This window comes from Thalassophryne amazonica, chromosome 12, assembly GCF_902500255.1.
Source record: "Thalassophryne amazonica chromosome 12, fThaAma1.1, whole genome shotgun sequence".
Classification (NCBI taxonomy): Eukaryota; Metazoa; Chordata; class Actinopteri; order Batrachoidiformes; family Batrachoididae; genus Thalassophryne; species Thalassophryne amazonica.
The window spans coordinates 21,018,049-21,162,227 of record NC_047114.1 but is presented as its reverse complement, the minus strand read 5'-3'; the positions used below and the strand labels follow the sequence as shown (position 1 = coordinate 21,162,227).

General features: G+C 41.2%; 2 protein-coding genes and 2 long non-coding RNA genes across 7 annotated transcripts; 3 read left to right on the top strand and 1 right to left on the bottom strand.

Moving 5' to 3' along the window:
- Positions 1–7,551: 7,551 nt before the first annotated feature.
- On the top strand, positions 7,552–20,607 carry LOC117521405. Its single transcript, XR_004563932.1, has 2 exons — positions 7,552–8,439; positions 20,392–20,607. It is a non-coding gene; the product is annotated as an uncharacterized LOC117521405 (long non-coding RNA).
- Positions 20,608–59,994: 39,387 nt separating this feature from the next.
- On the top strand, positions 59,995–75,030 carry LOC117521399 (zinc finger protein 23-like). Of its 3 annotated transcripts, XM_034182698.1 has the most exons (5): positions 59,995–60,276; positions 65,789–66,012; positions 66,187–66,305; positions 66,390–66,516; positions 72,989–75,030. In XM_034182698.1, exons 3-5 carry the CDS (start codon positions 66,189–66,191, stop codon positions 74,074–74,076), a joined length of 1,332 nt encoding a protein of 443 aa, XP_034038589.1. In that variant the 5' UTR covers positions 59,995–60,276; positions 65,789–66,012; positions 66,187–66,188; the 3' UTR covers positions 74,077–75,030. The 3 variants fall into 3 exon arrangements, with proteins under 3 accessions (XP_034038589.1, XP_034038588.1, XP_034038590.1); XM_034182697.1 differs by lacking the exon at positions 65,789–66,012 and having other exon boundaries at positions 72,989–75,029; XM_034182699.1 differs by lacking the exons at positions 59,995–60,276; positions 65,789–66,012 and having other exon boundaries at positions 66,089–66,305.
- Positions 75,031–95,385: 20,355 nt separating this feature from the next.
- LOC117521391 (gastrula zinc finger protein XlCGF57.1-like) lies at positions 95,386–132,631 on the bottom strand. 2 transcript variants are annotated; one of them, XM_034182686.1, is made up of 5 exons: positions 132,545–132,631; positions 129,344–129,385; positions 129,205–129,223; positions 127,654–127,724; positions 95,387–97,213 (listed from the first exon to the last, which is right to left on the bottom strand). In XM_034182686.1, the coding sequence occupies exon 5, from the start codon at positions 97,209–97,211 to the stop codon at positions 95,496–95,498; it is 1,716 nt and encodes a 571-aa protein (XP_034038577.1). In that variant the 5' UTR covers positions 97,212–97,213; positions 127,654–127,724; positions 129,205–129,223; positions 129,344–129,385; positions 132,545–132,631; the 3' UTR covers positions 95,387–95,495. The 2 variants fall into 2 exon arrangements, with proteins under 2 accessions (XP_034038576.1, XP_034038577.1); XM_034182685.1 differs by lacking the exons at positions 127,654–127,724; positions 129,205–129,223; positions 129,344–129,385; positions 132,545–132,631 and adding exons at positions 116,448–116,535; positions 117,560–117,673; positions 118,548–118,769 and having other exon boundaries at positions 95,386–97,213.
- LOC117521406 lies at positions 109,506–119,211 on the top strand. The gene is made up of 3 exons (XR_004563933.1): positions 109,506–109,516; positions 113,297–113,304; positions 119,131–119,211. It is a non-coding gene; the product is annotated as an uncharacterized LOC117521406 (long non-coding RNA).
- Positions 132,632–144,179: the final 11,548 nt, after the last annotated feature.

Here is a 144,179-nt window from a genome sequence, read left to right as displayed (position 1 = left end):
CAGTTTTACCTAATTTTTTAGATGTCATATCCACTTTAATTGGTGTAAGCCAGGGGTTTTCAGTGTGGGAGAGTGAGCCCTCCCTCAGAGAACAAATGAATAGCTGCGCCCCCCGCCCCAACTGACACACATACACACTTAACATGTTTGTCTTTCTTTTTATTCTTTTACATGTTAAACACATTTTAAATATATTTGTGTTTTTGAGGAACTGTCTATGCATTTACACATTTTACAGCCTTTTCAGACATTTTAAATGTGTTGTTAAAAAATGTTCTATTTTTACCTTTTGTCATATTTTAAACATCTCTTCTTAAACATTTTTGACATAACTAATACATTTTGACATAAATAATAAACTTTTATACATATTTAGTCTCTCATCTTGTCTCACCTCATTTTTCGTGTGAGCAATTTATCTGGGTTTTTGATGCGCACTGGTGGCTGATGCACGGATGCACTGTGGAGAGGAGCAGATGAAGATCATCCTCTATTTTCTTTTTCTTTTTTGGTTACCCCAAACTCTGTCTTCTCACTGGTAGATTTACGAACTAAAAATTTTATCCATTTTGCTTCTTTTTTCCCCCCATTCTTTTTTTGTTGTTGTTGTTGGTTATAGTGCAGCAGATAACTGAAACAATCGTGCAAATGGTGATAAAAGCATCAAATTCGGCAGAAATACTCCTTAGACATTACTCTTTTGAAAAAAACCGCTTGGCCACTTGACTTTTCGATCGGTGGTCTTGTAGGGGTCAGCTGAAGAATTACACAGTCAAAATTAATAGATGCTCCAATCATATTGAAAAACATTCCACATTATTTGCCTGATCATAAAGATTCCAAAAAGGTATAGTTTGGACTATCTGACTGAATTCTATGGAGTTACAGGATAAAAACAGAAAGAATGGTGACAAAGGTCAGTTTCATTTTGTACAGGGGTCAAAAGTTAAAGTTGCTCCAATTTCAGTAAAAAGTGATGCAAATTATTGGTTGAGCTAATAGGATTAATAAGTGGAATAGTTTTGACAGTGTTGAATGTTTGGTCTCCAAAGTAAAGGTCAAACAAGGTCTACGTCTATTGGATTCTATGACGTGACGTGTTACCCTGTAACGTGATAAGTAAGGATGATACATGGTCCAAACTATTCCTTTTTAAAACCGTGTTGACTAGTAATTTACATCACTTTTTATCAAAATTGGAGAAACTTTTGTGACCCCTGTACAAACTGACACTGACCTTTGTCACCATTCTTGTTTTTATCCCATAATTCCATAGAATTCAGTCACAGACAGTCAAAACTATACCTTTTTGGAATCTTTATGATCAGGCAAGTAATGTGGCATAGGTTTCAGTATGATTGTGCATCTTTTAATTTTGACTCCTGTGTAATTCTTCAATTGACCCCTACCTGAACGCCAACTGAAAATTCAAGTGGCCAATCGTTTTTTTCAAAAAAGGATTGTCTGAGGAGTATTGCTGCCAAATTTGATACTTTTATCACCGTTTGCGTGATTCCGCTCAAAATGTCCCGCATTTTGAAAATCACTGGTGTAAGCGGTTGAAGATGAATGAGTGAGGCTTCATTTGAGGGTGATTCTTTAACTACGGGCACTATTGGCCTTGTAAATGTAATTTCCACCACACCATTGCCTTACAATATAAAGCTCCTTGGGGCAACTGTTGTGATTTGGCACTATATACATGTGCTCTGATGTAACTGTTTATCTCCATAGAAACTACCCAAACAATCTTTCATATTCAGATATTTTAAAACATTAGAAAAAACGTTTCTTTACCATTCATTTTTATCATTGAAGATCAAAAGTCTGGGTGTGGGACAAGCACAAAACAGCAATATTTGCATATAATGATGCTGAAAAAAGGTGAAAAAGTCATCATAGACTACTAGAACAAATTTCTTAACAGACTTTCATTGTAAAGATAACTATAAAAGTGTGAAATTTCCCCTTTTTTCTGTTTTTTATACAATATGATCAAAGGACATAAGTGCCGGTAGTCTAAGAATCACCCTTGAATAAAGATCCTTATACTATCTCAATTGGGTGAGCTAACTGACATCAAAGTAACTGCCTTGGAGCCAAGGCTGTATACAACAAAGGTACCAAATGCACAGTATGAAATAGCTATTTGAAAGATGTTTGAAGTGTATGGTCTCTGCCAACAAGCTTTGCATTTTGTATCACCCTGCAATTTTGCAAGTTCTTCCTCTTAGAAATCATGGAGGGGTCTGAAATTTTCATCTTAGGTGCGTCCACTGTGAGAGACATAATCTAAAAAAAAATCCGGAAATCACAATGTATGATTTTTTTTATTATTATTATTTGTATGTTACTGCTGCAAACAAGTATTTCAACACCTGTGGAAATCAGTGTTAATATTTGGTACAGTAGCCTTTGTTTGCAATTACAGAGGTCAAACGTTTCCTGTAGTTTTTCACCAGGTTTGCACACACTGCAGCAGGGATTTTGGTCCACTCCTCCATACAGATCTTCTCTAAATCTTTCAGGTTTGGAGTTTCAGCTCCCTCCAAAGATTTTCTATAGAGTTCAGGTCTGGAGACTGGCCAGGCCACTCCAGGACCTTGAAATGCTTCTTACGGAGCCCCTCCTTAGTTGCCCTGGCTGTGTGTTTGGGGTCATTGTCATGCTGGAAGACCCAGCCATGACCCATCTTCAATGCTCTTACTGAGAGAAGGAGGTTGTTTACCAAAATCTCGCAATACACGACCCCATTCATCCTCCCTTCAATACTGTGCAGTCGTCCTGTCCCCTTTGCAGAATAGCACCCCCAGTGAATGATGTTTCCACCCCCATGCTTCACGGTTGGGATGGTTTTCTTGGGGTTGTTCTCATCCTCTAAACATGGTAAGTGAAGTTGATTCCAAAAAGCTCTATTCTGGCCTCATCTGACCACATGACCTTCTCCCATTCCTCCTCTGGATCATCCAGATGGTGGTGAACTTCAAACGGGCCTGGACATGTGCTGGCTTGAGCAGGGGGACCTTGCTGCCCTGTAGGATTTTAAACCATGACAGCATCATGTGTTAGTAATATAATCTTTGTGACTGTGGTCCACTTACTAATAAATAATCATAACAGTTGTTGTCTTCTACCAAGCTGCTTGCGTGTTGTCCTGTAGTCCATCCCAGCCTTGTGCAGGTCTACAGTTTTGTCCCTGGTGTTCTTAGACAGTTCTTTGGTCTTGGCTATGGTGGACAGGTTGGAGTGTGATTGATTATGTGAACAGGTGTCTTTTATGGGTGATTCTTTAACTATGGGCACTATTGGCCTTGTAAATGTAATTTCCACCACACCATTGCCTTACAATATAAAGCGCCTTGGGGCAACTGTTTGTTGTGATTTGGCGCTATATACATGTGCTCTGATGTCACTTTATCTCCATAGAAACTACCCAAACAATCTTTCATACAAACTGTTTAAAGGGACATTAGTGTTGTGGTGGAAATTATGGCAATAGTGTGGGACAACTACATTTTGTTTAAAAAAATCACAACAGTTGTATGACATTGAATACCCCAATTATGTTTTGATTATTTTACTGATATTTTATTCAGAGATATTTTAAAACATTAGAAAAAACTTTTCTTTACCATTCATTTTTATCATTGAAGATCAAAAGTCTGGGTGTGGGACAAGCACAAAACGGCAATATTTGCATATAATGATGCTGAAAAAGTGAAAAAGTTATAGACTACTATAACAAATTTCTTAACACACTTTCATTGTAAAGATAACTATAAAAGTGTGAAATTTCCCCTTTTTTCTGTTTTTCATACAATATGATCAAAGGACATAATTTAAGGGTGATTCTTAGACTACGGGCACTTATTATGTCCTTTGATCATATTGTATGAAACATTGTTTGGGTAGTTTCTATGGAGATAAACAGTGACATCAGAGCACATGTATATAGCGCCAAATCACAACAAACAGTTGCCCCAAGGCGCTTTATATTGTAAGGCAATGGTGTGGTGGAAATTACATTTACAAGGCCAATAGTGCCCGTAGTTAAAGCAAAACCCATTTATGAGTTTGCTACCCCTTTAAGGTTAAAAACAAGAATGACACCTGTATGATGTAAGATAATTACAAATAATGCTAATGATTGTGGGTACATTACACACATAACAGTGTAGCCTATGGAATAATGAGGCATCTGGTGCTGAGGTGATGGTAGGGGGGCCCCCAAATGAAATTCTGCTTAAGGCCCCATAAAGGCTTGGGCCGGCCCTGCAGGTACACAGAGGCCACTTGGCTTTTAAGGCCAAATCAAACTTTTGCAAGATATGTTTGTTAGTATGTATGTTTTTTTGTTTGTTTGTAATCATTGCATTGCACCTTTAAATCGCTGTGCAGCACACAGTTTACATCACAGACTCTTGCAAGTTCACATATAAGCAGCCCTAGTAAGGCACACAGTAGCGTGTGCACACGCGCTACTGTGTGTTCTATACATATACTGTGGATATTTTATGCAAAACTAAACTGGAGTATTTTCCATCACATATTTCAGGTTGGATTTAAAGATACTTCAGAATAGGAAATATTACTATTGCAGATAGCTATAGATGGATACAGAAAAAATACCAGTATCACTCACCATCAATCAAACTGCTTCATCAGGGACCATAAAACAGAGAGTTAAAATGTTGCTCTATCCTGACTGGGCCTTATCAAGGTTTGGGTTAATCAGTGTTGCCCTATAGGATTTTTTAAAAACCTTTATTTAACCAGGATAAAACTCATTGTGATTAACAATCTCTTTTTCAGGACTGTCCTGGCCAAGAGGCAGGGCAGAGTTACATTTACATAGAAAACAGATACTTAAGGGAGATAATACAATCAGGTTAAACATCTGCAGGTCAGAGACTTTGTTTCAAGAGCCATCAAGAGTGATTTAAGTGTTAAGTGGCACTAGCTCTTTCAGTCTAAACTTATTTTGGAGTTAATTCCAAGAGTGGAATGTTGGAATGTTGTCTGTCGGGGGTAGGGGGTAAGATATCCAAGCAATCCATCTGGGGACGGGTTATACTGTTACACTGGTACATGCCAGTCTTTGGCCAAACATCAAGTGGACTGCCATGTACCTTTTACTTCCATCTGGCCACTCTGCCATATAGGCCTGATTGGTGGATTGCTGCAGAGATGGTTGTCCTTCTGGAAGGTTCTTCTCTCTCCACATCGGAATGCTGGAGCACTGACAGAGTGACCATCGGGTTCTTGGTCACCTCCCTGACTAAGGCCCTTCTCCCCCGATTGCTCAGTTTAGACAGGTGGCCAGCTCTAGGAAGAGTCCTGGTGGTATAGAAGAAATTCAGCACACGATAAAGAAGTCTTTTATTTTGCACCAAGTGACAGAAAACCTTTTGAAACTTTTGAAGATCTTCCGGATTTACAGCATGTCTGTCAATGCATCACAGGAGATCTCGCAAGAATGAGTGGAAAAAAACGGAATTCACAGGCATAGAGATGACTCAACACTCGTATATGGTACATCGAGATATTTTCGGCGATATTTTTTGATCCGCCATCTTGGTAAAGGAAATGCCTGAGTGATCCACAGCTGTGCTTACAGCAACACTGAGATCCCCAACTCAACTCAGTAAGTGTGAGATAATTTTACTGTATAAAACCGGTGGCAGTGTCAAATACTAGAAAAATCCAAACCGCATGTTCCATCAAGATGTTACCTTACATTCACTTAGCTGACCCTTTCATCTTATGAAATCACAAAATTATCAGGAATCACAAGTTACATTACCAAGCGGTGTTGAAAGAAAGTAGGAAATGTTACATTAATAGTGTATTTACTATTATTAGTTAATTTTATAAATTCTGTTTTTATACAAGTAATTATAACATTTTAATATAATTCAAGATTTAATCATACACTCAACAAAAATATAAATGCAACACTTTTGGTTTTGCTCCCATTTTGTATGAGATGAACTCAAAGATCTAAAACTTTTTCCACATACAAAATATCACCATTTCCCTCAAATATTGTTCACAAACCAGTCTAAATCTGTGATAGTGAGCACTTCTCCTTTGCTGAGATAATCCATCCCACCTCACAGGTGTGCCATATCAAGATGCTGATTAGACACCATGATTAGTGCACAGGTGTGCCTTAGACTGTCCACAATAAAAGGCCACTCTGAAAGGTGCAGTCTTGTTTTACTGGGGGGGGATACCAATCAGTATCTGGTGTGACCACCATTTGCCTCATGCAGTGCAACACATCTCCTTCGCATCGAGTTGATCAGGTTGTCAATTGTGGCCTGTGGAATGTTGGTCCACTCCTCTTCAATAGCTGTGTGAAGTTGCTGGATATTGACAGGAACTGGTACACGCTGTTGTATACGCCGGTCCAGAGCATCCCAAACATGCTCAATGTGTGACATGTCCGGTGAGTATGCCGGCCATGCAAGAACTGGGACATTTTCAGCTTCCAAGAATTGTGTACAGATCCTTGCAACATGGGGCCGTGCATTATCCTGCTGCAACATGAGGTGATGTTCTTGGATGTATGGCACAACAACGGGCCTCAGGATCTCGTCACGGTATCTCTGTGCATTCAAAATGCCATCAATAAAATGCACCTGTGTTCTTCGTCCATAACAGACGCCTGCCCATACCATAACCCCACCGCCACCATGGGCCACTCGATCCACAACATTGACATCAGAAAACCGCTCATCCACACGACGCCACACACGCTGTCTGCCATCTGCCCTGGACAGTGTGAACCGTGAAGAGGACACCTCTCCAACGTGCCTCTAGACAAGGACCCTGGGCTTCCTCTCAGCCAGGTCACATTTCCTCTGTCTCGTTCTGTCATGGTGTCTTGTGAACCATTCTTAAGGTCCCTTCACACATAGTACGAACAAATACAAATCAGGACGAATCACAGCGGAATAGCTCGTATAAGCGATCCATGAAAACATTGAGTTGACGGGCAGGCGTGAACGATCCCGCTGCGACGGTTTCGTGCATGCGATGGTGTCGTGCATGAGCGTGCACAAAACCATCAGGAACATAATGTGAGCAGCTGGGATGTGGTGCACCACATCACGCCACTGATGTGGACAAAAATAAAAGAAAAACCAGCTGTATAATTAGTGAATATCACTGGGTTGATATAAATAATAAAAGGGGACGCAATACAGAAGCCACTCACAGGATTCAAACGTGCAATTTTCAAAAGCTCTCATTACCACACGGAAACTTTACCATTGTGCTACAATCACTGTCTTATAGCAGGAGCATGAAATGGCTAAAATCAACAAGTAGATAAACGGATTTTTAAAAAAAGAGAAAAAAGCGCTGTGATAACTGACCAAACGGCATTTGTTACAGCATATTTCTGCCGATACGTGACTAGGGTTTGGTATCGAGAACCGGTTCTTTTCGGGTATCGTTAAGAAATGATTCGATCCACTGACATCAATAGCCTTTTGCTTAATGATTCCCTTATCGATCCTTCAGAGCGGGCATTGTTTTTGAGGGTGTTGGTCGGGAAAATGATAATTTCTCTACGTTGATTACAGACCCTGCAGTGGGTCTGTAATCAACCGTTTCTGCAGCGCGGCTCTGCTTTGAACCTTGATCCAATGACGCAGTGCTCTGATCCACTGCTTTGTTAGTTCTTTGCTTCGCTCCTCTTCAGAAGCGGCAACTTCGTTTCTTAACCCCTCTCAAAGCCATTAAAATGTGTCAATCCAAACCTTGCCTGAGACCAATTTGCCATGGGAAACCCTACCCGGAGCACAAAGGCTGCAGACAACACAGCTCTCAGGTTCATAGCGGCACACACACCTCTCCACCACGATAATGTGATGTTCCCGGAGAAGAACAATAACTGCAGTGTATCTGTTAATTAGGATTTCTCAGTGTGACATAAACCTGATGATGAAATTGTTTTTTAATTGAAAACACAATTGAAAAAAACAAATATACAGGAAATTTTGGGAGTCCATGCTGGTGCACAGGATGGGAGGCTTTCAGAAGAAGACACCACTCCCATCTTAATATATGCTGGTTAAGTTGTCAATGCTGCATTAATGTATTAGATGTACACCTGCATATGACAGCATGTTTAATACATTCAGCATACGCAGGCTAAATTGTCCATGTGTGACAGGACCTTAACATAAATAAATGTGGAAGTTCAGCACTGTGAATACTTTGTAGATACACTATAGATATTTTACAATTAGAAATGATTTACTTTCAGAGATTTATAGATATGTGCTTCAGTGAGTTTTCTTATGGTTGTTTTCTTGATTCTTTGGCGAAACTGAAGAGTCTAAAGCTGCTTTGGATGGTTTGTCTGGAGAGAAGGAGCCAGAGACAACAAGTGCTGAACTGGTCAGATCTCTTTTTGAAAGGACCCAGGTTAGTTTCCCTTTATGTCCTGTCAGTATGAACGCACACTGCAACAGCTATTCAGTATGTGAGTGTTGGTGGAATAAAGGCTGGTGTATGATATCATTATGACCTTGCACGTGAACCATGGGATAATTGCAGTTTACATAAGTAAAGAGTTTTCAGTTTGTGTATGTATATAATCAATTCCAAATTGGAAGAGAAATAAGTATTTGGCCTTCTTTTACCTGAACTCGATGATTGTATAAATGAAGAACATCACTGTAACTTTACATGTACTTTAAATAAATATTTTGGAGTCTAAAACACGTTTTACCCATGGCTGGAAAAAAAAACAGATTTTTTTTTTTTTTTTTGCTTTAATCCTTTTTTGTAATTTGTCAGCAATTGAATATTGAAGAATCTTAAGTACAACTTGGATACTTTCACTGCTGTGCACATAATAGATCTACCTTTGGGGACAGATTAATACTATTTACTGGATTGTCACAACATTTTTAACTTTTCAAATAAATACACATATTGCTGTATTTCACAAAATGTTCTCAAATCATCTCATGAAAGTCTCATGAAATTTCTTCAGTTTATTGCCGTAAAATACAGAAGAATGCATTTCAGAGCATCCAGAACCCTTTGGCTTTCGGGGCTTGCCTAGGGCCCTGGACCCCAATCCTGAAGGTTTACGTTTCCTCTGATTTCTCTGTTACTGAATCACATGCCTGATTATAGACTAAAACAGATCATCCAAAACAGGGGTGCCCTGCAGATGCTCTCTAGAGTGATGAAAGTTTTCTGGAAAATGCAGGAAATCCGTTTTTTTACTTACGTGGTGAATGTTACTGGATTATTTTGACAGCATATGTCAGAATCCATTCATTCAGTTCCACGCCCAAACAGTTGGTGGCAGTAATGCACCGTGTTGGTTTGCAATCCGCCAATAATCTCCAAAAAAGAATGGTTATTTTCATTTGGTTTTTGGGAGTTTAGTATTAAGTTAGGATGCACCAATCCCGATACCAGTATCGGGTATCAGCCCGATCCCGTATTCATTTACTCATACTTGTAATCATAAATCGTCTCCGACACTATGTCACCCATAACCCCTTTACAGCAGTGTGATGCCAACCTCTCATTGTGGGATTTTCATGCACATGCTCTGTAATTTCAGGACTATAAGCCACTACTTTTTTCATACGTTTTGAACACTGCGGCTTAAGCAATGATGTGGCTAATTTCTAGACTTTTGCAGGCTTTCATGTAATTTACTCATAAGTCAAAATATGTCCGTCAATGCTGTCCATTGATTGGCTGAAAGCTGCATTCATGATGCTGAGTAAATTCACACACAGAGTAAATAATAGTCTTACCTGTTTCATTGGAATTCGTCACATGATCCTGAAGAAAAATAATCCATATAAAGCTTCCTGAGTTTGGAAAACAACCTCTGAAATTACTTTAATTCCTTGTTGTGGCTGAAAAAGGTTCCTCCGTGACACCGCACTTTGTGCCAGTTCCTCCATCAGAACTTGGATCACGGTTTCAGCATTGGAGATTGTCCATCAGGTTGGTGAATTTAAGCCCTTGGTGTGGGTGTTCAGGCCGATGGAGACCTGCTCAGTCCGCTACAGTTGTAATCCGTTTGTTGGATGTCTGTGGTACAGTGTTTGGACCCTTCACTCCTCCACTGTCCCTGTGCCTCCTTAATGGCTTAGTTGCCACAGACAGTGGGTTATTCGTCTGAAATCAATGAAATTATCCCATAATCCGCAAAGAAAAAATAAAATTAAATGTTAAAATTACTCCGTTTTGCCTCGGTGTGTTGCAGAGATGGTGCGTGACACCGTGTGTGTGTGTGTCCCACACCATGCTCCTTCAATATTACATGTTCCACTTTGGGGAAAAACATTTACAATTTGTATTTGTGTATGCTACCTGTACGTATTTAATTAAAAGCTAAAAAAAAAAGTGTGGAGAGTGAAAGGCTGTTTAGCTCAGTGTTTCACATTGTAGATAAAAACAGAAACAGTGTCACAGCTGATAACGCAGAGAAGCTTCTTTACATCAAAAAGAATCTGCCCTCACATTTTCAAAAAGAGGTGCTCACATACATAAAGATATGGAAGGACAATTTCAGTTCTGTTCCCGGTGTTGTATATTTTGTAGTGCTGAAGTTCACAGGTTACATTTAAGTGAGATGTCTGGCAGTGTCATGTTATTAAGAACAACACGATTAGTGTTAAAGGACAATTTGTTGTAGTCAAAAAGTGAAGTTACGACCCCAATTCCAGTGAAAATGGGATGTTGTGTAAAATGTAAATAAAAACATAATACAATGATTTGCAAATCCTTTTCAACCTATATTCAATTGAATACACCACAAAGACAAGATATTTAATGTTCAAACTGATAAATTTTATTGTTTTGTGCAAATATTTCCTCATTTTGAAATGAATGCCTGCAACACATTTCAAAAAAGCTGGGACAGTGGTATGTTTACCACTGTTACATCACCTTTCCTTCAAACAACACTCAATAAGCGTTTGGGAACTGAGGACACTAATTGTTGAAGCTTTGGAGGTGGAATTCTTTCCTGTTCTTGTTTGATGTACAACTTCAGTTGTTCATCAATCCGGGGTCTCAGTTGTCGTATTTTGCATTTCATAATGCGCCACACATTTTCAATGGGTGATATGTCTGGACTGCAGGCAGGCCAGTCTAGTACCCGCACTCTTTTACTGTGAAGCCACGCTGTTATTTTCAATTTCAATTCTCAATTTATTTTCATTTATATAGCGCCAAATCACAACAGAGTTGCCTCAAAGGGCTTTACACAGGTAAGGTCTAACCTTACCAACCCCCAGAGCAACAGTGGTAAGGAAAAAGTCCCTTTGAGGAAGAAACCTCAAGCAGACCAGACTCAAAGGGGTGACCCTCTGCTTGGGCCATGCTACAAACATAACTTACAGAACAATTCACAGAACAATTCACGGATGAAAATACAAGAAATGCTATTGGCGCACAGGACAGGAGGATCGCCATCACGAATACATCTCCCATCTCTGGATGGAGCTGCACCTTAAACAGAGAGGAAAAAACAGAATCAGGCATCAGAAAGACAAAAAATACTGCATAATTTGCCAGCATTAAACAACAAGAAAAACAGAGAAATACTAAGGTGATCGCCGGCCACTAGCCCTAAACTTCACTAAAAGACCCAGAATTTAGGTAAAGTTGAGGCCGCAGCCCGCTCCAATTACTAATAAATGGATTAAGAGTAAAAAACGTAAAACAAAACTGTACCAGTATACTAGCCATATGAAAGGGAAAATAAGTGCATCTTAAGTCTGGACTTGAAAATCTCCACAGAATCTGACTGTTTTATTGACGCAGGGAGATCATTCCACAGAACAGGGGCACGATAAGAGAAAACTCTGTGAGCCGCTGTCATATACGCCGGTCCAGAGCATCCCAAACATGCTCAATGGGTGACATGTCCGGTGAGTATGCCAGCCATGCAAGAACTGGGACATTTTCAGCTTCCAAGAATTGTGTACAGATCCTTGCAACATGGGGCCGTGCATTATCCTGCTGCAACAAGAGGTGATGTTCTTGGATGTATGGCACAACAATGGGCCTCAGGATCTCGTCACGGTATCTTTGTGCATTCAAAATGCCATCAATAAAATGCACCTGTGTTCTTCGTCCATAAAAGACGCCTGCCCATACCATAACCCCACCACCACCATGGGCCACTCGATCCACAACATTGACATCAGAAAACCGCTCACCCACACGACGCCACATACGCTGTCTGCCATCTGCCCTGGACAGTTTGAACCGGGATTCATCTGTGAAGAGAACACCTCTCCAATGTGCCAAACGCCAGCGAATGTGAGCATTTGCCCACTCAAGTCGGTTACGACGACGAACTAGAGTCAGGTCGAGACCCCGATGAGGACGACGAGCATGCAGATGAGCTTCCCTGAAACGGTTTCTGACAGTTTGTGCAGAAATTCTTTGGTTATGCAAACCGATTGTTTCAGCAGCTGTCCGAGTGGTCTCAGACGATCTTGGAGGTGAACATGCTGGATGTGGAGGTCCTGGGCTGGTGTAGTTACACGTGGTCTGCGGTTGTGAGGCTGGTTGGATGTACTGCCAAATTCTCTGAAACGCCTTTGGAGATGGCTTATGGTAGAGAAATGAACATTCAATACACGAGCAACAGCTCTGGTTGACATTCCTGCTGTCAGCATGCCAATTGCACGCTCCCTCAAATCTTGTGACATCTGTGGCATTGTGCTGTGTGATAAAACTGCACCTTTCTGAGTGGCCTTTTATTGTGGGCAGTCTAAGGCACACCTGTGCACTAATCATGGTGTCTTATCAGCATCTTGATATGGCACACCTGTGAGGTGGGATGGATTATCTCAGCAAAGGAGAAGTGCTCACTATCACAGTTTTAGACTGGTTTGTGAACAATATTTGAGGGAAATGGTGATATTGTGTAAGTGGAAAAAGTTTTAGATCTTTGAGTTCATCTCATACAAAATGGGAGCAAAACCAAAAGTGTTGCGTTTATATTTTTGTTGAGTGTAGGTCAGCTAGGTAGGGAGGTGCCAGTCCATGAATAATTTTTATAAGTTAGTAGCAGAACCTTAAAATCTCATCTCACTGGGACAGGAAGCCAGTGAAGGGATGCCAAAATGGGTGTAATGTGGTTGTACTTTCTGCTTTGTGTCAAAAGTCTGGCTGCAGCATTTTGAACCAATTGGAGACCCCTAATGCTAGACTGCGGTAAGCCAGAAAATAGAACATTGCAGTAGTCCAGTCTAGAAGAGATAAATGCATGGATCAGGGTCTCAGCATCAGCCATAGACAGGATGGACGAATCTTTGCTATATTTCGCAGGTGGAAGAAAGCAGTCCTAGTAATATTTCTAATGTGGAGGCCAAAGAACAATGAAGGATCAAAAATTACCCCAAGGTTCCTCACTTTGTCAGTGTGATGTATGGCACACAAGCCGAGGCTGAGCGTTAACTGGTCAAAATGATGCCGATGTCTCACCCGATCAAGAACCATCATTTCAGTTATAACGTGCAGAATATGGCTTGTCATTGTCTTGCTGGAATAAGCAGGGATGTCCCTGAAAAAGTGGTTGCTTGGATGGCAGCATGTGCTCTTCCAAAACCTGGATGTACCTTTCAGTATTGATGTTGCCATCACAGATGTTTAAGTTGCTCATGGCATGGGTACCAACACTTTGCTAAACACCTTGACCTACTTTTGAAGGTCACCAGTGGTCAGAACTGTCAAATTCTTCGCTGCAACGTAGCTTGGCACCTTTTGCTCGCAAAAACGTCATATTTGGTGGGTATATGCCTTAGAGGAATACTTCGCATTGGTTCGAAGGCCAGTGAACTTGATCTACTTTTGAAGGTCACCGATGGTCACAACTGTCATATCCTTTGCCGCAACATAGCTCAGCACCTATTGCTCATAGAAACTTCATATTTGCCTCGGACGAGTACTTCGCATGGGTTCAAAGGCCAGTGAACTTGATCTACTTTTCAAGATCACCAATGGTCAGAACTGTCAAATCCTTCGCCACAACATTGCTCAGCACCCATTGCTCGCAGAAACTTCATATTTGTGGGTACATGCTTTGGAGGAGTACTTCGCATGGGTTTGAAGGCCTTTGACCTTGACCTACTTTCCAAGGTCACCAATGGTCACAACTGCCGAATCCTTTGCTGCAGCGTAGCTCAGCACCTATTGCTCGCAGAAATCCTTTGCCTGAGTGAACTTGATCTACTTTTCAAGATGACCAATGGTCACAACTGTCAAATCCTTCGCCACAACATTGCTCGGCACCCATTGCTCACAGAAACTTCATATTTTGTGGGTACATGCTTTGGAGGAGTACTTTGCATGGGTTTGAAGGCCTTTGACCTTGACCTACTTTCCAAGGTCACCAAGGGTCACAACTGCCAAATCCTTTGCTGCAATGTAGCTCAGCACCTATTGCTCGCAGAAATCCTTCGCCTGAAATTTGTTTGCTGCAATGTACCTTGGTACCTATTGCTTGCAAAAACTTCATATTTAGTGGGTACATGCCTTGGAGGAGTACTTTGCATGGGTTTGAAGGCCGGTGACCTTGACCTACTTTTCAAGGTCACCAATGGTCACAACTGTCCAATCCTTCGCCGCAATGTAGCTTGGCACCTATTGCTCGCAGAAACTTCACATTTGGTGGGTACATGCCTTGGAGGAGTACGTTGCATGGGTTTGAAGGCCGGTGACCTTGACCTACTTTTCAAGGTCACCAGTGGTCACAACTGTGAAATCCTTCACCTGAAATGTGTTTGCCGCAATATACCTCGGCCCCTATTGCTCGCAGAAACTTCTTATTTGGTGGGTACATGCCTTGGAGGAGTACTTCGCATGGGTTCAAAGGCTGGTGACCTTGACCTACTTTTCAAGGTCACCTGTGGTCACAACTGTCAAATCCTTCACCTGAAACTTGTTCGCCGCCATGTGCCTCGGCACCTATTGCTTGCAGAAACTTCATATTTGGTGGGTACACGGCTTGGAGGAGTACTTCACATGGGTTCAAAGGCTGATGACCTTGACCTACTTTTCAAGGTCACCAGTGGTCACAACTGTGAAATCCTTCACCTGAAATTTGTTCACTGCAATAGATGCCAACATAGCTTAAGCAGCGGTATAGGCACATGTTTTTTTTTTTCTAGGTATAGGGAGGAGGAAGGGTGTTGAGGATTAGGGTGTTTTGTTGATCATTGTTTAGTTGTGTGCACTTTGTTTTTCTCTCTTGTAAATATGTAGTATAAAATCACAAGTATTGCATATGCATGTACGTAGGTGTATGAAAGTATGTGTATATATGTATATCTACACTAGATATGTTTATGATGATGAGATTTGAGTTTGTGTTGTGTTAAATGTTTTTGTAGCATGGCCCAAGCAGCGGGTCACCCCTTAGAGTCTGGTCTGCTTGAGGTTTCTTCCTCAGTACATCAGAGGGAGTTTTTCCTTACCTTCCTTTCCTTACTGTCGCCTGTGTGTTTGCTCTGGGGGTTGGTAATGAGTATATATGTATGTTTGTATGTATATAAAGGGTGGGTGTTTATAAGCTTTGCTTCTGCTCACCCCCTTTTGGTCACACATGTCACTGTGGAGTTGTCTTGTGTATCAGTTTTTTGTTATTTTTGAGTGTGTGTCAAATAAATCCATTCATTCATAGCTTGGCATCTATTGCTCGCACAAACTATGAATATATTGGGTACATGCCTTGGCGGAGTACTTCAAATGGGTTTGAAGGGTGATGACCTTGACCTACTTTTCAAGGTCACCAGTGGTCACAACTGTCAAATCCTTTGCCTGAAATTTGTTTGCCATAATGTACCTCAGCACCTATTGCTCGCAGAAACTACATATTTGGTGGGTACATGCCTTGGAGGAGTACTTGCATGGGTTTGAAGTCCAGTGACGTTGACCTACTTTAAAAAAAAATTACCAATAGTTACATTTGTTTGAAGGCTACTGACTTTTTATGGTCATTGTTGGCCACACCCTCTGAATAAATATAATGTCAATCTCCAATTTTTCCACTATGTATCCCAGCGTACATCAAACACATGAGGGTTCAGCCAAATACCTACCCCACACATGTACATATTACTGCACTTTACATGGAAAATAGTACTGCGCACAGGCCATTTCGTGACAAATGTCTCTAGTTTGTTTCTTGCAAAACATTTTCATCTCGTTTTTATTCGTCAACAATAACGCACATTTACACAGTTTTAGTCAGTGTTTTTAGACCATTGCTACCGTCTCGTCATCATCTCATCTTAGTCATGGGAAAAAGGGTTGTTGATGAACATATTTCGTCTGACAAAATTAACACTAGTGGAAGGTCCCCACTGTATGCCCCAACAGACAGTCACTTACTTGATTTGTTGCACAAGTGTCGTGACATGGACAAGGTGTTGGATTTTGATACCGTATCTGCTAGTAACCAGGAAAACAAAGTTAAATGTACATTTTACCAGCTTTGATCAAATATGTTGATTCAGTTTTTCACTGTTATTGAAACTGGTACTGAATTTTGATATTTTTCAAGGTGGTGTATCAAAATTCTAAATTTTAGCATTGTGATATGAGTCGGCTCACATTCACCACTCTTTTATTGCAATTAATTCTGTTGATTAAACTGTGTAACACGATTTTTGTTCCTGTCAAATAAGTGTCTTTTTCCAACTACATTTATTGTAAAACAATAGAAAAAGCCCATTTTTCATGCCAAACTTTGGATTTTGGGCTACACACAATTTTATCCCCTCAAAACAGCTATTTTTTGACAATTTTCTGAGTTTTTCACAATAAAACTAAAATACAGAACATAACTGCAGCAAGGTTTATTTTCAAACATTTGAAAACAATTTTACAAAGTTAAAAATGAACAATTTTCCTTGATTTGCGAATGTGCAACGAATCACTTTCCCTGCTCTGGTTCCAAAGGTAGTCCCCCATCATGTTTTCATTGTAGGATCCCTGATATCTGTGTTCAAAGTCCATTATGTCTTGGTGGAAGCGCTCCCCATGTTCTTCTGAATATGCCCCCATGTTGTCCTTGAAGTTGCCAAGGTGAGCATCCAGAATGTGGCCCTTCAGTGACATTGTACAGCCCATTTGGCCATAGTTTATCACCAAAGTCTCAACCAGTTGCACATAATTGTCAGCCTTGTGGTTGCCCAGAAACCCATGGACAACATCAACAAAACTTTTCCATGCCTCCTGTTCCTTTGCTGTCAGTTTCTTTGGAAATTCAGGGCACTCTGTGATTTTCTTGACTTGTGGTCCAATGAAAACAAACTGTATCTGTAATGTCACAGTCCACTTCACTGTTCTCCCTATCCTCTGATTCAGTGCTTTCTTCTTCTGATGGCTGTTTTCTTTCTGGAGGTGAAGGTACAGGAAGCTCAGCACTATGTGGCACTGGTGCAATGGAAGATGGAATATCAGGATAAGGAATAGCAGGTGCATTCTTCCCACTTCGGCGTTTGGAAGGATCCACCATGCAGAAGTAGCAGGTGGTTGAGTGGTCAGTGGGTTCACGCCATATTCGTGGAACAGCAAACTTCATTGCTCTCTTTTCCCCTCTGCACCATCCTGCAAAAAAGAGTGAAAATATTTGTTTAATGACTGACCATTCAATATTTTCCATACAAGATTTTGGCTTTTTCAACAAAATACAACTTTCTCAACTTCAAGTGTTTTCTTGCAATATTTACAAGCTAAGTGAGGTGCCCAGTTCTTATCTTGGTCTCCAACTGGCATTTCAAAATATGTTTTGTAGGATTCGCACATTTTGCTGGATGCTGTCACAGAAAACGTGTTTGCTGTTTTCTTGATGAACTGGCCACAGATGTAGCAGAATTTATCTGGAGAATGATTGCAGCCTCTTGATGCCATCTCTCTTCTTCTGGTGTATCTTCTCAGGTAGTCCAAGCTTGACTGAATGCTGGCCTATGAACCCCTGTTTAAATATTTGTCATGTAACACCCCAGAACGTTCTCAGTCTTTCATGATGGCATTCTGGAATCTTCTTGATCTCTCAAGAATATTCCTGAACTTGTTTGTCAATCATTATGGAAAATTCGAGAGGATTCTAGAAAGCTTTTCACTGTTCTACACTGTTATACAGATTTCTGGTATTTTCTAGAAAGTTCCATGAGATTCTTTTGGGTTTTCTCAAAGGTTCTAGAACATTCTTTGGTATTCTACACATTTGAGTGTTCCACAAGGTTGTTTAATTTTTTTTTTTTTTTGATTAAAGAGTGAAATATTCATGAACAAAGGAGTTTCTTCAAACCTCAGTAAATTACTCTTCTGTTCTTGAAAGTTCTTGCTCAATCTGTACAAATGAGGAAGCTTTTCATAAATATAATTGCTTTGTCAACATTGTATTATGTTTGAAATGATGTTTGAACCCTTTTGACATGATCACAAAAAGAAAATATGATGACCACAACTCTGACAAATGGACTTAACTTTTCCAGAAATTACAACCCCTGGCAATAATTATGGAATCACCGGCCTCGGAGGATGTTCATTCAGTTGTGTAATTTTGTAGAAAAAAAGCAGATCACAGACATGACACAAAACTAAAGTCATTTCAAATGGCAACTTTCTGGCTTTAAGAAACACTATAAGAAATCAGGAAAAAAAATTGTAGCAGTCAGTAATGGTTACTTTTTTAGACCAAGCAGAGGGAAAAAAATATGGAATCACTCAATTTTGAGGAAAAATTATGGAATCATGAAAAACAAAAGAATGCTCCAACACATCACTAGTATTTTGTTGCACCACCTCTGGCTTTTATAACAGCTCGCAGTCTCTGAGGCATGGACTTAATGAGTGACAAACAGTACTCTTCATCAATCTGGCTCCAACTTTCTCTGATTGCTGTTGCCAGATCAGCTGTGCAGGTTGGAGCCTTGTCATGGACCATTTTCTTCAACTTCCACCAAAGATTTTCAATTGGATTAAGATCCGGACTATTTGCAGGCCATGACATTGACCCTATGTGTCTTTTTGCAAGGAATGTTTTCACAGTTTTTGCTCTATGGCAAGATGCATTATCATCTTGAAAAATGATTTCATCATCCCCAAACATCCTTTCAATTGATGGGATAAGAAACGTGTCCAAAATATCAACGTAAACTTGTGCATTTATTGATGATGTAATGACAGAAATCTCCCCAATGCCTTTACCTGACATGCAGCCCCATATCATCAATGACTGTGGAAATTTACATGTTCTCTTCAGGCAGTCATCTTTATCAATCTCATTGGAACGGCACCAAACAAAAGTTCCAGCATCATCACCTTGCCCAATGCAGATTCGAGATTCATCACTGAATATGACTTTCTTCCAGTCATCCACAGCCCACGATTGCTTTTCCTTAGCCCATTGTAACCTTGTTTTTTTCTGTTTAGGTGTTAATGATGGCTTTCCTTTAGCTTTTCTGTATGTAAATCCCATTTCCTTTAGGCGGTTTCTTACAGTTCGGTCACAGACGTTGACTCCAGTTTCCTCCCATTCGTTCCTCATTTGTTTTGTTGTGCATTTTTGATTTTTGAGACATATTGCTTTAAGTTTTCTGTCTTGAGCTTTGACGTCTTCCTTGGTCTACCAGTATGTTTGCCTTTAACAACCTTCCCATGTTGTTTGTATTTGGTCCAGAGTTTAGACACAGCTGACTGTGAACAACATCTTTTGCAACATTGCGTGATGATTTACCCTCTTTTAAGAGTTTGATAATCCTCTCCTTTGTTTCAATTGACATCTCTCGTGTTGGAGCCATGATTCATGTCAGTCCACTTGTTGCAACAGCTCTCCAAGGTGTGATCACTCCTTTTTAGATGCAGACTAACGAGCAGATCTGATTTGATGCAGGTGTTAGTTTTGGGGATGAAAATTTACAGGGTGATTCCATAATTATTTCCTCAGAATTGAGTGAGTCCATATTTTTTTCCCTCTGCTTGGTCTAAAAAATAACCGTTACTGACTGCCACAATTTTTTTTCCTGATTTCTTATAGTGTTTCTTAAAGCCAGAAAGTTGCCATTTGAAATTTAGTTTTGCGTCATGTCTGTGATCTGCTTTTTTTCTACAAAATTACACAACTGAATGAACATCCTCCGAGGCCGGTGATTCCATAATTATTGCCAGGGGTTGTAGTAGTGACCTCTCAGTGAATGCGAAAACTGGTTAATTTGCGATTTCATTGTCCTGACCACAAAACCAAAGTTTGGAGGTCAAGACCACTCTTTTCTCTTTTAATTGGTTGTGAAGAAATGGGAAATTATGGTTTTAACCCAGGAACAAGACAAAAGTGAAAATTTGTTACTTAAAAATGTGTTTACTTTGTTACAGATATGCTGCAGCTTTTAGTGAGAAAAGAAGAAATGCTCCCTGAACAGCAGAGTGTTGAGGACTTTAAAGAAGAAGACAACACATTCTGCACAAGGCAGGAGGGACAGCAGCTTCACCGGTGGGAGGAGGCTGATGTCACAAAGTTCCCTTTCTCTGTGGTCCTATTGAAGAGTGAAAATCATGAAGAAAAACCACTGTTATCTGAGGTTCTTCAAACCAAAACTGAGAAGAGCAGAGGGCATCTGGCCAGCAGTTCAACTTCACACAGAACAGTGACACCAAAGGTTGATGTAGAGGACTACAGAGGACCACAAAGAGTCAGCAACTTGAGTCCAAATAGTTGTTTACAGTCCCATAATAGTAGTTGGGGTTCAGACAGTTGTGACACAGAGACTGGCAATAGCTGTGAAAGATATCACACCAGGGAACCCAATTCAGGTTTTAAATGCCTGAAAAGCAGTGATACCTCTGTTAGTGATAGCAGGTTCAGCAGTGATAGGAAACAGTTTAATTGCTCTGAATGTGGAAAAACACTTGGTCAGATGAGATGTTCAAAGAAACACAAGAGAATTCAGGAAAAAAATAAAGTCCTTCACTGTCCTGAGTGTGATATAAACTGGAGACAAATTGGCAGCCTGGACATACACATGAGAATGCATACAGGAGAGAAATGTGGGTTGGAGTTCCTACTGGACACAAGCCTCGAGTGTCATCGGTCCCACTGTGAAGGGGTTTGCCAGGAGAGATCTTGGTATGAGGATGTTTCAAAAGAAACAAACCCCAGCTAAACCTCCACAAAGCGCCTAGGCACCAGGGCGTATGAAGAAAATGGTGCAACTTCTCCCAGTGCTGCGGGGGAGACATCTTCTCTGTAGCAGCACTCAGCTGGGTCATCCACCAGATAGTTCTGATCCTGGACCCCAGCAACAACACCATGAATGGGCTAAAAGAATCCAGTGAAACTGCGTCATTGTAAATTGGTCCATTGGGGAGAAGAAAAAGATCTCCCACTGCTTCGCTTACTCAAACTTGAGAAGTGGGGCAGGAGATCAAAGGCAGTATTTGAGGAGAGGAAAGATCACCATCTTGAAGAGAGCCCTCGGATACAAAGCCAGTAATGTTAAGGGTGCAGCTTTAGACCTCTAGTAGAAGGAAATTCAAGGCAAATAAAAAAAAAAAGAGAGAAAAACCATTTAGCTGTTCTGAGTGTGACAAAAGATTCAGGCAAAAAGGCAGCCTGGACACTCACATGATAGTTCATACAAGAGAGAAAACATTTTGCTGTTCAGAGTGTAGTAAAAGATTTGGATGTAGAGGCGATTTAAACAAGCTGTTCTCTGTGTGGTAAAAGATACGGCAGTATCGGTGATCTAAATAAACACATGAGAATTCATACAGGAAAGAAACATTTGGATTCAAAACAAGTCAATGCGCATGCGAGAAGTCATACAGCAGAGAAACCGTTTGGCTGTTCTGAGTGCAGTAAAAAATTTGGACATAAAACCAGTCTAAACGCACATTTGAGAATTCATACGGGAGAGAAACCATTTAGCTGTTGTAAGTGCAGTAAAACATTTGGACAAAAAGCCAGTTTGGACACGCACATGAGAATTCATATGGGAGAGAATAAGTGGAACACCACCATCACTCTAAGCCATACAGAGGGTCAGATAATAATCCCAGACATAAAAGTGAAGCGAGGGATATTCCAGGGAGATAGTCTCTCCCCACTCCTTTTTTGTCTTAGTATTGATCCATTAAGCAAGATTCTCTGGAATTTGACATTGGGTATGATTTAGGTGGAGGTAGGTGAAGAAAACATAAACAGGTGGTGAGCCACCTTCTATTCTTGGATGACTTAAAAATATTTGCAGATTCAGAGAAGGGACTCAGGAGATTAGTGGAGGCAGTCTCCAGGAGATCTTTTGCAAGAGAGAGAAAGCAATGAGCTGACACCTGCAATGACACTAGCAAGACAGGCCAGGGAAAAATACAGCAAAAGAGAACAAAAACATCGAATGAACAGATGGAAACAGCATAAAAGGGCTGGCCGATTCCAAGAAGAACTCGAAAAGGCATACATTGACAAAGAAGGATCTATGTGGTGGCTTACAAGCGGAGACCTTGGTTTTGATGGGGAAAGAATTATAGTTGGAGCGCAAGATCAAGGACTATTAACAAATGGCTTCAAAAAATGGCAGGAATATCACAGAATGATCAATGCCGTTTTTGTCATGCAGCTGTTGAGAGTGTAAACCACTTAGTATCAGCATGTCAGATCCTCATGGCAGACGGACATTACACAAGCCGGCATAACAAGATCTGTAAATATCTAAATTGGAAAGTATGCAAGGAACTGGAGGTGGAAGTAGAGGGACACGTTTGGGAGTATGAGCCAGCACCAGTTTCATCCAATGGAAAAGTGACTGTCTTTTATGACAAAGAGATCCCAGCAGGAAGACATATTGAAGGAGGTGCAGTAAAACCTGATATTGTCATTTGGAACAAGCAAGAGAAGACAGCAAAAATTATTGATGTGACAGTCCCCAATGACTATGGCCTGAATAGAGCTGAGAGGGAGAAAATCACGAAATACCAAGACCTTAAAAATGATCTACGTGGTCATTGAAAGAAATTGATATCATACCAGTTGTGGTGGGAGCAACAGAGCCTATGAAGAAGAACCTGAAGAAATATCTTGAGGCAATCCCTGGTCACCCAAGTGCCCATGAGGTGCAGATATCCGCAGTTAAAGGAACAGTTACCATCTTGAAGAGAGCCCTCGGATACAATGCCAATAATGATTAATGATTAGGATGCAACTGTAGACCCCAGGTTTGGGGCCCATTGCACTCTGTAAAAAAGAAATTGAAAATAAATAAAAAAGTGAGAAGTCATTTGGCTGTTCTAAGTGTACTAAAAGATTTAGACAAAAAAGCAGTTTGAACACACACATGAGAATTCATACAGCCATAGTATACTGGCCACAGGGGAGCTTAATAACTTAATAAGTTAGATATGAAAACCAGGAAGATGCTCACTGTTTACAAAGTGACATATAGAAGGGTGATTCTTTAACTATGGGCACTATTGGCCTTGTAAATGTAATTTCCACCACACCATTGCCTTACAATATAAAGCGCCTTGGGGTAACTGTTTGTTGTGATTTGGCGCTGTTTATCTCCATAGAAACTACCCAAACAATCTTTCATACAAACTGTTTAAAGGGACATTGCAGTGTTGTGGTGGAAATTACGGCAATAGTGTGGGACAACTACATTTTGTTTAAAAAAATCACAACAGTTGTATGACATTGAATACCCAATTATGTTTTGATTATTTTACTGATATTTTATTTAGAGATATTTTAAAACATTAGAAAAAAACATTTCGTTACCATTCATTTTTATCATTGAAGATCAAAAGTCTGGGTGTGGGACAAGCACAAAACGGCAATATTTGCATATAATGATGCTGAAAACAGGTGAAAAAGTCATCATAGACTACTAGAACAAATTTCTAACACACTTTCATTGTAAAGATAACTATAAAAGTGTGAAATTTCCCCTTTTTTCTGTTTTTCATACAATATGATCAAAGGACATAAGTGCCCGTAGTCTAAGAATCACCCATACATGTTGCTAAAATCAGGGTCCCTATATTTTCTACATACAAAAAGCACTGGTGACATGAACATGAATGTGTTTGTTTTTTTAACCAGGTTAATCCCATTGAGCTCAAGCTTGCTTTTGCAAGGGAGACCTGGTCAATTATAAAGTTTCCAATTCACCTAACCAGCATGTCTTTACATGCAGGAGGAAAACAGGGGAAACACAGGGAGGACATGCAAACTCCACACAGAAAGGCCACAGGTGGGAATCGAGCCCATGATCTTATTGCTGTGAGGCAACAGTGCTAACCACTCAGCCACCATTCTGCCTGTGATGACTATAAATCTGATCATCAAATCAGTTCCTGAATATGACAAAAAAAAAAAAAACTGTTAAACCAGACCAGAGGATCCTCGGTTCAAATCCCAGCCTGACCGGAAAATCAACTTCAGCCAGGCATGTAAACTTTGCAAGTTTTCCCACCTACAAAGAATGGAGAGGTCTGTACTTTTTATCATAGGTACACTTCAACTGTGAGAGACAGAATAAAAAAATAAAAAATCTGAAAATCACATTGTATTATTTGTAAATAATTAATTTGCATGTTATTGTGTGAAATAAGTTTTGGACCACCTACCAACCAGCAAGACTTCTGGCTCTCACAGACCTGTTCTTCTTTAAGAAGCCCTCTTATTCTGCACTCTTTACTTGTATTCATTGCACCTGTTTGAACTCCTTAATTGTATAAAAGACACCAGTCCACACACTCAATCAATCACACTCCAACCTATCCACCATGGCGAAGACCAATGAGCTGTCTAAGGACATCAGGGACAAAACTGGAGACCTGCACAAGGTTGGGATGGACTGCAGGACAATAGGCAAGCAGTCTGGTGAGAAGACAACAACTGTTGGCATAATTATTAGAAAATGGAAGAAACAAAACATGGCTCCATGCAAGATCTGACCTTGTTGGTTAAGGATGGTTCTGAGAAAGCCCAGAACTACACTGACAACCTGGTCAATAACCTAAGAGAGCTGGGAAAACAGTCACAAAGATTACATTAGTAACACACTGCATGTCATGGTTTAAATAAAATGAGCAAACAAAGTTGGTTTTATGAAAAAGAAAGGACTTTTTGCCTTTTTCCTAACATCGGGTCAATTTTGACCCGTAATACCACAAATGTTATATTACTAATGTTGTTAAAAATACACACACAAGCAATTTATTTTGGTAAGGGTGCTCTGATATTAATCTGTTAAACTCAGGTAATATACTTACCCATTGTCTTCACTGTCAGAAATATAGTGAGTGAATTTAAATAGCTTTTTAATTGAAAACAAATGGGATGAATGGTCTATGGAGCCAATAAATAAATAAACAAATAAAACAGTCTTTACAGTGAGGCAAATAAGTATTTGATACACTCTCGATTTTGCAAGTTTTCCCACCTACAAAGAATGGAGAGGTCTGTACTTTTTATCGTGGGTACACTTCAACTGTGAGAGACAGAATCTAAAAAACATTCAGAAAATCACATTGTATGATTTTTAAATAATTCATTTGCATTTTATTGCATGAAATAAGTATTTGATCCACTAGGAAAAACAGACCTTAATATTTGGTAGAGAAATCTTTACAGTTACAGAGCTCAGACAAAAACAAAAAAACAAAACACACATTATGGTAAATCTCTGATTGATCTTGTTTGTAAGTGCTTTCTGCATTTACTGTGTTGTCTTAATTTGTGTTGTGGCCTCTCTCGATTATCAGAAAAATATTTGGAATGAATACTCAACATGCACACGTGTGCATGTGCACACACACACACAAAATTACATTATTGACTCAACTTAATTAGGTTTATTTGACTTAAGATAATATTTAATGCTTGAATATGAGTTCAGGAAAATGAAATAATTCCCTCAAAAAATTGAGTTGATTAAAATGATCAGGTTTTGGCCAAAATAAGAATTAAATAAATGACCTGTTGGTTCCTTGAAAAATGCACAAAACAGTGAATGCAGTCAAACATTTTATGTTATAATGACAATATATTAAAAAAATATATTTACAGATAGTAAAAAAAAAAACAGATTTGGTGATGTCTCCGCAGGCTGCTGAAGGTCAGTGCTGAGACGTCTTGACCTTTTTAACCTGCACAATAAATACATAAACACATTCAGACTTTCTTTCTGATGCCAGCTGCTAAAAACAAGAGTCACTGAAAACACAAGACAACACACTGTCAGTTCACACACTCACAATGACAAGATCATGCACGTGAGGAGTATGCAACTCACCATCTGTCCCAGAATCTTATTCACAGTGGCACAGTCTTTCACCTTCTGCTGTGCCACCACGAGTGGGCGCTGCTTCTGCCTGAATACCATGAAGGCATTTGGGGGCTTTTGCACGTAGGGTTTGAGATCAGCATAAGTGGGACAAAAGTAAATAAAATATTTTCAGCAACAGGAGTGTTGAGCACCTGGTACTGAGGGCTTCCAAGGTCCATGATCAGGAGATCATCCTGATCCTGAAAACACAAACAAACACAACCAGCAGTTACAAAATATATGTCCATATTTGTCATAAATTCATCTCTCCATTCATTAAAACTCTTAAAGTACATATCTCTGGCAAATGAAATGTCAAATGAGCTGAATATTCTAAATAAATAAAGAATTATAAACTTATTGGTGTATTGTGTTTTATTTTTGGTGCCATATGTTCCGAGTTATTAAGTCATAAACATTGGGAATTTAGGCTGATTTCACCTGCTGTTTTTAAACACTCATGTTTGTCAGCCTGCAGGAAACATTGGTTTCTGTGACATCATTTTGTGGTCCGCCCACAAGAGCCACTTTGGCAATTGTATTGGAGTGAACACGATGAATTAAATTTTTTACAGTGAGATTTAGGTGTTTTTCGTGGGGTTGCAAGATGAATATGTCAAAATGGTGAACAGGTGTGTTGTGGGAGGGTCCATCCAAACCAGTCGTGCTGTTTATTAGTTGTACAGTTTTCCCATGGATAAGATTCTGAGGGGGAAAGCAGGAGCTTTTTCCTTTTTTAAGCCCTTGCTAGACAGACTGAAGAAATTAAGCTACCACCGCTTCAAAAGCTGATCTAAACTAGAGCACCGCGCTCACAGAGCGCAAGCCTCCACCACACCCTAGTCTCCAATTCCACAAATTTTTACCTTGGAAAAAATTTTCACGGTCAAAGTCATGTTAGAAGTGGCTTTTCATAAGCTAATATATAATACAAAATTTTGATCAAAAGTGCTTTTCAATGTTAAAAAGAATCAAATATCCGCTAAATCGGTGATCAGATAAAGATCAGATGTAGTCTATTAATTCAGAGTGCCAGTTTGCACCTCATTGTAGTTAATGAGTGTGATTGAGGCACTTTTGACTGAGATATAAAGCAAAATGTACACCAAATGGGCTTTTCAATATTAAATTCAAATGTCCACAAAATCCACCGTCCATTGTCACAGACCAAACGGTCCCCCCCTGAAAATTGTTCTGCCAATGCCTCTACTAGTGCAGCAGATAACATGGCAATACAAGCACCAGATTTGGCATGAGGTTTCTTCATAAATCAGTGTTTGAGAAAAAAGTGCTGGCCACGTGAAAATCCAATATGACAGCCAGGTAGGGGTCAATGAAGAATGACACAGGGTCAAAATTTAAAAATGCTCCAATCATATTGAAAGCTATACCAAATTATGTGTCTGATCACAAAGATTCCAAAAAGGTATAGTTTGTACTATCTATGACTGAATGTTTTGGAGTTATGGGGTAAAAACAGCAAGAATGGTAAGAAAGGTCAGTTTCAGTTTGCACAGGAGTCAGAAGTTAAAGTTGCTCCAGTTTTGGTAGAAAGTGGTGCAAAATATTGGTTGAACTAATAGGATTAATAAATGGAATAGTTTTGACTGTGTTGAATGCTTGGTTTGCAGAGTAAATGTCAAACAACCACTGGATTCTATGGCATATGATGTACAGTAGTGTTCAGAATAATAGTAGTGCTATGTGACTAAAAAGATTAATCCAGGTTTTGAGTATATTTCTTATTGTTACATGGGAAACAAGGTACCAGTAGATTCAGTAGATTCTCACAAATTCAACAAGACCAGGCATTCATGATATGCACACTCTTAAGGCTATGAAATTGGGCTATTAGTAAAAAAAAAAAAGTAGAAAAGGGGGTGTTCACAATAATAGTAGCATCTGCTGTTGATGCTACACACACTGAAAGTAAGTATAAAACATATAAGAATAAGTTAATCAATATCATGAGACTCAGTAAAAAAACATATTATAATGAGTTACTTGTCAAAAATAGAAATAACATCAAAAACACATGGAACATATTAAATGAAATAGTAAAAAAGAATAGAGTAACTAGAGATTATCCTTCATTTTTTCAGAGTAACAACTACATCACGATTGATAACGACGAGTCTATTGCTGAACACTTTAATGAATACTTCGTTAATGTGGGTAAAAATCTTGCCAGTAAGATTGACTCATCAACTAATAACTTCTGGGTAAATAATTCAACGTTTAACAAATCTGTTTCAATGTTCATTGGTGGTACTCATGAAAGGGAAATACTTGATCTGGTTCATGGTTCAAAAAGTAAGAAATCGACTGATTTTAATCATTTGGATATGGCTTTATTAAAAAAAAGTTATTGATTGTATAGTAAAACCGTTCAATTATATTTGCAATATGTCACTAAGTACTGGTAAATTTCCTTCTCAAATGAAAATAGCCAAAGTAATTCCTCTGTTTAAAACTGGTGACAAACACACATTTTCTAATTATAGACCTATATCACTCCTGCCACAATTTTCCAAAATTTTGGAAAAAATATTTGCTAAAAGATTAAATGATTATTTACTGAAGCATAACATCATTTGTGAAGAACAATATGGATTCAGAAGGTCTCGAACTACATCACATGCTTTGATGGACTTTGTGGAAAGTATAGCAACTGCAATTGATAATAAACAATACACAATAGGTGTTTTTTTTGATTTACAGAAAGCGTTTGACACAATTAACCATGGAATACTATTAAGTAAACTGCAGAAATATGGAATCAGAGGTCTGGCACATGAATGGATAGCTAGTTATTTACAAGGCAGATTTCAGTATGTTCAATTCAATAATACAAATTCTGAACTCAGGGATGTCACATGTGGGGTGCCGCAGGGCTCAGTGCTGGGTCCTTTGTTGTTTATAATCTATATAAATGATATACGTTGGGTGTCGAGTTCACTGAGATGTGTCCTTTTTGCGGATGATACAACTGTGTTCTGTAGCGGTGAAAATCTTGAACAGCTTCTGGACATAGTGGAGAAAGAACTGGAAAAATTTAAGGTTTGGTTTGACGCTAATAAGTTGTCACTCAACCTTGGGAAAACTAAATGTATTATATTTGGAAATAAACAGGCACCCAAATGTAAAAATTTAACTATAAACAATAAGGAAATTGAGTTAGTAACAGAGAATAAATTTTTAGGTGTTATAATTGATAATAAACTTAGCTGGAAACCAATTTTTAGGTGTTATAATTGATAATAAACTTAGCTGGAAACCACATATAAATTATGTGAAATCAAAATTGTCAAAAACTGTAGCCATTTTGTATAAAGCCAAAGACCTACTGCCGCAAGAAGGGTTACTTACTTTATATCATTCTCTGATGGTACCATATATGACATATTGTGTTGAGTCATGGGGAAACACTTACAAATCAAATACCAATCCAATATTCCTTTTGCAAAAACGAGCCATACGAATCATCTGCAATAAACAATATCGTGAACCAACTCATTCTCTATTTGTGTCTTTAAATTTATTAAAATTCATTGATTTGGTCGATTACATTACAATTCAAACTTTATTTCGAGCGAAAAACCAAGCCTTACCGAGACATGTCCAGAGTCTGTTCCGATTGAGGGAATCCAGATATAGTTTAAGAGGTTGTGCAATTTTTATGAAACCACCAGTAAGAACAAATGTAAAGGGTTTTTGTGTGTCTGTGGTTGGGGTGAGGAAATGGAACAAATGCTCAACAGAGGTTAGAATGAGTAGTACCTTAGTGAGATTTAAGAAACTACTCAAAAAGAACATTATGTCTAAGTATCATAAAGAAGCAAATATAATTTGATTTATATGGAATGTTCAATTTATAAGTGGGACTTATTGTATATTTGAATGTGTGGGTATGTATATGCGTATGTAGATATATAGATATGGGTAGGTGTATATGTATATGTATATAAGTGACTGTGTATATGTATGTATATATTTATGTTTGTAAAGTATATACGTATGTATATAGGTATATGTGGCACAGCCCAAGCAGAGGGTCACCCCCAAGAGTCTGGTCTGCTTGAGGTTTCTTCCTTATAGGGAGTTTTTCCTCACCACAGTTGCCTAGTGCTTGCTCTGGGGGTTGGTAAGGTTAGTCCTTACTGGCGTAAAGTGCCTTGATTCGACTTTCTTATGATCTGGTACTATATCAATCAATCAATTCAATCAATTTTTTTTTTATATAGCGCCAAATCACAACAAACAGTTGCCCCAAGGCGCTTTATATTGTAAGGCAAGGCCATACAATAATGATGTAAAACCCCAACGGTCAAAACGACCCCCTGTGAGCAAGCACTTGGCTACAGTGGGAAGGAAAAACTCCCTTTTAACAGGAAGAAACCTCCAGCAGAACCAGGCTCAGGGAGGGGCAGTCTTCTGCTGGGACTGGTTGGGGCTGAGGGAGAGAACCAGGAAAAAGACATGCTGTGGAGGGGAGCAGAGATCGATCACTAATGATTAAATGCAGAGTGGTGCATACAGAGCAAAAAGAGAAAGAAACAGTGCATCATGGGAACCCCCCCAGCAGTCTACGTCTATAGCAGCATAACTAAGGGATGGTTCAGGGTCACCTGATCCAGCCCTAACTATAAGCTTTAGCGAAAAGGAAAGTTTTAAGCCTAATCTTAAAAGTAGAAAGGGTGTCTGTCTCCCTGATCTGAATTGGGAGCTGGTTCCACAGGAGAGGAGCCTGAAAGCTGAAGGCTCTGCCTCCCATTCTACTCTTACAAACCCTAGGAACTACAAGTAAGCCTGCAGTCTGAGAGCGAAGCGCTCTATTGGGGTGATATGGTACTACGAGGTCCCTAAGATAAGATGGGACCTGATTATTCAAAACCTTATAAGTAAGAAGAAGAATTTTAAATTCTATTCTAGAATTAACAGGAAGCCAATGAAGAGAGGCCAATATGGGTGAGATATGCTCTCTCCTTCTAGTCCCCGTCAGCACTCTAGCTGCAGCATTTTGAATTAACTGAAGGCTTTTTAGGGAACTTTTAGGACAACCTGATAATAATGAATTACAATAGTCCAGCCTAGAGGAAATAAATGCATGAATTAGTTTTTCAGCATCACTCTGAGACAAGACCTTTCTGATTTTAGAGATATTGCGTAAATGCAAAAAAGCAGTCCTACATATTTGTTTAATATGCGCTTTGAATGACATATCCTGATCAAAAATGACTCCAAGATTTCTCACAGTATTACTACAGGTCAGGGTAATGCCATCCAGAGTAAGGATCTGGTTAGACACCATGTTTCTAAGATTTGTGGGGCCAAGTACAATAACTTCAGTTTTATCTGAGTTTAAAAGCAGGAAATTAGAGGTCATCCATGTCTTTATGTCTGTAAGACAATCCTGCAGTTTAGCTAATTGGTGTGTGTCCTCTGGCTTCATGGATAGATAAAGCTGGGTATCATCTGCGTAACAATGAAAATGTAAGCAATACCGTCTAATAATACTGCCTAAGGGAAGCATATATAAAGTGAATAAAATTGGTCCTAGCACAGAACCTTGTGGAACTCCATAATTAACTTTAGTCTGTGAAGAAGATTCCCCATTTACATGAACAAATTGTAATCTATTAGACAAATATGATTCAAACCACCGCAGCGCAGTGCCTTTAATACCTATGGCATGCTCTAATCTCTGTAATAAAATTTTATGATCAACAGTATCAAAAGCAGCACTGAGGTCTAACAGAACAAGCACAGAGATGAGTCCACTGTCCGAGGCCATAAGAAGATCATTTGTAACCTTCACTAATGCTGTTTCTGTACTATGATGAATTCTAAAACCTGACTGAAACTCTTCAAATAGACCATTCCTCTGCAGGTGATCAGTTAGCTGTTTTACAACTACCCTTTCAAGAATTTTTGAGAGAAAAGGAAGGTTGGAGATTGGCCTATAATTAGCTAAGATAGCTGGGTCAAGTGATGGCTTTTTAAGTAATGGTTTAATTACTGCCACCTTAAAAGCCTGTGGTACATAGCCAACTAACAAAGATAGATTGATCATATTTAAGATCGAAGCATTAAATAATGGTAGGGCTTCCTTGAGCAGCCTGGCAGGAATGGGGTCTAATAAACATGTTGATGGTTTGGATGAAGTAACTAATGAAAATAACTCAGACAGAACAATCGGAGAGAAAGAGTCTAACCAAATACTGGCATCACTGAAAGCAGCCAAAGATAACGATACGTCTTTGGGATGGTTATGAGTAATTTTTTCTCTAATAGTTAAAATTTTGTTAGCAAAGAAAGTCATGAAGTCATTACTAGTTAAAGTTAATGGAATACTCAGCTCAATAGAGCTCTGACTCTTTGTCAGCCTGGCTACAGTGCTGAAAAGAAACCTGGGGTTGTTCTTATTTTCTTCAATTAGTGATGAGTATAAATATAATTATAAGTGAATAGTATATTGATGTGTATGTCTGTGTGTCGACATGTAGTAGTGAATTTATATTTATGTAAATATGACTGATTAGAATTGTTGGACTTGTACTAGCAGGGGTGGGCACTAATTATCTTTGCTTCAGCCCACACCCTTTCGGACTCACTAGTTTTGTCTGTGTTTGTTTGTGGAATTGTTCATTTTTTTCTATTTGAATATTTTGTGTGCCGAATTAAAAAACTTTGTCACTTTGTCACTTTGTCACACTCAAAACTATTATGTTCAAACTGCTTTTTTAGCAATCCTGTGAATCACTAAACTAGTATTTAGTTGCATAACCACAGTTTTTCATGATTTCTTCACATCTGCAAGGCATTAATTTTGTTGGTTTGGAACCAAGATTTTGCTGGTTTACTAGTGTGCTTGGGGTCATTGTCTTGTTGAAACACCCATTTCAAGGGCATGTCCTCTTCAGCATAAGGCAACATGACCTCTTCAAGTATTTTGATATATCCAAACTGATCCATGATACCTGGTATGCGATACATAGGCCCAACACCATAGTAAGAGAAACATGCTCATATCATGATGCTTGCACCACCATGCTTCACTGTCTTCACTGTGAACTGTGGCTTGAATTCAGAGTTTGGGGGTCGTCTCACAAACTGTCTGCGGCACTTGAACCCAAAAAGAACAATTTTACTCTCATCAGTCCACAAAATATTCCTCCATTTCTCTTTAGGCCAGTTGATGTGTTCTTTGGCAAATTGTAACCTCTTCTGCACATGTCTTTTATTTAACAGAGGGACTTTTTGGGGGATTCTTGCAAATAAAAAAGCTTCACACAGGCGTCCTCTAACTGTCACAGCACTTACAGGTAACTCCAGACTGTCTTTGATCATCCTGGAGCTGATCAGTGGGTGAGCCTTTGCCATTCTGGTTATTCTTCTATCCATTTTGATGGTTGTTTTCCGTTTTCTTCCACGTGTCTCTGTTTTTTTTTTTGTCCATTTTAAAGCATTGATCATGTCAGATCATTGTAGATGAACAGCCTATAATTTTTTGCACCTGCGTATAAGTTTTCCCCTCCCCAATCAACTTTTTAATCAAACTACGCTGTTCTTCTGAACAATGTCTTGAACATCCCATTTTCCTCAGGCTTTCAAAGAGAAAAGCATGTTCAACAGGTGCTGGCTTCATCCTTAAATAGGGGACACCTGATTCACACCTGTTTGTTCCACAAAACTGATGAACTCACTGACTGAATGCCACACTACTATTATTGTGAACACCCCCTTTTCTACATTTTTTACTAATAGCCCAATTTCATAGCCTTAAGAGTGTGCATATCATGAATGCTTGGTCTTATTGGATTTGTGAGAATCTACTGGTACCTTGTTTCCCATGTAACAATAAGAAATATACTCAAAACTTGGATTAAACTTTTTAGTCACATAGCACTACTATTATTCTGAACACTACTGTATGTTACCCTGTCACGTGACAACTAAGCATGACACACGGTGCAAACTATTCCTTTTTAAACCCCTATTAACTCAACCAATAATTTGCATCACATTTTACACAAATTGGAGCAGCTTTAACTTTTGACCCCTGTACAAACTGAAACTGACCTTTGTCACCATTTTTGCTGTTTTTACCTCATAACTCCATAACATTCAATCATAGATAGTCCAAACTATACCTTTTTGGAATAGTTATGATCAGACAAATAATGTATAATATATATAATATATAATATACTTTTCAATATGATTGGAGCATTTTTAAATTTTGACCCCTGTGTAATTCGTCATTGACCCCTACCTGGCCACCACATTGGAAAAGTGGCCAGCACTTTTTTCTCAAACACTGATTTATGAAGAACATTCATGCCAAATCTGATGCTTGTATGACCAAGTGAACAATTCTGGCCAAAAGTCATACTTATCTGCTGCACTATACTGCGCATGCGTCATTTGGGACCACAGCAGCTCGTCTGAGATGGACTCTCTTCTCCCAAAACAATCAAATGGATTAATGGGATTATTAACCATCAGATGACAAGATAAAACCTCTTAAATTATTCTAAAGTCAGTTTTAAGCAGAAACTAGGCCATTTTAAGCAGAAACTAGGTGAAAATCTGTGACGCTTTAAAATGACGGAGGAGCAGTGAATGCAACAGTTAGCAGCCCGTGCTGCTGTGCTCTGATCACTTCCTCCATCGTTTATGATGAAATAATGCTGAATTTATGTGGAAATTATTGTTGTACCAAAGGATCAGACATCAGTTGCTGAGATACATGATGACTGGAGTGCAGTTTGAAGCAGAAACGAGGTGATAATCGGTGAACCGTGGCTGATGACACACGCACAGTGAAGGCAGGACGGATCAATTTTTAGGGGGGACTGATCCTGTTATGGCTAAAAATAGGTGCTGTATGGCTCATTTTATTTTTATCAGCTACATCAGGGCTTACACAAGTTAAAGAGTTGGAAGTTGTTTTGAAACACAAGGTTCGGTCAGATCGGCACACAGAAATGATCACACAGACTGCATTTTGCTAGAATAAAAAGGCGTATATTTATTCCCCACAAAAGCAGTTACATCAAACACAAGTGGTTGCAGCGCATTTTTCTCTTACCGTGACGCCTTTAAGGTGGAGAGCCAACACCTTCAGCAGAGTGCGCCTGTCAACCGGCTGGGCGTTCGTACGTTAACCCGCAGCAGACTCTGTTGAAGCATGGTTCTACTCCCTCTTTTCTAGTGTGTCCGCGAAGGGAGGGTGAGTGGCCAACTCAACCTCCCTGGCGCACATAATTTCTTTAATAAAGTTATTTCAAAGATATAATAAAAGCAGTTCTTCACTCCCAGTTAGGAATGATCCCAGCATGCTTCACTCCCAGTCGTTAGTGGCTACGAAAACAAAGTCGTGCTATCAGTGTAATAATAACAAGTACATCCAGCTCTTCGCTCCCAGTTCAGACTGACCCCAGAGTGCTAAAACAAAATTAAATAACAAATACATTCTCAGGGTTACTTTAAGACAGGTGCAAAACAGCACAATAACATTTTTATTATACATTCCACTCTTGGTGTTTTGCACCAGTCAATTTATGTAACCACCAACAGATTCAGGTAAGGCTGGGCTCCAGCCTATTCCAGCGATTATGTCCTGCCATAGCATTTCCCACATTTCTTCCAGTGATTCACAAACAAAATTTTGAGTAATATAGTCGTGATTATACCTGTCCCAAACAATATACTCATACAAAACCCGATGTTGTGGGGTCTAATGTAACATTATATTGGTATCAAAGGTGGCACTAAGGTACTCCTGGCAGTGACAGACATCCCTGAAAAGATATCCCACCAATGATGTGCTGATGCTTGCTGTACTAATTTTGCCACATGTTTTACCCGGTCACTAGCTATCAATGTAGACACCATGAGACTGGAGATGTTGGACGTATGTGACTCTATTAATTGCTGAATTTCCGTAGATTGTTCCAATGCGCATTTGAAACGCTCCAGGGAAAGACTCCATGGGGAATGCAATACATCCCATTGTACCGAAGTCAGCCGACTCGATACAGAATAATTAGTCAAACGATACGTCCGGTTTCCCCAATGCCATAAGTGCACATTGTTCAGGCAGCCAGTAAACGGAACCGAAGGTACTTGTGAATTATTTCTCATTGTTGCAACACACAGAGCATGTGGGCCGATCTGCCACAACATTTCTCTTGGTGTTTCCCTTGTCCAGTCACAAAGTACGACCTCTGAGTCGGTTAGACATGGATTGGCATATCCCGTTTGCAGCACACAGGCCATACCTTTATCTGTTTTGTCACACATTTTGGTATCAAAAGTCGTATTAGTTTTTGGTTCTAACCACTCTCCATCCATATGCAAGAACCAATAGCCATTAGTCGTTATCACAGGTAACACTTGATATTTACAAACAACCTTTGGTTGTGTCACATTGTACTGGGTCCAATACCCAGTACATACTGTTTCATTACATTGTGTATATTCTGGATGTAGCTTTAACCATAAGGTGTTGCTAATGTTCCAAATCCTTCTCCAATCATGATAGTTCCCTGTAGTAACTATTCGCTGAAATCTTTCCCTTTGAGCCTCTGCATGAATGGTTTGTAATGTACATGCTGTCCAATTTCCCATATGCGAAATATTTTTAAATGCATCATAAGTTTCATTCCATAATTTCAATTGCCATTGAAAACTTTTTTGCCATAAATTAGCATTTTGTAATTGCCCCACCAATGCGGTTGGTAACCACTCTCCAACCTGATGGAGCGCTTGAGACGAATATTGTCCAGTATTAGATAGCATTGTTCTAGTTACCTCATTATCAACTGTGTTTGATACTCCCAGGACAGTTCCTGTTCCTCCTAATAGAGTGTCATACCACGCCCTTCGACGTCTTCTGCAAATTGGAATTTTTGGAAAGGTAACTTGCCAATATACCTTTGTCTTCACTGTTGCTTGTGGCACAAGTAAAATTGTCCTGTTGACTTGTTTTAGTGAGATTTCTCCAGACGAGCTCCACTCGTGGTTGGACTTCTCTCACTTGATGTCCTTCCGTCATTCCCCAACAACCGGAGACCATGGCACCACCTACAAGGAGGAGTATGACCCAGCAGCCGACACCTCCAATCCCGGGGCTTCCACTGGTTGCCATAGCGACGCCCGCCTCTTGTGGTCCTCGATCGCCCGATCAGCAACTCCCAGCAGGGCATCAATCCGAGCCTAGACAACACAAGTGTAACTACGGGTAGAATGACAACTATTAGTCTTCTCTTACATAACACTTTGATACAGGCACATTTATCCATTTTTCTTCACCCTGATAGAGTATACTAACAGTTGCATCATTCCCTTGAGCTATAATTTCTGCCGCCTTAGGCGGTCCGTTAGGTTGTTTCACCCAAACTTTGGCACCTGCTTGATCTGAGGCCTGTACCAACCCCATTTCACAAGGTTTAATGATTAATTGAGCAATTTTGTCCCCTTTGTTCAATATCAGGGGTTGTTCTCCAAACAATCTACAAACCACTCCAATCTCACCTTGATAATCTGCATCTATCACTCCGGCTTGAATAGTTAGCCCTTTGAGTGATAGACCACTACGTGGCAGGACATGCCCATATGTGCCCTTCGGACACTGTAGGCCTAGTCCTGTTTTTACCACTTGAATTTGATCAGGTACCAATGTGACAGTAGTCAATGTTCTTAAGTCTAGTCCTGCTGAGCCTGGAGTTGCTCTGACAGGTAGTTCCGCTTGTGGATCAATTTTCCACATTTTGATGCTTTCTGTAGTATGCTCTATCATTTCTCCTGAAATCATTCTTATCAAGGGTGTGGATCCCGACCCTAAAGGTCGATTGTTCAGCTGATCCACAGCAGTAGTCAAGTCCTGTTTCCAATGTCGCATAGTGCGATCTTTTGACAGCTTCCGTAGGGTCTCTTTAAGAAGCCCGTTCATTCGCTCTATTAACCCCGCCGCTTGCGGGTAATAGGGAATATGATAAATCCATTCAACATGATGTTCTTTGGCCCACTCTTTCACTTTATTTCCTGTAAAGTGAGTGCCATTATCAGTTTGAATCTGTACTGGCAAACCATAATACTGCTGTATTATTTTTAAACACTTAAGTGTGGCCATTTGATTTGCAAATTTACATGGATGCACTACCAAGACCCCAGAAAATGTATCTACAGCAGTGCATGCATGTCTACATCCCTTAGACATGGGCAGTGGTCCAATAAAATCTAACTGCCAAATTTGACCAGGACTTTTTCCACGATTTAACTGCCCATGCAAATGTTGAGGTACACCCTTCCGGTGGTGTTGACATTGTTCACACTCAGTGATTGCTGTTTTCACATCATCCAATTTTAGATCAATACCTCGATCTCTGGCCCATTTTAGGGTACCTTGAACCCCCCAATATCCTGCTTTGACATGAGCCCATCTAGCCAATCCTGGGCTGGATTGTCTTAATTCAATCATTACTTTTACTAATTGATCTGCAGCTTTATTATATAAAGCTTCTGAGTCTTGTCCATTAGTGTGTGCATCTACATGCGTCACAGTAATAGGAATTGTTTTAGCCTTTTCCCAAATGTCTTCCCACAATTCTCTTCCCCAAACTTCTTTAGAATGTATTTTCCAATTAGTGGCATGCCATGTAGGCATCCAGGTAAGTAGTCCTTGGGTCACTGACCATGAGTCTGTATAAATATGGAGGCCCTGTGGTCCTCCCTGCATGACCACCATATGCACGGCCTTCAACTCCGCCCACTGACTGCTTTTTCCTTCTCCTAATTCTTCCAGAGACTGACCTAATTGTGGATTAAAAGCTCCTGCTTTCCATCGCCTTTTTCCTGCTTGATATTGACAGGAACCATCAGTAAACCATGCTCGACTTTTCTCATCATCTGACAAATCATCCCATCTTTTTCCTGCTTTAACAGGAAATTCCTCCAATGGTTGAACTTCAAAAGGTTCCTCATCTTCCTCAGGAGCATCAGCTACTTGTTCATGCAGCAATGACACCCCTTTTTCACCTGGTTTTACACGCTCTGACACATACCATTTCCATTTTATCACACTAGCCTCCTGAGCTGTCCCTATTCGGTGAGTGGTGGGATTACTCATCACCCATGAGAGAATAGGTATCTGTGTCCTCATCATTACTTCATGTCCCACCGTTTGTGATTCAGTTTCAATCAACGCCCAATAGCATGCTAAAAGCTGTTTTTCAAAAGGTGTATAACGCGTACCTGCGTCCGGGAGTTTTCTCGACCAGAATCCTAAAGGTTTTCGTATCCTGTTTTGTTTTTGCCATAAGCTCCAATTAGCATAATCATTTAAAGCAGACACTTGAAGTTCTACTGGTCCTGATTGCATTTTTCCTAAGGACACAGCCTGCTGTATGGCTTCCTTTGCCATATCAAATGAGCATTGTTGTTCCTCTCCCCATACAAACTCTTCTTTCTTTCTAGTGCATCGATATAAAGGCTGCAAAATCTGTCCTAAATGTGGAATATGATGTCTCCAAAATCCAAATAAACCAATATATCGTTGTGCATCTGTCTTACTGTGAGGTACTGGAAAGTTAGCTATTTTCTCTTTAGCTTTTTGTGTGATTTCCCTCTCTCCTTTATTCCAAACTATTCCTAAGAATTTCACTGTTTGAGCTGGTCCCTGAATCTTTGCTGGATTAATTTCCCAGCCAAATGATTTCATATGAGTCACTAATTTCGGTAGATATTCCACTACTTCTGCTTCTGTATCTCCTTGAAGCATAATGTCATCAATGTAATGTGAGATCATCATTCTCATTGGAACCTGGAACTGTTCCAAATGCTTCCGCCACCACTCTATGACAAATAGTGGGACTGTGTAAATATCCTTGTGGCAATCTTGTGAATGTATATTGCCGTCCTTCCCACGTAAATGCAAACTGTTCCATCCTATCCTCTGGGATTGGTATAGTAAAGAATGCATTAGCCAAATCTATAACAGCATACCACGTACCACTATGATGTTGCACTCGTTCAATTATACTCACAGCATCAGGTACAGCTGAAGTCAAAGCCGGTGTATGTTTATTTAGACCTCTAAAGTCTACAGTCATTCTCCATGTACCATCCGATTTACGGACTGGCCACAATGGATTATTCCATTTTGTTGTCACTGGTTTCAAAACTCCTGCCTCCAAGTAGTCTTTTATGGTTGCAGTAATTTCTGCTTGTCCTCCAGGAATACGATATTGTTTCTGATTAATCACACATGTAGCCTCTGGAATGGGAAAAGGTTTCATTTTTACTTTTCCCACCAGAATCATTCTTATGTTTGCTATCCCAAATTGAAATTTAACCTGTTCTCTATCCAAAGTCATTCCAGATAAAATATCCATGCCAATTATCCATTCATTAATTGGAGTCACTATTACAGTGTACACTTTAATTGGCATATTTCCAATTTTAAGCGGTATCGATATATTTTTTCCATACACCAATTGTCCGCCTAATCCAGTTAAGGGAACTATAGGTCCCTTCATTTTCTCTGGATTTCCATAAATCAATGAGGCCTCCGCTCCTGTGTCCACTAAAGCCGAGGTGACTTGAACTGATTTTTTCCAAAATATTTCCAATCACACATGGGGTCTAATATCACTTGTGAACCATTGTTTTAATTCTCGGCGGGCCACAAGAGTTTGACCATCATCCTAATCTTCCTCGCAAGGGTCAAAGCTCCAAGAACGCCTTTCTTTATTTTTCCCCTTCTTTTTGTCTTTCTTTCCTTTCCGGACTGCAGCTATTTGCAGCTGATCATCATCAGAGTCCTCCTCCTCCTCCTCCTGTAGGGGAGGGGCACTAGGTTTCACTCCTTTCTTTTCTCCCTGCATGATTTCTTTCAACAATGAAGCCAATTCAAACATATCAGGGCGCATCCCTGACACACAATTCACTTTCAATCCTTTTTGTTTACATTTTTCAGCCAAGAAGGAAGTTGGTACACCGTCTATTTCTTCGGCTTGAATTTCCAATTGCTTCACTTGTTGTTCTAATCTTGTCACCTTTTGTGATTTAGCACATTCTGATGAGCGGACTGTATCTAAAGTTAAAACCCGCTCTTTCCAGGCTTCTGCACAAATCCACATCATTTCATGAATACCTCCCAACGGAGCTTTCTCTTTAACCTCCACCCGTTTTAACATTTCACATAAAACTGGCGGAGTCGCGGTGGGAATCGCTCCAGTCCACGGCCCAGGGCGTCCCCCACGTCGCCGTAGAAGCTGGCCTATTTCCTTAAAAGTGATCCCATCCCACCCCGGGACCACTTCTTCCTGCTGAGATGCCACCTCCGCATCTCTCTTTCCCAATCTAAAGCAAGACTCCTGCTGAGATGCCACCTCCGCATCTCTCTTTCCCAATCTAAAGCAAGACATTTCTGTGTGTAGTCTGAGCGTAACCGTATCCTGCCGACAACGCCAAAAATGTTTTGAAACACAAGGTTCGGTCAGATCGGCACACAGAAATGATCACACAGACTGCATTTTGCTAGAATAAAAAGGCGTATATTTATTCCCCACAAAAGCAGTTACATCAAACACAAGTGGTTGCAGCGCATTTTTCTCTTACCGTGACGCCTTTAAGGTGGAGAGCCAACACCTTCAGCAGAGTGCGCCTGTCAACCGGCTGGGCGTTCGTACGTTAACCCGCAGCAGACTCTGTTGAAGCATGGTTCTACTCCCTCTTTTCTAGTGTGTCCGCGAAGGGAGGGTGAGTGGCCAACTCAACCTCCCTGGCGCACATAATTTCTTTAATAAAGTTATTTCAAAGATATAATAAAAGCAGTTCTTCACTCCCAGTTCAGAATGATCCCAGCATGCTTCACTCCCAGTCGTTAGTGGCTACGAAAACAAAGTCGTGCTATCAGTGTAATAATAACAAGTACATCCAGCTCTTCGCTCCCAGTTCAGACTGACCCCAGAGTGCTAAAACAAAATTAAATAACAAATACATTCTCAGGGTTACTTTAAGACAGGTGCAAAACAGCACAATAACATTTTTATTATACAGAAGTAATGCAAGAAACTACAGCGTCGTAGAGTCTTAGTTGAACAGACTCTGTGTTAGTGAAGCTTGTTTTTTTTTTTAATTAGAAATGACTAGATTTGCCTTCAATTCGGAGTCAGTCTAGAGCAAATCCTGGTGTTGTGCTGATAAATGCCAAGCAGGAACTGAATGGCATCCTGCAGTCTACAGCAAAGTAGGCGACTTTGATCCTGCATGTCAGCGTGAGGGTGTTTGGTTTTAGTTTTTTGCCCTTGACGATGTTTCAATGCACTTCCTGCTTCAATTACATCATAATCACATTTTAATACACTCATAAAAGAACAAAAAAAAGCTGAGCTAAAATACAGTAAACAATGACTGAATTTGAAGAGAAAGTTTATTTAATATTTATAACATTATCTGTCCATGTACCAAGATCACTTAAAATAAGTTGTTCCCAGACTAAGAGTAAGTAGGCTCTGGTAAATGTTCAAAGATTTAGAAAAAAGTAAAAAGAAAGATAAAATTTGTATTTTTGGATCAATTTACTTTAGATCAGACTTGCTGTACAGCAATAATTACAACCCCTGGCAATAATTAGGGAATCACCGGCCTCGGAGGATGTTCATTCAGTTGTTTAATTTTGTAGAAAAAAAGCAGATCACAGACATGACACAAAACTAAAGTCATTTCAAATGGCAACTTTCTGGCTTTAAGAAACACTATAAGAAATCAAGAAAAAAAAATTGTGGCAGTCAGTAAAGGTTACTTACACACTCAATTCTGAGGAAAAAATTATGGAATCACCCTGTAAATTTTCATCCCCAAAACTAACACCTGCATCAAATCAGATCTGCTCGTTAGTCTGCATCTAAAAAGGAGTGATCACACCTTGGAGAGCTGTTGCACCAAGTGGACTGACATGAATCATGGCTCCAACACGAGAGATGTCAATTGAAACAAAGGAGAGGATTATCAAACTCTTAAAAGAGGGTAAATCATCACGCAATGTTGCAAAAGATGTTGGTTGTTCACAGTCAGCTGTGTCTAAACTCTGGACCAAATACAAACAACATGGGAAGGTTGTTAAAGGCAAACATACTGGTAGACCAAGGAAGACATCAAAGTGTCAAGACAGAAAACTTAAAGCAATATGTCTCAAAAATCGAAAATGCACAACAAAACAAATGAGGAACGAATGGGAGGAAACTGGAGTCAACGTCTGTGACCGAACTGTAAGAAACCGCCTAAAGGAAATGGGATTTACAAACAGAAAAGCTAAACAAAAGCCATCATTAACACCTAAACAGAAAAAAACAAGGTTACAATGGGCTAAGGAAAAGCAATCGTGGACTGTGGATGACTGGATGAAAGTCATATTCAGTGATGAATCTCGAATCTGCATTGGGCAAGGTGATGATGCTGGAACTTTTGTTTGGTGCCGTTCCAATGAGATTTATAAAGATGACTGCCTGAAGAGAACATGTAAATTTCCACAGTCATTGATGATATGGGGCTGCATGTCAGGTAAAGGCACTGGGGAGATGGCTGTCATTACATCATCAATAACTGCACAAGTTTACGTTGATATTTTGGACACTTTTCTTATCCTATTAATTGAAAGGATGTTTGGGGATGATGAAATCATTTTTCAAGATGATAATGCATCTTGCCATAGAGCAAAAACTGTGAAAACATTCCTTGCAAAAAGACACATAGGTTCAATGTCATGGCCTGCAAATAGTCCAGATCTTAATCCAATTGAAAATCTTTGGTGGAAGTTGAAGAAAATGGTCTATGACAAGGCTCCAACCTGCAAAGCTGATCTAGCAACAGCAATCAGAGAAAGTTGGAGCCAGATTGATGAAGAGTACTGTTTGTCACTCATTAAGTCCATGCCTCAGAGACTGCAAGCTGTTATAAAAGCCAGAGGTTGTGCAACAAAATACTAGTGATGTGTTGGAGCGTTCTTTTGTTTTTCACGATTCCATAATTTTTTCCTCAGAATTGAGTGATTCCATATTATTTTCCCTCTGCTTGGTCCAAAAAAAGTAACCGTTACTGACTGCCACAATTTTTTTTTCCTGATTTCTTATAGTGTTTCTTAAAGCCAGAAAGTTGCCATTTGAAATGACTTTAGTTTTGTGTCATGTCTGTGATCTGCTTTTTTTTCTACAAAATTAAACAACTGAATGAACATCCTCCGAGGCCGGTGATTCCATAATTTTTGCCAGGGGTTGTATAACTATTGTTAGATATATTTGTGTTTATTTGTTATTATATTTTATTTTATACTATATCAAGTATTTGCCATGCTTAAATGGTGATATTTTTAGTGAGTTTAGTCGTCTGTTTGAGTATTTATGTCAACTGGACTGAACTAGTTTTATCAGATCAGAAACAAAGGACTTAGATTCCACCATGTACCAAACAACTGGGCTGGAGTTTCCCCTCAGTCTGTGGGGAAACAGTTTGTGAGACTAAAACCCACCCACTCTACCGCCTATATTGTCTTGTATAAACGCTATATGTCAGCCATGTTCATGGTCTTTTAGAAGATGGAGTCTGTCTATGGGCTGTGTTTTTGGGGACCCGGGCCTGGTATCAGCGTGACTTTAAATAAATTCAAACTGAGGAATATATTGATTTTGTTCCTTGTAAGGGGCATATCTATTGTGTGGGCCGCCAGAAGAGGAGGTACTGCTGGCCCACCACCAGAGGGCGCCCTGCCTGAAGTGCGGGCTTCAGGCACGAGAGGGCGCTGCCGCCACGGACACAGCCGGGGTGACAGCTGTCACTCATTATCTCTTGACAGCTGTCACCCATCTACACTTCATCATCCCACTCCATAAAGACCGGACGTCATCTCCACCTCGTTGCCGAGATATCATCTACCTTAGGAGTTACTTTGTTCTCAGCCATTATTTTGTCTACCGCAGACAGTGTTTGCTTGTGATATTTTTGCAGTCGGTTTTGTGAGTGCTTGCAGCTGGAGGCTGGGTTTGGACTGACATCTTCACTCCAAACTTGTGTTAAGTACTCACATACTACTGCACGTGCCAGCTTTTCTGTATGAGAGGTGGAGGTGGAATTTCCACCATTGTTTGTACTGGGTGTTCACACACCCACATCTGATTGTCTCTGCTCCTCGCCAGCAGTACCGGATCCGACACGCAGAGACGGTGGCCACCTGGGGTGTTTGGGATTTGGCGGCTCCAGTATTCTCCAGGTTCGGTGGCGGAGGAAATCGTGTGGTTCCGGTTCTTCTCAGGACAGACGTCCTCTATCCTCGAGCCTGCCCACACGTGACCCTTGTTAATTGGTTATTGTACACATTCTGTAATCTGCTGTGTTTGGTTGTGCTTTTCACAACAGTGAAGTGTTCATATTTGACTCTTTCATTGTCCGTTCATTTACGCCCCCTGTTGTGGGTCCGTGTCACTACACTTTCACAACAGGATATCTCGGCCAGCGTCATGGATCCCGAGGGGCGTCAACCATCTGTTGGACAGCCAATGGGAGAGCAGGATGCACTGGCGTCTGCAGGAGGCGTGATTGGTGAGTTGCAGCACATCCTCACCGCCTTTACTGCTCGGTTGGATCTGATGACCGAGCAAAACGTCATCCTTAATCGCAGGATGGAGGCTCTCACCGCACAGGTGGAAGCGCGCGCTCAGGGCGCTGCTGCAGCTCCTCCTCCTGCCGACCCGGTGCAGAATATCAACGTTCCACTGGTCGTTCAACGACCCCCCCCTCCTTCCCCTGAAGCATACATAAGTCCCCCAGAGCCGTACGGGGGTTGTGTGGAGACGTGCGCAGACTTTCTTATGCAGTGTTCACTCGTCTTTGCACAACGTCCCGTAATGTACATGTCTGACGCCAGTAAGGTGGCTTATGTCATTAACTTGCTTTGTGGTGAGGCACGCGCTTGGGCTACGGCGCTTTGGGAGCAAAATTCACGGCTCCTTCTCACGTATGCTGGGTTTGTGAGGGAATTCAAAATGGTTTTTGATCACCCTAATAGAGGAGAGACCGCTTCAACAGTGCTGCTGTCGATACGGCAGGGGCGTCAGAGCGCAGCGAAGTATGCAGTCGACTTCCGCATCGCGGCAGCGCGAGCTGGCTGGAATGCTGTTGCGCTCCGCCTTTATAAACGGACTGTCTCTGGTCCTTAAGGAGAACCTGGTGGCGAAGGACGAACCGCGGGATTTGGATGGACTTATCGATCTCGTTATACGGTTAGACAATCGGTTAGAGGAACGCCGTAGGGAGCGAGACGAAGGACGTGGCTGGGCATGCGCCGTCCCTCTCCCTTCCAGGTCTGAAAAGGATCCGCCCTCCCCACGCTCCACAGCCGCAGCGCTCCGTGGGGCAACAGCACCCCCTGCTGACGTTGCTAGGGAGACGCGCAGGGCCAAGATAAGATCAATTGACAGACTGAGGAGGCTGGTCCACGGGGAGTGTTTTTTCTGCTGCTCAAAGGAGCATATACAGAGAAACTGCCCCAAACGGCCAAAACGACAACACTCGCCTTTAGAGACTGGGCTAAAGGGGGGTCATAACATGCATGTGGGACACACACGTATTGCCACACAACTCCCAGTTACAATCCTGAGTGGGGATTTAACCCTTCAAGCCCCAGCACTGGTGGACATGGGGTCAGAAGGGAATCTGCTGGATAGCAGATGGGCTAAGGAAGCAGGGCTCCCTCTGGTGGCGCTTCCTTCACCATTGCAGGTGCGGGCACTAGATGGCACCCTTCTCCCTTTAATCACGCACAAGACACAACCAGTAACTCTGGTGGTGTCTGGGAATCATCGGGAGGAGATCGGGTTTTTGTGACTCCTTCTACCTCACGTGTGATTTTGGGCTTCCCTTGGATGTTGAAACACAATCCCTGGATTGATTGGCCGTCTGGGGTGGTGGTTCAGTGGAGCAAAACCTGCCATCGGGTGTGTTTAGGATCCTCGGTTCCTCCCGGTTTACAGGCTAAGGAGGAGGTCAAAGTCCCTCCCAATCTGACAGCGGTGCCGGTTGAGTACCACGATCTTGCTGGCACTCACCCTTCCTCTGCACCGTCCGTACGATTGTGCCATTGATTTGATACCAGGCGTGGAGTTCCCGTCCAGCAGGCTGTACAACCTCTCACGACCTGAACGCGAATCAATGGAGACCTACATCCGGGACTCATTAGCTGCCGGGTTGATCCGAAATTCCACCTCCCCGATGGGTGCGGGTTTCTTTTTTGTGGGCAAGAAAGATGGCAGACTCCGTCCATGCATTGATTACAGGGGGCTAAATGAGATTACGGTTCGCAATCGATACCCGTTGCCCTTGTTGGATTCCGTGTTCACCCCCCTGCATGGAGCCAAAATCTTTACAAAATTGGATCTTCGCAATGCGTATCACCTGGTTCGGGTCCGGAAGGGAGACGAATGGAAGACGGCATTTAACACCCCGTTAGGTCACTTTGAGTACCTGGTCATGCCGTTCGGCCTCACTAACGCCCCCGCAATGTTCCAAGCTTTGGTAAACGATGTCTTGCGGGACTTCCTGCACCGATTCATCTTCGTATATCTGGACGATATTCTCATTTTTTCCCCGGACCCTGAGACTCATGTCCAGCATGTACGTCAGGTCCTGCAGCAGTTGTTGGAGAACCGGCTGTTTGTGAAGGGCGAGAAGTGTGAGTTTCACCGCACTTCTTTGTCCTTCCTGGGGTTTATCATCTCTAACTCCGTCGCCCCTGATCTGGCCAAGGTTGCGGCGGTGAGAGATTGGCCCCAACCTACAAGCCGTAGGAAACTGCAACAGTTCCTGGCTTGCAAATTTCTACAGGAGGTTCATAAAGGGCTATAGCCAGGTAGTTAGCCCCCTGACAGCCCTGACCTCTCCTAAAGTCCCCTTCACCTGGTCGGATCGGTGCGAAGCCGCGTTCAAGGAGTTGAAACGACGGTTCTCGACTGCACCAGTGCTGGTGCAGCCCGACCTTAGCCGCCAGTTTGTGGTTGAAGTGGATGCCTCTGACTCAGGGATAGGAGCCGTGCTATCCCAGAGTGGAGAGACCGATAAGGTTCTTCACCCGTGTGCCTACTTTTCTCGCAGGTTGACCCCAGCTGAACGGAACTATGACGTCGGCAATCGAGAACTCCTTGCAGTGAAAGAGGCTCTTGAGGAGTGGAGACACCTGTTGGAGGGAGCGTCTGTGCCATTCACGGTTTTCACTGACCATCGGAACCTGGAGTATATCAGGACCGCCAAGTGGCTGAACCCCAGGCAAGCCCGCTGGTCACTGTTCTTCGGGCGTTTTGACTTCCGGATCACCTACCGCCCCGGGACCAAGAACCAGAGATCGGATGCCTTGTCCCGGGTGCATGAAGATGAAGTCAAGACTGCGCTGTCGGATCCACCGGAGCCCATCATTCCGGAGTCCACTATCGTGGCCACCCTCACCTGGGACGTGGAGAAGACCGTCCGGGAGGCCCTGGCACAGAGCCCGGACCCCGGAACAGGGCCGAAGAACAGACTCTACGTCCCACCAGAGGCAAGAGCTGCTGTCTTGGATTTCTGTCACGGTTCTAAGCTCTCCTGACATCCAGGGGTGCGAAGGACCGTGGCAGTGGTCCGGCAGCGCTTCTGGTGGGCATCCCTGGAGGCCGACGTCCGGGAATATATCCAGGCCTGCACCACCTGTGCCAGGGGCAAGGCAGACCACCAGAAGGCACAGGGACTTCTTCAGCCACTTCCTGTGCCTCATCGCCCCTGGTCCCACATCGGTCTGGATTTTGTCACGGGCATCCCGCCGTCCCAGGGCATGATGACCATCTTCACGATAGTGGACCGATTCTCCAAGGCGGCCCACTTCGTGGCCCTCCCGAAGCTCCCCACGGCCCAGGAGACTGCAGACCTCCTGGTCCACCACGTCGTCTGTCTGAATGGGATACCTACCGACATCGTCTCTGATCGTGGTCCCCAGTTTTCCTCACACGTCTGGAGGAGCTTCTGCCGGGAACTGGGGGCCACTGTGAGCCTCTCGTCCGGGTATCACCCGCAGACCAATGGACAGGCAGAACGGGCTAATCAGGAACTGGAGCAAGCCCTGCGCTGTGTGACGTCCGCACACCCGACGGCCTGGAGTGAACATCTGGCCTGGATCGAGTACGCGCATAACAGCCAGGTGTCCTCTGCCACCGGCCTCTCCCCATTTGAGGTGTGTTTGGGGTATCAGCCCCTGTTGTTTCCCGTGGTGGAGGGAGAGGTCGGTGTGCCCTCGGTCCAGGCCCACCTGCGGAAGTGCCGTCGGGTGTGGCGCTCCGCCCGTTCTGCCTTGTTAAAGGCCCGGACGAGGGCGAAGACCCATGCAGACCGCCGGCGGTCCCCGGCCCCTGCTTACCGGCCCGGGCAGGAGGTGTGGCTATCCACAAAGGACATCCCCCTCCAGGTGGACTCTCCAAAGCTCAAGGACAGGTACATTGGACCGTATGAAATCCTCAAAATCCTCAGTCCTGCCGCAGTGAAGCTGGGAGTCGGAGCTTCACTGCGGATCCACCCGGTTTTTCATGTGTCTAGAATCGAACCCCACCACACCTCACCCCTCTGTGGTCCCGGAGCGGCGCCGCCTCCTGCCCGGATCATCGAAGGGGAGCCGGCTTGGACAGTGCGCCGGCTTCTGGACGTCCGTCGGATGGGCCGGGGGTTCCAATATTTGGTGGACTGGGAGGGGTATGGACCCGAAGAATGCTCCTGGGTGAAGCGGAGCTTCATCCTGGACCCGGCCCTCCTGGCCGATTTCTACCACCGTCACCCGGATAAGCCTGGTCGGACGCCAGGAGGTGCCCGTTGAGGGGGGGGGTCCTGTTGTGTGGGCCGCCAGAAGAGGAGGTACTGCTGGCCCACCACCAGAGGGCACCCTGCCTGAAGTGCGGGCTTCAGGCACGAGAGGGCGCTGCCGCCACGGACACAGCCGGGGGTGACAGCTGTCACTCATTATCTCTTGACAGCTGTCACCCATCTACACTTCATCATCCCACTCCATAAAGACCGGACGTCATCTCCACCTCGTTGCCGAGATATCGTCTACCTTAGGAGGTACTTTGTTCTCAGCCATTATTTTGTCTACCACAGACAGTGTTTGCTTGTGATATTTTTGCAGTCGGTTTTGTGAGTGCTTGCAGCTGGAGGCTGGGTTTGGACTGACATCTTCACTCCAAACTTGTGTTAAGTACTCACATACTACTGCACGTACCAGCTTTTCTGTATGAGAGGTGGAGGTGGAATTTCCACCATTGTTTGTACTGGGTGTTCACACACCCACATCTGATTGTCTCTGCTCCTCGCCAGCAGTACCGGATCCGACACGCGGAGACGGTGGCCACCTGGGGTGTTCGGGATTTGGCGGCTCCAGTATTCTCCAGGTTCGGTGGCGGAGGAAATCGTGTGGTTCTGGTTCTTCTCAGGACAGACGTCCTCTATCCTCGAGCCTGCCCACACGTCACCCTTGTTAATTGGTTATTGTACACATTCTGTAATCTGCTGTGTTTGGTTGTGCTTTTCACAACAGTAAAGTGTTCATATTTGACTCTTTCATTGTCCGTTCATTTACGCCCCCTGTTGTGGGTCCGTGTCACTATACTATACAATATCTACAATAACAACTGGGAGGATTAGCACTATAATTATTATATATATTATATTGTATTATTATTATAAGCAAAATATACTGAACATGAGCAAATAAATCTCAAAATCTCAAGTCATTTATTTTTAGTGCACTGTCAAATGACATGATGGGACAACGACAAAGAAACATATCACTACGTGTATCTGCAATCTATCTATCTACCTCTTTACATTTCATTCACTGTCTTTTTTTAACTCTAATTGCCTTCAGCAACACTTTGGGTATCACTGCCATAAATGTTTATTGTGCCAGCATGAAAAGCAATTTTGCAAAAAGGACTTTTCATGGATAAGTTTAAATATAATGCAATGCTAAAATACAACGCTAAAACCACTTCTAAAACTGAAAATACTGTTTTTGGAACCTAATAAAACCTCTGGGGTGATTTAGAAGACATTTAGCAGACGTTAGCATGCGCGCTAATGTTCGCCAATGCTAACGTTAGCTAACTCAAAGCTAACTTGGGTTAAATTAGTCTTATTAGCAGTGTTGCCACAGTTACTTTGATAAAGTAATCCAATTACTGATTACTGATTACTCCTTGAAAAAGTAACTTAGTTACTTTACTGATTACTCAATTGTAAAAGTAACTAAGTTAGAATACTAGTTACTTTTTTAGTTACTTTCCCCAGCTGCCGCCAACAACCCTCTGCCACCTCAACATGACAATGATACCTGTTTTGCCAAAACTCACTTTATAGTCACCCTTTCTTGACTTCAATGAAAATAAATACTTGTTTTATAAAAAGTAAAATAATCTTTCTTGACCTCATATTTAACTGTTGACAGCACTGTAACAGTAAAACTTGCAATTTCTAACCTACATTGTTTATAAATGTAACTATTAAATTCTAACATTTTTCTAACATTTAAATTCTCTATAAACATTTTACTTGTCAAAATTATTATTATTTTAAGTAGTATTAGTAGTTGTAGTAAAAAAAAATTTTTGTCCATATGGTGCATTTCTCTTGTCATGATCCAGGATGCAGGTGCCTCAGTGTTGAGGACCCAGCAGCCGGAGAACAGCAAAGACACACCCACCTGCCTGGATAGTTGCCATCCAGAACCCAAGAAGGTTCCAGTGATGCGTGGCACCCGTGCAAGCTGCCAGAACTATACTTACTTCAAATGCACTTGTTGCCATTTGTAACATCTTGTCTTTTTGTAAATGCTGAACAGGTCATATGAAGAAAAAAGCATATGATGAAGACACAGTTCAAACGTTCATGGCCTGAAAAAGGAAAGAAATGAGGAGGTGATAAAATGAAGAGAAAATGAAAATGGAGATGTCACAGACAGAGCAAGATGAGATGAGAAGATTTTATTATTTTCTTTTATTATTTTATGATTATATGTCCATATGTCCATATGTTACTATGTCCAAAAAAGAACAGCAGGAGACACACAGCAGACTTTGGCTGAAGGAGGAGCAGGAGGATGAGGAAGTCCAACAGACACCATCACCTTTTCTTGTTGAAGAGGTATAACTCAATAAGTACATGAAACATCATCGCACCAAATCCATATGACGTCTGAAATTGTCAAAATGAGTTCAAATAAATAACAGAGGTGTCATTTTATTGTGTCCAAAAAGGAACAGGAGCAACTCTCAGGAGAATCAGACAAAGACGACAGTCTGGAGTCTCTGCAGAGTCCTTCAAGCAGTGATCGGTCTGACTGTCCAGCTTCTTCATCGCCCAGGTTCGCTTGTTACGTTCACATAAACACCTGTCTGTTGTTCTCCACACACTCGTAAAAACCTTCCTCATTTACGTATCAATCAATCAATCAATTTTTTTATATAGCGCCAAATCACAACAAACAGTTGCCCCAAGGCGCTTTATATTGTAAGGCAAGGCCATACAATAATTATGTAAAACCCCAACGGTCAAAACGACCCCCTGTGAGCAAGCACTTGGCTACAGTGGGAAGGAAAAACTCCCTTTTAACAGGAAGAAACCTCCAGCAGAACCAGGCTCAGGGAGGGGCAGTCTTCTGCTGGGACTGGTTGGGGCTGAGGGAGAGAACCAGGAAAAAGACATGCTGTGGAGGGGAGCAGAGATCGATCACTAATGATTAAATGCAGAGTGGTGCATACAGAGCAAAAAGAGAAAGAAACAGTGCATCATGGGAACCCCCCAGCAGTCTACGTCTATAGCAGCATAACTAAGGGATGGTTCAGGGTCACCTGATCCAGCCCTAACTATAAGCTTTAGTAAAAAGGAAAGTTTTAAGCCTAATCTTAAAAGTAGAGAGGGTGTCTGTCTCCCTGATCTGAATTGGGAGCTGGTTCCACAGGAGAGGAGCCTGAAAGCTGAAGGCTCTGCCTCCCATTCTACTCTTACAAACCCTAGGAACTACAAGTAAGCCTGCAGTCTGAGAGCGAAGCGCTCTATTGGGGTGATATGGTACTACGAGGTCCCTAAGATAAGATGGGACCTGATTATTCAAAACCTTATAAGTAAGAAGAAGAATTTTAAATTCTATTCTAGAATCAACAGGAAGCCAATGAAGAGAGGCCAATATGGGTGAGATATGCTCTCTCCTTCTAGTCCCCGTCAGTACTCTAGCTGCAGCATTTTGAATTAACTGAAGGCTTTTTAGGGAACTTTTAGGACAACCTGATAATAATGAATTACAATAGTCCAGCCTAGAGGAAATAAATGCATGAATTAGTTTTTCAGCATCACTCTGAGACAAGACCTTTCTGATTTTAGAGATATTGCGTAAATGCAAAAAAGCAGTCCTACATATTTGTTTAATATGCGCTTTGAATGACATATCCTGATCAAAAATGACTCCAAGATTTCTCACAGTATTACTAGAGGTCAGGGTAATGCCATCCACAGTAAGGATCTGGTTAGACACCATGTTTCTAAGATTTGTGGGGCCAAGTACAATAACTTCAGTTTTATCTGAGTTTAAAAGCAGGAAATTAGAGGTCATCCATGTCTTTATGTCTGTAAGACAATCCTGCAGTTTAGCTAATTGGTGTGTGTCCTCTGGCTTCATGGATAGATAAAGCTGGGTATCATCTGCGTAACAATGAAAATTTAAGCAATACCGTCTAATAATACTGCCTAAGGGAAGCATGTATAAAGTGAATAAAATTGGTCCTAGCACAGAACCTTGTGGAACTCCATAATTAACTTTAGTCTGTGAAGAAGATTCCCCATTTACATGAACAAATTGTAATCTATTAGACAAATATGATTCAAACCACCGCAGCGCAGTGCCTTTAATACCTATGGCATGCTCTAATCTCTGTAATAAAATTTTATGGTCAACAGTATCAAAAGCAGCACTGAGGTCTAACAGAACAAGCACAGAGATGAGTCCACTGTCCGAGGCCATAAGAAGATCATTTGAGCAGCTGTAGATCGTATCAGCAGCTGTAGAAATCTGTCTCACTGTGTGTCCTCAGGGGGTTTTGTAAACTAGATCTGTGTTCTGCATTTTAGAAAATGTGTCATCATAAATCCTCAAGAAAGAGCTCAATAGACTACATGTTTGCAGGATGACCACTAGGTGTCAGTCATGTCACACAATTAGAAAGCAAAATTTGTCTAATGCAGTGAAATATTTCCTCTTATGAGATGCATTTTAAGTACACTTGCACACTTTTACTTTTTACAAAATGTTTTTCACCAGTCCAAAAGAGAGGATTGGGGACACACCAATTTACTTTTATTTTAAAGAACACATGACCTCATTATCTGTAGTTTTAACAGCAAATATTACCTGCTGTTCAGAGGTCTGATATGCAATATGACAACTTTAAAGAAAAAAAAAGCTCGTCTTTTAACAAAATAAGGACAGAAAATTGGAAATATCTTGCTGTTTTCACTAATGTGTCTGTGGACAAGATAACACAGATTGGACAGATTTCTTTCATAATTGGTGGAAATATTACTTGGATAGATTTCAAGAGGTGATTAAATTTTAGAGTAATCTGGCCAAAGGTCAAGGTCAATGAAAACATGGTCCAGGAAACACCCTTTTCTGTATATCTCAACCACCAAAAAGCCTGGATGGATGAGCCAAAGTAATGTTTCCCAAAGAGTGGTCTGTGGACCACTAGTGATATGTGAGCGACCCCTGGTGGTCTGTGAATATATGAGTAACATATCACATTTAAAAATAATATAGTTTAACTTAAAAATGTTTCTCAAACAGTTTGCAAATGACTCCAAAGGCTAATAGATAATAATATACTGTTTGTAATATATTGTTGGATTGGTAATCACACCTTCTTGTTTTGGGATATTTGAGGGTTTACATGGTCTGAGAGCGTGCAGCAAATGCATCATCCCTCTGAAACCTTTCATTTTAACTTGAAGTTCTACCTCAAATTTCTAAATGAGGACTTTTGTCATGTGTTTCTTGTTTCGTTTGGACAGTGAGAATTCTGTGTCAGATGGTCCTGAAGTGGCATCTCCTGGTTCTCCTTTGGAGGAAGATGCTGACAGCGAGTCTGAGAACATCTGCTCACCTGAGGTGGAAAGTGAGCTAGATGCAGACGCTACACCTCAAAGTGACAGAGAAGAGCTCAGCTGTTCAGGTGAATCATGTGCAATGATGGGATGAAAATGGAAATCTTCAGCTGTGGTTGTTTTTACATCTTCCTTTGTGTTTCTCTCTTTTCAATCTGTCCCTTCTTCCAGATGAGGAACAGGACTCATCTGATGCTGTACATCGTCATCAGGCAGCAGAGCTCATCTTTAACACTGCCCACGCTATATTCGAGTGACTGCTAGATGATGAGAGTCCGATGAGCAGATCCACAGCTCAACAAGAGCTTCTCTTCTTAGTCCAAATGCTGCAGGTGCATCTGTCCATCATGACCTTCTAAACATGACACATCAGTGGGATTACTGAATCATCTCCAAAGTGCACGTGAACATTTTCCACATAAACCTCAAAGAATAGTTTGAATTTGACTTTGTTGTGACACTATGGAGCCTAAGATGATGGGTCTTACATTTAATGTTGCCTTCATCTTTATTTCTTCTTCTTGGGATGGATTAGCTGGTAATTTCCACAGACTGACTGTTTTTTTGTTGGTAATTTAGGCTCAGTACTCAATCACCTGTTTCAGGGTCATAATAGGATCAAATCTGACTCAGCACCCTGTCTAAAAAAACAAAAAACACTGAACAGACTTGGAGCCAGAACACATCCATTCATAACAACAATATTCACTCAGTAGAAATCTGAGATCTACTAAATGCAGTTTAACCTTTCTTTGTGATTAGAAGTTAAATGTTTAGGACGGTCACTCTTGATGGCTCTACACTGTGTATTTTGTTTGAATCTTATTCATGCACTGATTTAATTATTTGTGTGATATTTTGACCCTACGGGACAATCAGCAGGAAAATGAGAGTGACCAATCAGAGCTGAATGTCAGCAGTGAAGAAGACACTCATGAGGCAAATGTCCACGTGGAGGAGAACAAGCAGAACATTGCCACAGTACAGCCACACCCACACCCCACTCAGGAACATTAGATTAGGAATCTTATGTGTCATGTCACATATCGATTGCTGAGAGACTTCCAACATTTGGATTCACACACACACACACACACACACACACACACACACACACACACACACACACACACACACACACACACACACACACACACACACACACACACACACACACACTCATCTTCAACCACTTAGTTCAATTAAGGGTCGCGGGGGGCTGGACCCCATCCCAGCAGTCATAGACCGTGAGGCGGGGTACTCCCAGGACAGGACGCCAGTCTGTCACAGGGCCACAAACACACAAACAAACCCAGTCACACCCACTCGCACACCTACGGACAATTTAAAGATTTCAATCCACCTAACCCGCATGTCTGTGGATGCGGGAGGAAACCGGAGCACCCGGAGGAAACCCACACAAACACAGGAAGAACATGCAAACTCCACACAGAAAGGCCACAGACGGGAATTGAACCCATGAACTTCTCGCTGTGAATGAATAAATCTATTCAGCACACAGACCAAAATAACAAATTAACCTCACAGCGAAAACAAACAAAACAATCCGACAAAGCGCCCATACGTCTGAAAGGGTGTGAGCAGAAGCAAAACATCATTAACATCACCTTGAGCAGATGGCATGAGTTCATCACTGAAATCAACTGCTGGAGTCAGTGGCAGCAAAGAAAACCTGCCCCCCCTTGGCCCTTTCTGGAATGTCTTTGGACACCATTGTCCTAGGACATAGTGGAGGGATTATATTTTCCCGATCTTGGTAATGCCTTGAGATTCTCCTGGGGGACTTAGAGTGTCTGGGTCAGGGCAGGGAAGTGTGGACTGAGTTGCCACATCTCCTGCTATCACTACTCAGGTGAGAGGCAAGAAATAAATGCATGAATATTTATACAGAGAAACTAACAAACAATTGAACTTTCTGTGTTCTTGTTCAGGAAAATGTCCACTTATCTACTATGAATCAGGATTTGTGTTTGGACAAAAGAGTAAAAGAGTAAGATTTTTTTGCAACTCACTTTTGCAACACACTTTTCTTCAGCCCAGTTAATTCCAGTAAGATAGCACTCACCTCGGTAGAATAAACAGAAAGATGATCAGATGTTCTTCTTTTTATACTGATTTTATACTCTGGGATGAAAATTGCAGAACCTATGCGGCCACTAATTGGGTCTTTAGAGCCATCAGTGTAAATGAAGAGAAAATCTTTGTACTGTTCAAAATGCCTCTGTACATTAAACCACTCTGGGGTATTTTTCTTCTGGTTGAGCAGCTGGTGTATGCTCATATCACCTCTTGGGAAATCAAAAATCCACAGGGGAACAGGCAGACGTGGCACCATAGAGCAGAACTGGAGATGGAGTATATTCATAGCTTCAGCTTTAGCATTTCCAACCCAACCAAAGCTCCATGAATCTGTTTCCTGATGCTCCCAGCACTCTATCGAGACAGATTTAGTTGGATGACTCTGAGCATGACCCTGGAGACTGATCCAATAGTTCATCATCAGATTGAGTCTTCTCAGCCTAAGAGGCATCTCACCCACCTCAACTTGGAGTGCAGCCACTGGACTTGATTTAAATGTTTGTTGTGTATCAAATTTCACCACATGGGATTCTGCAGTAGATATAAACACAGGAGATTCAAAATACAGTGTGCTTCTCATCAAGAACTGGTAAATATTTAACAATGTTACAAAATACAGCATCGCACACTCCTGCTGCAGATGTCAAAATTTTATTAAGATAAGGTTTCGGCCTGTAGCCTTCATCAGATCATTTTTCTTTTCTTTGAATAATGAAAGAAAAGCCCAGGTGTTTTGAGGCCTGTCCTTAATAAGTGGGTGGATCCCAGCCAATCACACCCACTGTGATAAAAACTACAAAAATATACAAAATATATTTACAATATAATACAATTAATTTACATACACAATACACAAGGTTGCCAATTGCCATTAAACGTGGCGAAGAAGAAGAAGAAGAAGAAGAAGAAGAAAAAGGAGGTGCATCAATGATGGAAGAGGCACTAGATGTAACACAATACAGAGAGTTGTATTGATATTACCCTAGCATCTCGTGAAGTGGCAGGTATCACACTACTTGGGAGGTTTTGGAAGGTAATCAGCTTCTCCGGAGCATTACCGCCACCAGCTAGACAGTGTAAGTCAGGAGGCTAACATCCCCAAAACAAAATAAGTGGAACAAAAAATAGGTAGGACACTTTCTTTCGTTCACTAAAACATGAAATCTAGGCTTGCATCTCAGATGTACCTTTTGGCAAATTCTAGCTGAACTTTCAGGTCTTCTTTTAAATCAAACCCTCCTCTGTGCCACTTCATCATGAAGCTGTATAACGGGATGCAAAATGCAAAACATGCACTACGCACGATTTCTCCAATTGCAGCCAGAGAAGCCTAAAACTTCTTCTGGGTTGTCTGGATGTCTTGGTGTTTTTCCTCACTCTTCTCCTTCTTGCACAGTCACTCAGTTTTTGAGAACTGTGTACTCCATACAGATTTACCATAGAGTGCCATACTGTTTGTATTTCTTCATAACTGATGTAAATAAAGTTCAAGACATATTCAGTGACTTGGAAGTGTTCATGTATCCATCCCCTGACTTGTCTGAAGAAAACTGGTAATTAAATGGATTATTTAGAAGGATTATACCAAAGGGGGCCATTACTTATGCAAGCCATCATCTTGGCTTTTATATTTTTAATTAATTTATATCAAGTTGTAGAGATTTACTTTCAGTTTGACTCTAAGGAAGATAATTTTATTTTTTTTTTATATTGAGAAGCCTAATTTTTTATATTGAGAAGCCTGATTTACATTTTGAATTTGAAATGCTATAAACAAATTGAAATACATGAAATACCAAGGGGCTGCATACTTTTGCAAGCCACTATACATGATGAAAAGTGGTAGGAATAAAAAAGTGAAAACTTTTTCCTTTCTCATCTGTGAACATGGAATTTCTAATATTATGTTGTTATTTGTAGTATTATTATTTGTATTTTGCCTTTTTGCTATCATTTCTCTTGTATATAATTTTTGTTTTTACGTTTTCAAAAGAGAGATTGCATTCATCATTTCCTGTGCAGAGTCGAGCTGCTCCAGCTGCGTCACTGCACTCAGTGGCCACAGAGCTGTATTCTGTCAGCCTTCTCCTGCTGGTATGAGGATACACTTTTATTTTGTTCATGTTTGATGTCAACAACTAGTCACCACAGACAACAAGAAAATCATCGTGAAGTCTGATGAAAATTGAGTCTGCTGTCTCGCACTCCAGTGCAATTGATGGCGGTAATGCACCAAGAGGTTTGACAACCGCCAATAAATCCGACTGAAGGAGAATAAGAGGAAGAAGAAGAAAACCGAAGAAGAAGAAGCTTCCGAAGCTATAGTTAGCTAGTTGTGCACCATGAAAGCTCTTTTTGGAACAACAGAATTTATGCATAGATCAGATTAAAGTTCACTTTATAAACCGCTAATATGTTCATTAAAGAGTTCCAGACCTATACAAGCCGACAATAAAGCGGAAGAAGAAGAAAAAGGTGAAGTTAGTGCAAAAACGCCCAGTAGCGGCTAGCTGCTGCTAATGAGAAGAGTAAAAAGAAATTAGTGGCTCAGAAGAGAAGAAAAGATTCAAAGTACTGGATCTTTTCAAGCCCAACGTTCGCTGATACAGAGCAGGTTTGTTCACTAAACCTTTTGTAGACTAACGTTTAAGTTTTAAGCTATACATTGGCCCCGTTTTACTAAAATACGAAATGGAGCCTGCTAATCACGAAACGCGGGGGTAAAATGTAACGAAATGGAGCAGACTGACCCAGACTGGCTCATAATAAATCTGTTTTTTTTTCTTCTTCATTTTAATGTCACAAAAAAGTGTTTTTTGTGTCCATATCACACATCCCTATCCTCCAGCTGCTGCACCTCATCCCGGGAGGGTGTGCTTCCTCTCCACACCCTTAAATTAAAGGTCCACTTTTGAAGGCAATTTTTCATTCTACTAATACTATAATAATAATCATTTTAACAATATGTTGAGAAAGAATTTAAATGTTAGAAAATTGTTAGAAAGAATTTAACAGTTACACTTATAAACAATGTAGATTATAAATTGTAAGTTTTACTGTCACAGTGCTGTCAACATTTAAATATGAGGTCAAGAAAGATGTCTTTTATCGTTTATAAAACAAGTATCTATGTTCATTGAAATCAAGAAAGGGTGACTATAGAGGGTTTTCAATCACTTGACCGATTTGCTGCAGGACAGGTGCCATCTCCATTCTGGATTACAAGGAGGCTGGCGCGTGATAGAAAAATGGAGAGAATGTACGGTTATTACGATGCTTTAAATCCTCGAGATAAAGCTATTTATCGTGATCGATGTGTAGCAGTTGGTTTAATGTGAATCCGTATCTTATACCAGATAGTGAATTTAGTGGCGATGTAACAAACTGGTCGACAGTGTCACACTGCGATATTGTGAACTAGGAAGCTGCTGACCAGGTCAGCCTCGCCGGTCTCCTGCAGAGCATCACAGCGGAGCTCTGAAAGCGGAGGTCGTCTTGAAGTCCTGAGCGATTTCTCTCACCAGGCGCTGGAAGGGCAGCTTGCGGATCAGCAGCTCGGTGCTCGAGAACCACAGTGTAAATAAGCATCCGTATTGGAAGCGTTCTTGTGTTATCCTCGGCAGTATTTTTATGTATTCTTATATAATTTTGTGGCCAAATAAAATAAAATAAAATTCTGGTAGCAGTGGATTTCTGTTAGCGGCGGATCTCTCTCAGCACCACAGTGCCGTGAGGCTTCTTCACACCGACGTTGAAGCTTCTGCAATTGTTCGCCAAATGCACGTAGCGTAACACAGCGGCCACCTCATTGTAATCCAGAATGGCCGCGGGACACAAAATGACGTGACCGATATGTCACATGAAAACCCTGTATAAAGTGAGTATTGGCAACACTTTTGTTTATTTTCATGTTGAGGTCGCGGCGGGGGTGTTGTCAGCAGTTGCTGAAAATAACTAATAAAGTAACTACTAATCTAACAGTTACTTTTCAAATTGAGTAATCAGTAAAGTAACAGCCACTTTTTCAAGGAGTAATCAGTAATTTGATTACTTTTTCAAAGTAACTGTGGCAACACTGGCGCTCACTTTCAACTTTGATGTCAATTTATAAAAAAAAGGAAAATATATATTTTGTCATTCATTATTTCATCCAATCAAAGGGTTTGTTACTTCTGTGACATTTTTTTATTGCATACAAATCACATTTTCCATTGTTGAGTTAGCCCTACTCCAAAGTATACAGTCTTGGGACCCTTGATTAGAAGACAACCAAAAACTTTGGTGTTTTGGAACACGTTAGATTTCATTAATTTTCAGCAGATTTCAGTCACATGTTTGGTAAGTACATTAATATTATGTGAAATAAAAGGTAAATGTACTAATTTTGATTTATAGATAAATAGTTGTTGTTGTTGTTGTCCATTCGGCTGCTCCCGTTTTTCATTCAGGCTCACCACAGCGGATACAGCCAGATCTGCATTGGCATTTAGCACAAGTTTTATACTGGATGCCCTACTTGACGCAACTCCAGAGTAAACTGGAGAAACACACACAGCTACTGGTGTTCCAAAGAGGTCCCCCATCCAAGTACTAACCAGGTCCTGCACTGCTTAGCTTGCAGGAACTTTGCGTCTGAGATCTGATGGGATCAGGCTTACACAGAGCAGATCAGGTGCATTTATAGATAAATAGTATTTTGCCAAATTATACAATTTTCCTTCAAATGGAAAGATGAGTTTTATGAGTGAGCAAAGATAGCTGATCTCATGCTAACACGCCTAGCCCTGTTAATGCTACTGTGCCACAAGAACTAAAGTTGTCAGCTACAAATATTCAGCATTTTGTTATTCATTTAACATTGATATTTAAATGCATCATAAATTGTTCTGTGGAGCTGATTAATTTCATAAATTAACTTTTTTTTTTTTTACAGGTGGGCTTAAATGGTACATCCCATCAAAATACATGCAAACTACAGCGAGGGCATGCTAATATTCAATGACAGAAACTTTATATTTCTGAATGTTTGCACAGTAGTAACTGCTGTAATGTTTGATGCAAATTATATTTAGGGTCCAGTAGTAACTGCTGTAATGTTTGATGCAAATTATATTTAGGGTCCATGCATAGGTTTGTGAGCATATATTACATTTTGAAAGGAAAGCATGGTCTTTTTAAGCGTTCCTCACGGCGGAACCATTTAAGCCCAGCATGCTCCATTGAAGCCTATTTCATGTATTTCAAGAGAGAATTTCCTCTACTACAAGATAAATACATTTTTCTGTTCTAAAGAGTTTAAAAGTAACAATTCACTGTGTGACTTTAAATTACTGATGTACTTTACTAGACACAGGTTAGGTGGATTGGAAACTTGAAATTGTCCGTAGGTGTCCATGCAGGTGTGACTGTGTTTGTTTGTCTATATGTGGCCCTGCGACAGACTGGCGTCCTGTCCAGGGTGTACCCCGCCTCACACTCTATGACTGCTGGGATAGGCTCCAGCCCCCCATGACCCTTAATTGGACTAAGCAGTTGAAGAGCTGTGTGTATGTGTATAGATAGACAGATAGATAGATCGATATGGACAGACAGATATATAGATAGAAAAAAATGAAAATTTTAATATGAAAATATAAATGTAATTTTTTTAAGACATGTTCACCGTTATCTAATAAATATATTGCTGTTTATTTTTAATTGAAGTGCCTGAAATGAAGCTAAATTAACCAATTCATTGTTCTTTGTTCTGTACTGCACTGTTTGTCATGTATGTCATTTGTTCAGATGATGATCTTGTTCAAAAGGGATTAAAAAAAAAAAAAAACATTTTCACTGTCATTTATAAAATATATTCCATTAATTATATTTTTATTCATGAATTATTGCATTAAACAAGTTTATTTTATCAGTAGATGATGTTATGGGCTTATTTGGAACACACATGGGCTTAAATGGTACAGTGGTACCAATTAAGCCCATTCCAGACTTTTGACTTTTTCCCCAAAATTTCTTAATTACATCATTTGAATTGTACATTAACTAATTACTAAATATTCAAATGAGAGGTAAATCTTGCCCTTTAACAAATGTCACTTGCAAATTATGTCACTATATAGATTTTAATGTTCTGCTACTAGCCTATAAAATTGTTCACGGACTGGTACCTCCCTACCTAGCTGACCTAATTAAACCCTACGTACCGGCCCAGGCTTTTCGTTCTCAAGGTGGTGCAGGACTACTTTGTGTCCCTAGGGTGAATAAAAAGTCTGCGGGTCACAGAGCTTTCTCTTATCGTGCCCCTGTTCTGTGGAATGATCTCCCTGCATCAATAAAACAGTCAGATTCTGTAGAGACTTTGAAGTCCAGACTTACGACGCACTTATTTTCCCTTTCGTATGGCTAGCATACTGGCACCTTAGTATTTCTTCTGTTTTTCTTGTAGCTTAATGACAAATTACACTGTATTTGTTGTCTTTCTGATGCTTGATTCTGCTTTTTTTTTTCTTTTCTCTCTGTTTGAGGTGCTGCTCCATCCAGAGATGTCTGTTCCGGAAACCGTTCTGTGCATCGGCAACATTTCCTGTATGATTGTTTTGTAATTTGTGTCTGTAGCATGGCCCAAGCAGAGGGTCACCCCTTTGAGTCTGGTCTGGTCTCCTTGAGGAAGAAACCTCAAGCAGACCAGACCAATGGAGTTTTTCCTTACCACTGTTGCTCTGGGGGTTGGTAAGGTTAGACCTTACTTGTGTGAAGTGCCTTGAGGTAACCTTGTGATTTTGCGCTATATAAATGAAAATAAATTGAAATTGAAATATAGGAAAAATAGTGACACTTAGATTTTGGTGGGTTTAATAGGTAAGTAAGCCCCTAAGTAAAGTTAGTGATGGACAGTTTCAGTTTAGTTATTGGTGTTGTATATTTTGTAGTGCTGAAGTCCACAGGCTACATTTTAGTGAGCTGTCTGGCAGTGTTGTTTGTTAAGAAACACACGGTTAATGTTAAAGGACAATTTGTTGGAGTCAAAAAGTGATGTTACATGATTTAAGTGAAATGTTTGTAAATAAAAACAAAGCTAATGATATCCATCCTGGATCAATGGGTGCAGCCAGATGTCCACGATGATCATTGCACAGGAAATGTGAGTTTGCTACCAGATGGAGCTCCAATTTGTTGATCTTGTCAGTGCTGGATCTTGCTTTGGTCAGGAAGATGGTGGGTATCATATGTTTGAGTATTTCCTTAACCTAGCTGGTAGGCTGACCTGAAATCCTCACTTCTGCTTGCACTCCTTGCGTTGCCTGTACAAGAAGATTCAGGTGTTCTTGCTGTAGCCAGAGCAATGTTGAGATTCTGCTGGAAGTTGCCTGTAGCTGCAACCTGGCAAGGAAATCCAATGTTCAGGAGGTTTATGTGGCTGTAGACATGTTTGGCATGGCACAGTGTGCATAGACACACAAAAAATACAAACGCAACATACACTCACAGAGATCCAAGACCCACAGTTGTGGTGATTGTGTGTGCCACCATCTTCCTTATTAACTCTAACGCATCAAACCCGTGTTTTTTTTTTCCATCATTACCATAGAACATTCTGAATGGCAGATGTCAGAAATAAATCACACTATGTTTTATGACAAATAAATAACGATAGTTCAGCTTGAAGCCACATGAAGCATATGAGGCTTTCCCAGTATATGTCTCAGTGGGGGGAAAAAGAGGGAGATGTAAATTATGGCAGATATCAATGTGACACCACTTAGAGCACACGCACACTAATTACACATGTAAATTATGATTTGGTATGACAGATGAATAACTCAAATGCATGAAAATATATGTATGGTATATGTTCCTTTATTTACTTAAATGTGGGGGGAAATATGCATCGTGATATATGGCTTGTTTTCAGGCTGCTTGTGTGTGTGTGCCCGTGTGTTTGTTTTAAGAAAACCTAATCCTACATTCAGTTTAACAGTGTATCAAAGTGGTCACCGACCAAAGAAGTTTTCCTATTTTGGCAGGAGAAAATGTGTTGCCTTTGCAATCATATTATTAGCATTTGTAAAACCCTCCTGACTCTCAGTAGCACATATGTGAACATTATTGTGTTGTTTTTTTTTTTGCAGTGATGACACCTGATCTTATAACTGACACCTGGTGCATATTGGTCACTTGATTCCAGGGAAAGCAATACAAGATTCATCACGGGGCTTCATTTCCAACTGCACTCTGTACTCGACACAAGCTTCTGTGTCTTGACACCAAAGGATCCGACACTACCCAGTGCAGTTCTGTAGTGTGGCGGATGCAGCAACAAACACCATCACATTCCCAGACCTGAGTTGAATAAGTCAGTACAATAGTGCAACTACAATGCTTTATCTTTATTATAATGAGTCATTCACTCACTCACTCATCTTCAACTGCTTACTCCAATTAAGGGTCACGGGAGGCTGGATCCTATCCCAGCAGTATTATAATGAATGTTGTTTATAATTTTATCCATTTAAATTCTTCCTTGCAGACATGCAGCAGCTGTTGGTGAGTAAAGAGGTTCTCAGTGAGCAGCAGGAATGGAATCAGAGTCTGGACCACAACGGCTCAGAGCCATCAAAGATTAAAGAAGAACAGGAGGAACACTGGGTAAGTCAGGAGGAAAGCAGCTTCATGGGCTGATGGAGGATGATACTGAGGTATGAGTTCCCTTTCTCTGTTGTCTCTGTGAAGAGTGAAGATGAAGAAAAATCACAGTCATCACAGTTTCATCAAGGAATACTAAAAACAGAAGGTAATGCAGAGGGCTCTGGAGGATCACAACCAGCCAGCAACTCAGATTTACAGCCAGATACGGATGGTAAGATTTCTGACTTTTCTGAGACTCAGACTCATGATATATTGGTTTAATATGCCTAAAATATTAAAATCTGGAAAGGTGGAAACTCTGTGTTTAAGTGTAATATTCATGTCTGTTGGTCCTCTGCCTTTGAGTTCATGAGACTGAGGGACAACAAGTCCTGTCTCTCAGATAAGTTCCCTTTACACAGGGACGAGGTCTGTCCAGTGGTGCTTATGTGGTCATGAAATCGCGTTGAATGCAGCATGACCCCAAAGTGGTGCTCAGGTGCTGCCAGGACCTTACAAGTCCGCTCAGTATCCTCTCACAAACCTCCATGATCGCAGTGCCTACTGTGAAGTATGAAGCTGCACCTGATTTCCGCAGGAGAGCCGCCAAGCCCGGAAGACGCATAAATACCTTACAGGCTACGCAAAAACACCTCACATAGCACCCTGTGAATGCCTGACGGGCGAGCAACGACGCAGTGGCAACAGCAGATCGTCCACTGTAATGTGACCGGAGTGACGTGAGTTTAGACATGAACTCAGAAAATCACAGCCAACGGGCGCAATGATCAGGGCAGTGTGCCATGATTTTTATGACTAAAGTTCATTTTATAAAGCACTGTTGTAAATGGTAAATGGACTGCATTTATATAGTGCTTTTCCATCTGCATCAGACGCTCAAAGCGCTTTACAGATACAACCCCTGGTAATAATTATGGCATCACCGGCCTCGGAGGATGTTCATTCAGTTGTTTAATTTTGTAGAAAAAAAGCAGATCACAGACATGACACAAAACTAAAGTCATTTCAAATGGCAACTTTCTGGCTTTAAGAAACACTATAAGAAATCAAGAAAAAAAATTGTGGCAGTCAGTAACAGTTACTTTTTTAGACCAAGCAGAGGGAAAAATATATGGACTCACTCAATTCTGAGGAAAAAATTATGGAATCATGAAAAACAAAAGAACGCTCCAACACATCACTAGTATTTTGTTGCACCACCTCTGGCTTTTATAACAGCTTGCAGTCTCTGAGGCATGGACGTAATGAGTGACAAACAGTACTCTTCATCAATCTGGCTCCAACTTTCTCTGATTGCTGTTACCAGATCAGCTTTGCAGGTTGGACCCTTGTCATGGACCATTTTCTTCAACTTCCACCAAAGATTTTCAATTGGATTAAGATCCGGACTATTTGCAGGCCATGACATTGACCCTATGTGTCTTTTTGCAAGGAATGTTTTCACAGTTTTTGCTCTATGACAAGATGCATTATCATCTTGAAAATTGATTTCATCATCCCCAAACATCCTTTCAATTGATGGGATAAGAAAAGTGGCCAAAATATCAATGTAAACTTGTGCATTTATTGATGATGTAATGACAGCCATCTCCCCAGTGCCTTTACCTGACATGCAGCCCCATATCATCAATGACTGTGGGAATTTGCATGTTCTCTTCAGGCAGTCATCTTTATAAATCTCATTGGAACGGCACCTAACAAAGGTTCCAGCATCATCACCTTGCCCAATGCAGATTCAAGATTCATCACTGAATATGACTTTCATCCAGTCATCCACAGTCCACGATTGCTTTTCCTTAGCCCATTGTAACCTTGTTTTTTCTGTTTAGGTGTTAATGATGGCTTTCGTTTAGCTTTTCTGTATGTAAATCCCATTTCCTTTAGGCGGTTTCTTACAGTTCGGTCACAGACGTTGACTCCAGTTTCCTCCCATTCGTTCCTCATTTATTTCGTTGTGCATTTTCGATTTTTGAGACACATTGCTTTAAGTTTTCTGTCTTGACGCTTTGATGTCTTCCTTGGTCTACCAGTATAGTTTGCCTTTAACAACCTTCCCATGTTGTTTGTATTTGGTCCAGAGTTTAGACACAGCTGACTGTGAACAACCAACATCTTTTGCAACATTGCGTGATGATTTACCCTCTTTTAAGAGTTTGATAATCCTCTCCTTTGTTTCAGTTGACATCTCTCGTGTTGGAGCCATGATTCATGTCAGTCCACTTGGTGCAACAGCTCTCCAAGGTGTGATCACTCCTTTTTAGATGCAGACTAACAAGCAGATCTGATTTGATGCAGGTGTTAGTTTTGGGGATGAAAATTTACAGGGTGATTCCATAATTTATTCCTCAGAATTGAGTGAGTCCATATTTTTTTCCCTCTGCTTGGTCTAAAAAAGTAACCGTTACTGACTGCCACAATTGTTTTTTTTTCCTGATTTCTTATAGTGTTTCTTAAAGCCAGAAAGTTGCCATTTGAAATGACTTTAGTTTTGTGTCATGTCTGTGATCTGCTTTTTTTCTACAAAATTAAACAACTGAATGAACATCCTCCGAGGCCGGTGATTCCATAATTTTTGCCAGGGGTTGTACATGTAGTAAGTTCTCCAGATTCTCTGAATCTTCTGATTATATTATGGCCTGTAGATGATGGAGCCCCAAAATTCCTTGCAATTGAGCGTTGAGAAACATTGTTCTTTAAACTGTTGGACTATTTTTTTCATGCAGCTGTTCACAAAGTGGTGATCTTTGCCCCATCTTTGCTTGTAAACGGCTGAGAATAGATATAGTATACCTTTTTTTTTTTACCTGTTGTATATATATGTATGTGTGTCTATATATATATATATATATATATATATATATATATATATAAAGCCTACATAGATAATCTAAAGCATTAATTGATCAACAAAATATTTTTGATTGATTGCTATGAATAACTTCATAATGAAGTCACAAAGTGTTCATACATAATCAATAAAATCACCTTTACACAAATGTTTATTTACTTGTACATATAAGATGGCGGCAGGGGCAGCAGTGCGTGCTGGAGGAGCTGGTGGCCCTCAAGCAAAATCTGAGATTTTTGTGTATAAAACTGCAGATTAGAGAGTGATCATAGAGGATGAACTTCTAAATTTTATTGTAATCAAAATGAGAACCCTGACACAAGATGAAATTATATTGCTAGTTTCAAGCAATTTTTCATCTGAGTGGATTGAAGAGTCCAAACGTCTGCTGTTTGAAATGTGCGCGACTTCAGTGTGCTGCATCAGGCACAAAGGCCCCCAAAAGGACACAAATAACATCAAAGACTGCCTGAAGGTGCTTAATGAATGTGGAGAGGACATCCCCAGGTTTGTCTCACACTACTTGGATGAGCTACCACCTGTCGGATTCGGCAGCATGGATGCTTCAGCTCTGCTCAGCCGAGTGGAGCAGCTGAGCAGGGAAGTCTCAAGTCTGAGAGCAGCTATGGAGACTCAAGCCAGTGTGAATGAGAACCTTGGTGCGAGCACAGTGGCTATGGATCACCAGTTGATGATCCATCACCAGAGCGAATACTGAGAGCGTGGCACTTGGATCAGGAAGTGAGGCGGAGTTGCAGCGCCCCGTACCTGTGATTGCACTTGGCGTTTCAGGAGAGCAGCCGCGCCCTGGCACAGGAAAAATCGCCTCCAAATAAATGAACATTAATATTGTGTCATACAGTGTGCGCGGATTGCGCATGGGTCATACGGAGGCTGACAAGTCACGCCGTCTTGTGGTGGATAAACTGTTGGAAATGTGTGATGTACTGTGCGTCCAGGAGACTTTTTTTGGCAAAGCAGGACTTAGAAAGACTTAACTCCCTGCACGCAGATTTCTATGGAGCAGGTGAATCTACCACTGACTGTAGCACCAAGTTAGTGCGGTGCAGAATCCCTGGAGGTGTTGCAGTGTTGTGGCATAAGAGATTGGACCAGCTGATTAAAGTGATAAGACTGGATGTTGACTGGGCTATAGGAATTGAGTTCAGCTGTGGAAATAAAAAGTTCATTATACTGAATATATATACACCCTATGAAAGCCCCCATAATGAGGATGAATACCTTAATAGGTTAGCCTGTATTGTGTAATTTATCCAAGACAGTCCATCTACTTGTGTTTACATCTTGGGTGATATGAATGCTGATGTGAGAGACTGTAAATCCTTACTTGGTAATCACTTAAAGCAGTTCTGCTCCAACAATGACTTAATTCTCTCCAGTGAAGTGCTTTTGCCTGTGGATAGCTACACTTACATTAGTGAAACGTGGCACACTACATCATGGTTAGACCATTGTATCTGCTCTGAGGATGCACATGACTCTTTAGAAGCCATGAGGATAAATTATGAACTTGCTGCATCTGATCATGTCCCTTTTTCCTTATCTATAAATGTGGGCAATTTACCCACCCTTTTGCCCATGAATAATGAGACGCAGGAAGGAAAAATATACTGGGACAAGCTGAATGCGCAGGATTTAAACTTGTATCACATCCAGTCTGACTTTTGGCTAAGTAATATTGAGTTGCCAGAAAGCACAGTGGTTTGTTCTGACATAAATTGTAAAAATGCACAACATGGCGCAGAACTGTGCTTACTGTATGAGAAAACTATAGACTCTCTTCTTATCTCTAGTAGGTCCTTGTATAAAACTTAAAAAGTTCAAAGCCAAGCCAGGGTGGAATGAGTATGCAGAAAAGCTTCATGCTGAAGCTAGAAGGGCTTTTAAACTGTGGGTTGAATCAGGCAAACCTACAGATGGTCCTGTGTTTGATTATAAGAAACAGGCAAATGCTCATTTTAAATATGCCTTACACTTTATTAAGAGGAATGAAAACGCTTTGAAATCGGAGTCACTTGCAAGAAAATTACAGCAGAATAGTCCTACCAAATTTTGGAAAGAAATAAAAACAATGAACAATTTAAAAACATCCTTGCCAACTAATATAGATTGTGCAAATGGACCTGATGAATTTATTCAATTATGGCAGAATCATTATTATGAACTGTTTGACTGTATTAAAAGTAATTCATTTGTGATGAACAATATAGACAAACACAAAGAAATGGTCATTTCTACACAAGAAGTTAGTGATATTATTATGAATCTGAGTAATAATAAGATATGTGGTGCGGATAAAATATCTGCCGAGCATTTAAAATTTGCAAGCAGGAAACTCTTTCCCTTGTTAGCTATTTGTTTCACTGGGTTTGTAATTCATGGTATTTTACCTAATTCTATACTGTCTGTGTTTTTAGTGCCTATTGTAAAGGATAAGGTTGGCAAAATAAATAGCAAAGACAACTATCGGCCTATAGCGCTAGCCAGTATTGTATCAAAAGTCTTGGAGAGGGCTATACTTAATAGAATTGAGAATTTCATGGTGACATCTGACAATCAATTTGGTTTTAAGCCAAAACTTGGCACTGATATATGCATTTTTGCTCTCAAGGAGATCTTAGACTCTTATAATCTGCACAATACCACAATTTTTATGTTTTATTGATTCCTCAAAACCATTTGACCATGTAAATCATGAAAAATTGTTTCATAAACTGTACAATAGAGGAATTACGAAATATTTGAGAATTTTAGTGTATTTGTATGCTCACCAGTTTATGTGTGTGAAATGGGGAAACTATGTATCTTCTCCCTTTCATCTGAGGAATGGGGTAAGACAAGGCAGCATTCTCTCGCCTTGCCTTTTTAATGTGTATATGGACGATCTGTGTAATCTGTTGAATCAATGTAGGACTGGCTGTGGGGTTGGTCATACAACCATAAACCACCTAATGTACGCCGATGACCTTGTAATTTTCTGTCCGTGTAGCGCTGGGTTGCAGCAGCTGTTAAAGGTTTGCAGTCAGTACGGTATAGACTTTGATATTAAATACAATGCAAAAAAGAGCAACATCATGATTGTCAGAAGTTAAGAGGACTCTAAATTGTGTTTTCCTGCCTTCTCTCTGTCGGGCAGCATCCTCCAAGTGTGTGATGAAGTTACATAACCGCTGACCTGTCTGATGATAGAGACATTCACAGGCAGCATTGTATTCAATATGTACAAGCTAATATGCTTTTTCGTAAGTTCTCTGTGCTCTGTACCTGTTAAAACTGCACTTTTTAAAGCATATTGCACTTCAATATATACTGCCCACCTGTGGCGGCATTACAAACAAAGTAGTATGCACAAATTTCAGGTTGCATACAATGACGGCGTGAGAATGCTGCTTAAGGTGCCGTGATGGAGTAGTGCCAGTCAGATGTTTGTAAATGTCAATGTCCCAACCTGTGTTGCTGTGCTTAGAAACCTCATGTACAGATGCATGTGCAGACTCACAGATTGTGTAAACAGCATCATTCACACCCTGACCAGCCCTGCACAGAGCTCGGTCAGGTTCTTTTCTAGACTGTGGAAACACTGGCACCTCAGCTTACATGGCCATGGATGAAATTGGTCTTTTATTGTCTTTTTTGTTTGTTTGTTTTTGTATGTTCCTCTGTGTTATTATGGACCATGTGTCTGAAATAAAGTTTGATGATGATGATTTATACTATGCTGTGTAGAGAGACCAGGGTATGTATCAGCCTTCTGATGCTTTTTAATGGCATGAATGTTGTTCTAAATGCTGTGAATTTAACTGATTCCTTGCAGATATGCGGCAGTTGTTGCTGATTAAAGAAGAAATTCTCCATGAACAGCAGGAGTGGAATCTGAGTGTTGGCCAGGAGGACATTAAAGAGGAACAAGAGGAACTCTGGATAAGTCAGCAGGGACAGCAAATTCATCAGCTGGAGGAGGGTGATGATATGAAGTTTCCTTTCACTGCTGTCTTTGTGAAAATTGAAAATGATGAAAAGCCACAGTCATCACAAACTTATCAAAACAGTAATGAGAGCATAGAGTATGAGCCTGTTGCCAGCAGCTCAACTGTACACCGAACACTGACCACACAAGCTGATGGAGAGGACAGTGGAGGACCACAATCAGCCAGCAACTCTGGCCCATATAGACCTTTACAACCAAAGACCAGTGGTAGGAGTTCAGACAGTTCTGAAACTGAGACTGATGACAGTTGTGAATGGAAACAGATCAGAGACTTTGATTCAGGTTTTAACTCCCAGACAAATAATGTTAAGAGTGGGTGCAACATTATGGAGAAATTTAATTCCTCTGAGTGTGGTAAAGCAGGTTGTCACACGAACTATTCAAAACACACAAGAATGCAAGCAAGTGAAAAACCATTTAGCTGTTCTGAGTGTGGTAAAGGATTTGGACAAAAGGGTGATCTGATCAGGCACATGAGAATTCATACAGGAGAGAAACCATTTGGCTGTTCTGTGTGTGGTAGAGGATTTGGACTTAGGGATTATCTGATCAGACACATGAGAATGCATACCGGAGAGAAACCATTTGCGTGTTTTGTGTGTGATAAAAGATTTAGCGAGAAGGGTCATCTGAACACACACATAAGAATTCATACGGGAGAGAAACCATTTGGATGTTCTGTGTGTGGTAGAGGATTTGGACACAAGGGTGACTTGATGAGACACATGAGAACGCATACAGGAGAGAAACCATTTGAGTGTTCTGAGTGTGGTACAAAATTTGGACACAAGAGTCATTTAATGAGACACATGAGAATTCATACAGGAGAGAAACCATTTGCGTGTTCTGAGTGTGATAAAAGATTTGGACGAAAGGGCCATCTGGTCAGACACATGAGAATTCATACAGGATAGGGTGTGGGTTAGGAGTTCCTACTGGACACTTGCCTCGAGTGTCCTCGGTCCCACTGTGAAGAGGGTTTGCGGGAGATCTCTGTATGAGGACGTTTCAATGAAAACCAACCCCAGCTAAAAATTCCACAAAACAAATATAAAAAAGTCGAAAAATGATAAATTGTACTGGCCGGATGTCTCACAGGATAAAAAGGTCCCCAAATCATGCCTAGGCACCAGGGTGTGTGAGGAAAGCTGCGGGGAATGATCTCTCCTGCAGGAGTACTCAAATGGATAATCCACCAGATCAGCACAGTTCTGATCCTGGACTCCAGCAGCAACAGCCTCAAAGGGCCAAAAGAAATTTCCGAAACTTCACCACTGTAAATTGGACCATTTTTTTTAGAGGAGAAGAAAATGATGTTCTACTGCTTCGCTTACTCAAGGCATGAGAAGTGAGGCAGGAGGTAAAAGGCAGTATTTGAGGAGCAGATAAAAGAAGCGGATTTACTGATAGGCTTACCGATAGGCTTATTTAATAAAATAAAGATAGCCTAGAAAGACACAATTAATGATCACCAGTTGCTGGAGGAAGGGAAACACCTTGTGTTTGGAAGGAGTCAGTGAAAGAGGGAGGAAGACTTGGTGCTGCTGTGGGCAATCGAATATGCCAAAGTGAAATACATCAACCAGAGAGAAATGTAGTGAATGGCAAAGGATATCCCACCACTGCCAAAGTAAGAAAGACATACCAAAAGGGTGACTCACCACCTAAAGACACAACTTTGCCACACAAAAACACTTTAGTGATGCCGAACTACAAGCGATAGAAGATGAGGTTGAGCAAATGGTCAGGGATGGCTTATGTCCTCATGCAGCCAACCCATTGCACCTTCTAGAAATGCCTCTCCTCACACACATATCCAGCAAAGAACATCAGAACAAGTCAGCCTCTCATGCAAAAGTAGAAGTAGGAATCAAACACCACCGAAACAAATTAGCAGTCATTCACCCCCCCCCCCCCCCCCAAAAAAAAAAGTCAACCACTGCCCTCCCAAATTAGGAGTCATTCACCACTTCCCAAAAAAAGAAGTCATCCACTGCCCCCCCCCCCCCCCCCCCCCCCCGCCAAAAAAGGAGTCATCCACCGCCCCAGCAAATTAGGAGTCATTCACCACTTTGACCACAAAACATTATACAGATGCACCCAGACCCAGAACAGTGGGAATTAGAAGAAAAATGGGCTAACAAGATTGAGGAAACGAGAAGAATGGAAATAAAAGAGCGCTCTAAACTGATCAAATTGAATGAGGATAAAAATTATACAACAGAAAGTTAACTTGGGATTGACCAGACTGGTCCCAGAAGGAACCACATTGGCTGAGTTAAACTGTGTGAATTATGGAGCAGCATGGTACATACAAAGTAAATCAGCTCCAGAATATTTGGAGAGAAGAGGAACCAGAATTAGGAAGAAGAATACTGTGCCACGATGGAAAAAGACATTACAGCAGAATCAGCTGTCTAAGAGCCGAGCTCTCCCAAGAGACAAGATTTATGGGAGGCCAAAATCATAAAACGAACTTCCTCAAAAAACTCATTCAGAGGAAGTACAATGTTGGAGATAAAGAACTTGGTGGGAGGCTGTCAGAGCATCAACCCCTAGTGAAAGCCTCGGCTGCAGAAATCAGGGACAAAGACAAGAAAGTAAATGCAAAACAGAAACAAGCAGTTTGCAGAAAACCCAAGGCTAATGCTGTGCCTGTGCCTGAGAATATGAAATACATATTTAAAGTACAGCAGGGGTCACCAACTTTGTTCCTGGAGATCCCCTGCCCTGCAGGTTTTCCATGTCTACCTACTCAAATCACACCTGATTTTGTAAAAGTGATGTCTTCCAGACCTTGATTGGCTGAGCACACCTATAGTTAAGTGCCTGGAAGTGGAACAGGGACAGTTAGAAAACATACAGGGCAGGGGCCCTCCATGAACAGAGTTGGGCACAGCTGCTCTAAATGCACAATCAGAAGGTAGGAAGGTATCAGCAGAAAACATACTATTGGATGAGGGGAGCTATATTGAAGAATTAATAAATGGTTAAAGAAATGGCAGGAATTTCACAAAATAATCAGTACCAATGCTGTCATACAGTTGTTGAGAGAGTAAACTATTGAATATCAGCACGCCAGACCATCGTGGCAGACAGACGTTATATATCCTGACACAATAAGATCTGTAAATATCTACACTGGAAAGTATGCAAGGAACTGGAGGTGGAAGTAAAGGAAAACATCTGGGAGCATGAGCCAGCACCAGCCTCATACAACGGAAAAATAACCATCTTCTACGACAAAGAGATCCCAGCAGGAAGACATATCAATGGTGCAATAAAACCCGATAGTCATTTGGAACAAACAAGAAAAAACAGCCAAAATTATTGATGTAAAAGTCTGCAATGACTATGGTCTCAATAGGGCTGAAAGGGAGAAAACCACAAAATAGAGACCTTAAAAATGACCTATGAACAAATTGGTCATTGAAATACCAGTTGTGGTGGAAACAGGGCTTATGAAGAAGAACCTGAAGAAATACCTCGGGGCAATCCCTGGTCATCCAAGTGCCCACAAGGGGCAGTTATCAGCAATTAAGGGAACGTCAGTATCTTGAAGAGAGGCCTCAGATACAATGCCAGCAATGTTTAGAGTGCAACTATAGACCCCAAGTTTGTGGCCCAATGCATTCTATTAAAAAAAAAATAAGAGAAATGAAATAAAGACAGAAAGAACCTGAGGAAGTACCTTGAGACAATCTCTGGTCACCCAGTGCCCACGAGGTGTAGTTCTCAGCAGTTAAGGGAATGGTCACCATCTTGAAAAGAGCCTTTGGATATAATGTCAGCAATGTTTAGGGTGCAACTACAGACCCCGGTTTTGGAGCCCATTGCATTCTATTAATAAAAGAAATCAAAGAGGAAAAAAAAACTATTTGTGTATGGTAAAAGATTTGAACAAAAGAGCCAACTTATTTTGTAGATGAGAATACATACAGGAGAGAAACCATTTGCCCCTTAGACCTATCTGAATATGTACAGTGCAGCCAGAAAGTATTCACAATGCTGCATTTTTTTTTTATATTGCAGCCTTACTCCACAATAGATTAAAATCATTTTTTTTCCTCAAAATTCTACACACAATACCCCATAATGACAGTGAAAAAAATTTTTTTTTTTTAATTTTTGCAAATTTATTAAAAATAAAAAACTAAAAATCACGTGTGCATAAGTATTCACAGCCTTTGCCATGAAGGTCAAAATTGAGCTCAGGTGCATCATGTTTCCACTGATCATCCTTGAGATGTTTCTATAGCTTAATTTGATTTCACCTGGGGTAAATTCAGTTGATTGGACATGATTTGGAAAGGCACACACCTGTCTACATATAAGGTCCCACAGTTGACAGTGTATGTCAGAGCACAAACCAAGTAATGAAGTCAAAGGAATTATATGTAGGTGTCTGAGACAGAATTGTCTTGAGGTACAAATATGGGAAAGGTTGCAGAAACATTTCTGCTGCTTTGAAGGTCCCAATGAGAACAGTGGCCTCCATCATCCAAAAATGGAAGAAGTTCGGTTCCAAAAGGACTCTTCCTAGAGCTTGCCGGCCATCTAAACTAAACTTAGCCTTTGAGGTGACCAAGAATCTGACAGTTACTCTGTCAGAGCTCCAGTATTCCTCTGTAGTGAGATGAGAACTTTCCAGACGGACAGCTGTCTCTGCAGCAATCCACCAATCAGGCCTGTACAGGGCCCAGACAGAAGCCACTTCTTGAAGTTTGCCAAAAGGCACCTGAAGGACTCTCAGACCATGAGAAACAAAATTCTCTGGTGTAATGAGACAAAGATTGAACTCTTTGGTGTGAATGCCAGATATCATGTTTGGAGGAAACCAGGCACCATCCCCACAGTGAAGCATGGTGGTGGCAGCATCATGCTGTGGGGATGTTTGTCAGAGGCAGGAACTGGGAGACTAGTCAGGACTGAGGGAAAGATGAATGCAGCAGTGTACAGAGGCATCCTGGCTGAAAACCTGCTCCAGAGCGCTCTTGACCTCAGACTGGGGAGATGGTTCATCTTTCAGCAGGACAGTGACCCTAAGTACACAGCCAAGTTATTACAGGAGTGGCTTCAGGACAAATCTGAGAGATCTGAAAATAGCTGGGCACCGATGCACTCCATCCAACATGATGAAGCTTGGGAGGTGCTGCAAAGAGGAATGGGCAAAACTGCCTAAAGATACAGTAGTGTTCAGAATAATAGTAGTGCTATGTGACTAAATAGATTAATCCAGGTTTTGAGTATATTTCTTATTGTTACATGGGAAACAAGGTACCAGTAGATTCAGTAGATTGTCACAAATCCAACAAGACCAAGCATTCATAAGGCTATGAAATTGGGCTACTAGTAAAAAAAAAAAGTAGAAAAGGGGGTGTTCACAATAATAGTAGTGTCGCATTCAGTCAGTGAGTTCGTCAGTTTTGTGGAACAAACAGGTGTGAATCAGGTGTCCCCTATTTAAAGATGAAGCTAGCACCTGTTGAACATGCTTTTCTCTTTGAAAGCCTGAGGAAAATGGAACGTTCGACATTGTTCAGAAGAACAGCGTAGTTTGATTAAAAAGTTGATTGGAGAGGGGAAAACTTATACGCAGGTGCAAAAAATTATAGGCTGTTCATCTACAATGATCTCCAATGCTTTAAAATGGACAAAAAAAAAACCAGAGACGTGTGGAAGAAAATGGAAAACAACCATCAAAATGGATAGAATAATAACCAGAATGGCAAAGGCTCACCCATTGATCAGCTCCAGGATGATCAAAGACAGTCTGGAGTTACCTGTAAGTGCTGTGACAGTTAGAAGACGCCTGTGTGAAGCTAATTTATTTGCAAGAATCCCCCACAAAGTCCCTTTGTTAAATAAAAGACGTGCAGAAGAGGTTACAATTTGCCAAAGAACACATCAACTGGCCTAAAGAGAAATGGAGGAATATTTTGTGGACTGATGAGAGTAAAATTGTTCCTTTTTGGGTCCAAGGGCTGCAGATAGTTTGTGAGACGACCCCCAAACTCTGAATTCAAGTCACAGTTCACAGTGAAGACAGTGAAGAATGGTGCTGCAAGCATCATGATATGGGCATGTTTCTCCTACTAAGGTGTTGTGCCTATATATTGCAAACCAGGTATCATGGATCAGTTTGGATATGTCAAAATACTTGAAGAGGTCATTCCCTTGAAATGGGTGTTTCAACAAGACAATGACCCCAAGCACACTAGTAAACAAGCAAAATCTTGGTTCAAAAACCAACAAAATTAATGCCTCGCAGATGTGAAGAAATCATGAAAAACTGTAGTTATACAATACTAGTTTAGTGATTCACAGGATTGCTACAAAAGCAGTTTGAACATAATAGTTTTACTACTACTATTATTCTGAACACTACTGTAGGTGTTCCAAGCTTGTGGCATCATATTCAAGAAGACTTGAGGCTGTAATTGCTGCCAAAGGTGCATCAACAATATATTGAGCATAGGGTTTGAATACTTGTGTATGTGATTTCTTAGTTTTTTATTTGTAATAAATTTGCAAAGATTAAAATAAAACTTTTTCATGTTGTCATTATGGGGTGTTGGGAGTAAAATTTTGAGTGGAAAATGAATTTACTCAATTTTGGAATAATGCTGTAACATAAAATATGGAAAAAGTCAAGTGCTGTGAATACTTTCTGGATGCACTATAATTCCGTAGTCATATAATACTTGTTTGGTGCAGCTGTCCAATGTGTGCAGGCTGATTGCCTGTTATGTTTCCCCATTAATTCATTTTCTACACCTACTAATTCAAATTTTGTTACTGCCAGGCCACATACTCGTATAGTTAAACACATTCACACCTATAATTAATTTAGAGTCAACAGTTCACTTGGTCTGCATGTTTTTGGAAGTGGGACGAAGCCAGAACTCACACAGCGACGGGGAGTATCACTGCCTGATTCGCAGAAGAGCAACCCTGCATGTGCACAATCTTGGACAGAGAGTTACAGCAACACTACTTGGACAAACCGCATTGGAATTAGTGACATCCATTCATTCGTTTCCTATACTCACTGATTCAGTCAAGGGTCATGGGGGTGCAGGAGCCTATCCCAGCAGTCATAGGACGTGGCGTGAGGTAGAGTACACCCTGAACAGGATGCCAGTCAGTCGCAGGGCCACATCCAGACAGACAAACTCATTCACACACCGACAGTCAATTTAAAATTTCCAATTCACCTAACTTGCATGTCTTTGGAAGTGGGAGGAAACTGGAGCACCAGGAGCGAACTCGCATTCATGGGGAGAACATGCAGACTCCACACAGAAAGAACAAGGTGGGAATCGATCCCATGACCTTCTTGTGAGGCAGCAGTGCTAACCACGAAGTCACCCTACCACCAGTTTAAATGAAATTGTGTATTTACAGAAAAAGCGATCAGGTCATATGTGTGATAATCATAAAGAAAAAAAAAACTGACCCAGATCAGGTATTTTCCCAAAATCACTTACAAAAATAGTAAATTTTTTGTTTGACAAAATAAAGTCTCACTATTACATATTTAGATTAATTCATTCATTTTTCTGTCACTTATCCAGGTCTGGGTTGTGTTATACCATAGCTATAAATTTCTTTATTTTTTACGTACAGTTGCTTTAGCAATGTAAAGGTGTTTGTATATTTTCCATGCTACCTCTGTGAACTGAATAAGATACACTCTAAACTCCTTACTGAATGTAAAAAAGCACAGACATTTACCAGGAAACATACCAGAGGACCACACTGATCTATTAGTTTAACATTACATATTTACATACAGATCAAAACTAAAAAGACGTTTAAATGAATTGACAAAAACCAAAATCCCAGGTAACAAACTACAATGTTTGTTTCACATCAGATTTGACAAACTCAAGTCTAGTTTTATTTGACCGTACTACTTCCTCTGCAAATTGGTCTATGAGAACTCCACACCAAAATGCCCAGGCTGGAAGCGATATTAACCCCTAAAACATGAATGTGCTGCAAATTGTGAATTATCTGCAAACCGTGAATACTGAAAAAATATCTCAGGAAGCGTGGACGCACATCTTGCAAAACATGAATTTCTTTGGGTATTTCATGTCACTATAAATGAATTTTTGATCATTAATAGTGCAAACCACAAGAACAACATAGAAAATGCATGCATTTTCCAAAATATATTCAACTAATCAACAACTCATGCACTTCTTTGTTGATTTTACTGTTTATTCTGCCATGCTAAAGCCCCACCGGAGTAAATGAAACAGATATGTATACATATGCACATTAGGCATATATGCCTTTGCATGATGCGCAGAATGCTTAGAATCATAACTGGTAATAAAGCGGGATAAATATTTTTATATTATAATGTAATATATTTTATCAGAAATTTGAAGATCTAGTGAATATCACTCTGAAAAAGATTAGAGTCAACTGTTTGTCCCCAGAATGACAAAATGTTTACAAAGTAATATAACAGAAAAATTGAAACTATGAAACGTTATATCATGCGGCATCCTTTCATTAGACAATTCAATTCAATCATTTTATTCAGATTCACACAAAATGACAGTACAAAATTGAATATGATTATAAGTGGTTGGTCAACTGAAAGGAACAGTCTGAAGCGGAGCTTATAAATGACTACACACCTTTTGAGACTTGCGACATCTGCATTCATGTTTTTTGGGATGTTTTATTCACATTTTGTAGCAAAATTATTAATGGTTCACAGATATTCACGGTTTGTGTAAATTTTCTTTAACAGTTTGCGAATAATTCACATTTTGCAGCAGATTCACGTTTTGGGGGTCAACAAGCGATCCCAGGACCTTCTTGCTGTGAAGCAATAGTACTAACTACTATTCCACTGTGCTGACCTTTTCCCATTCACTGTATTTTCTTTTGTTCTTGATTTCAAAACAGAGTCCCAAATGAAATATTTATTTTTCTGCACCTCAAGATTGTTTCACCTTGGGTGTAATTGCAGTTATGTGCTGCTTTTCTTTTTTTTCTTTTTTTAAATTTCTGTGTCCTCTCCTGTGTGAGGTGGTCACTGACAGTACATGCCCATGCATGTATGTACAGTTCTACATCAACTGAGATTTTTTTTTATTATTAGTTTTTTAAAGAACCATGCACATATCTTTAGATCTCTGTTTTTTTAAAAAAAGTGTATGTGTATTACCGCTTTTGTTTAGTGTCATTTTGCAGAGGTTTATTAATGAGGCCCCAGATGTACAAGGAAAATAAACATTTATTTGGTTGACATATCTACAGTATTTTTTGTGACAACTTCAGTTTTGTCAGTGACAGAATGATCATACACATGAATAGTTTAATCACTGATTTATACATAAGATATAGTGTAGCCCAAACAGATCCATGAGTTTAAATCTCACAGCTGCTTGATCAAGAATCGGTTCCTTTGTTCGGTGAGTACTTTCAGTGCTCGAGTACAGTCGATAGTTGACTGCTGATGTATGAAATCAGACTTTGGTGTCTGGGAAGCAAGCAGGTGATTTATTACTGTTTTTAAAATGAAATTGTGCTGCTTCCACTTATTTTTTTTGCCATGTCTAACTTGAGCTGTATAGTTTTGTAGATGAAAATCATTAGTTGAGAGACTGTCTACATCCATTCATGGTTAAGATGAAAGTGGAAATCAAGCTCATGCATGAATGTACAATTTCACGGTGTCTGAGATTAAGAAGAGAGGACCATGTGTACACACAGCTTTGTAACTCTGGTGAAAAGAATGCGTATGCAGATTGCCACCTTTGTGCTTACAGACTGTTTTTAGTGGTGAAGCTACACAAAGCTTTGTTCATATGGTCTCTGGATTCTAACCAGTGACCAAAGATGAAGATGGGGTCTCTTTGGAACCAAACACACCCACAGGTCACCTGGCTGCAGCAGATAGTTATTTCCAGAGTGACTGATGGACTGCAAGTCTGCCTGGGTGGTTACCAGTTCTGTGACATCATGGATGCACCAGAGCACACTCCCAGATCTGGGGCCAGTTGCAGAGAAGGAGGTATATTAAGATTAGTCAGTTAATGGTCTGTAAACCTAAAGTGGTCAGGAGCAGGTTTTCGTCAATAAATCACAAATTTCTCTGTCTCCCTGCTCTTACACAATGGTTTCACTTCCTCATTTATTCACTCTCAGTCTGTTCATTCATTCACATAAGTTAAAGTAAGTTCTAACATCTGTCTCGATTTAAAAAAAAAAGTTTTAAGTCAGTCACACAGCATGTGCGGTGCATGGGAAAGTATTCACAGCGCTTCACTTTTCCCACAATTTATGCTACAGCCTTATTTCAAAATGGAGCAAATTAATTTTTCCCCCCTCAAAATTCTAATCACAACACCCCATAATGACATGAAAATTTCTTTATTTTTTGCAATTAAAAAAAAAGCACATGTCCATGAGTATTCACACTTTTTGCTCAATACTTTGCCCTTTTGCCTGATAGTCACTCTGACAGTTTGTGTTAAGCCCAAAACGTGAATCAGCTGCAAATCGTGAATTAAATGAAAACCGTTAATTGCAAAACATGATTACTGAAAAAATATCGCCCAAAACGTGAACGCAGGTCTGGCAAAATGTGAATATCATTCGTGATATATTTTTTTCAGTTTAAGTAGTTTACAGATTTCAGTTTATGAATCAGTTACTTCAGGAAATCTTGATCGTAAACCGCAGAAGTGTTTTGGGTGGGCGGGGGTGGCACTACAGTCAGTGAGGTGGGGAGCGTGAGCCCAGAGCGGCTCTCGCTTCTGGTATAAAGTGCTCCTGATCCACTCCAGGGACAGCTGCAGGTGAGGAGCTTGACTGGGGTGGTACACCTGACAAACGGTAATGTAGGTGTCAAGCTCAGTAAGGACAGAAACCTCCCCTGAAGACTCCAGTAAAGTTAGAAAGATATTCACAGATTCGAAGTTCACGGCTCAGTAAATCTTAAGAGAAATGTTGTAGAAAAACAAACACTAGTTTCTAAGCTCAGGAAGGTAGACAACGAGCTACAACCTTATTTTTTATCCATATCAGCCATCTTCTGCGCTGGAAAAATAAAATTGATCTCAAGTGTAATGGAGGCCAGCAGGTGTCGCTGTGCAGATGTAGTTAGTAAACCTCATTCCCAACAGCTCAGAAGGATTCTCTGGTTACAAGGCCAGAGCCCTGGGTTTTAGCCTTCTGGTTAGAGAGTCCAACTCCCATGCCAGAAATCGTGAGTTCGCGTCCAGAGGGGAGAGAATGGGTGGAGTTATAACAGCACAATGCAGAGTGCAGCCGCTACACAAACAGGTGGCTGAGAAACTGAAGCACAAGGACTGTTGACAAAGTGCAAAAATGAAAGACACCAGAAAATATTCAATAAATTCAGGTGTGTTGTCACCACATTCACTGATCACATCAGTGGTCTCCTGCTGCTTATACTACAGCACTCAGTTTGGAAAAATGGATTTTTAAAAATTTAAGAGAATTTTTCATGTTTTAAAATTTTCAGTAGCATCATTGTTAAAAGGTGTAGTGACACAAAATTTACTGCACATATCAGTGGTCTCCTACTGGTTATACTACAGCACTCAGTTTGAAAAAATGTGCAACAATTAAATTTTTGTGTTTTTTTTTTTTAATCATTAAAATACGTAATATAAAATGAGCAATAAAATTCAAGTAATTCACTACACCCACTTAAGTGCGTGGTACCGATTACGCCAAAATGGATGACTGGCTTCTGGACTATATACAGCCTTTGAAGTGAACACAGAAATGCTCCACTTTGGATCATGTTTCAAAAGTGTTCTGATCTGTGTGTGAAAGACTGAACTGTCAGGGGGAATCTTCACTCAAAGATTGAAATATTGGATTACTGAGTAAAAACTTTGGACTAAAATTCAAACTTTTTAAATATTTTTAAATGTTCTTTATAATTATGTCTGAGTTCCTTTGAATAGCACTCCTACCACACCACACCAACTTTATTTATAAAGCACCTTAAAACAGCCAGCACTGACACAAGGTGCTATACACTACAAACATAATACAAATTAAAATGCAATAAAATAATAATAATAAAAAACCACTAAACGCAGCTTAAAATGCAATTAAAAATGATAAACTAAGCCTCATTAGTGTTAAAAGCCTTGTTCCCCCTGAGCTTTCTCTTCGACTTGAGAGATTGACTAAGGCTGCAGAAGCCCAGAGAGGTACAATGGAGCTAGACCATGGAGGGACTTAAAAGCAAATTTAAGAAATTTAAAAGGGACGTCCTTTAAAAGTTTTGTGGGTAATAGTTTCATTCTAAATGGTGAGTCAAACTAATATATGCAGTTATTTTCAAAATTAGTTTTTTTCTGTTAATAATTCTTGCACTAAAGAAATGTGCTAAAAATACGAGGTCTGTTAGAAAAGTATCCGACCTTTTTATTTTTTTCAAAAACCTGATGGATTTGAATCACGTGTGCTTGCATGAGCCAACCTTGAACCTTCGTACGCATGTGTGAATTTTTTCATGGGTGTCGGTTGCGTCATTTGCTTGTAAGCAGCCTTTGTGTGAGGATGGGTGGAGTCTCTCGTCGTTTTTTCTTTGCAAGGAAATGGCGGAACGACTGGAGCAGCGCGACTGCATCAAATTTTGCCAGAAACTGGGCGACAGCCAGGTGGAAACCATTCGGATTATTCAGACGGCTTTCGGTGACGATCCTATGGGCATCACACAGATTAAGGAGCGGTACAACTGGTTTAAAGACGGCCGCACAACGGTGGAGAGCGCGCCGCGCTCCGGGCGGCCATCAACATGCTGAAATGACCAGATCATTTCCAAAGTGAACGCTGTGGTGATGCGGGACTGTTGTGTGACTATCCGAGAAATTGCGGAAGAGGTGGATATCAGCACATTCCACTGTGAAAGAAGACTTTGCCATGAAAAGAATTGCAGCGAAATTCATCGGCACGAAGCTGATGGCGGAGCAAAAGCGCCTCCGTGATGAAGCCTCACAGAACGTGCTGGGACATGCTCACCTCGTCCACAATTTCTTGGATAGTCACACGACTGAAAAGCCACAGAAAGCCGTCTAAATCTTCCAAATGGTGGACGAGCTAGGCATGTCCCAGCATGTCCTGTGAGGCTTCAACACGAAGGCGCTTTTCTTCCGCCATCAGCTTTGTGCCGATGAATTTCACTGCAACTCTTTTCATGGCCAAATCGTCTGTCACAGTGGAATGTGCCGAAAAAGTGCTGATGTCCACCTCTTCCGCAATTTCTCGGATAGTCACACGACGGTCCCACATCATCACAGCATTCACTTTGGAAATGATCTGGTCGTTTCAGCATGTTGATGGCCGCCCAGAACGCGGTGTGCTCTCCACCGTTGTGCGGCCTTCTTTAAACCCGTTGTACCGCTCCTTAATCTGTGTGATGCCCATACGATTATCACCGAAAGCCGTCTGAATAATCCGAATGGTTTCCACCTGGCTGTCGCCCAGTTTCTGGCAAAATTTGATGCAGTTGCGCTGCTCCAGTCGTTCTGCCATTTCCTTGCAAAGAAAAAACGACGAGAGACTCCACCCATCCTCACACAAAGGCTGCTTACAAGCAAATGACGCAACCCACAGCCGTGAAAAAACTCACGCATGCGCACGAAGGTTCAAGGTTGGCTCATGCAAGCACACGTGATTCAAATCCATCAGGTTTTTGAAAAAAATAAAAAGGTCGGATACTTTTCTAACAGACCTCGTAATCCGCCACTAGAGGCGCGGCAGGTGTGACGTCAGTACGGGCATGTGTTTACAGCACAATGTTTTTATGAGGCATTTTTCATTTTATTTTGTTCAGAGATTACAAAGAGTAGTAACACCAGACAGGGTTTTCTTTTTGAACCTCCTAGGACATTTAGTGAGAGTAATGACAGTGATTTTGACTCCACAGTGATGATGAACAATCATCCAGGACTGAAAATCTACTTTGGTGTGTCTGTGGGTGGGCACTATTTAACAACTCTAAATCTGGTGCGTGGTCACTGTGGATTGACACCGGTGTTGTGCCGAAGTCAGCACCCCTGCTGTGAAAAGCATTACCTTTGCGGGAACACGCATTTCAACCTCGTCGCCTTAAACTCACATTTAAAAGCACAGATACACATTTTGCACTGACAAAAATGTACACAAATCAATATGAACCTTATTCTATGTCACATTCTCTCCAGATTCCAACAGGGTCCTCAAACATTCCGCAGCGATTCATGTTTACTGATTAAATCAATGAATAAAATTAAAATCATTTTAACAAATAAACACTAAAACAAACACCATCATGTGTGATGAAACGTCATAAAATAAACATGATAATAGCAGACGCTATTTGTTCCTACTGAACAAAAGCAGCCAATTAGTGCTCGTAAATATGAACATATTCTCTTCACTTCCACATATCGAGAGATCGTGACATAGAATAAGGGTCATATTGATTTGTGTACATTTTTGTTGGCACAAACTGTGTATTTGTGCTGTTAAATGTGAGTTTAAGGCAATGAAGTTCAAATGCGCTTTCCCGCAAAGGGGGTGCTTTTCACAGCAGGGGTGCTGAATTTGGCACAATGCTGTCGGTGTTGGAATCGCTCTGCTGCCAAGAAAATGACGTGTTGGAACTGAAAATGGACCATGAACCTGGGACTCACTGCATCTCCAGCATGGACTTGTTCGAAAGAGCCTCGACCCAGTTATTTTGGAAATTATAACGACATCCCTCAAAGAAGTTATCAGCGAGGATTTAAGAGACCCGATTCAAACAGGTTCGTATGTATCTCACAGACTTTAGTATGTCTGTTGTTGTTGTCCATTCGGCTGCTCCCATTTTAATCTGGGTTGTTACAGCGGATAGATCCGCACTGGTACTTGGCACAAATTTTACGCCGGATGCCCTTCCTGATGCAACTCCAGTGTTACCTGGAGAAACACGCACAGCTGCTGGTGTTCCAAAGAGGTCTCCCATCCAAGTACTAACCAGATGCCGCACTGCTTAGCTTCTGAGATCTGACGGGATCAGGCTGACACAGAGCAAACCGGCTGCTAGACTTTAGTATGTCTGTAAGTGTGGATATTGTCAGTTTACAGATAATTCACCAACCTTTTGCATCAGTGTGATATTTTTATGTCCAAAATATAGGATTAAAATGGTCATGGTAACGGATTATTTTTAAAAAGTGTGACATGGAATAATAATAATTGTATGACATTGTTTAATTGCTAGATTTTAGGTGGAAGAGGGAGGACCCCCCGCCCTCCTCATTCAGGGAGACACCGTAGAGAGGGTCAGTGACTTCAAGTTCCTGGGAACATACAATTCTCAGGACCTTACATGGTGCACCAACATCAATGCCCTTGTGAAAAAGGCACAGCAGCGTCTGTAATTTTTAAGGTTACTGAGGAAGGTCAACCTGTCCCAGGAACTGCTGCTGTCCTTCTATAGGTGTTCTGTAGAGAGCGTCCTCACCAACAACATCTTGGTGTGCTACAGGAGCTGCTTTCAGGCTGACAAGAAGGCTCTGGAGAGAGTCAGGAAGTCAGCACAGAACATCATAGGGGCGCAGCTGTCCTCTCTGTCAGACATCTGTAACACCAGATGTCTGCGCAGGGCCAGAAGCATCAGCTTCCATGGTTCACACCCCGGGCACAGCCTGTTCTCACTGCTGCCCTCAGGAAAGAGGTACCGGTCCATCAAGGCCTGCACATCCAGACTCACCAACATGTTCTACCCAAGTGCAATACGGGTATTGAATGCACATTAACCTACAGTCTGCACTGTTCATTGCATTTATTTTTTATAAAGGTGAATGCAATGAATAGTACATACTTCTATTTATATACATCTACTGGCTCCTTTGTAATTACATGTACAACCCCTGGTAATAATTATGGAATCACCGGCCTCGGAGGATGTTCATTCAGTTGTTTAATTTTGTAGAAAAAAAAAGCATATCACAGACATGACACAAAACTAAAGTCATTTCAAATGGCAACTTTCTGGCTTTAAGAAACACTGTAAGAAATCAGGAAAAAAAAATGTGGCAGTCAGTAATGATTACTTTTGTAGACCAAGCAGAGGGAAAAAAATATGGACTCACTCAATTCTGAGGAATAAATTATGAAATCACCCTGTAAATTTTCATCCCCAAAACTAACACCTGCATCAAATCAGATCTGCTCGTTAGTCTGCATGTAAAAAGGGGTGATCACACCTTGGAGAGCTGTTGCACCAAGTGGACTGACATGAATCATGGTTCCAACACGAGAGATGTCAGTTGAAACAAAGGAGAGGATTATCAAACTCTTAAAAGAGGGTAAATCATCACGCAATGTTGCAAAAGATGTTGGTTGTTCACAGTCAGCTGTGTCTAAACTCTGGACCAAATACAAACAACATGGGAAGGTTGTTAAAGGCAAACATACTGGTAGACCAAGGAAGACATCAAAGTGTCAAGACAGAAAACTTAAAGCAATATGTCTCAAAAATCGAAAATGCACAACAAAACAAATGAGGAACGAATGGGAGGAAACTGGAGTCAACGTCTGTGACCGAACTGTAAGAAACCACCTAAAGGAAATGGGATTTACATACAGAAAAGCTAAACGAAAGCCATCATTAACACCTAAACAGAAAAAAACAAGGTTACAATGGGCTAAGGAAAAGCAATCGTGGACTGTGGATGACTGGATGAAAGTCATATTCAGTGATGAATCTCGAATCTGCATTGGGCAAGGTGATGATGCTGGAACTTTTGTTTGGTGCCGTTCCAATGAGATTTATAAAGATGACTGCCTGAAGAGAACATGTAAATTTCCACAGTCATTGATGATATGGGGCTGCATGTCAGGTAAAGGCACTGGGGAGATGGCTGTCATTACATCATCAATAAATGCACAAGTTTACGTTGATATTTTGGACACTTTTCTTATCCCATCAATTGAAAGGATGTTTGGGGATGATGCAATCATTTTTCAAGATGATAATGCATCTTGCCATAGAGCAAAAACTGTGAAAACATTCTTTGCAAAAAGACACATAGGGTCAATGTCATGGCCTGCAAATAGTCCGGATCTTAATCCAATTGAAAATCTTTGGTGGAAGTTGAAGAAAATGGTCCATGACAAGACTCCAACCTGCAAAGTTGATCTGGCAACAGCAGTCAGAGAAAGTTGGAGCCAGATTGATGAAGGGTACTGTCTGTCACTCATTAAGTCCATGCCTCAGAGACTGCAAGCTGTTATAAAAGCCAGAGGTGGTGCAACAAAATACTAGTGATGTGTTGGAGCATTCTTTTGTTTTTCATGATTCCATAATTTTTTCCTCAGAATTGAATGATTCCATATTTTTTTTCCTCTGCTTGGTCTAAAAAGTAACCGTTACTGACTGCCACAATTGTTTTTCCTGATTTCTTACAGTGTTTCTTAAAGCCAGAAAGTTGCCATTTGAAATGACTTTAGTTTTGTGTCATGTCTGTGATCTGCTTTTTTTCTACAAAATGAAACAACTGAATGAACATCCTCCGAGGCCGGTGATTCCATAATTTTTGCCAGGGGTTGTAGTAAAAAAGCCACGTATTCTTCTGTAAATCCACTCAAAGCCAGTGTCTTTTTCCCATGAAAAAAAGTCTACACTAATAAAAACTCATTTACATTCTTGTGTAAATTCATGTAAATCCATTCAAAGCCACAGTCTTTTTTTCCCAATGAAAGTCTAGATTAATGAAAAGTCACATAATCTTGTCTAAAATCCTGTTTGAACAGCACAATGTTTATTTTCCAGAGAAAAATTCTTACACTGTTTCCTGATGACACAGTTCACTTTTCCCATTTCTTTTATCTTTCAGGTGTGTTGATGAAGCCAGTGACAATTCCACTTATTCTTTTCCTTATCAGTCTTTTTCAGTCTTCTCTCTGTCCGATGTCAGTTCATCACAGAGACATGCTGCACAAGTCTTCTTTTAAAAACCTTAGAGCTCTAAAGGTTTGAGATGTCCACATGCTACTTTTAACTTAAGCTTTGCGCAGGAGACACACAGCGTCACTGCAGCAACCAACCAGTCTCACTTTACAATTGCCACAACAGCCAGGCTTTTTTCTCCTCGAAACTCCAGGGATCCGAGGACACTGATTCATATCTGTAACACCTAGATCAGTGTCCTCGGACCGCCACAGTCTAATAAAACTTGCCCAATGTCATAAAAAAAAGAACACTTTGCGATATACTTTTTTTTTTAGTCAGTCCCTGCTTGTGCAAGTTCTCCTACTTAGAAAGATGAGAGAGGTCTGTAACCCTAACCCTAACCCTTTCATCATTGGTACACTTCAACTATGAGAGACAAAATGAGAAAGAAAAAAAAAATCACATTGTAGGATTTTTAAAGAATTTAATTGTAAATTATGGTGGAAAATACGTATTTGGTCAATAACAAACAAGCGAGATTTCTGGCTCTCACAGACCTGTAACTTCTTCTTTAAGAAGCTCTTCTGTCCTCCACCTGTTACCTGTATTAATGGTATCTGTTGGAACTCATCTGTATAAAAGACACCTATCCACAGCCTCAAACAGTCAGACTCCAAACTCAACCATGGTCAAGACCAAAGTGCTGTCGAAGGACACCAGGAAGAAAATTGTAGATGTGCACCAGACTGGGAAGAGTGACTCTACAACAGTCAAGCAGGTTGGTGTGAATAAATCAACTGTGGGAGCAATTGTAAGAAAATGGAAGACATACAAGACCATTGATAATCTCCCTCGATCTGGGGCTCCATGCAAGATGTCATCCCGTGGGGTCAAAATAATTATGAGAACGGTGAACAAAAATCCCAGAACTACACGGAGGGACCTGATGAAGGACCTTGCAGAGAGCTGGGACCAAAGTAACAAAGGCTACACACTATGCAGAGAGGGACTCAAATCCTGTAGTGCCAGGCGTGTCCCCCTGCTTAAGACAGTACATGTCCAGGCCCGTCTGAAGTTTGCCAGAGAGCATATGGATGATCCAGAAGAGTATTGGGAGAATATCATGTGGTCAGATGAAACCAAAATAGAACATTTTGGTAAAAACTCAACTCGTCGTGTTTGGAGGAAGACGAATGCCGAGTTGCATCCCAAGAACACCATACATACTGTGAAGCATGGGGGTGGAAACATCATGCTTTGGGGCTGTTTTTCTGCAAAGGGAACATGACGACTGATCTGTATTAAGGGAAGAATGAACGTGGCCATGTATCGTGAGATTTTAAGCCAAAACCTCCTTCCATCAGTGACAGCATTGAAGATGCAACATCGTCGGATCTTCCAGCATGACAATGATCCCAAACACACCGCTCGGGCAACAAAGAAGTGGCTCCATAAAAAGCATTTCAAGGTCCTGGAGTGGCCAAGCCAGTCTCCAGACCTCAACCCCATAGAAAATTTGTGGAGGGAGTTGAAAGTCCATGTTGCCCAGCAACAGCCCCAAAAGATCACTGCTCTAGAGGAGATCTGCATGGAGGAATGGGCCAAAATACCAGCTACAGTGTGTGCACAAACCTGGTGAAAACTTACATGAAACGTTTTACCTCTGTCATTACCAACAAAGATTATGTTACAAAGTATTGAGTTGAACTTTTGTTATTGACCAAATACTTATTTTCCACCATAATTTACAATTATTTTAAAATCCTACAATGTGATTTCCTGTCTCTCATAGTTGAAGTGTACCAATGATGAAAATTACAGACCTCTCTCATTATTCTAAGTAGGAGAACTTGCACAATCAGGGACTGACTAAATACTTTTTTACCCCACTGTACCTCTCTTACTTTGCATGTCCAGACTACTCTGGGTTTTTAATGGAAATACATTGCAATTGGAGGGGAGATTTTATCCAATGTGAGTGAAAATCCATTATACATAATCTGATATATACTGTGTTTATTACATGGAAAACAATACAAAAGCTGCAAATGCAAATATCCAGTTTATACAATGACGTTTTAGGTGAGTTTTACTGTACATGGGACAATAAATTTACCTCCCAAAGCTTTGACGATGAAGTTGCTTCCATCCCACACAGCTGACTTTATTTTCCCAAATCTTTCTTTGGATCTGAAGGGAATCTGTACATCTTGATGCCCTTGTGTCTATTTGTGCATCCAAATGCACAGCAATCCGGTATTTTCAGTGAATAATTAAATAAAATAGCTGGCTTTACATGCAGAGATTAACAGTGTATGGTATTTTGGCACCAAGATGGCACCACGTGTCACATGACCATTTTTTTTCGACTCATGTCACTACTCTCTCAATTAAGGGACTCTAGGTACTGCTTCCCCACTCCTTCTGTGTGGAATTTGCATGTTCTCTTTGTGTCTGTGTGGGTTTCCTCTGGGCACTACGGTCTCTTTTCAGAAAAAACAAAACAAACAAAAAAACCCCATGCTTATTTAGTGTATGCTCCTGTCTCTGCCCGTGACCAAGGCAGCACCTCTACATCTGGAGTTGGTCCCCAGGTGGCTGTCCACTGCTCCTAGTGGTTAGACTGTCTAATTGTAATTAGTACGGGTTAAATGCAGAGGACAAATTTCATTGTATGTATGTATATGTACAATGATAATAAAGGCTCTATTATTATTTTTTGAAATTTGTAACAAAAAAGTAAATTCTTAAAAACCATATGTAATTCTGCAATGAAATCATTTGATACATTACTGTATAATGAAACCTTTAAAAGCCTGTAAAGGCATAAAATGCGGTTATTAACCTATCTCCATTTTCTGGAGCCAATCCCAGGGGACATTGGGTGAGAGGCGTGGTAAACCCTGGACCAGCTGCCAGTTTATTGCAGGGCCGACACACACCTCAGCAAGTCCATTCACAGCATTAATGTGCTGGTAGTCTGACAATGTCACAGAAAGCTGCTAACATCTGACATTCTCTGCACTGTCAAGATCATAATGCCGCAAACCAAATTACAAATGTCCATGCCAAGGCGTCTGTGTCCACAACTCAGGCAGCACTGCCCCTGGAAATTTTTTTCAGGACCGATGGTATTCACCAAAAAAGTTCAAATTACAAAGTGTAAAGAGTGGAGAAACGCAAGGCTCTATGAAACACAAAGACAGTGAGCAAAAACCCTTACTTATTTAAATAAACAATGGCAAAAAATATTTGAATGCACAAAAATTAAACATGTAACACATCTAACAACTTTGCAAAAATGGCACATTTCTGCATCATGCTCACATGAGCATGATGTTTTGCTGTATTTTATCTAACAAAGATTAGATCAATTAATAAACTGTGTTATTTCATCATTATTGCCAATAATGATAAAAATAAATAAAATTCACAATAACAAAAGTATGCTAAAGACTGAGATCAACAAAATTAAACTTACCATAACCATATTTGGGGTTCTTCATCAACCACTGTGGATCCCAGCCAGATTGATTTGCCTTTATTTTGAAGGCTTGTGCTCAAGCTTCCTTAACCCCCACCAAATAAAATTCTGTATTTGGTTATTCATCCTGCGCATTTCAGTTTTTTCTTTTATTAGGCAGCACAATGCTTGCTTGAGTGAACTTGCATCAGATTCAATTAAACACCTGCAATTTCAATTTAAAAGTGCTGCATCCCGGTGTCGCAGACTGAACAGTCCCCCCTAAAAATTGGTCCGCTCTGCCTCTACTGCGCATGCGTCGTTTCGGACCTCAGCAGCTCGTCTGAGGCAGTCTTTTCACCCGATCAAATGGATTAATGCAGGGGTGAGCAATAATGTGCCATGAAGAGCTGAGACACTGCAGGTTTTCCTTACTACCAATCACCTCATCAGGTGATTTCATTAACGATCAGGTGCTTATGCTCAGAGGAGAAGCTCATCAGCAACCCACCTGCTGAGGTGATTGGTGCAAGGAAAACCTGCAGCGTCTCAGCCCTCCTTGCCCACCCCTGGATTAATGCGATTATTAACCATCAGATGACAAGGTAAAACCTCTTAAATCTTTTTAAAGTCAGTTTTAAGCAAAAATGAGGCTGTTTTAAGCAGAAACGAGGCAATATTCTGTGACATTTGAAATGACCCATGTGCGGTGAATGCAACAGCTAGCAGCCCGTATAGCTGTTGTGCTCTAATCGCTTCCTCCGTCTTTTATGATGAAATAATGCTTAATTTATGTGAAATGATTTATAACTTGAATAATTTCCCTTTGTCTTTCTTGTTGTTTTTGTTGCAGGTGTCAGATCGTTGCTTTCTCTCTTCTAAGAGGTCTCCACCAAAGTTTCTGCCAGCTTTATAAACATGAAGATAAGGCCTCATTGTGATGTTTTGCTATTATGTTCTCTATGAATTCTCATGTGTCTGCTCAGATTGGCCTTTCGTCCAAACTTTGCACCACACTGAGAACAGGGCAATGTTTTCTTACCTGTATGAATTCTCATGTGTGTAATCAAAGTGCCTTTCTGTCTAAATCTTGCACCACAGTCAGAACAGGCAAATGCTTTCTCTCCTGTATGAATTCTCATGTGTCTATTCAGATGGCCCTTTTGTCCAAATCTTGTACCGCATTCAGAACATGCAAATATTTTCTCTCCTGTATGAATTCTCATGTGTGCGCTCAGAGTGCCCTTCTGTCTAAATCTTGTGCCACATACAGAACAAGCAAATATTTTCTCTCCTGTGTGAATTCTCATATGTGCGATCAGAGTGCCCTTCTGTCTAAACCTTGTACCACAGTCAGAACAGGCAAATGCTTTCTCTCCTGTATGAATTTTCATGTGTCTAATCAGATGGCCCTTTTCTCCAAATCTTGTACCACACTCCGAACAGACAAACTTTTTCTCTCCTGTATGAACTCTCAGATGTGAAACCAGAGCACCCTTTTGTCTAAATCTTTTACCACACTGGGAACAAGCAAATGTTTTCTCTCCTGTATGAATTCTCATGTGCCTAATAAGGTGGCCTTTCTGTCCAAATCTTGCACCACACTCAGAACAGGAAAACGTTCTCTCTCCTGTATGAATTCTCATGTGTATGATCAGAGTGCCCTTCTGTCTAAATCTTGTACCACACTCAAGACAAGGAAATGGTTTTTCTCCTGTGTGAATTCTCATGTGTCTGTTCAGCTCACCCTTTCCTCCAAATCTTGTACCGCACTGAGAACAGCCAAATGGTTTCTTTGCTGTATGAATTCTCATGTGTTTGGTCAGACTGTCTTTTAGTCCAAATCTTTTGCCACACTCAGAGCATCCAAATGGTTTCTCTCCTGTATGAATTCTCATGTGTTTGGCCAGACTGTTTTTTAGACCAAATCTTTTACCACACTCAGAGCATCCAAATGGTTTCTCTCCTGTATGAATTCTCATGTGTCTGATCCGATCGTGCTTTTGTTTAAATCTTTTACCACACTCTGAACAGCCAAATGGTTTTTCACTTGCCTGTATTTTTGTGTGTTGTTTTAAATGGTTCATGTGACTAGATGCTTTACCACAGTCAGAGGAACTAGACTGCTTCTCAGCAACGTTGCACCTACTATGAATAACAGAGGCATTGTTATTTGTCTGACAGTTAAAACCTGAATGAAGGTCTCTAGTCTGTTCCCATTCACAACTATCATCAGTCTCAGTTTCAGAACTGTCTGAAATTCTACCAATGGTATATTGATACAAATAACTATATAGACCAAAGTTGCTGGCTGGTTGTGGACCTCCACTGTCCTCTACATCAGCCTGTGCTGTCAGTGTTCTGTGTACAGTTGAGCTGCTGGCAACAGGGTCATCCTCTGTGCTCATATCACTCTGGGTTTGATGAACCTGTGATGACTGTAGTTTTTCATCATTTTCACTCTTGACAGGGACAGCAGTAAAAGGGAACTTAGTGATATCAGCCTCCTCCAGCTGGTGAAGCTGCTGTCCCTGCTCACATATCCACAGTTTCTCTTGTTCCACTTTAATGTCTTCCTGGTCAACACTCTGATTCCAGTGTTGCTCTTCAGGAAGAGCTTCTTCTTTAATCAGCAACATCTGCTGCATGTCTGAAAGGACAAATGGAAAGGATATAATTTTGAAGACTGTTTATTCAAGTGAAGAATTAAAGCTGCAGAGTGGTGAGTGTGACCTGACTATAGTAAGTTCTTGCATTGATGGAACTGATAATATGGAAATCTACAATAGGAGTGTCTGTTTTACATTTCACACATTCTGGAACTGCACCCAGACATTTTTACAACTTTGATGGTTATTGTAAACGCTGGTCCAGTTTGTACCTTGGGTGGACAAGACAAGTGAGATGTGCAACCACAACTGAATGCAGTGTGAGTTGTCAAATATTCTGGTTGCTGTACATTCTGAAAGATATTTTGTGTTACGTTAAAACCACAGGAACTGAATTGGACCCAAGATGCCGTTTCGCCAAGACAGGAGAGGTAAGTGAAAACAAAGGTTTTAATTCTTCCCACGATGGTAGCGAACAAACGGAGGCTCCAAAATCTCAACTAAAAATAACTAGTGTCTTTAGAGAGAGTGACAAAATACATCAAAGTGACTAAAACCAAAAATAGAGTTGAAAAATCCACCAAGTAAAACTACTGTACAAAAAGGAGACAACAAAGACACTTACAAATAGTTGGTGATAGGAGGTGACTGACAAACGCGTGACTTGAAGCAATAGCTGACAGGAAATGAAACAAAACAGCCGGCAAAGAGGGAGCAAACTGATGCGACAAAATACACTTCAGATGATTGGAACTAGGTGTGAGTAATCAGGAGGAACAAAAGCACGTGGGGACCAAAGGGGACATTTTTTAAATTTAATTCAACCAGGTCAGTCAGCTGTCATAATGCTGCACTCAGATATCAAGCGTAACCATGATGACAATCCAGCACAGCTGCAAACCAGGAACTGAAAGGTAAACACTACAACACCACCATATAACCTCAGACACTAAGATCTAAACCACTCCTTCAACCACTCATTCCCATACACACACACACCCATTCACAACATGCACAGCAGCACTCACAAAGGAGACAGGATCCCACTATACGCGCATTCACACCTACCCAGATACACGCGTCCACACATACCACAAGACACACACAGGTGAGGAGAGGAATGCAAAAGATGAAATCCAAAATTACCCCCACCCTCTCCTGAAAATAATACTGCAGTGAGTGCAGCATCCATTTTGGTGAGAAAAAAACCCCAACTTTCCTAATTCAAAAATCACTCCTCTAGTAGTACTCTGCCTTACTAGGATGCAGCAGTTTTCTAGCTTGGCAGATAGTTCTGGGGGAAATTACTGAATGAACAAATTGAAAATATAGTTTGTCTGAAAAAAATGTCAACACATCAAATTTATAATAACCAAATTTTCATGAAGCATTTCAGTGTTAAAAACACTGAAACACATTAAGAAACATTGTTCTTAAACTGTTGGACTATTTTTTCACACAGTTGTTCACAAAGTGGTGATCCTCACCCCATCTTTGCTTGTGAACAGCTGAGCCTTTTGGGGATGCTCCTTTTAATACCCAATCATGACTCACCTGTTTCCAATTAAGTGTTCTTTGAGCATTCATCAACTTTCCCAGTCTTTAGTTGCCCCGTCCCAACTTTTTTGAAATGTGTTGCAGGCATCCATTTCAAAATGCACAAAAACAATAAAGTTTATCAGTTTGAACATTAAATATTTTGTCTTTGTGGTGTATTCAATTGAATATAGGTTGAAGAGGATTTGCAAATCATTGTATTCTGTTTTTATTTACATTTTACACAATGCCCCAATTTCATTGGAATTGGGGTTGTACGTATACAGTAGTGTTCAGAATGATAGTAGTGCTATGTGATGAAAAAGATTAATCCAGGTTTTGAGTATATTTCTTATTGTTACATGGGAAACAAGGTACCAGTAGATTCTCACAAATCCAACAAGACCAAGCATTCATGATATGCATACTCTTAAGGCTATGAAATCGGGCTGGACTCTGGACCAAATACAAACAACATGGGAAGGTTGTTAAAGGCAAACATACTGGTAGACCAAGAAAGACATCAAAGCGTCAAGACAGAAAACTTAAAGCAATATGTCTCAAAAATCAAAAATGCATAGCAAAACAAATGAACAAATGGGAGGAAACTGGAGTCAACGTCTGTGACCGAACTGTAAGAAACCACCTAAAGGAAATGGGATTTACATACAGAAAAGCTAAATGAAAGCCATCATTAACACCTAAACAGAAAGAAACAAGGTTACAATGGGCTAAGGAAAAGCAATCGTGGACTGTGGATGACTGGATGAAAGTCATATTCAGTGATGAATCTCAAATCTGCATTGGGCAAGGTGATGATGCTGGAACTTTTGTTTGGTGCCGTTCCAATGAGATTTATAAAGATGACTGCCTGAAGAGAACATGTAAATTTCCACAGTCATTGATGATATGGGGCTGCATGTCAGGTAAAGGCACTGGGGAGATGGCTGTCATTACATCATCAATAAATGCACAAGTTTATGTTGATATTTTGGACACTTTTCTTACCCATTAATTGAAAGGATGTTTGGGGATGATGAAATGATTTTTCAAGATGATAATGCATCTTGCCATAGAGCAAAAACTGTGAAAACATTCCTTGCAAAAAGACACATAGGGTCAATGTCATGGCCTGCAAATAGTCCAGATCTTAATCCAATTGAAAATCTTTGGTGGAAGTTGAAGAAAATGGTCCATGACAAGGCTCCAACCTGCAAAGCTGATCTGGCAACAGCAGTCAGAGAAAGTTGGAGCCAGATTGATGAAGAGTACTGTTTGTCACTCATTAAGTCCATGCCTCAGAGACTGCAAGCTGTTATAAAAGCCAGAGGTGGTGCAACAAAATACTAGTGATGTGTTGGAGCGTTCTTTTGTTTTCATGATTCCATAATTTATTCCTCAGAATTGAGTGATTCCATATTTTTTTCCCTCTGCTTGGTCTAAAAAAGTAACCGTTACTGACTGCCACAATTTTTTTTCCTGATTTCTTATAGTGTTTCTTAAAGCCAGAAACTTGCCATTTGAAATGACTTTAGTTTTGTGTCATGTCTGTGATCTGCTTTTTTTCTACAAAATTAAACAACTGAATGAACAACCTACGAGGCTGGTGATTCCATAATTTTTGCCAGGGGTTGTATATACAGTGACAAAATAATACGGCTGATTTTTATTCTTCTGACCTTGGCAATACATAGCATCGTGGGCAGAGCGGAGAATCAGCTGCTCAAACGAGTTACATTTGTGATCCCCCAACAAATAAGCTAAACCTAGATTTATAAATAAAAGCAACACCCCCGCCTTGCTTCGCATCATGAGGGACGGGACTAAATGTGTACGCTGGTGGGCCTCGTTTCGGGGAGGGCAGCTGTAGGTTTAACCCAGGTTTCACATAACCCACTCATATCTCTATCCATAATTAGATCATTAATCAACAATAAATTTGAGGACAGTGATCTTTTGTTAATGAGACACAGACTAAGGACCTCAGTGGGGTTGACAGTTGGACTGTTTGGATTTAGGGGTGGTTCCAGAGTAGCATATATAAGATGCCTGGAAGTAGGTTTAGGTTTGAGACATTCCACGTGGGTTGTACGTAGCAGACACAAAATATCTGATATTGCTGGAACAGTCAATGGGCTGTCCTCAATTTCAACATCATCCAGTGTAGTAATGGGTATTAACGTTGCAAAGCATATCCCTCTGACTATGGCCACAGTCTCAACTTGATAAACTGCACTATCACCATAGTGGATTTTCTGCACTAATTTCCTTGCTAAGCTAATGGATTCCACACCCACATTTGTCATGAGGTTTGCAGTGTCTCTAATCACCTGCTCCACGGCCTGCTGTAAAATCCAAATTTTACGCTCCCAGTACAGCTCTATCTATGTTCCCAGACAAGATGGCGGCGCCTTCCCCATTAGGGTGAAAGCTGTCTTTTATCGGCAAGCCACGGCGGCTCCAGAACAAAGGCCAGTTATCAATCAAACTAAAGCCTTCCTGTCTACAAAATTGCATCAGCCACCTATTTAACAATGTCAGCCTGCTAAACGCCTCATCATTACCCCGGGAGGGGACCAGAGACTATTAATCGATGCCAACACATGTGTCTGGCAAGGTCACAAGTCCTCTCTATGTCCATTTTTGTGACCTCTGAGTGCTTCATCCTGACATCATTTGCGCCGACGTTAATAACTATGTGACTGTATCTTGTGTCATGTTCCTTTGTCTACCCTTCTGCAGCATCAGCACCCGAGGATGAGAGGCAATGTCGGGAGCTCTGGCCCCAGGAACACAATTAAAGTCAGCCGGCATCTGTAACCTGACTTTGCAGGTGATAGAATCCTCTATCACTAAAGCCCGGTGTTTTGGCCTGGAGATAGGACTGGAAGTCAACCGTGGGCTCAAGAACTCACATCAGGCATATCCAAGGGAAAAAACCAGTTCACAGTTCGCAGTGGTGAGTGTGACCGGGGTACTACAACCAGGCACCAACCACTACATGACCACAGTCCGCCGAACCACAGTCCGAAAGCTGTCCTCCACAGCCAGCGTTTATATCAGCGCCTTGGCTGATGCTAATGGGCACACTAGTCGGCCCAACACTAACCTTGTCTGGAGTGCCCGTAACATCTATCTCCACTAAGCTAAGATGATGTTCAGCTATAATTTTACACGTTTTGCATACGATTCCTGCTTCATGTGTACTTCACGCGCAAGTCGACCACATTCGTACTATGAGTGAAGGGGCCCTAAAGCTTGTAGAATATTTTGAAAGTCATGGCAAAATATTAATAACATACCTTATAGTAAAAAGTCACTTATATCCTTGTGTAAATTCCTGTAAATCCATTCAAAGCCACAATGCCTTTTTTTCCCCAATGAAAGAAAGTCTACATTAATTTTAAAAAGTCACATAATGCTGTCTGAAATCCTGTTTGAACAGCAATGTTTATTTTCCACAGACAAAAAAAAATTCTTACCATGTTTCTTGAAGGCACAAGATGCAGTGAGCTTTTCCCGTGACGACGAACTTTAAATTCAACCCAGCGGCAATTCCATAGATTTTTGTTCTTATTAAACTTTTTCAAACCATGTTTCTCGCCATCTTCCCTCTCTCTAACATCTCTCTGTGAAACAGACATGCCGCAAAATTCTTCTTTTAAAAACTTGATGGCTCTTAAAGTATGCAACGTCCACATGCTATGTTTAGCTTAAAGAACGGCGTCTTAGAGCATCGCTGTAGCAACCAATGAGTCCCACTTTATGACAACTGTCCTAACAGCCACGCTTTGACAGAGGGATTTGAAGGACACAGATTTTTATCTGTAACACAAATCAAATCAATTTTATTTATATAGCGCCAAATCACAACAAACAGTTGCCCCAAGGCACTTTAAATTGTAAGGCAAAAGCCATACAATAATTACAAAAAAACCCCAACGATCAAAACGACCCCCTATGAGCAAGCACTTGGCGACAGTGGGAAGGAAAAACTCCCTTTTAACAGGAAGAAACCTCCAGCAGAACCAGGCTCAGAGAGGGGCAGTCCTCTGCTGGGACTGGTTGGGGCTGAGGGGAGAGAATCAGGAAAAAGACATGCTCACAGATTAATGTCCTCGGACTTACAAAACTTGCACAATGTCGTAAACAAAGGAACGCTTTGAATAGGCATTTTAAAAAGTCAGTGGTGATCATGTTTACAGAGTACAACACTAACACCCCCCCATGATGAAATCTGCAGAATTCCTCGGCTCCACGGAGTTTTCACAGCCCTGTGTAAAGACAACTCTGCCATCCATAACTTACGGTGCATTCAGATTTAATTTTTTCCACATAATGTTATGTTACAGCCTTATTGCAAAATGGATAAAATTCTCAACTCAACTTTATTTATAGAGCACTTTCAAACAGCCAAAACTGAAACAAAGTGCTGTACATGAAAGTCATAAAAACAACAAAGCAACCTAACAACAATAAATGCAAAACAACTAAAACAGAGCAAATCTCATATTGTGTTAAAATCCAGTGAATAAAAGTGGGTTTTAAGATTGGTTTTTAAAAACAGACAGTGAAGAGGCCTGCCTAAAGGAAAAAAGTAGATCATTCCAAATTTTTGGAGCTGCAACAGAAAATGATCGATGCCCCCTGAGTGTTCGCTTGGACCTTGGTACCTCAAGAAGCAGCTGATCAGCTGATCAGAGGCAGCATGCACGGGCATATAGGGGTGAAGCAGCTCAGAGAGGTAGTGTGGGGCAAGGCCATTTAAAAATTTAAAAACAAATAGAATCTTAAAATGAACTCTAAAGTGCACAGGCAGCCAGTGGAGGGAGGCCAGGATAAGTGAAATTCATTCATTTCATCAAAATTCTACACACAATACCCCATAATGACAATATGATTTTTTTTTTTTTTTTATTAATTTTTTTTAGATATTTGCAAAAAAATAGCTGAGTTACCCGTTCTACGCACAGGTAATAGAGATGAATTTTAGCCATGTCATTGTATATTTCATGCTACTTTAGTTAAGGTGTAGTAAGTTGCATTGTGTGCATGTTGCCATCATTAATTTTCATAGAGCAATTTCTGACATTCATGAGACTCAAGTGAAAGATGATAAAAGGTCACAGCATGTCATATCACTGCAATGCTCTGTCATACTGTACACAGCAGCTACATTCATTCATTCATCTTCTAAAGCTTAGTCCAATTAAGGGTCGCGGGGGGCTGGAGCCTATCCCAGCAGTCAGAGCGCAAGGCAGGGTACACCCAGGACAGGATGCCAGTCTGTCGCAGGGCCACAAACAGACAAACAAACACAGACACACCCACACACACACACACACACACACCTACAGACAATTTAAAGACTCCAATCCACCTAACCCGCATGTCTTTGGATGTGGGAGGAAACCGGTGTCCCGTCGAGATGAGGTGCATCGCACTACTGCATATGCGCACGCTCTACCCCGGACTTGGAAGACGTCACCCGTCGAGATGAGGTGCCTCACGCAACTACACATGGGGAGATGATGTAATTCGCTCGACGTGCAGCTGCGCATGCGCATTTTGTTTTTTGTTTGTTTTTGTTTTTTCCGTAAAAGTTTTTTTTTTTTATTTATTAATTGTATTCAGTGTATTTATAGCCTAGTAAGTAAAACATTTTCTGTATTTTACGTTAGGAGCATAAATGTATGTATATGTATATTTTGCCTGTCAAAATAAGCTAACTCCAGGTTAAAAACACTTATCGTTTTATAGTGAGTAGATTTTATACATTACTACGTTCGGATGAACAATTTTTACATTTACTTGCCCATCAAAATAAGCGAACTTTGTCATGTAATTTTTTCAGTGCACACGTGCAGTTACGCGACACACCTCATCTCGACGGCGGACCTCATCTCGACAGAACACCGGAACACCCGGAGGAAACCCATGCACACACAGGAAGAACATGCAAACTCCACACAGAAAGGCCATGGGAGTTGAACCTACGACCTTCTCGCTATGAGGCAATAGTACTAACCACTAATCCACTGTGCTGCCTGCAGCTACATTTTAATTGAAAAATAGGTATGCTTTAACTGGTACCCGGTGCACACTGACTTGTTCAGATTGTAGTTAAAGTGCACCCTAGCCAGCTGCTACTACGTAGTAAGTAAAGTGTGATACTTGCTAGCTGACCTGAGTAACAATTGAACTGCGAAAATATGCGCTCCAGTGAATGGGTCGTGATCTAATATATAAGGCTGACCGTGTGTGTGTGTTTTCACGAACGTACACTTTCAACCTGAGGGCTCCAGTGGTGTCACTCTTGGTGCCCCCAGTCACCATAGCAAGTTTGGTGTAGATTGCTTAATTACTGTGGCTGTACATAGCAAAAACACACACACACACACACACACACACACACACACACACACACACACACACACACACACACACACACACACACACACACACACACACACACACACACACACACACACACACACACACACACACACACACACACACACACACACACCCCTCCCTGGCCATGCTCCATTTAAATATGCAATTTTATGTAAATAGGCCCTTTGAGCAGGGATTCCCCACATTGTCACAACAGACAACGTGAACAGACAAGAAATTATACTACAGATGACTGGGAATTACATGTAGACACATAGGGATAGTTTATTTGGTACACTGTTAAATGGATTAATCATGAAACTGGAAAAATGTTCGTGGGAGCTATGGAGCGCGTGTGTGTGTGGGGCCGACAACGCTGCAAGCTCAGAACAGCGCACACACACTGAAGTTAAAAAGGTGAGGCACACCTCTGCTGACAGTGAGACATTCACAACTTACACACGTTTACTGAATATTACTGAACACAGGAAGCATGTTAAGAAGCTCTGCAGCTCTCACCATCAAGCAAAAAAAAACAAAACAAAAAACAAAAAAAGACTAATAATAATAATAAAAAAAAAACATCTGAATGGGCACATGCCCAAGTGTGCCCATGCTGGTTTACGTTTGGATCAATTACACAAATACACTATTTACACAGCAACAGGGATGCCCCAATCCACAATTCTTCACTTCCGATCTGATCCCGATACCTGAATTTGGATATCTGCCGATACCGATACTTTTCCGATCAGATACCAGAGCTCTGTTTGCTTTAATATTATTATCATTATTGTTGATTTTATATGAGGATTTTCTTAAAAAGGAGACCTGAAAGTTCAGCTACAATTTGCCAGAAGGTGTATCTAAGATGAAAGCCTAGATTTGATGTTTTGGTGAAAGAATTAAGTACTTTTATGTTTAATAGACTTTTATAGCCTTATTTTTTATAGAGTTAAAGAGAAAAGACTGCACTCTCTCTCTGTCTGTCTCTCCTTCTCAATTTTGCATTTCAATGGACCTTTATTGATATGGGAGACATATGTTTACATTGACAAAGCAAGTGTTAAGCATAAAAGTCAATTCCTCTCTTTCTGTCTGTGTCCCTCAGTCTCTCTCTCAATTTCAATGGAGCTCTATTGGCATAGGAAACATATGTTTACATTGTCAAAGCAAGTGTTACAGTAAAAATTAAGTCCTCTCCCTCTGTCTCCCTCTTTCTCTCTCAATTCAATTTCAATTGAAACATATATTTACATTGTCAAAGCAAGTGTTGGGGTGAAAAAAAAAGTCCTCTCTCCCTCCCTTGCTCTCGCTCTCTCTCCCTCACTCTCTCGCTCTTTCTGACTCTCCTTCGCTCACTCTCCCTCGCTCGCCATTTTGCTGCTGAGCAAACACAAAGCTTTTCAGCTGTAAAATGAACTACATTTCTAAATTTATCATCTGCGACACTCACTCAAGTAACTGTGTAAAACCCCCTTCTGTCTGATCATTTCTTAATAACATTTACATTTACTTTAATGGACTACCCAGCAGTGGGGAATAAGTTTCATTACAGTAGAAGTCTTTCGGAAAGCGCTGTAACTAGGTTTAAGGATATGATTCCTTCTTTGTTATGTTCTCCAATACCATATACCAACACAGTGCAGACTAGCTACCTAAACTCGGTGAGTGAGATAGATTATCTCGTCAGTAGTTTTACATCCTCACTGAGCACAACTTTGGATGCTGTAGCTCCTCTGAAGAAGAGAGCTTTATATCAGAAGTGCCTGACTCCGTGGTATAACTCATAAACTCGCAGCTTAAAGCAGATAACCCGTAAGTTGGAGAGGAAATGGCGTCTCACTAATTTAGAAGATCTTCACTTAGCCTGGAAAAAGAGTCTGTTGCTCTATAAAAAAGCCCTCCGTAAAGCTAGGACATCTTACTATTCATCACTAATTGAAGAAAATAAGAACAACCCCAGGTTTCTTTTCAGCACTGTAGCCAGCCTGACAAAGAGTCAGAGCTCTATTGAGCCGAGTATTCCTTTAACTTTAACTAGTAATGACTTCATGACTTTCTTTGCTAATAAAATTTTAACTATTAGAGAAAAAATTACTCATAACCATCCCAAAGACATATCGTTATCTTTGGCTGCTTTCAGTAATGCTGGTATTTGGTTAGACTCTTTCTCTCCGATTGTTCTGAGTTATTTTCATTAGTTACTTCCTCCAAACCATCAACATATCTATTAGACCCCATTCCTACCAGGCTGCTCAAGGAAGCCCTACCATTAATTAATGCTTCGATCTTAAATATGATCAATCTATCTTTATTAGTTGGCTATGTACCACAGGCTTTTAAGGTGGCAGTAATTAAACCATTACTTAAAAAGCCATCACTTGACCCAGCTATCTTAGCTAATTATAGGCCAATCTCCAACCTTCCTTTTCTCTCAAAAATTCTTGAAAGGGTAGTTGTAAAACAGCTAACTGATCATCTGCGGAGGAATGGTCTATTTGAAGAGTTTCAGTCAGGTTTTAGAATTCATCATAGTACAGAAACAGCATTAGTGAAGGTTACAAATGACCTTCTTATGGCCTCAGACAGTGGACTAATCTCTGTGCTTGTCCTGTTAGACCTCAGTGCTGCTTTTGATACTGTTGACCATAAAATTTTATTACAGAGATTAGAGCATGCCATAGGTATTAAAGGCACTGCGCTGCGGTGGTGTGAATCATATTTATCTAATAGATTACAATTTGTTCATGTAAATGGGGAGTCTTCTTCACAGACTAAGGTTAATTATGGAGTTCCACAAGGTTCTGTGCTAGGACCAATTTTATTCACTTTATACATGCTTCCCTTAGGCAGTATTATTAGAAAGCATTGCTTAAATTTTCATTGTTACGCAGATGATACCTAGCTTTATCTATCCATGAAGCCAGAGGACACACACCAATTAGTTAAACTGCAGGAATGTCTTACAGACAAAGACATGGATGACTTCTAATTTCCTGCTTTGAAATTCAGATAAAACTGAAGTTATTGTACTTGGCCCCACAAATCTTAGAAACATGGTGTCTAACCAGATCCTTACTCTGGATGGCATTACCCTGACCTCTAGTAATACTGTGAGAAATCTTGGAGTCATTTTTGATCAGGATATGTCATTCAATGCGCATATTAAGCAAATATGTAGGACTGCTTTTTTGTATTTGCGCAATATCTCTAAAATTAGAAAGGTCTTGTCTCAGAGTGATGCTGAAAAACTAATTCATGCATTTATCTCCTCTAGGCTGGACTATTGTAATTCATTACTATCAGTTGTTCTAAAAGTTCCCTGAAAAGCCTTCAGTTAATTCAAAATGTTGCAGCTAGAGTACTGACGGGGACTAGAAGGAGAGAGCATATTTCACCCATATTGGCCTCTCTTCATTGGCTTCCTGTTAATTCTAGAATAGAATTTAAAATTCTTCTTCTTACTTATAAGGTTTTGAATAATCAGGTCCCATCTTATCTTAGGGACCTCATAGTACCATATCACCCCAATAGAGCGCTTCGCTCTCAGACTGCAGGCTTACTTGTAGTTCCTAGGGTTTTTAAGAGTAGAATGGGAGGCAGAGCCTTCAGCTTTCAGGCTCCTCTCCTGTGGAACCAGCTCCCAATTCAGATCAGGGAGACAGACACCCTCTCTACTTTTGAGATTAGGCTTAAAACTTTCCTTTTTGCTAAAGCTTATAGTTAGGGCTGGATCAGGTGACCCTGAACCATCCCTTAGTTATGCTGCTATAGACTTAGACTGCTGGGGGGTTCCCATGATGCATGGAGTGTTTCTTTCTCTTTTTGCTCTGTATGCACCACTCTGCATTTAATCATTAGTGATTGATCTCTGCTCTCTTCCACAGCATGTCTTTTTCCTGATTCTCTCCCCTCAGCCCCAACCAGTCCCAGCAGAAGACTGCCCCTCCCTGAGCCTGGTTCTGCTGGAGGTTTCTTCCTGTTAAAAGGGAGTTTTTCCTTCCCACTGTCGCCAAGTGCTTGCTCACAGGGGGTCGTTTTGACCGTGGGGGTTTTTCTGTATTTATTGTATGGCTTTTGCCTTAAAATATAAAGTGCCTTGGGGCAACTGTTTGTTGTGATTTGGAGCTATATAAATAAAATTGATTTGATTTGATTTAAACAATGGAGGATTTTGGTGGAGTTTTTCCCCATTCAACGGAGAGAAAGTGAATCTCTGTTCAGCTGTCCTCCTCAGCTGTGCTCTGAGCTGCTGTTAAAACATTTCACAGCCTCAGAACATTGAAGCAGCTGATGTTTCACAATTCAATTAATTTTTCGTAAAATCCGTGCTCGGCGGCACAGACCATTTGAACCAGAGAGCCGGGCGGAAATTTGCCATTACCGGTGGCTTAAAACTCTTGGCTGTGGTGCACGGCTGTGTTCCCCTCCTCTCTTCCTGCTCAGCAGTAAACAGAGCAGAGAGCAGGGAGCACGAGAGAGGTTTCACAGAGGTGGCTTCTCTCCAGTATCGGAAAATCCCGCAGGTTGGATCGGGAAATTCTGATCTGTGAATTACGTCAGTATCAGAACCCGATACTGATCTGGGATCAGATCGGCCCCAACGCTACGCAGCAAGCAGCCAGCCACAGTGCACCATGCCAGACACCAGTCTGATGCCCATTTGCAGATCACGTAAGATGTAAACGTGTCTGCAGTCAATAGTTCTGATTACATTAGGGTTAGGGAAACCGGCTCTCGCTGCAAATGGTGCTTTAAAGTTGGAATGTGATGTATGACATTCAGATGATTGCGTTCCACACAGCTGGCATGGCTCAGCTCAAGGTTGACTGGCACCACTCCTGACTGATCGGTCAGCTCACGCTGGAATGCCAGGAAGTGTAGCGTGATCAGTGTCTGTGTGGGCACAGACAACCTCCTGGCTCCTCGCTGTATTGCGCTCTGGGATGACCGCAGTTCTGCACGCAACTTCACTATCAGTGGCCTTGGTAATCAAAATTAGCTTGTGAGCAAATTAGCGTCATTTGCAAGAAAATCCTTGCGTTTCCTGAATACATGCTCACGTCAGATTTCACTATTTGCAAGGTCCTCTGACGCTAATGCAGCCATTGCTAGTGCCTGTTTACACATCAGATTGTGCATGGTTTTATATCCACTCATATAATGGACAATATTCAAGTTACCCTACCATCTTGAAACTGAGACTTCTGGTTAGTGAGCCTCTCTCTCACGTGTTTGGCATCATTAGAATGGCCAATGGAAGCGAATTTCACGCCGTATTGTTAAGTAATTTTGTTGTTGTCGCTAACCCACAAACTTCAAGAACTACAGGAAAAGTCTGACCTTTGTAATTTCAAACCAAGATTTCAGTACCAAATATTAAGTTGCTTTTCTATTGTATTACTTATTTCATGCAATAAAATGCAAATGAATTATTTAAAAATCATACAGTGTGATTTTTTTTATTTTGTCTCTCACAGTTGAAGTGTGCCCTTGATAAAAATTACAGACCTCTCTAGTCTTGTAGGTGCAGGGAAAACTTGCAAAATCAACAGTGGATCAAATACCACTGTACATATGTCTGCAGACTTCTGGGCAAGTTAATGAAATCCATTTACAAGAGTTAATGTTGGTTTCAGAGTGAGCTCTAATCATGCTCTTCGATTGAGTCGTGGGTCATTCCATATCAATTCAACAAGGGCCTCACGCACTTTGTCTCAGATTTTCTTCAAATTTTAATCAAATATTCCCAGACTATCAGAACAACAAATTTGACGTTTGAGGCCTGTAGACCAAGTAGTTTCTGTGATATGGCCAATTTAGTGTGCATGGGGTCTGCCTTTTTTTAGGCAAAAATTATGGCCGTCATTTCTGGAGCCATGTTCAAGACAGAATATCTCAGCAAATAATGGACTTAGAGGCCTGAAATGTTCTTTGGCAGTTGTCATGGACACCCAGACTTGGACTATAGTCAAACAACAGACACTGATACTAAACATAAAAGTTTATGTATGCTCAAACTATGGAAAATATTAAATTGACCATTACAAGCATCCATGTTTGAGACACTGAAGCATACCATTATACTCAAAGAAGCCTCTCCATTTCTTGGATCCTTAACGCCAGCATTACTGATGACTGCGTTCCACACAAGTTGGATGTCTAGAAACTTCCTACTTTTAAACTCTGATAAGACTGAAATGATGGTTCTTGGTCCAGTGAGCCATCGGCATCAATTTGACCAGTTAACGCTCAGCCTCGGCTCGTTTGTCATACATCACACTGACAAAGTGAGGAACCCTGGGGTAATTTTTGATCCTTCGTAGTCCTTTGGCCTCCACATTAGAAATATTACTAGGACTGCTTTCTTCCACCTGCGAAATATAGCGAAGATTCGTCCCATCCTGTCTATGGCTGATGCTGAAACACTGATCCATGCATTTATCTCTTCTAGATTGGACTACTGCAATGTTCCATTTTCTGGTTTACCGCAGTCTAGCATTAGGGGTCTCCAATTGGTTCAAAATGCTGCAGCCAGACTTTTGACACGAAGCGGAAAGTTCGACCACATTACACCCATTTTGTCATCCCTTCATTGGCTTCCTGTCCCAGTGAGATCAGATTTTAAGGTTCTGCTACTAACCTATAAAATTATTCATGGACTGGCACCTTCCTACCTAGCTGACCTAATTAAACCTTACGTACCGGCTCGGGCTTTACGTTCTCAGGTTGCAGGACTACTTTGTGTCCCTAAGGTGAATAAGAAGTCTGCGGGTCACAGAGCTTTCTCTTATCATGCCCCTGTTCTGTGGAATGAGCTCCCTGCGTCAATAAAACAGTCAGATTCTGTGGAGATTTTCAAGTCCAGACTTAAGACACACTTACTACCATTATTTAATGCTTCAATCTTAAATATGATCAATCTATCTTTGTTAGTTGGTTATGTACCACAGGCCTTTAAGGTGGCAGTAATTAAACCATTACTTAAAAAGCCATCACTTGACCCAGCTATCTTAGCTAGTTATAGTCAATCTCCAACCTTCCTTTTCTCTCAAAGATTCTTGAGAGGGTAGTTGTAAAACAGCTAACTGATCACCTGCAGAGGAATGGTCTATTTGAAGAGTTTCAGTCAGGTTTTAGAATTCATCATAGTACAGAAACAGCATTAGTGAAGGTTACAAATGATCTTCTTATGGCTTCGGACAGTGGACTTATCTCTGTGCTTGTTCTGTTGGACCTCAGTGCTGCTTTTGATACTGTTGACCATAAAATTTTATTACAGAGATTAGAGCATGTCATAGGTATTAAAGGCACTGCGCTGCGGTGGTTTGAATCATATTTGTCTAATAGATTACAGTTTGTTCATGTAAATGGGGAATCTTCTTCACAGACTAAAGTTAATTATGGAGTTCCACAAGGTTCTGTGCTAGGACCAATTTTATTCACTTTATACATGCTTCCCTTGGGCAGTATTATTAGACGGTATTGCTTAAATTTTCATTGTTACGCAGATGATACCCAGCTTTATCTATCCATGAAGCCAGAGGATACACACCAATTAGCTAAACTGCAGGATTGTCTTACAGACATAAAGACATGCATGACCTCTAATTTCCTGCTTTTAAACTCAGATAAAACTGAAGTTATTGTACTTGGCCCCACAAATCTTAGAAGCATGGTGTCTAACCAGATCGTTACTCTGGATGGCATTTCCCTGATCTCTAGTAATACTGTGAGAAATCTTGGAGTTATTTTTGATCAGGATATGTCATTCAAAGCGCATATTAAACAAATATGTAGGACTGCCTTTTTGCATTTACGCAATATCTCTAAAATCAGAAAGGTCTTGTCTCAGAGTGATGCTGAAAAACTAATTCATGCATTTATTTCCTCTAGGCTGGACTATTGTAATTCATTATTATCAGGTTGTCCTAAAAGTTCCCTAAAAAGCCTTCAGTTGGTTCAGAATGCTGCAGCTAGAGTACTGACGGGGACTAGCAGGAGAGAGCATATCTCACCCGTGTTGGCCTCTCTTCATTGGCTTCCTGTTAATTATAGAATAGAATTTAAAATTCTTCTTCTTACTTATAAGGTTTTGAATAATCAGGTCCCATCTTATCTTAGGGACCTCGTAGTACCATATTACCCCATTAGAGCGCTTCGCTCTCAGACTGCGGGCTTACTTGTAGTTCCTAGGGTTTGTAAGAGTAGAATGGGAGGCAGAGCCTTCAGCTTTCAGGCTCCTCTCCTGTGGAACCAGCTCCCAATTCAGATCAGGGAGACAGATACCCTCTCTACTTTTAAGATTAGGCTTAAAACTTTCCTTTTCGCTAAGGCTTATAGTTAGGGCTGGATCGGGTGACCCTGGACCATCCCTTGGTTATGTTGCTTTAGACGTAGACTGTGGGGGGGTTCCCATGATGCACTGTTTCTTTCTTTTTTTGCTCCGTATGCATCACTCTGCATTTAATCATTAGTGATCGATCTCTGCCCCCCTTCTCGGCATGTCTTTTTCCTGGTTCTTTCCCTCAGCCCCAACCAGTCTCAGCAGAAGACTGCCCCTCCCTGAGCCTGGTTCTGCTGGAGGTTTCTTCCTGTTAAAAGGGAGTTTTTCCTTCCCACTGTGGCCAAGTGCTTGCTCATAGGGGGTCGTTTTGACCATTGGGGTTTTTCATGGTTGTTGTATGGCCTTGCCTTGCAATGTGGAGCGCCTTGGGGCAACTGTTTGTTGTGATTTGGCGCTATATAAGAAAAAAGTTGATTGAAGTTGATTATTTTCCCTTTCATATAGCTAGCATACTGGTACAGTTTTGTTTTACGCTTTTTACTCTTTTAATTCATTAATTAGTAATTGCAGAGGGCCGCGGCCTCAACTTTACCTAAATTCTGGGTCTTTTAGTGAAGTTTAGGGCTAGTGGCCGGCGATCACCTTAGTATTTCTCTGTTTTTCTTGTTGTTTAATGCTGGCAAATTATACAGTATTTTTTTGTCTTTCTGATGCCTGATTCTGTTTTTTCTCTCTGTTTAAGGTGCAGCTCCATCCAGAGATGGGAGTTGTATTCGTGTTGGCGATCCTCCTGTCCTGTGTGCCAATAGCATTTCTTGTATATTCGTCCGTGAATTGTTCTGTAATTTATGTTTGTAGCATGGCCCAAGCAGAGGGTCACCCCTTTGAGTCTGGTCTGCTTGAGGTTTCTTCCTCAGAGGGAAGTTTTTCCTTACCACTGTTGCTCTGGGGGTTGGTAAGGTTAGACCTTACCTGTGTGAAGCGCTTTGCAACTCTGTTGTGATTTGGCGCTATATAAATACAAATAAATTGAAAAATTTGAAAATTACTGGCTATGAAATATGTAAATTTGGCATATCTGTGGTAAACAGTTATTGTGGGAGAAACCTCTGCAATCTGAAAAAAAAAACATTTCGTGGTTGAATATTATTAGAAGAAAAGTTCATGTGGGCAGTAAATAAAACTCTTCAAACTGATTCCATTTTGAAGGTATTGATATCTACTTTATGTGTTATAAATATGGCCGCCTTTATGAAACTCCTTCCTAGTTAATTTAAGCATCCAATTATGGCTAATTTGTGCACTCGCGAATGTATTTCTAGTGCTGAAATGACAATTTCATTTTAATTGTGTGCACACATTGCATTCATATGATTCATGGCACACCTCAGAACGCTTGCACATAGATCTGCCAGGGAGATTCCCCAAGGTTTCCAAGGTTACTAGGAATTCCGTGGATCCGCAGCGTTTTCACAGCCCTGAGATAAACTCTGATGTCAAAGCAGGTTTTTTCCAGCTTCGTCTCCTGGCTAAAGTAAAGCACTTCCTCAGTTGACGTGATCTTGAGACCGCCATTCATGCTTCCATCAGCTCTAGATTTGATTATTGTAATGCACTTCATACTGGCATTAACCCGTCTTCTCTTGCATGCCTCCAACTGATGCAGAATGCTGCTGCTCATCTTTTAACAAACACTTTTAGATGCAGGGCTCTCCCCAGACAATGGAACAACGGCGCCATGTCATTAAGCCTGGTGCACACGAGGGGAAGATTCTTTTCTAAATGGCACGCGTGGTCAAATGCTTAAGCGGGATACCCTCGTCTGCGGTGGATTTTGTGAGTCATCCGCCTTTCTGATTCAAAAGCAAACGATCTAATGTGTTTAATCATTTCTGCCTCGCGTGACAAATGACTCGCTGTGTGCGGGGGGTTAAGCATTCTGCTTTCAGTCTGACTGAACTGCGCCTGCGCCACGACCTGTGTACCCCGCCGCCATGTCACGTGTCATAAATAACATGGTGGAACACATGGAATCCCCGTTGTGGTCGGAGTTTATTTCTGAAATAATTTTGGAAGACAAACTTGTAGACCTATGGCCCGATTATCCATGTTTGTATGTCGTTGATTCAGCTGCGTCAGAAATCGCAGAGAAACTCAACAAAACAGGTGAGTTATGATAATTATCCTGACTACTAGGTAATAAAATAAATACACTTCATAATTTATAAAGGATGTCATAAGTTTTTTGAAAAGGCAAATATTTTCTGCAAAAAGGTTCTACAATTAAAAATTTTCCATATGCAATGCACTTATACACACATTTCCAACAACACATTGCAATCCTGAATAAATAGAGCTCGTCTCTCGTCAGGCCTACCTTTTTATATCACCACTGAATTATATGTGACTGCTACAAGTGACATTTTTCATAGCATTGTGACAAGGGTAGGACTGTTTCAGAATTTAATTTCATCTTTATATTTCTTAAAGTTTCTCCAATAACTTAAGCACATTTTGAATATGCCAGTTCTACAAAAATATTAACAAATATCATTTCATGTTTTTCAGCTCAGTGGGTTTTTTCAAAGATAAAAGCTCTTCGAAACAGCTACACAAAAATAAATTAAGACAAGTTGATGGTTGTCAAGAATACCCGAAATCTGTTGGCCAATATGCCGAATTAATTTTCTACCACACGTCTTGCGAGTGAAATGCGATAGTTAAAGATTCTTTGGCTTTGTCCAACTGCCTGTGAGGATAGGGTTTCATCATGTTAATGCTGACTGGGAAAGTATCATCACCTATGAAATGGTAGGAGATTTTATGATCTGGAATTCCATTGACAGTCTCAGGAGATGGTAGGTTCAAAGAATTGTCATCCAGTGTGGAGTAATTGAAAACCCCAGCATCACCTGCACGGCCAGCAGCTCCAACATCAACATAAACAAATCTATAGTTGCGGCCACAACAGCCAGAAGAAGACCACTAAAATTATGTTTGTAGTTAAAGTACTGGGACCCTGTGTTGTCTGGTTGCTGAATTGCCACGTTTACCATCTATGGCCCCAATGCAGCATGGGTATTTCCACTTTCTTTTGAATTCTTCTGCTATGGCCAACCATTCATCTGGAGTAGATGGAGTCTAGAAATAGAAAATAATTCATTTTATTAATTTTCAAATGTCAATTTTTTTTTTTTTTTTTTTTTGCAGAATTCAACGGTCTCATCTGAAGTAAGAAATGATGACAACAATGATGATGAAGATAATGACACAGAAAGTCTCCAAGATAACCCATCAACTCCAACACTTGATGGAACTGATCAAGACGTAACCCCTGGAAGAAAATCAACAAAGGAGCCCCTGAAGGCAAAAACAAAGTCATCTGCTAAAAGACAGATTAAAGAGTTAATTCAAACATTATCAGATTGAAAGAAGAAAAGGGAAGAAAATGCGCACCAGAAAATTTACCCATTTGCTTGTTATGTGTCAGAGGCCCTATCACAACTAGATCCAAAAATGAAGCATTTAGCTGTACATCACATTAACACTGTCATCTTTCAGGCTCAGATGGGAACTCTTGGCCAGTTACAATCACAGCCACAAAGTCAAGTGCATTCTCTGCAATATAATCAGCAGTCTAATTGGTTTCCATCAGACCGTTTATTTTTGGCACCACCTCAGTACAATAGTTGGTATCAACCAAACGAGTAACAACATCATAATCCTGCCTCTACAATCCCAAATCAAACACGGTGTCCACCTCAGCAACAATTTTTGAATCCTGGCACTGACACCAATGTCAATCAGAGTATTTGGCAGCAGGAAAATAAACTGCAAAACAATTCAAATTCTCAGTGTTCTGTGGGCCAAAATCAATGGTCACAGCTTGATAACCGACGGTCAGAACAAAACAACCATGACAGTGAACCAAAGTAAAAGATTCAAAACTTCTTCCATTTAAAATGTTAATCAGAAATACAACTTACAGCATAAAGTCACTTACATTGTAATAGTAGAGGATTTATTAAAGGTTCTATTGTATTTCTCAGTATTTGAAAAGTGTAACATAAGCATATCTTCTGTAACAAGTTAAACAAGTTGTAATTTCTCAGGGTTTTTTTTTTCAATTTCACCTTTTACAATAAAACTGTTTGCTCAAGATTACCTTTAAGTGCTGCTCTTTCAGAATATTGTACAATGCCTGACATGTTTCGAATACAATTCCAGAAACCGTTCTCTCCCCCATCTGATACTGGAACGACAGACTCAAAAGATTCTCCTAAAGGAATACAAACAGAAATGTTATTAGTACATCAGAATATTTAAAGATATCCAGGACAAGCTTTCATTGTATCTAACATTTAACTGAGAAATGCATGCCTAGGCTCTGTGTTGGGGAGTATTTAGAATACATATTCAGAGTACTAATTTTGAGTAACTATATTTAGGTTCTTTTTCATTTGATGATATTTAGAATACAGTTACTTTCCAAAAATCATAGGAATACATTATGGTACTTAGTCATTACATAGCCTTATCTTTGCAAGAGAATTAAATGACCAGGAAAAAAAAGTTTATTTCAAATTCTTTAACAGACAGTTACAAATGGAACCAGTAGGTGAGTAAAGGAGGACAAGAACTTTTTTTTCTGTTGTTCAGAATTGACAGTGTTGGACACTGAACATCAGTAATCTGACTTTAAAATAGCTGGTTGTCAAAGTTTCTAAATTTCATTTCACTTTTTCAAGGGCTTTGAGCTTGATGAACTTATTTGTTTTAAAATCAGTGATCTGTCTGTCCCCCCCAAAATATTTACAAAAATTGAAAACTATTTAAGGTACAATCCTTTTTTAAAATCACAATTTTGCTTTCAAAATTTGTGTTAGAAAAGTCAACAGCAGGTGTAACAAGCCTATATTATTCTGATCATATCTTATTATGCACCACATTTTTACATAAATATTTTAATATTTTAAGGCAAGTACGGTATTCAGTATTCTGTAACTATATACAATTTCAAAGTATTTTCCCCCAGCACTGCCCAGGCTTAGCCTACGTTCTAGTGAGAGCCTGGTGGGTTACATATAATTAAAAATCTACATAGACCAGGCTAGCAAATATAAAGGTCATATGTGGTGGGAAAGGAGACCTACCTGTTGCTAGAAACCTTAGAGTGACAGACAGTCTTTCGCTAGGTTTTATTGCAGCACGCATAGTCGTGTCTTCTTTCTTAATAAAAGGCTCCACTGATGCTAAGATTTCATCAAAGGACTGGCGATCAATCCGTTGGTATTTGTGAAATGTCTCTGGATGCTCAGCATTTAGTTCCTGGACCAAATTACTGTACGCCCCTTGATTCTCTCTCCTCTTTATCCAAGATCTTGTCCAGGTTTTAGGACAAGCAGATCTTCGTCCCCCCCTGCAAACACAGCGAGTCATTTGTCACACGAGGCAGAAATTATTAAACACGCTAGATCGTTTGCTTTTGGGTCAGAAAGGCGGATGACTCACAAAATCCACCACAGACGAGGGTATCCTCCTTAAGCATTTGACCAGGCGTGCCATTGGAAAAGAATAGTGTTTTATTTTTACGAATCTGCGTTTTTACTGTGAAGCACTTTGGACATGATCTGCCTGTTGTAAAGCACTTTATAAATAAATGTTGACTGATTGATTGAAAACTTGCTCCAGAGCCCTCCTGACATCAGACTGGGGTGACGGTTCACTTTTCAGCAGGACAATGGGCCTCATTCACCAATATCTTCTTAAGAATCTTCTTAGATTCCTTCTTAAGCTGTCCCTAAGAAGATTCTTAATGGCCCAGTCACACGGCACTTGATGAAAAGCAATGAAGCCCAAACGAAACAAGAAATCTTGGCTTTCATTGACTTTTGCTGGCATCGTTTAACCTTCGTCAGCTTTGTTCCTGCAGCTGGCGCTTTGTCAGGATTTTTAAACTGTCAAAAATATGAACGAAGGGCAACGAAAACCTCAATTCATCTGTATTTTGTTTTGCTGTCGTTCTTGACTATTTTATCCTTTGCTTAGTTTTTGTAATGTTAGTGTTTAGTTTGACTTTGTTCGACCAGCTGAATGTTTTCACACAGTACAGAAGCTGTTTATGAGCGGTGCTACTGCTGCTGCAGTCATGTACCGTCGGAAACTACAGGGCAAACCTAGCCTGTTTGCTTGGATTTTTTTTTTTTATCTGGATGGGGGATCAGCTTCAGTGGGCTCAGGCACCTTATATAGGGAAGAATTAATCTTTTGTGTGGATACAATTAATTATTTTTGCCAGAAGCAACTGCTGAATTTGAAACAACAAAAAAGTTGTGTAATTTCAGATGGTACCTGAACGCAACGGCAGCAACAGCAGCAGCTGCTGCATGCACTTATTTTTTATTAAATTTAACAATATGAGTGTAGGAATAACAATCCAGCCCTTATGTACATGTGGCAACAGGTAGATAATTGAAATGATTATATAAAGAGCTGTTCTGGAAGGCAGAATTCACACTGTGAATCAGCTGCTGCTGGTTGAAATAACCGCACATGGGGAGTCAATGTGCAGCGTTCACACGGACTGATCAGTTTACTGCTCTGTTAGATTCAATCATCTTTACACTTATATTTATTCCCTGTTTTGACAGTTTTCTGTTATAAATCAATATATATAGCTTAATAACGTATAACGCAGTGACCATGGAACACCAGTTTTTTGTTTTGTTAATTGGAGCAAGACAGTGAGGATTCTGATGATGGAGACGATCCCTCTTTTGTTCTGTACGAGGAACCAGAGCAGGTGGGTCCACTGACATGCGCACAGATCTCCGCAGCTTCTGTTTGCAGTTTCTCCAGCACTCAGGCGCTATGAGCTCCGTCCAAGCGCTGATTCCTAGAAATCAAAGATGCAGACACACACTGCTCCAGCTGTAGCTCCAGGCGTGTTTCGTTTAAAGCGTCGAGATCTTTCGTCCCTTTTGTGCTCTTGCTTCACAGGCTATTCGGTGATAAAGCTCTTTCGTCCACCTTTTCTCAATGAACTGTGACTTTTCTTAAACCACAGAATTCTTCGTAGCTGTGTTCTTAAAATGATGAATCCCATCTCCTCATAAACTGAAAACGCGCGCCTGGTGAGCCTAATTAATATATGATAAGTAACACCCCATCAATGCCCATAAAAGGGCATGAGATGGCATGGCTGTGAGCAGACGCAGATTTCATAAAGAGGAAACAAAATGCAGAAAGCAAAAAGCAAATCAATTTTAGCGCAGCAGGCAAAGAGGGGAAAAAAAACTTTGGCAGTTCAGAAGTGCTGTGTCGCCAACTGAACGGTTCCCCCTAAAAATCGGTCCCCCCTGCCTTCACTGCGCATGCGTCATTTCGGAGCGTCAGCAGCAATTCACAGATTATCGCCTTGTTTCTGCTTAAAATTGCAATCCACTCATCATCTATCTCAGCAAGATATATCTGGAGCTTTTGTATAACAATCATTTCCGCATAAATTTAGCATTATTTCATAATAAAAGACGGGGGAGGGATCGAGCACACGCGATCACAACCTGAGAGCAAGTGAACCTGGATGTTATTCTCTGGCCAAGTGGAACTTGAAAATGATCGATGGCTGTGGATCAGAGTGAGGACAAAGGACCGTTCCATGGCTGGCGATTGCAAATGCAATCGCATGCGTGAGGGCTTCTGGTTGATGTGGACCAATCTGGAAATCTTTACACTGGGGTGAGTGGAATGTTAAATGTTTTTTTTCTTCTTTTGCTTTGTGTTCTTTTCAATGGCACTTTCAATAAAAGTATTACTTTGAGAGAATACGTGGATATGTGTGTGTGTGTGTGTGTGTGTGTGTGTGTGTGTGTGTGTGTGTGTGTGTGCGCGCAGCAGCTGTTTTAACCCACAATTTAGAAACACTTCTGGCTGAATTTGAACAATATATAATCAGTATGAATCTTATAGACTCTCTCAAATGTCATAAAACTGTCAATCTCTATAAGGAATTTTAAAAAAAAAAAGAGAATTAATGTTGAATAATCCCTTAAAAAAAAAAAAATAACAGCTTAGATGCGGGTTAAAACGGCTGTTACGCTGTTTTAACCCGCATGTCGGCTGTTTATTGCCGCTTAATGGACGTGGAATGTCTCTGTGACATTTGTACAGGCAACATGATGACAGATATATATATATATATATATCGGGTGTCCCAAAAAAATATGCAACATTTTAGCAGCAAAGAAAATGGTCAAAACATATGTGTAGGAAATAAATTTATGGCTGGATAGAAAGCTGAAAGGTTGAAGTTTTTCATACCAATGTCAATATTGGCCCTGCATTTTGTCAATCTAGCATAAAGTCGCTGCACCTGTTTGACACTCTTGGTCTGGTGCCAAAACTCAATTTTTGTTCGCTGTAGTATGGTTAATCTTGGCATTTTCCTGAGTCTTGCTTGGCATCAACATAAACTTCAGGGTCTCTGCAAGTAAAAAAGAAACATAAGTGATTACGTTTGTAGCATTTAAGGGTCAAACCGAGTGTTTTAAATGTTGTATATTTTTTTGGGACACTATATATATAGTAGTGTTCAGTAGATTCTCACAAATCCAACAAGACGAAGCATTCATGATATGCACACTCTTAAGGCTATGGAATTGGGCTATTAGTAAAAAAAAAGTAGAAAAGGGGGTGTTCACATTAATAGTAGCATCTGCTGTTGACGGTACAAACTCAAAACTACTATGTTCAAACTGCTTTTTTTTAGCAATCCTGTGAATCACTAAACTAATATTTAGTTGTATAACCACAGTTTTTCATGATTTCTTCACATCTGCGAGGCATTAATTTTGTTGGTTTGGAGCATCAGTCCACAAAATATTCCTCCATTTCTCTTTAGGCCAGTTGATGTGTTCTTTGGCAAATTGTAACCTCTTCTGCACGTCTTTTATTTAACAGAGGGACTTTGCGGGGGATTCTTGCAAATAAATTAGCTTCACACAGGCGTCTTCTAACTGTCACAGCACTTACAGGTAACTTCAGACTGTCTCTGATCATCCTGGAGCTGATCAATGGGTGAGCCTTTGCCATTCTGGTTATTCTTCTATTCATAGAGATCATTGTAGATAAACAGCCTTTGTGTACGTTTTTTTTTGCATTTTTGTGGTTTCTTGAGGCATTGTGTGAATGCACAAATGCGCTTCGATGTCAAAACTCACTCCTGTGATATAAATCAAACACAGCCTCTGTCCTGTGGTGTTTCATAGCAGCCTTCATCCTTATTGTTGCTTTGCTGCCGCCTTTTGCATTAGTCCATTATAGCAGTACTAAATTCTCTTGAGTCCAGTGTTTTTTCAAGTAGGGCCTTTTCTTCCACACGTCTCTGGTTTTTTTTTGTCCATTTTAAAGCATTGGAGATCATTGTAGATGAACAGCCTATAATTTTTTGCACCTGCGTATAAGTTTTCCCCTCTCCAATCAACTTTTTAATCAAACTACGCTGTTCTTCTGAACAATGTCTAGAATGTCCCATTTTCCTCAGGCTTTCAAAGAAAAAAGCATGTTCAACAGGTGCTGTCTTCATCCTTAAATAGGGGACACCTGATTCACACCTGTTTGTTCCACAAAACTGACAAACTCACTGACTGAATGCCACACTACTATTATTGTGAACACCCCCTTTTCTACTTTTTTTTTACTAATAGCCCAATTTCATAGCCTTAAGAGTGTGCATATCATGAATGCTTGGTCTTGTTGGATTTGTGAGAATCTACTGAATCGACTGGTACCTTGTTTCCCATGTAACAATAAGAAATATACTCAAAACCTGGATTAATCTTTTTAGTCACATAGCACTACTATTATTCTGAACACTACTGTATGTGTGTGTTTATTAGCTTTTTCACAGTTATATACAACACTTATTAGTGTTTTTAACAGGCTGCATTTATGGCTAGTGGCATAGGTGCACAAAACCATCTCACAGCTGCTGCTGCTTTTACTGTGACTGCATCAAAATGAACAGTTATCACTTAAATCACTATTTGCCATAGGTATTAAAGGCACTGCGCTGCGGTGGTTTGAATCATATTTGTCTAATAGATTACAATTTGTTCATGTAAATGGGGAATCTTCTTCACAGACTAAAGTTAATTATGGAGTTCCACAAGGTTCTGTGCTAGGACCAATTTTATTCACTTTATATATGCTTCCCTTAGGCAGTATTATTAGACGGTATTGCTTAAATTTTCATTGTTACGCAGATGATACCCAGCTTTATCTATCCATGAAGCCAGAGGACACACACCAATTAGCTAAACTGCAGGATTGTCTTACAGACATAAAGACATGGATGACCTCTAATTTCCTGCTTTTAAACTCAGATAAAACTGAAGTTATTGTACTTGGCCCCACAAATCTTAGAAACATGGTGTCTAACCAGATCCTTACTCTGGATGGCATTACCCTGACCTCTAGTAATACTGTGAGAAATCTTGGAGTCATTTTTGATCAGGATATGTCATTCAAAGCGCATATTAAACAAATATGTAGGACTGCTTTTTTGCATTTACGCAATATCTCTAAAATCAGAAAGGTCTTGTCTCAGAGTGATGCTGAAAAACTAATTCATGCATTTATTTCCTCTAGGCTGGACTATTGTAATTCATTATTATCAGGTTGTCCTAAAAGTTCCCTAAAAAGCCTTCAGTTAATTCAAAATGCTGCAGCTAGAGTACTGACGGGGACTAGAAGGAGAGAGCATATCTCACCCATATTGGCCTCTCTTCATTGGCTTCCTGTTAATTCTAGAATAGAATTTAAAATTCTTCTTCTTACTTATAAGGTTTTGAATAATCAGGTCCCATCTTAACTTAGGGACCTCGTAGTACCATATCACCCCAATAGAGCGCTTCGCTCTCAGACTGCAGGCTTACTTGTAGTTCCTAGGGTTTGTAAGAGTAGAATGGGAAGCAGAGCCTTCAGCTTTCAGGCTCCTCTCCTGTGGAACCAGCTCCCAATTCAGATCAGGGAGACAGACACCCTCTCTACTTTTAAGATTAGGCTTAAAACTTTCCTTTTTGCTAAAGCTTATAGTTAGGGCTGGATCAGGTGACCCTGAACCATCCCTTAGTTATGCTGCTATAGACGTAGACTGCTGGGGGGTTCCCATGATGCACTGTTTCTTTCTCTTTTTGCTCTGTATGCACCACTCTGCATTTAATCATTAGTGATCGATCTCTGCTCCCCTCCACAGCATGTCTTTTTCCTGGTTCTCTCCCTCAGCCCCAACCAGTCCCAGCAGAAGACTGCCCCTCCCTGAGCCTGGTTCTGCTGGAGGTTTCTTCCTGTTAAAAGGGAGTTTTTCCTTCCCACTGTAGCCAAGTGCTTGCTCACAGGGGGTCGTTTTGACCGTTGGGGTTTTACATAATTATTGTATGGCCTTGCCTTACAATATAAAGCGCCTTGGGGCAACTGTTTGTTGTGATTTGGCGCTATATAAAAAAATTGATTGATTGATTGATTGATTAAAAAAAACGAGTCATCATAACACAACATCACACTTGTGTAAACTTTGGAATTAATCTGTGCCTCAGTTCTTAACATAACAGATATATTTCATTGAAGCCCACGCTGGGATGCTTCTAGTAGCTACATCACCTGTCAGAAACACAGAGTACTCACGGGTACTTCGTTATCAGACGTCTCCGTAGCTGTCTGCTGCGCATACTTTGAAACCGATCACAGGAGTGCACAAAGTAATCCCGGTGGATCATCGGATGGCCCCAACAGCCTAAATCTAAATTGTTATGATTTCAGTGCGGCATGTCCTTTAATTAATATTAAGAAGTACACGAATGCCAACATTTGTTTTCTTATGCATAAAACAAGTGATAATCAAATAAAAATATCTTCTTACCTCTCTGTTTTCCTGAGAGTTAAACTCTCATCTGTATGCAAACAGCATTAGCAGCTTCATTAGCTTCACCGGTTAGCTCCACTTAATGCATGATTACTTGAAAAATACGCACCTCATAACTTTTAATGTCCACAACAATGTAGGCCGTTAGGAGAACCACCATGCATTCACCAAAAATATGATTTAATAAACAGCCGAACCCAAACCAAAAATAACCTCTCTTCTTCTTTGGAGTTTATTGGCGGCTTGCAAACCAATACGGAGCACTACTGCTACCAACTGTTTGGGCATGGAACATGAATAGATTCTGACATATGTTGTCAAAAATAACCCGGAAACGTTCACCACATAACTAAAAACTTGTATTTCTGGGAATTTCCGGAAAATTTTCATCACTGTACAACTTAAAAGAAAGCCTAACCGTACGCAGCCGTATTAATAACATTCGTACATAGCGCAGTAGGGCTGTCCCGATCCGATCACATGATTGGAAATCGGGCCCGATCACGTGGTTTCAGACTTGATCAAAATCAGACGTTGCATCCCGATCAGGAATCCGATATAGATTTTATCCTCATTATTTTGATCAGCACTATTTCAAGCTCATTATTGCAGATTAATGGGCCTTTCACATGTTGGAAGCATCACAGAAGTGAGACGCGTTGCTTTTTAGAGGCGTCAGAAGCATCGCTTTAGCTCGGCTTTTGACGCAACGCTTCTGATGGGAGCGCGCATTGCCACTTGTCGGCAGGCTGACACAGTCAAAGTTCAACCCAATCTTTTTTTTTTAAATTGAACAAAAGAAAGAACATAAGTTCAACCGGACATTCTCGCACAGAAACGGGAACAAGAGTTGCGCAGTGAATTTGGGAAGAAGAGATGGAATTGTAACCCGGACAGAGGTGGGGGTTGTTACGCGCGCAAAGTTTCTTTCGCAGAACTGCTGTTTGTGTGTTTACGCACTCAGCCTGACGCCTCGATGGAATTACAAGAGGATGACAAGAGTCTTCCGTGCGCAGCAGGACCCAGTGCTGACCAAGTCCTCAGGACGATGATCTGTCATCTGATTAACAAAAAGAAAAAAGCAAACTGTCCTGTGATCGTTTGTCTGCAAAACGGAGCGAGAGATGGTGTGCGCACAAGTGACGTGCACACTCATCACATTTAGGAGCGTGTCTTAAAGAGCTTCCATCTTCATTCACGTTCACTGCGCTGCTCTGAACACTGATAAAGCATCAGAGGGACACTGAGGACTGTCAGGACGCAAATGTAAGTTGTTTTTTTTTCTTTTACTTTTCAAGTTGACTTTTGAACTTTGGACGCTCTGAGCTGTGACGTAGCTTCACGCTGTCCAATAGGAACGATGAGTCGGGCCAAAACACGGAAACCACTGATCTGTACAAATGGTAAATGGACTGCATTTATATTGTGCTTTTCCATCTGCATTAGACGCTCAAAGCGCTTTACAATTATGCCTCACATTCACCCCGATGTCAGGGTGCTGCCAAACACGGCGCTCACTACACACCGGGAGCAATAGGGGATTAAAAACCTTGCCCAAGGGCCCTTAGTGATTTTCCAGTCAGGCGGGGATTTGAACCACAGATCAGTGCAGAAACCACGTGTCTGAAGAAAAATCCTTGGAAATGTTTTTTGTTGTTTTTTACCTCAAAATTGTAATTAAAATAGCTAAAACAATAAATGGTTCTTTAGAAACCTTTCATCTATAAATTAAAACCACCTGTTATTTCAGATTAGATGATTTCTTGTTTAACATACGGAACCTTGGACTTTATTTTTAAACAAATAAAATAACATGGAAATTTCTACATTTTTAAAGTCTGGTAGATTATTACTTGACTGTTCAAACTACCTCAATGAGAAGTGCATTGTTTAAGTGATAAATAATAAAATAAGGTGATTAAAATGAAATTATTATATATTTAGCATTTGTTGATTTTTCATTCAGTTTTTTAAAGTATTGGATCGGGACTCGGTATTGGCAGATACTCAAACTCAGATGACTCAGAATCGGCTCGGGGCCAAAAAAACCTGATTGGGACATCCCTATAGCGCAACCTTGTTATGCTTAGAGGTTAAGGTTAGGGTTAGGATTAGTGGTTGTGGTTAACGTAGTTTAGGAAACTCTGCAGCCTCATGATCATATGACTTATTTTGACCAATGACAGAGACGCTACATACCAATACAAGTTCACTATATGAATACAGTTACACACGGATAGCCACTGCCAATATTAAATGACATCAAGCGGGACTGAATGTTTAGATTCCAATTTTACATAAGAACACAACCCACTAAGTGTTTTATGTTGTAAACTTACCTTTTCACTTCATCCTGGATGTAGGAATAAGTTTGATGTGTTGGACAGCTGTGGAAAAACTTTAGTAATTTCTGTAATTACAGTATCAGACAGAAGACAAAGGATAAAACATGAGGCATGTTATCACACTGCATCATACTTATGCTTTACAACAAATGCCATTTTAATCTTATTTGTAGATCACTTTCAAGCATTTGTGGCATTTTCATGACCACTTAGCACTAGGGATGGGTAATGATAAGATTTAATCCATATCAATTCCACTTCTGGATCCGATTCTTTATCGAGTCTCTCTCTTATCAATACCTAATGTGAATTTTCTGTCTGCAAAAAGTAGGTTTTACAGGTTTTCTTTGTCAAAAACATTTTATTGAGTCTTAAAGTAAATAAATATGAAATTGGTCACTGAATCCTTGATCTTGAACATAAATAAAAATAAATAAAATCTGTACATGGTTACTGGATCATAGATCTCTGGGACAGGTTCATCCAGGAGTTGACAAGACCTTATTTAGGACATTGTTTTGGTGATTAGGGATGTCCTATTGTATTGTAATAGAATACTCAATTATTAAAATAATCAATAGCTGCAGCCCTACTTGAAAGACACTGGACTCAAGAGAATTTAGTACTGCTATAATGGACTAATGCAAAAGGCGGCAGCAAAGCAACAATAAGGATGAAGGCTGCTATGAAACACCACAGGACAGAGGGTGTGTTTGATTTATATCACAGGAGTGAGTTTTGACATCGAAGCGCATTTGTGCATTCACACAATGCCTCAAGAAACCACAAAATGCAAAAAAAAACCATACATAATTTACTCATATTTGTTGTCAGTCTGGGTAAACTGTCTGACCCATCGATTGTGCAGCTAGTGGTCTGAGATACCTCCAACCACCAGCTAGCACCGGCATAATGTGAACTGAAGAACTGATAAAGGAATTGTTAAGCAAAAAGGCTACTGATGTTGGTGGATCAAATCATTTCTTACCGATTCTTAACAGGAACCGGTTTTTTATACCCATCCCTACTTTACACCCTCGTATCCTGTAGTGCATTCCCAGTGTGAAATGGCCTAATAATTAAACATTATAGAATAAACCGATAACTCAAGACAAACGTAAGGTGAAAAGAGTCTACTGTCATCTTTGAGGGTGGATCCTTAAACCCAGTAACATCTTGGAAACGGAAACATTACTTACTTGCCAATTAATACATTTTATAACATGTCTGTCTATAATTAAAAGTATTATTGTAGACCAGGGATGCCCAACCTTTTTTGAACCGAGATCTACTTTTAAAGTTGACAGTGTATCGAGACCTACCAAACCATATCGAATGCCATAGCGTAACTGCAAATTTATTGTGCACCAATATAATAACACAATTTCCTGGCACAACGATAAAGTTTTAACAATAATAATGCATTATTGAAGTAAATGTGCAAAGAATAAGCACAAGTAGGCTTAGGACTGGCCTGTAACAACACAACAATGAACAACTCAAATTACACAACGCCTAATTAAAGTTGGAAAAGTTGTTACCTACCTTAGTGGGACTTCTGGCACTGAAAAGAGGCAAGAAATTAGAAAGGCTAAATCCAAAAGCTGTGCATATTCAACATGGTTTGAACGTTTCAGTTTTTTTTTATTTTGGGCAACAATTCAAAACCATTCCAGAAATTTACCTCTGCTGAGCCACCTAACATCTGTGTGAAGCAGTCCTCCAGCTGCACATGGAATGACAAAAACATAAATAAAATAAAACCACAAACACTGTCATCTTTATCAAAAGCAGGAAAACACAGTATTAATAGTCACAGTTTATCTCTGTATAATATTTATAAACTGTTACAGAAATTGGTCACCAGTGTCACTTTTGTAAACATTACACAAAATGAACGCACAAAAAAAATTTAATAAAATAAAACCTCAAACAGAGTCATCATCTTTAACAAAAGCAGTAAATCACAGAATTAATAGTCACAGTTTAACTGAGCTAACGGCTCACTATTTGCATTCACAAACACAACAAATGCATGAAAAATAAATTAATAAAAATACTGACTTTTGAACTGTTTACATACTGTTTGTGTCCACAGTGTAACTTATTTCGGCTCTTTAAGCTGTAATGTTGCTTCGAAAACTTTTTTTTTCCTCATTAAAATTTTTTTTCTCCTCTGCATCCTGCACCACAGAAGAAACAGAAGAAGAAGGAGGAGAAGGAGAAGAAGAAGAAGAAGAAGAAGAAGAAGAAGAGCCTTCTTCTTTTATCGTGTTTAAGGGCAGCCAACATCCTTATTAGTGCAGTGCTGCCACCTTCTGCATCAATCCATTACAGCAGCACTGTCCGTTACAGCACCGGTGTCATGCGATTGACTGGAACTCAGCTGGCGATCAGCCAGTCGATTGTGATCGACTGGTTGGGCATGTCAGTTGTAGATGATGTTTTAAATGGGGTAATTTTGTGCAGTTTGAACGACGGCTTATAGAAATATCGTTATGTTTCCGACGGTGCTGCGGTCAGAAACTAAACTAAAATTACTAAATCCTCCTTAAAATGTACTAAATTCTTGATATCGAGGTCACTTCCAGTTTAGATAACTCGTTGAAACCAAAACCATGTGTTTGGGGCCCAGCATTGAGACGTTTGTGACATAATCAGCTGACAATGCCTAAATCGTGTGTTGCGTTTGTGTGTTCCAACTACAGCATGAAACACACTGAAAAAACATTGTTTCATATCTCTCCTAAAAACAAAGAGAGACGTCAAAGATGTATCCAAGCTGTGAGGAGACAGGATCCAGATGGCAGCACGTGGGAGCCTGCCACACACACTGTTCTGTGTGGCAAACATTTAATTGAAGGTAAACTAGATTCCACTTGTCTTCCCTGGTACTTGCAAAATGGCTAGATACTTGCCTCAATAGGGCAGCGCAGTCTCGTTTCAATCCCTACGTGATATCGTGGCATTTGATCTGGGAACAGCCGGCACAAACACAACAGAGAATCCCCAGGCGTAGTGTGGGAGTTTCAGCACAAACCATTCAGCCTGGCTTGGTAAACTTAAAAGCATACTCGCTGTCACCTAGCGGACCTGCCAGTTTAAGACATGCCGGTTTAAAATGATTCCCGCTGAAACCTCCATCCTCCAAATGGTTTGTTCCAACTCTCCCACACTCCGCCCGGAGATTGGTCTGTTCCCACAAACAGCAACAATTGTAACGGGACGCTGGTGTACTGTTTTGTTTTCAGCTGCAATCACCAAAGCAGTCGCGAAAAGTGCAGGTGTTTTGCGTTCTCTCGCCTGCAAAGTAGCTGCCTTCTCTCGTCTGCAAAACTGCCTCGACATGATTGAGCTCCAGGTCATAAACAAACCACAACACATGCCCACTATCCTCCGCATCATCACTTTTTCTTTGTATTTTCACTTTGTTTGCATGTAATTTGCCCAAAATCTCAGAGAACGTGCTGTGTTTCTGTCCCCAGAAGTAGAGAAATTACATCATATGCGTCATATTTTACCTCTTTAGTGCTCGCCCTCAAACGAGACTGCGCTGCACAATGACTGTACTGTATAAGCCACAGTACAGTAAAGTTCAGTTATGAAGTATGTGTAGTTGTGGGTTACATGGGAGCAGAGAAATGCATTGCAAATGAACAAATGAATATTATCTCAAGAAATTGTGCATAACTTGAAAAACATTTTTTAATTTTTGACATATTTACATGATTTATGACTTATTGATCTTTGTTTTATATGACTATTGCAAATACATGAAAATCATTTACTCTTACGTTTGCTGAAGAGAATCCCTATTCAAGTTACAATGTGAACTGAGACGAAGCACATCAGCGTATCAATACATTAGGTATGCGCATATGACCTACATGTGGTTGAATCGGCTGTACCTGGCCTGAGAGACTTTCCAGGCAGTAGTGCTGAGTTTGCGCTTTCTGGTGACGAGTGGAAGTTAGGAAATTCCGTGACTGAAAACTTGCGTTGAACAAGTTGAAGAAACTCTCCTTGAAGGTGAATAAGATCGGTTTTCAAATCATATAGAACATTTAATTCATGTTATCATGTACCTTTCTGTGAGGTTTGGTGGTGATCGAAGCCTTTGCATGCATATTCTTATGATCCGCAAAACCAATGTCGAGTTGGCAAGACACCAGACATGACGAAATTGTTTTTTAGCTTGGAAACTACTGTCACAAAACAGTGTTTTTACGGTGGATCACTGCAAATCGCACATTTAAATGAGATAAGAGTTAGGTTTGACAGAGTACCAGAATTCTGAAATGTAAACATTAGACACCGGTCACAGCTTTCTGGTGTTTTTCCCTTAAGCACACAGACGTAAATTACCAAGATCTTCCGACCTTCAAATGCTCATAACTTTCTTCATATGTGACATAGAACAAACACCATTTTGAAGGTATGTATAAGCTCTTTCCAACCACCATTTATGTTACAATTTCTTCAACTTTTTTTGTCACGTACCTAAATACATGTTTCAAATATCTAGCTGCATGTAAACACGCGACCTTCAAATATTTGCTCAGGCTCAACAGCTCACAGGTTTCACGAAAATTGATTGCATTAAAATAGACTAAGTAGTATTTCACGAGTAACTAGCAAATCTGCCTATGATATCCAGATTTGATGGCACAATAGACCCTGTGCAAAGCAAGTAGGAATTCATGGCTAACGCACACACAGGACGCTAATTCTAGAATTAGCTTACAATAGGTGGCTTTGTTTTCACCGAGTCCGGTTGATATCAGGAGCCACCATGATACTCGACCGCATCGCCAGCAGAATAAAATTAAACAATAGTGGTCATTTCTGGTTTTCTCTATTGAAATATACAAGCAGATGTACTTACACAATGTGTCGTTATCGTTAAGCCTCACATTTCATCCGCTCGTCGTTTACGTTCACAGCTCGCAGTAACCACAGTACCGATGATTCGCTGAGCGTCGAGGTGTCGACACTCTGAAGCTTGTTTCAGAAACCGATCACTTCTTCTTTTAGTTTTACGGTGGGTAGAAATGAGTATGTAGTTGTATTACTGCCACCTACTGTGTTGGAGTGTAAACCAGAGACCGTTACCTCCTGATCAAAAACAAGACAGAAAATAAAATAAATTCCAATCCTGGTTATATAATTCTTTACATTTGGGGTAGCTAACTGTGAGAGTAACAACCAAATCAGCATCTTCAACACATATGTGCTATGACTGTGCCAAACATTCTGGCCAGAGTTTAATAACTGGATTTACCAATGAGACGTGGGTTTTTTCCACTCTTCCGGACGTTTCTGCCGGTGAGTGCAGTGAGTGTCACGCAAACCATTTATCGTTTATGTTATTTTATTATGTTATTTTGGCTGACAAAATAACACCTTAATTTACATTAATTACAGCATAAGGCCTTAATTTTTTTAAATCATGATTGATCGCACTTTGCTCTTGTTATACTTGGTAGTGCATCTCTCTTAAACAAACAAATAAACAAACAAACAAACAAAAAAGCATTTTGCAAACCCGAACACACAAAAATCATAACAATTTTTTGTCTCTCTTTTTTATTGGCAACAGATTTCAACCTCACAATTTTATATAGTTTAGCAGCTCTCGATCAGCATGCTAGGTGCTCGACCATTATGCCTTGGTCTGCCAGGCGTCCTCACTGGGGTACCCATAGAGCTGTGCCCACCTGGCAGGGTCCGGCAATTGACTCTGTCATGGTTCCTCAGCCAGGTCATCTGTTGTGTCCACGTTGTCAAGTGCACTGTCAGGCTGTTGCACAGAACACTGGCCTGACACTTGTGACTTGATATCAAATCAAATCAAATCAATTTCATTTATATAGCGCCAAATCACAACAAACAGTTGCCCCAAGGCGCTTTATATTGCAAGGCAAAGCCATACAATAATTACAGAAAAACCCCAACTGTCAAAATGACCCCCTGTGAGCAAGCACTTGGCGACAGTGGGAAGGAAAAACTGGTTGGGGCTGAGGGAGAGAACCAGGAAAAAGACATGCTGTGGAGGGGAGCAGAGATCAGTCACTAATGATTAAATGCAGAGTGGTGCATACAGAGCAAAAAGAGAAAGAAACACTCAGTGCATCATGGGAACCCCCCAGCAGTCTAAGTCTATAGCAGCATAACTAAGGGATGGTTCAGGGTCACCTGATCCAGCCCTAACTATAAGCTTTAGCAAAAAGGAAAGTTTTAAGCCTAATCTTAAAAGTAGAGAGGGTGTCTGTCTCCCTGATCTGAATTGGGAGCTGGTTCCAGAGGAGAGGAGCCTGAAAGCTGAAGGCTCTGCCTCCCATTCTACTCTTACAAACCCTAGGAACTACAAGTAAGCCTGCAGTCTGAGAGCGAAGCGCTCTATTGGGGTGATATGGTACTATGAGGTCCCCAAGATAAGATGGGACCTGATTATTCAAAACCTTATAAGTAAGAAGAAGAATTTTAAATTCTATTCTAGAATTAACAGGAAGCCAATGAAGAGAGGCCAATATGGGTGAGATATGCTCTCTCTGTTGTGAAAGTGTCGTGACACAGACCCACAACAGGGGGTGTTAATGAATGAACTGACAATGGATAAGCCAAAAGTAACAATTTAATGTTGTGAATCGCACAACGACGTACAGACAAAAACAATATGGTGGACTGTCAATTATACACAAAGTGACGTGTGGGCAGGCTCGACGATAGAAGACGCCTGGCGAGAGAAGAGCTTCCACCACCAACGGAGCTGAAGAACACCGGAGCCGCCAAGCCCTGCGCCCCAGGTGGCCGCTGTCTTCAGCAGTCAGACCCGGTACTGCTGGCAGAGAACAGAGACAGTCCTGATGAGTGTGAGTTCGCACACTCAGTAATCCCACAGTCTGTATACAGTTACGAGGGAAAACCTCCACCTCCAATCACACACTCGTGCAGCTCCTGTCTAACCACTTATCTGGTTGGAGTGTGAAGCGAAGCCGTCGCTGATCACACCAAACGCAAATCCCACAGATAAGGAAACCACAGGAAAACGGCTGCAAAGAAGTTCAGATTATTACTCAATGTTTTAAGTCAGCAGAGAAAATTACCTGAATGGTAGCTGATTTCTCGGCGAGGAGGTGGAGTTGCAGTCCGGCCTTTATGGTGATGGTGATGAGATGAATGAGTGACAGCTGGTGCTGAGGATGAGTGACAGCTGTCACTCCCAGTGGCTCCGGCGCCCTCTCGTGCTTGAAGCCCGCACTCCAAGCAGGGCGCCATCTGGTGGTGGTGGGCCAGCAGTACCTCCTCTTCAGCGGCCCACACAACAGGACCCCCCCCTCAACGGGCGCCTCCTGGCGCCCGACCAGGCTTGTCCGGGTGCCGGGTGTAGAAATCGACCAGGAGGGCCGGGTCCAGGATGAAGCTCCTCTTCACCCAGGAGTGTTCTTCGGGTCCATATCCTTCCCAGTCCACCAAATACTGGAACCCCCGGCCCTTTCGACGAACGTCCAGGAGTCGGCGCACAGTCCAAGCCGGCTCCCCGTCGATGATCCGGGCAGGCGGCGGCGCCGGTCCAGGGGCACAGAGGGGAGAGGTGTGGCAGGGTTTGAGTCTGGAGACGTGGAATACTGGATGTATCCGCAGTGAAGCTGGCAGCTTCAGCTTCACTGCGGCTGGACTGAGGACCTTCACGATGGTGAAGGGTCCTATAAATCTGTCCTTAAGCTTCTGGGATTCCGTTTGTAGAGGTATGTCCTTTGTGGATAACCAAACCGCCTGCCCGGGCTAGTATGCAGGGGCCGGGGAACGCCGGCGGTCTGCATGGGCCTTAGCCCTCGTCCGGTCTCTGAGCAGGGCAGAGCGGGCAGTACGCCACACCCGACGGCACTTCCTCAGATGGGCCTGGACCGAGGGCACCCCGACCTCTCGCTCCACTAGCGGAAACAATGGGGGCTGGTACCCCAAACACACCTCAAACGGGGAGAGGCCAGTGGCAGATGAAACTTGGCTATTATGAGCGTACTCGATCCAGGCCAGATGGTTACTCCAGGCCGTCGGGTGCGCGGAGGTCACGCAGCGGAGGGCCTGCTCCAGTTCCTGGTTCATCCGCTCTGCCTGCCCGTTCGTCTGGGGGTTGTACCCAGACGAGAGACTGACGGTGGCCCACAGTTCCCTGCAGAAACTCCTCCAGACCTGGGAGGAGAACTGAGGACCACGATCCGAGACAATGTCTGATGGAATCCCATGCAGACGTACGACGTGGTGGACCAGGAGGTCTGCAGTCTCCTGGGCCGTCGGGAGCTTCGGGAGGGCCACGAAGTGGGCTGCCTTGGAGAACCGGTCCACTATCGTGAGGATGGTAGTCATGCGCTGGGACGGCGGGAGGCCCGTGACAAAGTCCAGGCCGATGTGAGACCAGGGGCGATGAGGCACGGGCAGAGGCTGGAGGAGGCCTTGGGCCTTGTGGTGGTCAGCTTTGCCCCTGGCACAGGTGGTGCAGGCCTGGACATACTCCCGGACGTCGGCTTCCATAGACGCCCACCAGAAGCGCTGCAGGACCACTGCCACGGTCCTTCGCACCCCTGGATGACAGGAGAGCTTGGAACCATGACAGAAGTCAAGGACCACAGCCCTGGCCTCTGGTGGGACGTACAATTTGTTCTTCGGACCTGTCCCCGGGTCCGGGCTCCGTGTCAGGGCCTCCCGGACGGTCTTCTCCACGTCCCAGGTAAGGGTGGCCACAACAGTGGACTCGGGGATCATGGTTTCAGGGGGGTCTGACAGCTCGGTCTTGACCTCCTCTTCATGCACCCGGGACAGGGCGTCAGATCGTTGGTTTTTTGTCCCGGGGCAGTAGGTGATCCGGAAGTCAAAACGCCCAAAGAACAGTGACCAGCAGGCTTGCCTGGGGTTCAGACGCCTGGTGGTCCGAATGTACTCCAGGTTCTGATGGTCCGTGAAAACCGTAAATGGTACCGATGCTCCCTCCAACAGATGTCTCCACTCCTCAAGAGCCTCCTTCACCGCAAGAAGTTCCAGATTGCCGACGTCATAGTTCCTTTCAGCCGGGGTCAACCTGCGGGAAAAGTAGGCACATGGATGGAGAACCTTGTGAGACTCCCCGCTCTGGGATAGCACGGCTCCTATCCCTGAGTCAGAGGCGTCCACTTCAACTACGAACTGGTGATTAGGATCGGGCTGCACCAGAACTGGTGCAGTCGAGAACCGGCGTTTCAACTCCCTAAACGCGGCTTCGCCCCGATCCGACCAGGTGAAGGGGACTTTTGTGGAGGTCAGGGCTGTCAGGGGGCTAACTACCTGACTGTAGCCATTGATGAACCTCCGGTAGAAATTTGCAAAACTGAGGAACTGTTGTAGTTTCCTACGGTTTGTTGGTTGGGGCCAATCTCTCACCGCCGCAACCTTGGCCGGATCAGGGGCGACGGAGTTGGAGGAGATTATGAACCCCAGGAAGGACAAAGAAGTGCGGTGGAACTCGCACTTCTCACCCTTCACAAACAGCCGGTTCTCCAACAACCGCTGTAGGACCTGACGTACATGCTTGACATGGGTCTCAGGATCCGGAGAAAAGATGAGTATATCGTCTAGATATAAGAAGACAAACCGATGCAGGAAGTCCCGCAAGACGTCATTAACCAACGCTTGGAACGTCGCGGGCGCATTGGTGAGGCCGAACGGCATGACCAGGTACTCAAAGTGACCTAACGGAGTGTTAAATGCCGTCTTCCACTCGTCTCCCTCCCGGATCCGAGCCAGGTGATAAGCATTCCTAAGATCCAATTTCGTGAATATTTGGGCTCCATGCAGGGGCGTGAACACTGAATCCAACAGGGGTAACGGGTATCGGTTGCAAACCGTGATCTCGTTCAGCCCTCTGTAATCAATGCATGGATGGAGTCCGCCGTCCTTCTTGCCCACAAAAAAGAAACCAGCACCCATCGGGGAGGTGGACTTCCGGATCAACCCGGCAGCTAACGAGTCCCGGATGTAGGTCTCCATTGATTCGCGTTCCGGACGTGAGAGGTTGTACAGCCTGCTGGACGGGTACTCAGCGCCCGGTATCAAATCAATGGCACAATCGTATGGACGGTGTGGGGGCAGCGTGAGTGCCAGATCCTTGCTGAAGACGTCAGCAAGGTCATGGTACTGGGCTGGCACCGCCGCCAGATTGGGGGGGACTAAAACCTCCTCCTTAGCTGTCACACCGGGTGGAACCGAGGATCCTAAACACTCCCGGTAGCAGGTTTCACTCCACTGAACCACAACCCCAGACGGCCAATCAATCCGGGGATTGTGTTTCAACACCCATGGAAAACCCAAAATCACTCGGGAGGTAGAAGGTGTTACATAACAGAGCTTTAACATAACGCAGCTCGAGCTGCGTGTCATCACTCTCTCAGAGCTGCATGTCGTCAGAGCGAGCGGCAAAAAGTTTGTACCTGAGTTTTCGGAGGTGGTGTTTGTAGTTGCCATCTGCCACGCCGGTGTTTGCCAACCCGGACAGTGGGAATACCACCTCAACCAGCAACTTAGCCCCGCGACTGGACAGCAGCAACGTCCGAGGCCAGCCCAACGTGGTGAATTCACTGAGGCCGCGCGCTGCGTCATTAAAGCCGCGCGTCACGAGTGCCGCTTCCCCGAGGCCTCGTGCAGCCACCGCGGATCCATCAGCACACCGAGGCCGCGCGGCACCAGCGCAGTGCAGATCCATCCCGGTGACAAACAACGCAGGCTGTTAACATCGGCGATCGTCAAGCTGCTCATAAGCCGACCATGGGGCCTAAGAAGGTTCTGACAGCGGAGGAAGGTGACGATATTAAAAAATCTCTGGACTTTCTATCAGAGGAGATTTCCGTTGTGAAGCAGCAACAGAAATCAATCATGGATCTGGTGGAGGAGGTGAAGGCATTACGGCTCCAGAACACCGAGAAAGACCGGCATCTGGTGCAGCTGGAAAATAGAGTGGCTGAATTGGAGCAGTACACCAGAATTAAAGACGTCATCATCACAGGTCTTCACATCAAACCACAGTCCTACGCACGGGCAGTAACAGATGAGAGCGGAGCGGAGCCCAGTGAACAGGAGGTCAGCTCTGTGGAAAAACAGGTTGCTGATTTCCTCCTATCTAAAGGTATAGAAATGGATTTAAATAACATTGAAGCATGCCACGAACCGTCATCATGAGATTCATCAACAGAAAACACAAAACAGCACTGTTAAAACAAGGAACATCTCACCAAACGGAATGCAGACATCGCCAGGAAAGCACGCTTCTTAAAGAAACAGGGAAAAATCCAGCACACATGGACTTCAAACTGTAAAATATTCATCAAACTGAATGGATCACCAGAACAAGCAAAGGTTATGGCAATAAGGAACATCGAGGAGCTGGACAAATATGAACAATAGGTATGAGGACTCAAACACATCACAGCACCATGATGCAGATTGGAGCAACCCACTCATTCACATCATCTACACCCGGAGACAAGAGAGACATAATGACTAAGGATAATGATCCGTTTATTTCTGCCCAGGAGCTCTGTCTAGATACATTTAATTATAATAACTCTGCTAACCACCCCTTCGAATCTGAAAATGATCCTGATACCTTTTTCAGTGAGAATATTGTGAGACAGTGCAAATATTTTACAGAAGAACAATTAAAAAATGATAAAATCAATGATGAAGATTTTTCAATTATACATTTCAACAGCAGAAGTCTTTCTCGTAATCTGTCCACTATTAATGATTGTTTGAAAACGTCCAAAAAACGTTTTTCAGTTATTGCAATTTCAGAAACATGGTTAAATGAGGATAATAAAGATCTGGTATATCTTGATGGTTATGAATTGTTCCTGGTTAATAGGCAGACGAGAAGGGGCGGAGGTGTTGCATTGTTTGTAAGGTCAGATTATAACTGTAAACTCATTAACAACATGTCATTTACAGTGGACAACATCATGGAATGTGTTACCATAGAAATTACATCTATAAACTCCAAAAACATAGTTGTTAGTTGCATTTACAGAGCTCCTGGGACAAATATTGACACCTTTGAAGACATCATCTTAGGAATGTACAACAAAATCAACAGAAATAAGCATTTATTTGTCTGTGGAGATTTCAATATAGATTTTTTTAAACCCTCACAATCATCCACAAATTACCTCATTTATAAACACCTTGTACTGTTTAGGACTGTTTCCAACCATCATTCATCCTAGCAGAATAACTATGGATACAACAACTCTCATTGACAATATTTTAACTAACGTTATATCCGGTAATCTTAGTGGGGGACTACTGGTCAGTGATATCAGTGATCACTTGCCAGTTTTCTCAGTCTTTGCATTGGAGGGTTGTTGTATGTATCGAAGCAATATCAAATTCATGAGTAGAAAAGTAACACCTGAAACAATTGATAATTTAAGGGAGGATTTATCAAGTCAGAATTGGTCAGATGTTTTTGTTGATGATGTTGACAGGTCATATGATGCTTTCATTTCCATTTTTTCCAGTTTGTATAATAAACACTGTCCATTTGTTGACAAAATATATAGAAATCAATATAGCAACAAACCATGGATAACTAAGGGGCTTCAGAGGGCATGTAAAAAGAAAAACGTACTATATAAACAATTCATAAAACTACAAACTAAGGAAGCTGAAAGTAAGTATAAAACATATAAGAATAAGTTAATCAATATCATGAGACTCAGTAAAAAAATATATTATAATGAGTTACTTGTCAAAAATAGAAATAATATCAAAAACACATGGAACATATTAAATGAAATAGTAAAAAAGAATAGAGTAACTAGAGATTATCCTTCATTTTTTCAGAGTAACAACTACATCACGATTGATAACGACGAGTCTATTGCTGAACACTTTAATGAATACTTCGTTAATGTGGGTAAAAATCTTGCCAGTAAAATTGACTCATCAACTAATAACTTCTGGGTAAATAATTCAACGTTTAAAAAATCTGTTTCAATGTTCATTGGTGGTACTCATGAAAGGGAAATACTTGATCTGGTTCATGGTTCAAAAAGTAAGAAATCGACTGATTTTAATAATTTGGATATGGCTTTATTAAAAAAAGTTATTGATTGTATAGTAAAACCGTTCAATTATATTTGCAATATGTCACTAAGTACTGGTAAATTTCCTTCTCAAATGAAAATAGCCAAAGTAATTCCTCTATTTAAAACTGGTGACAAACACACATTTTCTAATTATAGACCTATATCACTCCTGCCACAATTTTCCAAAATTTTGGAAAAAATATTTGCTAAAAGATTAAATGATTATTTACTGAAGCATAACATCATTTGTGAAGAACAATATGGATTCAGAAGGTCTCGAACTACATGACATGCTTTGATGGACTTTGTGGAAAGTATAGCAACTGCAATTGACAATAAACAATACACAGTAGGTGTTTTTTTTTATTTACAGAAAGCGTTTGACACAATTAACCATGGAATACTATTAATTAAACTGAAGAAATATGGAATCAGAGTTCTGGCATATGAATGGATAGCTAGTTATTTACAAGGCAGATTTCAGTATGTTCAATTCAATAATACAAATTCTGAACTCAGGGATGTCACATGTGGGGTGCCGCAGGGCTCAGTGCTGGGTCCTTTGTTGTTTATAATCTATATTGTTATGTGTCGGACGCAGCCCAGAGAACCGACCAGCGTTTGAAGGACCCAGTATAAAATAAGCAGAGCACGGTACAAAGGATAACAAAATTTAATAAACATAACAGTGATGTGCTAAATACAAACAAATGAGTGCGCGGACTGGCGAGGTGGTGATACGGTGCGCTCCCAGCTGCACAAACGGTCCGGAGCCAGAAACAGTTCGGACCCAAGGACCGCGACAAACCGAGTCTGTGAAAGAAGAAACCATCATGTGAGTCCACACTCCACACACAGAGAGACCACTCAAAGGTGTACATAAACAGCAAACACTTCCTGGCTTAATTACTAATCAGCTTCCCACCCTGCAGGCATGGAACACCCTGTTCACATACTCAAACTGCAGTGGAAGCTGATTAAACGTACCTCAGGAAGTGTGCTGACGAGCGTGAGACCTCACCCCCTCCTCTTTCACAGACCATGGTGTCAAACCTGGTACAGTCTCTGCATCCACTGATGATGAGATGGCTCTCGAGACGACGATCTCACCCGTCTGGTCACAAGGTTGAGTCTCTGGCAAATACACACTGTGTACTCCAGACTTAAATGCCACCATGCTCCAATCCGTGTAGATGCACCACAGCTGTGAGTCCTGATGAGCTGCACTTGATCAGCCTCAGGTGATCAGGGTGAGGTCCTGGTAACTCAGCCACACAGCCACTCAGTCCTAAACGCAAGCCACCTGGAAGGAAAAACAAAAGACAGCACAGAAGACAGAAACAAAAGGCAGCCAGGCCCCCCCAGCCATACAACAGCACCCCACCCTCACGGGAAGCCTCCCGGCGACCACACAAACCTGGCCCAGGAGAAACACCCCCCTCCAGGGACCATGGCTGGAAACCATATCTGCATTCATCTTCCAACAGAATCTTCATCTAACAGAACGGTTGATGTCTTCTCCTCTGGCTGCATCTTTGCCTTTGTTTCTGTCAGTCAATTTGCACAGGTGTGGCCAGGAGTTCTTGAACCTGTGCGGTCAGCCTTTGTCCAACCATGTTTAAAGTCTGATTAGTCATAAAACAAAAAAGACAAACACAAACAAACCACCCCCCCCCTCCCCAGAGGACCGTCCCATCAAACACCGGGAAGAGGAGAAAAGAAAAACAACCCAAACCTAAGCTTGCAAACAAAAACGCCAACACCCCCCCCCCCCCACCCCGACGACATGTAGGGACCAACACCCCCCAGAGGACATCCCGCCAGCTCCAGGAGTAATAACCACAGCCGAGGTCCCTCTGGGATCCAAAGTCACCCACGGGGACTCCCAGCGCCTCCCAGAGGACCGTTCCATCAACCCCAGGAGACGCCCCCCCTCATGACCAACGGACCCAGCCCCGGCCGTCAATGGCTAGATGGACCCACAGCCCTTTCCCCCCCAGAGGACACCACAGTCACACCCTGAGAGCGGAAACTGGGGGGAAAAACAAAAGGAGAAAAAAAAAACATACAAACAAAACAACCCCAACCCCACCCCCTCGGCGCAGTGGAAACTGGAAGCACGTCCAGCGTCACCAACCATGACTATACCCCAGAAGTCAACCGGGAGGAGTGGAACAGCGGTTATGGCAGACGGCACAAAACGGCGCCACCCCTCCGACTTCCAAACCAGCCACCAGCTGCGGGTATATTCCACTGCCCCAAACCTCAGCCACGCCGATGGCAGACGGCTCAAAGGCGCACTGAAGCCGGAGGTGGAACAGGGAATCAACAAAAAAAAACAACACAAACCCCCCCCTCCCCTCCCAGGTGCAGAGGTTACCTGGGAAACGCCCAGCATAACCAAACTGCACCACTCCAGCAACGCCGACAACCTACGGCTCATACGGCTGGAGCCAGAGGAGAAGAGAGGGAATAAAAAAAAATACCCCAAACCCCCCCCCTCCCGGGTGCAGAGGTTACCTGGGAAACGCCCAGCATAACCAAACTGCACCACTCCAGCAACGCCGACACATACGGCTCACACGGCTGGAGCCAGAGGAGAAGAGGGGGCATAACAAAAACAAAAAAAAAGAAAAAAGAAAACAACCCAATTACCCCCCCATCACCCCCCAGAGGACCGTCCCATCAAACCCTGGGAGGTGAAACCAAAAGAAATAAAAAGAAAGACTAACAGACTAACATACAGTTATTTGGGTCCTGTTTATGCCCCAGACAGACTGCAGGGTCACGACCCCAGACACTAATAGTGTAAAAAATCTCACACAAAAAACAACTCAAAAAACACCCACAAAAAATGAACCAACACAAAACTAATAAGTGACGTATACCGTTAAGCTCAAACAAATGGAACACACCTGTTCCAACTTAAGAGCTTAACGTTAATGTGACTCAGTCACCAACAGAGGGAGCCAGAGTGCTGAAAATAAAAACCCCTTTGGTGACAGAGAAAACAAACTCATGCTGCTTTTTTTTTTTTTTTTGTGCGCAGCTATGTGTAAACACACAACCAAAACTTGCTTCAACTAAATTACGCCGGAGCTGACAAAACAGACGCAGTAGCTATCTTTACCCGGGGAAACGGGGCTACAACTGTAACACAGGAAGCACAGCGACCCGTGCCACAGAGCTCCGCCGTGCGCGTTCACCCATTACAAACACACTCATGCAGCTCCCATTTAACCTCTTATCCGGTCGGAGTGTGACGCGAAGCCGTCGCCAGTCACACTCCACCACGACCCACGGATAAGGCACCACACAGGAACACGGCTGCAAGAGAGCACAAATCAGTATTCGATAATGGGTTCTCAAACACGCACCATCCGGTTCGGACCCAAGGACCCCGCCGAC

What these genes read in the sequence shown, in the direction of transcription:
- LOC117521399 (XM_034182698.1), top strand. Translation starts at nt 66,189, where the DNA reads ATGCAGCAGCTGTTGGTGAGTAAAGAGGTTCTCAGTGAGCAGCAGGAA. An exon ending in AAGAACAGGAGGAACACTGG is followed by an intron (nt 66,306 to 66,389) that starts GTAAGTCAGGAG and finishes GTCTCTGTGAAG; the next exon opens with AGTGAAGATGAAGAAAAATC. An exon ending in TTTACAGCCAGATACGGATG is followed by an intron (nt 66,517 to 72,988) that starts GTAAGATTTCTG and finishes GATTCCTTGCAG; the next exon opens with ATATGCGGCAGTTGTTGCTG.
- LOC117521391 (XM_034182685.1), bottom strand. Translation starts at nt 117,640, where the DNA reads ATGGGGGAGAGAACGGTTTCTGGAATTGTATTCGAAACATGTCAGGCA. An exon ending in TGAAAGAGCAGCACTTAAAG is followed by an intron (nt 116,536 to 117,559) that starts GTAATCTTGAGC and finishes TTCTATTTCTAG; the next exon opens with ACTCCATCTACTCCAGATGA. An exon ending in CTGCATTGGGGCCATAGATG is followed by an intron (nt 97,214 to 116,447) that starts GTAAACGTGGCA and finishes TTGTCCTTTCAG; the next exon opens with ACATGCAGCAGATGTTGCTG.